Below are 144,179 nucleotides of genomic sequence, written 5' to 3' on the forward strand. Positions count from 1 at the left end.
AGGCTTCTGATTACAATGTTGACCGGCATGGAAGTGACAGAGGAGCAAGGTTAAATAGCGACTCCCACATCCTGATGGGAACAGGTGAACAGAGGGGATGATGCACACAAGTTCAATTCCACCAGTGGCCACCGGGGGAGCCCAAAATCCAATTTCACAACAGTACCCCCCCCTCAAGGAGGGGGCACCGAACCCTCACCAGAACCACCAGGGCGATCAGGATGAGCCCTATGAAAGGCACGGACCAGATCGGAGGCATGAACATCAGAGGCAGTCACCCAAGAATTATCCTCCTGACCGTATCCCTTCCATTTGACCAGATACTGGAGTTTCCGTCTGGAAACACGGGAGTCCAAGATTTTTTCCACAACGTACTCCAACTCGCCCTCAACCAACACCGGAGCAGGAGGCTCAACGGAAGGCACAACCGGTACCTCATACCTGCGCAACAATGACCGATGAAAAACATTATGAATAGAAAAAGATGCAGGGAGGTCCAAACGGAAGGACACAGGGTTAAGAATCTCCAATATCTTGTACGGGCCGATGAACCGAGGTTTAAACTTAGGAGAAGAAACCCTCATAGGGACAAAACGAGAAGACAACCACACCAAGTCCCCGACACAAAGCCGAGGACCAACCCGACGCCGGCGGTTGGCAAAAAGCTGAGTCTTCTCCTGGGACAACTTCAAATTGTCCACCACCTGCCCCCAAATCCGATGCAACCTCTCCACCACAGCATCCACTCCAGGACAATCCGAAGATTCCACCTGACCGGAGGAAAATCGAGGATGAAACCCCGAATTACAGAAAAAAGGAGACACCAAGGTGGCAGAGCTGGCCCGATTATTGAGGGCAAACTCCGCTAAAGGCAAAAAAGCAACCCAATCATCCTGATCTGCAGACACAAAACACCTCAAATATGTCTCCAAAGTCTGATTCGTCCGCTCGGTCTGGCCATTAGTCTGAGGATGGAAAGCAGACGAGAAAGACAAATCTATGCCCATCCTAGCACAGAATGCCCGCCAAAATCTAGACACGAATTGGGTTCCTCTGTCAGAAACGATATTCTCCGGAATACCATGCAAACGAACCACATTTTGAAAAAACAGAGGAACCAACTCGGAAGAAGAAGGCAACTTAGGCAGGGGAACCAAATGGACCATCTTAGAGAAACGGTCACACACCACCCAGATGACAGACATCTTCTGAGAAACAGGAAGATCCGAAATAAAATCCATCGAGATGTGCGTCCAAGGCCTCTTCGGGATAGGCAAGGGCAACAACAATCCACTAGCCCGAGAACAACAAGGCTTGGCCCGAGCACAAACGTCACAAGACTGCACAAAGCCTCGTACATCTCGTGACAGGGAAGGCCACCAGAAGGACCTTGCCACCAAATCCCTGGTACCAAAGATTCCAGGATGACCTGCCAACGCAGAAGAATGAACCTCAGAAATGACTTTACTGGTCCAATCATCAGGAACAAACAGTCTACCAGGTGGGCAACGATCAGGTCTATCCGCCTGAAAATCCTGCAAGGCCCGCCGCAGGTCTGGAGAAACAGCAGACAATATCACTCCATCCTTAAGGATACCTGTAGGTTCAGAATTACCAGGGGAGTCAGGCTCAAAACTCCTAGAAAGGGCATCAGCCTTAACATTCTTAGAACCCGGTAGGTATGACACCACAAAATTAAACCGAGAGAAAAACAACGACCAGCGCGCCTGTCTAGGATTCAGGCGTCTGGCGGACTCAAGATAAATTAAATTTTTGTGGTCGGTCAATACCACCACCTGATGTCTAGCCCCCTCAAGCCAATGACGCCACTCCTCAAAAGCCCACTTCATGGCCAAAAGCTCCCGATTCCCAATATCATAATTCCGCTCGGCGGGCGAAAATTTACGAGAAAAAAAAGCACAAGGTTTCATCACGGAGCAGTCGGAACTTCTTTGCGACAAAACCGCCCCAGCTCCGATTTCAGAAGCGTCGACCTCAACCTGAAAAGGAAGAGCAACATCAGGCTGACGCAACACAGGGGCGGAAGAAAAGCGGCGCTTAAGCTCCCGAAAGGCCTCCACAGCAGCAGGGGACCAATCAGCAACATCAGCACCCTTCTTAGTCAAATCAGTCAATGGTTTAACAACATCAGAAAAACCAGCAATAAATCGACGATAAAAGTTAGCAAAGCCCAAAAATTTCTGAAGACTCTTAAGAGAAGAGGGTTGCGTCCAATCACAAATAGCCCGAACCTTGACAGGATCCATCTCGATGGAAGAGGGGGAAAAAATGTATCCCAAGAAGGAAATCTTTTGAACCCCAAAAACGCACTTAGAACCCTTCACACACAAGGAATTAGACCGCAAAACCTGAAAAACCCTCCTGACCTGCTGGACATGAGAGTCCCAGTCATCCGAAAAAATCAGAATATCATCCAGATACACGATCATAAATTTATCCAAATAATCACGGAAAATGTCATGCATAAAGGACTGAAAGACTGAAGGGGCATTTGAAAGGCCAAAAGGCATCACCAAATACTCAAAGTGGCCCTCGGGCGTATTAAATGCGGTTTTCCACTCATCCCCCTGCTTAATTCGCACCAAATTATACGCCCCACGGAGATCTATCTTAGAGAACCACTTGGCCCCCTTTATGCGAGCAAACAAATCAGTCAGCAGTGGCAACGGATATTGATATTTAACCGTGATTTTATTCAAAAGCCGATAATCAATACACGGCCTCAAAGAGCCATCTTTCTTAGACACAAAGAAAAAACCGGCTCCTAAGGGAGATGACGAAGGACGAATATGTCCCTTTTCCAAGGACTCCTTTATATATTCTCACATAGCAGCATGTTCAGGCACAGACAGATTAAATAAACGACCCTTAGGGTATTTACTACCCGGAATCAAATCTATGGCACAATCGCACTCCCGGTGCGGAGGTAATGAACCAAGCTTAGGTTCTTCAAAAACGTCACGATAGTCAGACAAGAATTCAGGAATCTCAGAGGGAATAGATGACAAAATGGAAACCAAAGGTACGTCCCCATGCATCCCCTTACATCCCCAGCTTAACACAGACATAGCGTTCCAGTCGAGGACTGGGTTATGAGATTGCAGCCATGGCAATCCAAGCACCAACACATCATGTAGATTATACAGCACAAGAAAGCGAATAATCTCCTGATGATCCGGATTAATTCGCATAGTTACTTGTGTCCAGTATTGTGGTTTATTACTAGCCAATGGGGTGGAGTCAATCCCCTTCAGAGGTATAGGAGTTTCAAGAGGCTCTAAATCATACCCACAGCGTTTGGCAAAGGACCAATCCATAAGACTCAAAGCGGCGCCAGAGTCGACATAGGCATCCGCGGTAATAGATGATAAAGAACAAATCAGGGTCACAGATAGAATAAACTTAGACTGAAAAGTGCCAATTGAAACTGACTTATCAAGCTTCTTAGTACGCTTAGAGCATGCTGATATAACATGAGTTGAATCACCACAATAAAAGCACAACCCATTTTTTCGTCTAAAATTCTGCCGTTCGCTTCTGGACAGAATTCTATCACATTGCATATTCTCTGGCGTCTTCTCAGTAGACACCGCCAAATGGTGCACAGGTTTGCGCTCCCGCAGACGTCTATCGATCTGGATAGCCATTGTCATGGACTCATTCAGACCCGCAGGCACAGGGAACCCCACCATAACATCCTTAACGGCATCAGAGAGACCCTCTCTGAAATTCGCCGCCAGGGCGCACTCATTCCACTGAGTAAGCACAGACCATTTACGGAATTTTTGGCAGTATATTTCAACTTCATCTTGCCCCTGAGATAGGGACATCAAGGCTTTTTCCGCCTGAAGCTCTAAATGAGGTTCCTCATAAAGCAACCCCAAGGCCAGAAAAAACGCATCCACATTGAGCAACGCAGGATCCCCTGGAGCCAATGCAAAAGCCCAATCTTGAGGGTCGCCCCGGAGCAAGGAAATCACAATCCTGACCTGCTGAGCAGGATCTCCAGCAGAGCGAGATTTCAGGGACAAAAACAACTTGCAATTATTTTTGAAATTTTGAAAGCAAGATCTATTCCCCGAGAAAAATTCAGGCAAAGGAATTCTAGGTTCAGATATAGGAACATGAACAACAAAATCTTGTAAATTTTGAACTTTCGTGGTGAGATTATTCAAACCTGCAGCTAAACTCTGAATATCCATTTTAAACAGGTGAACACAGAGCCATTCCAGGATTAGAAGGAGAGAGAGAGAGAGGAAGGCTGCAATATAGGCAGACTAGCAAGTGATTCAATTGAAAGCACACTCAGAACTGAAGGAAAAAAAAAAAAAAAAAAAAAAAATTTTCAGCAGACTTCTTTTTTCTCTCCTTTCTCTGCCAATTAATTTAACCCTTTGTGGGCCGGTCAAACTGTTATGGTTCTCAATGGCAAGAGAACATAGCCCAGCATACATAGGAACTAGCTCTTGGAAGGATGGAAACTTAAACTGACCATGAACTAAACCTGCCGCACAACTAACAGTAGCCGGGTAGCGTAGCCTGCGTTTTATCCCTAGACGCCCAGCGCCGGCCGGAGGACTAACTAATCCTGGCAGAGGAAAATATAGTCCTGGCTCACCTCTAGAGAAATTTCCCCGAAAGGCAGACAGAGGCCCCCACATATATTGGCGGTGATTTAAGATGAAAATGACAAACGTAGTATGAAAATAGGTTTAGCAAAATCGAGGTCCGCTTACTAGATAGCAGGAAGACAGAAAGGGTACTTTCATGGTCAGCTGAAAACCCTATCAATACACCATCCTGAAATTACTTTAAGACTCTAGTATTAACTCATAACATCAGAGTGGCAATTTCAGATCACAAGAGCTTTCCAGACACAGAAACGAAACTGCAGCTGTGAACTGGAACAAAATGCAAAAAACAAACAAGGACAAAAGTCCGACTTAGCTGGAAGTTGTCTGGTAGCAGGAACATGCACAGAAAGGCTTCTGATTACAATGTTGACCGGCATGGAAGTGACAGAGGAGCAAGGTTAAATAGCGACTCCCACATCCTGATGGGAACAGGTGAACAGAGGGGATGATGCACACAAGTTCAATTCCACCAGTGGCCACCGGGGGAGCCCAAAATCCAATTTCACAACACAATCCCAAAAATAAGGAAGAACTGGAAACATTTAAAGAGACCAGGATGGATGAACAAATTTTGTCCACATCTGTGAAAAAAGGACATAAGATGGAGCCAGAAAATTACAGGCCAGTGAGCACTACTTCTGTACCAGGAAAGATCTTTGAAAAAAAATATTATATTAAACAGCATATATATATATAAGTACTCGGATAAGAATACAGTAGTTAACCAGAGCCAGCATGGGTTTGTAGCAAACGAGTCATGCCAAACTAATCTAATTTCCTTCTATGATGGAATCACTGACTGGGTGGATCAGGGAAATGAGGTAGATATGGTATATCTTGATTTCAGCAAAGCATTTGATAAAGTATCTCATACTATCCTTATTGAAAAAATGACTATGCATGTAACTGGCTCAGTGTTCGTACTCAAAGAGAGGTAATAAATTGTTGCACATCCAATTGGAAGAGTGTTTCAAAAGGGGTACCACAAGGCTCTGTCCTGTCCCCAGTGTTGTTCAAAATTTTTATAAATTATCTAGATAAGGGAACTGAAGGTAAACTAATCAAATTTGAAAATGATGCAAAGCTATGAGGGATAGGGTACCGTCACACATTGAAATTTCCATCGCTACGACGGTACGATTCGTGACGTTCTAGCGATATCGTTACGATATCGCAGTGTCTGACACGCAGCAGCGATCAGGGATCCTGCTGAGAATCGTACGTCGTAGCAGATCGTATGGAACTTTCTTTCGTCGCTTGATCACCCGCTGACATCGCTGGATCGTTGTGTGTGACAGCGATCCAGCGATGTCTTCGCTTGTAACCAGGGTAAACATCGGGTAACTAAGCGCAGGGCCGCGCTTAGTAACCCGATGTTTACCCTGGTTACAAGCGTAAACGTAAAAAAACAAACCGTACATGCTCACCCGTCGGTGTCCTTCAGGTCCCTTGCCGTCTGCTTCCTGCTCTGCGTGCCGGCCGGAAAGTGAGAGCAGATCACAGCGGTGCTGCGATCTGCTCTCACTGTACGGCTGCACTCAGAGCAGGCAGCAGACGGCAAGGGACCTGAAGGACACCGACGGGTGAGTATGTACTGTTTGTTTTTTTACGTTTACGCTGGTAACCAGGGTAAACATCGGGTTACTAAGCGCGGCCCTGCGCTTAGTTACCCGATGTTTACCCTGGTTACCCGGGGACTTCGGCATCGCTCCAGCGCCGTGATTGCAACGTGTGACCGCAGTCTACGACGCTGGAGCGATATTCATACGATCGCTGCGATGTCACGGATCGTGCCGTCGCAGCGATGAAAATTTCAATGTGTGACGGTACCCATAGAGATAGAGATAGAGAAGACAAAGGATTCAGAAGTATTTAGATAAGCTTGAACAATTGGCAGCAACTAATAGAATGGTATTTAACAGGGAGAAATGCAAGATTCTATATCTGGGCAAGAAAATGAAAATGGCATTTAAAGAATGGGATGAATAGAACTAAGCAATAGCACATGTGAAAAATACTTGGGTATACTAATAGATCACAGATTGCATGTGAGACAACAGTGTGAAGCAGCAGCAAAAAATCAAACACAGTTCTATGATGTTTTAAGAGAAGCATAGTCTAGATCACTTAAAGTAATAAACCCTCTCTACTCCTCCTTTGTCAGACCTCATCATCTGGAATACTGTGTACAGTTCTGGGCACCATATTTTAAAAAAGACATTGAAAAACTGGAGCAAGTTCAAAGAAGAGCTACTAGGATGGTGAGCAGACTGCAAAGTATGTTCTACGAGGAATGGTCAAAGGATCTGGGTTAGGGTTGGGGGTAGGGTTAGGGTTGGGATTAGGGTTAGGGGTGTGTTAGGGTTAGGTTTGTGGTTAGGATTGGGATTATGGTTAGGTTTGTGGTTAGGGTTAGGGGTGTATTGAGGTTAGGGTTGGAGTTAGAATTGGGGGGTTTCCACTGTCTAGGCACGTCAGGGGCTCTCCAAACGCGACATGATGCCCGCAGACGATTCCATCAAAGTCTGTATTTCAAAACGTCACTACTTCCCTTCCGAGCTCTGCCATGTGCCCAAACAGTGGTCCCCCCACATATGGGGTACGAGTGTACTCAGGACAATCTGGACAACAACTTTTGGGGTCCAATTTCTCCTGTTACCCTTGTGAAAACAAAAAAATTGCTGGCTGAAAAAATCATTTTTGAGGAAAAAAATGATTTTTTATTTTCACGGCTCTGTGTTATAGACAGGGGCGTAACTACTGCGGTCGCAGGGGTCGCAATTGCGACGGGGCCCGCAGTGCTTAGGGGCCCCTAAGAACTCTGAGCTACAAAATGGGCCGCCGGCCCTTTATAAACCTTCTTTACAGGCCCTGGTGCGCGTGCACTCTCAGTGCATGCGCGATCACGGGTGGGACTGCACTTGTCACGGCAGCAGAGCCCCTCCACCGCAGAGAGCCGCACACCACAACTATGGCTGCAGCTGCTCTGTGCGCACAGGACCTAGGATGAGGTCACAGGAGGGGAGGAGTCGGAGTCACATGATCAAGGGCTTCCGCGTAGTGCAGGACAGTAGTGCAGTGCTGGTTGTCATCATGCTGGAGGAGGGTAAGCTTTTGTGTGAGGTCAGGAGGGGTTTGTGTGGATGTAGCAGAGCAGTGTGTGTATGAGGTGTACAGAGCGGAGCCGTGTGTGTATGAGGTGTACGGAGCGGAGCTGTGTGTGTATGAGGTGTACGGAGCGGAGCCGTGTGTGTATGAGGTGTACAAGGCGGAGCCGGGTGTGTATGAGGTGTACGGAGCGGAGCCGTGTGTGTATGAGGTGTGCGGAGCCGTGTGTGTATGAGGTATACGGAGCGGAGCCATGTGTGTATGAGGTGTACGGAGCGGAGCCGTGTGTGTACGAGGTGTACGGAGCGGAGCCATGTGTGTACGAGGTATACGGAGCGGAGCCATGTGTGCAAGGTGTACGGAGCGGAGCCATGTGTGCAAGGTGTACGGAGCGGAGCCGTGTGTGTACGAGGTGTACGGAGCAGAGCCGTGTGTGTACGAGGTGTACGGAGCGGAGCCGTGTGTGTACGAGGTGTACGGAGCGGAGCCGTGTGTGTACGAGGTGTACGGAGCGGAGCAGTGTGTGTACGAGGTGTACGGAGCGGAGCCATGTGTGTACGAGGTATACGGAGCGGAGCCGTGTGTGCAAGGTGTACGGAGCGGAGCCGTGTGTGTACGAGGTGTACGGAGATCATAGACGCCGGTATAGTTGAATGCGACGGCGGGGGGGGGTGAGTTGGTGGCGGGGGGAGGCGGATCGAGCAGCCCATGACTGGCACCGGCTCTTCTGGCATTTGCCAGAAGTGCCCGATGGCCAGTCCGGCCCTGCTCTGACCTGCCGGCCCCGGGCCCCTGACCTGCCGGGCCCGGTCGCAGTGGCGACCGCTGCAACCGCGGTAGTTACGCCCCTGTCCATACTGTACAATGGCCACACATAGTGCTCTATACTGTACAATGGCCACACATGATGCTCCATACTGTACAATTGGCCACACATGATATTGCCTACAGTATAATGGCCACACATAGTTACTCCTACACACGCGGCTGAGCTCCGTACACATTGCACATGCGGCTCCCCTCCGTACACCTCGTACACACCCGGCTCCGCTCCGTACACCTTGCACACACGGCTCCGCTCCGTATACCTCGTACACACATGGCTCCGATCCGTACACCTCGTACACACACGGCTACGCTCCGTACACCTCGTACACACACGGCTACGCTCCGTACACCTCGTACACACACGGCTACGCTCCGTACACCTCGTACACACACGGCTACGCTCCGTACACCTCGTACACACACGGCTACGCTCCGTACACCTCGTACACACACGGCTCCGCTCCGTACACCTTGCACACACGGCTCCGCTCCGTATACCTCATACACACGGCTCCGCTCCGTACACGGAGTACGGTGCAAGGTGTACGGAGCGGAGCCATGTGTGTACGAGGTATACGGAGCGGAGCCGTGTGTGCAAGGTGTGCGGAGCGGAGCCATGTGTGTACGAGGTATACGGAGCGGAGCCGTGTGTGCAAGGTGTACGGAGCGGAGCCGTGTGTGCAAGGTGTACGGAGCGGAGCCGTGTGTGTACGAGGTGTACGGAGCGGAGCCATGTGTGTACGAGGTATACGGAGCGGAGCCATGTGTGCAAGGTGTGCGGAGCGGAGCCGTGTGTGTACGAGGTGTACGGAGCGGAGCCATGTGTGTACGAGGTATACGGAGCGGAGCCGTGTGTGCAAGGTGTACGGAGCGGAGCCGGGTGTGTACGAGGTGTACGGAGGGGAGCCGCATGTGCAATGTGTACGGAGCTCAGCCGCGTGTGTAGGAGTAACTATGTGTGGCCATTATACTGTAGGCAATATCATGTGTGGCCAATTGTACAGTATGGAGTATCATGTGTGGCCATTGTACAGTATAGAGCACTATGTGTGGCCATTGTACAGTATGGACAGGGGCGTAACTACCGCGGTTGCAGCGGTCGCCACTGCGACCGGGCCCGGCAGGTCAGGGGCCCGGGGCCGGCAGGTCAGAGCAGGGCCGGACTGGCCATCGGGCACTTCTGGCAAATGCCAGAAGAGCCGGTGCCAGTCATGGGCTGCTCGATCCGCCTCCCCCCGCCACCGACTCACCCCCCCCGCCGTCGCATTCAACTATACCGGCGTCTATGACGCCGGTACAGTTAAATGCAATGACGGAGGAGAGAGCGTCTACAGACGCTCCCTCTCCCATCATTCCCCGCTCTGCCTCTGACACTGCAGGTGCGCGATGACGTCATATCATCGCGCACCTGCTGTGTCCCGGGCAGACTGCAGCCGAGCCTGAGATCGGAGCAGGAAGCAACGCTGGCAAGAGGAAAGGTAAGGAGAGTGTTTTTTTTGTTTTTTTACTGGACTGTGGGGGCATTCTCGGGGGGGGCGAGAGATGCGGGCTGTGCTGTATAGACCACTGTGCGGGCTGTGCTGGATAGACCACTGTGCGGGCTGTGCTGGATAGACCACTGTGCGGGCTGTGCTGGATAGACCACTGTGCGGGCTGTGCTGGATAAACCACTGTGCGGGCTGTGCTGGATAGACCACTGTGCGGGCTGTGCTGGATAGACCACTGTGCGGGCTGTGCTGGATAGACCACTGTGCGGGCTGTGCTGGATAGACCACTGTGCGGGCTGTGCTGGATAGACTACTGTGCGGGCTGTGCTGGATAGACCACTGTGCGGGCTGTGCTGGCACCCAACACCATATTGCAGTGCAGGGGATTCCTCCTGCACAGCAACAGTCCGAGGCGTATCTAGGGGAAGGGGGCAGCCGGGGCACGTGAGAGACAGGAAGCAGCTCCAGTCATCACGATGAGACAGCTTCTCAATCTGTTTTTTCCCCCTCATACATCTCATGTACCTCTGAATGAGATCGTATTTAAGAGAAAGCCAAAATAACCCCGGGACAGAAGGCGAGAGCAGGGGGGAGGTGCGGGACAGAGCCGCTTTAGTCAGGAGAAGCTGAGGAGCTGCAGCCGGTTTACATAAGCCACCCCTGTACCAGAGAGGAGATTGTGAGTTGTGTATATGAGCTGGTATCTCTGGTGTGTGTGTGTGTGTGTGTGTGTGTGTGTGTGTGATATCTGTAGTATGTGTGTGTGTGATATCTGTAGTGTGTGTGTGATAACTGTAGTATGTCTGTGTGTGTGTGATATCTGTAGTGTGTGTGTGATATCTGTAGTATGTCTGTGTGTGTGTGTGTGTTTGATATCTGTAGTGTGTGTGTGATAACTGTAGTATGTGTGTGATATCTGTAATATGATGTGTGTGTGTGTGATATCTGTAGTGTGTGTATGTGTGATATCTGTAGTGTGTGTGTGATAACTGATGTGTGTGTGTGTGATATCTGTAGTATGATGTGTGTGTGTGTGTGTGTGTGTGTGTGATATCTGTAGTGTGTGTGTGATATCTGTAGTATGTGTGTGTGTGAGGCAGCGGCGTAACTACCACGGTCACAGCTGCAAGCGGCTCTGGCAGGTCAGGGGGCCGTGTGTCCCCTTGAGCCTGTCTCCCTTATGCTTGTGTCCCCATGTGCCAGTCTCCCTTGCCCATTAGTCCCTGTGTGTCCCCATGTGCCTGTCTCCTATGTCCCCTTGTGCTTGTGTCAGTCTCCTTTGTCCCCTTGTGCTTGTGTCAGTCTCCATCGCCCACTAGTCCCTGTGTGTCAGTCTCCCTTTCCCACTTGTCCCTGTGTGTCCCCTTGTGCTTGTATCCCTTGTGTCAGTCTCTTGCCCACTAGTCCCTGTGTGTCCCCTTGTGCCTGTCTCCCTTGTCCCCTTGTGCTTGTCCCTTGTCCCCGTGTGTCCCCGTGTGCCAGTCTCCCTTGTCCACTAGTCCCCATGTGCCCTTTGTGTCAGTCTCCCTTGCCCACTTGTCCCCATGTGCCCCTTGTGTCAGTCTCCATTGTCCCCTTGTGTCAGTCTCCCTTGCCCACTAGTCCCCTTGTAACCTTCTCCCCTGCCTCCTAGCCCCCATGTGTCCCCTTGTGCCTGTCTTCCTTGCCCACTTGTGCCCTCTCCCCTGCCCCCTAGTCACCATTTGCTCGTGTCTTTCTCACTGCCCCTGTATGGAGGGGCTGCATTATACTATGAGGGGGGCTGCATTGTATTCTATGGGGGTTACATTGAATTTTATGGCGGGGGGGGGGGCCCCATTTGGAAGTTCGCACCGGGGCCCATAACTTTGTAGTTACGCCACTGGTTATAGACCTCTGTGAAGCACTTGGGAGTAAAAGTGCTCACCACACATCTAGATAAGTTAATTGGGGGGTGTACTTTCCAAAATGGGGTCACTTGTGGGGGAGCTCCATTGTTTAGGCACACAGGGGCTCTCCAAACGCGACATAGTATCCGCTAACGATTGGAGCTTATTTTCCATTCAAAAAGTCAAATGGCGCTTCTTTCCTTCCGAGCCCTGCTGTGCCCACAAACAGTGGTTTATGACCACATATGAGGTATCGGTGTACTCAGGAGAAATTACCCAACAAATTTTAGGATCCATTTTATCCTGTTACCCATATGAAAATGAAAAAATTGAGGCTAAAAGAACATTTTTGTGAAAAAAAAGTACTTTTTCATATTTACGGATCAATTTGTGAAGCACCTGGGGGTTCAAAGTGCTCATTACGCATCTAGATAAATTCCTTGGGGGTCTAGTTTCCAAAATGGGATCACTTGTGGGGGAGCTCCAATTTTTAGGCACACAGGGGCTCTCCAAACGCGACATGGTATCCGCTAACGATTGGAGCTAATTTTCCATTCAAAAAGTCAAATGGCCCTCCTTCCCTTCCGAGCCTTGCTGTGTGCCCAAACAGTGGTTCCTCCCCACATTTGGGGTTTCAACATACTCAGGACAAATTGGACAACAACTTTTGGGGTCCACTTTCTTCTGCTGTGAAGCACCTGAAGGGTTAATAAACTTCTTGAATGTGGTTTTGAGCACTTTAAGGGGTGCAGTTTTTAGAATGGTGTCACTTTTGGGTATTTCCAGCCATATAGACCCCTCAAACTGACTTCAAATGTGAGGTGGTCCCTAAAAAAAATGGTTTTGTTAATTATGTTGTAAAAATGAGAAATCGCTGGTCAACTTTTAACCCTTATAACTTCCTAACCAAAAAAAAATTGTTTCCAAATTTGTGCTTATGTAGACATGTGGGACATTTTATTTGTTAACTATTTTGTGTCACATAACTCCCTGGTTTAACAGAATAAAAATTCAAATTTTGAAAATTGCAAAATTTTCTAAATTTTCACCAAATTCCTGATTTTTTCACAAATAAACACAAAAATTAGTGACCTAAATTTATCACTAACATGAAGCCCAATATATCACGAAAAAATCATCTCAGAATCGCTAGGATCCGTTGAAGCATCCCTGAGTTATTACCTCATAAAGGGACACTGGTCAGAATTGCAAAAAATGGCCATGTCCTTAAGGTCAAAATAGGCTGGGTCATGAAGGGGTTAAAGGGAACCTGTCACCCCGTTTTTTCCGTATGAGATAAAAATACCGTTAAATAGGGCCTGAACTGTGCATTACAATAGTGTATTTTGTGGACCCTGATTGCCTACCTATGCTGCCGAAATACGTTACCAAAGTCGCTGTTTTCGGCTGTCAATCAGGCTGGTCTGGTCAAATGGGTGTGGTGACATCGCTGTTCCTTCCCCCAGATCTTGCTTTTGTTTTTCGTTGGTGGCGTAGTGGTTTGCGCATGCCCAAGGCCCGAATCCACTTCATAGGTGTGGAAAAAGAGCGCGATCTGCGCTATTCCCCTGGTGATCGGTGGGGGCGGCCATCTTCCTGTGGCCGTGCGTGCACAGATGGAGCGCTCTGCTGCCCGCGGCTTCAGGAAAATGGCCGCGGGATGCCGCGGGTGCGCAGATGGAGATCGCGGCGGCCATTTTCCTGAAGCCGAGATGCGAACTCTGCTTCAGGAAAATGGCCGCCGCGATCTCCATCTGCGCACGCGCGGCATCCCGCGGCCATTTTCCTGAAGCCGCGGGCAGCAGAGCGCTCCATCTGCGCACGCGCGGCCACAGGAAGATGGCCGCCCCCACCGATCACCAGGGGAATAGCGCAGATCGCGCTCTTTTTCCACACCTATGAAGTGGATTCGGGCCTTGGGCATGCGCAAACCACTACGCCCTCAACGGAAAAATAAGCAAGATCTGGGGGAAGGAACAGCGATGTCACCACACCCATTTGACCAGACCAGCCTGATTGACAGGCGAAAACGGCGACTTTGGTAACGTATTTCGGCAGCATAGGTGGGGAATCAGGGTCCACAAAATACACTATTGTAATGCACAGTTCAGGCCCTATTTAACGGTATTTTTATCTCATACGGAAAAAACGGGGTGACAGGTTCCCTTTAATGTCCGGCTCAGGACAAAAATTTAAAGAGGGGCCCCAAATGCTAAGATATTGCACCATCACACAAAAACATTTCAGTTGCATTTCCATGTACCGAGTTCAGGCCGCTAAATGAGCATAATTGACAACAGTGAAGTCTTTCAACACTTGCTTTCCGGCCTCTTTACACCAACTAAGAAAAAAATGATGGGGACAGAACCATCACTAATAGATCAATCTGTCCCCATACAGTATCATGCTATCAGCAGCATATCTGTAGTTTTCACCGGGCAATGTGCTGCTGAGAACTATTTTTTATTAAGGCATAAACAATTCAATCATTTGATGAATAGGCAGCATTTTACTTGTGTAGCATAATACACCCCATAGTCCTCCATATAGTATAATGTGGCCCATAGTCCTACATATAGTATAATGCACTCCTCATAGTCCTTAATATTGTATAATGCACCATCTATAGTGCAACATATATTGCAATGCACTCTCCATATTATAATTCAACTCCTAATGCAGCCACCCCAGAAGAGTATAATGCAGCCCACTCAAAGTATAACACAGCCCCCTCATAAAGTATAAGGGAGCCACTCATATAGTATAATGCATCCATGCAGAACTACAGTATTATGACCACCACGTACTCAGTGATTTTATATATATATATATATATATATATATATATATATATATATACTTACAGGGAATGTACAGGAAAATGTATGTATGTATAGGGAAGGTGTGTGTGTGTGTGCGCATGAGTGTGTGTGTATGTATATATATATATATATATATATGTGTGTGTATGTATAGGGAGGTTGCATATATGTATGTGTGTATAGCATGTGTGTGTCGTATATATATATATAGAGAGAGTGTATGTATGTACATATGCATAGAGAGGGTGTGTGCATGTATGTATGTATAGGTAGTGTGTGTGTGTATAGAGAGTGTGTGAACGTGTATAAACAGAGAGAGAGAGTGTGTGTTTGTATATAGGTAGGGTGTGTATAGGCAGTGCGTGTGTGTATTTACATCTAGGAAGTGTGTGTGTGTGTGTGTGTGTGCGTGTGTGTGTGTGTGTGTGTGTGTGTGTGTGTGTGTGTGTGTGTGTGTGTGTGTGTGTGTGTGTGTGTGCACATACAGCTTTATTTTACAGCACAAGATTGCTAGTCTGACTGGGGCAACCGTCCAAAACATATCTACCATTAGCAGAATATGTAGGTGACGCAAAAGGAATATGGGCAGGAAAACTAAAACTAATTATGTGACATCTATAAGCATTACAATAAGATGAAAGATTATTATTTAAGGATTCTGCTCTTGTTGTCTGACATATTGGATTTCTCGTGACTCCCAAGGCATTTTGGGATTGCAGTTTCCTCACAATCCTCATCACAGAAGGCAAAACAAAAATCTGGAATGGAAGCATCTATACCGATGAATTGGAGCTAGCCGTAGGCAGCCTGCATGCTGTATGCATACTCGTGATCACTGCCTTGCTTTTCTAGGTGGCAAGAGACATCATCTCATCTAAAGGATTCTCTGTATTTGTTCCTCAGGATCTGGCTTTGTGACTGATTCTACATTTTCTCCTTTCCAATCAGTATCTCAGACTGTAAGGACAAAAGAGAGGAGGAGAACTTGTGCTAGAGATTCAGAGAGCGACCAGAGAAGCAATGAGATTCAGGGTCAGCTGTTTCTCCCCCCTTCTCTTTCACAGGCATCTGACATGTTCTTGTATTTGAGATGTTTGCTGGGGCTGAAGAGCAGAGAAAGAGGCTTGTGTTCTTCTTGCCATGCAAAGAGCCAGACAGGCTAAAGCAAAGATGCATTTTATGTGGACATGTCAGCTAATTATTCTGAGATGGGCGCACAGAGCCAGGGAACCTACAGAGCTATGGGCTTCAGACCCTTGATTCCTGGACCAACAGCTAGAAGAGAGCAAGTGCAGCAAATGCAATAGGTGACGGAAGAATGGCCATGGGTTATAATGGCAGCTTGATCTTTAGAAATAGGAGCGAGATTGGAATTTTCCAGGCTGAAGCCTTTGAAATCAGGAACATATCTCACTCACAAGTCCTGTGGAGCAACCTCAGCAACAGTGATGGGCTGAGCTACAGACATTTTACCATAAGCGTCCAAGTAATCATTTTCATTGGGTCTCTGTTGGGTAAGTTCTGTATTTGAGATACATAAATTGTATCTCTAGATCATAAATGTAATAGTTCTGTCCGTTATTATTATTTATTAGGTTTTTCTTATATAGCGCCATTAATTCCACAGCACTTTTACTGACATTCACTGTCCCCATTGGGGTTCACAATATAAATTCCCTATCAGTATGTCTTTGGAGTGTGGGAGGAAACCCAAGCAAACACAGGGAGAAGATACAAACTCCTTGTAGAGGTTTTCCTTGGTGGAATTTGAACCCAGGACCCCATCTAAATCCGAATCATTATCTAAGGTTGCATGAGACAAAGATAAATTTGCTGTCTTGGCCATAATTTAGAGTAAATTTTGTATTTCCATTCACTTGATATAAATATAATTAAAGTATTGCACTTGTTTTTGTCAAACATTTGAAAAGGAAACACCTTGTTTTATAGGATATGGCATCAGAGATTCATTTATTATATTTATAGGACGATTCATTGGATATAATGGAGCGTTAGGATTTTTTTACTGGTATTCCATCCATTCTGCGCCATGTTTTCATAAACCCATTAAATATTTATGGATTATTATACAACCATACTCACATCCATCAATATTATGTTACTGGATTGCTGCAGTCTTCTGTATCTAACCATTACTTGAGAGATTTGTGATCAAGATTTTGGACAAGATTGTATTCAGACCGTAAGAGACTTGCTGTAAAGACACAGTTTGAAGGTTCACATTAGGGTACCTTAGGTTTTAGAAGAAAAACTAAATTGCTCCAATATCTTTTTGTGTTGCCAACTGTTTGATCCTATTCCTACTTGACAATTAATTTCACAGGATCTGTATCACACACATCAAAAAGACTTTCTGTAGCTACAGAATTAAAGCTTTCTGGGGTTAAAAAGTGATCATCCTCCTTCTGATTTCATGTCTAAATCCAAATCATACACAATAGTGTCCACAGATACGGCCAATATTTTACTTGATCGGTATCAATCAAATGTTATCGGGGAAATCCAACTTTTCTGTTGGAGAAAATGAGGTTGAACATTATGAATGTCAACTTTCAAGATATTTTGTTCCTCTGGGAGATAAGCCTATCGCACTGTACTCATTGAAATAAATATAATGGGCCGATCTGAAGTTGCATGTTTATGGGGAGTTGGGAAGGATGGCTGGCAGACAGATAGGCATTCAGCCAGCAGCTATCTTATATGTACGGCCAGTATCACATGCTTGGGAAGCCATACTTTTGGTCTGCATGCTACTCCCTTTGCTGGGCATTAAAGAACCTTAGAGAATCAAGTTATCCATGTGTCGAAATCCAGGTTAAATCATGGCAGCAAGGCTGAGGGAACACACTGTCTTTCTATAGCATTAAACCAGAGACGGCAAATATCACGTGGCTTGCATCCATAAAAGTTGCATTGGACTATTGCACAACAAAATTGGGGTTGAAAAAAAAAAAAGTTGTGAGCTGGCAAGTTGCGAGACGATTTGTATTGAATCTGGTGTGACTAAAGTCACCAATATCTCAAATTAAATGTCATATGTACATTTGTTAAAGGGGTTGTCCAGGCTTAGGGTTCAAGTCTGCATTCACTCTATATGACTGCAGACTTGTGAATCCTCACAGTGTGCATACTGCAATCTGTCAAGAATCTCTGGTGCCACCAATGGGAGCAGACAGGTGCATGACAACAAGTATAGCACTGCATGCATGCAATCACATGCCGACTAGACATGCATGGCCTTGCTCAATACAAGTAACTTGGGCGAGGCCGTACACGTCAAATTGGTATGTGGCTGGAAGTGTGCAAATCGCAAACATACAGTCTCATGACCACCCACTCCCAGCGCTGAAGAATCCTGACAGCATGCACTGTGCGGTCTGTGATCATTCACAAATATGCAGTCACATTGAGTGATTGTAGACTTGAGCCCCAAGCTGAGACAAGCCCTTTAAGGGGACATAGTAATTATGCGAAGACATGGAGCCACTATGTCTTTGTATTGCAACTTAGACACTATGTGCTACTGTATTGTTCTGCTGTATGGAAGATATGGTTATAATAAGGCATCTGCTGAAGCATCACACAATACAGAATGTGGCTAAAATATCTTTGTATGAAATTTCAGACATATGGGGTTACATTGTAGGTGTTGTATTAATGCTCTGTACAACCTGAAGCCCTAAACAACAGCTCAGCCTATAAAATATCTATATCTACTGAGTACTGGTCAGTCAGTACTGTAGGTTACAGTAAATCACCCATTCCAGCTTTCCAAAAATGCAAAATTATTTCCAGGACTAATTTTCACTCCAATTTTGCCACAGAATGGTCAATATTTTACATACAAGGGTACGTACACACGACGTCTTTAAGAGGCCAGAAGACCCGCCACAGTTTTCCTGGGCGCAGGTACTTCAGGAAAAAGCTGACAGTCTTTCTCCTGAAGCCTCTTTGCTTGCGGTTTTGCCGTCGTTTTGTCGCAGCTCCACTAATGTAGTAATTTTTCCTTAATTTGCACTATAACTAACGAGAAGCTTCTTATTGGAAAATACCCGAAAAATGAACAAGCTAAAAGGAGGTAACTTGAGACTGAACATGAGCACAGCATTGTCGTTTTTACATTGCGGTACAGCATGTCCATTTTTTTAGCCAGGTTTTCGGCTTTTTTTAGGCTCTTTCCAGAAAGATTATGCTTCAAAAAATGTCTTGTGTGCATAACCTTAACATACAATTCCTTTAATCCAGCATTAACCACCCACAGTGGTTGGTTCTTTGACCATGCTGAGGTCCATTGCTCAGTGTAGTAATGCAATATGTTAGAGAAAAAAAAACAACATTTTATTAAAAATGTATGCATTATATTAAAATCCTGTTAGATGCTCTCTACCAACAGACTATTAAAAGGGAAGCAGAGTCAAACTACACACAGTTACAATTACAATTATTCAACCCCTATGGCAAATCATGATGATATTAGCAAAAGATCCAAACTTTCTGCTGTTTGCAATAAACTCATGAATAAATCAATTTAAATACTTGAACATAACTAAAATAAGAAGTGGTTTCTCCAAATTCAATTCTCCAAAATGCCACATTTAATGACTACTGCAGTCTCAGAACTATTCACCCCTTCATCACAATTGTCTTTAGTACTTAGTAGAGCACCTCTGGCTGTTATGTCCTGCTGCAAACTTGATACACAGCCAGACACCAACTTTTGGGAGCAATTCTGAAGACTTCTTCATGGACAATGACCTCCAGTTCACAACTATTCTTAGGATTATGTGCTTTAACCGTCTTCTGTAAAACCAATTAAAGATTTCCTATGGAATTCATGGCAGAGGAATGACAGCCAGTTCAGATTCTTCCAGTACTTCTCCTGAAACAACGCCTTGGTGGACTTTGAGGTACGCTTGGGGTCATTGTTCTGTTGATAATTAGAGTTTCAACTTTCTCACAGAAGGTATGATGTTTTTTTCTAGTATTTCCTGATACTTTATTGAATCCATATTGCCTTCCACGTGATACATATTTCCAGTGCTAAAGGAAGCCAATATGACCCAGAGCATCACCGAGGCAATGCCATGCTCACTGTAGACAGGGTGCTCTTTTCATGGTATGCTTCATCATTCCTCCTCCTCCAGAGATCATGTTGATCCATAGGTTAGGAAAGCTAGTTGTGTTTCATAGCATCTTATTTATATATTGCAAATGAGTTTTGGCAATGACTTCTGCTTTTGAACGTGTTCATCTTGAAGTTCAGACATGGAGAGCTTCAATATTTAGTGTACACCTTACTGTGTAAACTGAAACCGGAGTTCCTGCTGCCACCAAGTCTTACTGTAGGACTTTTGCAATGACTCTAGGGTTTTTGACCACCTGCCTCTTCAGAACTCTGATAGTTTCCCCTTTCTACAATATCTAGGTAGTGTAGTCCATGTTCTTTTAACTTGCAACTGTATCTCTACATCTGTACATTCAATGCCTTTGTATCTTTTTATATCCCTTTCTTGTATGTGCAAGGTAATGATCTCTTTTCTTAACATTTTTTACCACACTCTGGACAATGCAACAATATTAATGAACAATTGGACATTGCCCATGAGGACTGTCCTAAGATTTGTCAGCAACACTGCCAAATGCTGGCGTCTGGTTATATATCACGTTTGCAGATGGTCAAAGGGATCTGCTAAGTACTTATAGATGCTTTTCATGAAGGGATATAATTCTAAGCTTGCATTTGTCATTAACCCCTTAACAACCAGAGGTATTTTTGTTTTTGCATTTTTATTTTTTGCTCCCCTTCTTCTCAGAGCCATAACTTTTATTTTTTGGTCAAAATGGCCGTGAGGTCTTGTTTGTTTTTTTGCGGGAGAAGCTGTACTTTTAAATAACATCATTGGTTTTAACATATTGTGTACTGAAAAATGAAAAAAAAAACTCAAAGTGCGGTGAAATTGCAAAAACCGTACAATTCAACAGTTGTTTTTTTGTTTTTCTTTTTTATTATGTTCATTAAATGATAAAACTGACCTGTCATTATGATTCTTCAGGTCACTACGAGTTCATAGACACCAAACATGTATAGGTGCCTTGGTGAAAAAAAAAATAAAAATTTAGTTTGAAAAAAATTGAGCCATTTTCCAATACCCATAGCATCTCCATTTTCCATGATCTGGAGCTGGGTGATGGTTTATTCTTTGCGTGCCGAGCTGACGTTTTTAATGATACCATTTTAGTGCAGACATGATCTTTTGATCGCACATTATTGTATTTTAATGCAATGTCACAGCGACCAAAAAACGTAATTCTGGCGTTTTTACATTTTTTCATAGTTTTTGCATGCTTCAATAGTCTCCATGGGAGACTAGAAGCTGCCATAACCTGATCGGATCAGCTACATATAGGCGATGATCAGATCGCCTGTATGTAGCAGAATTACTCACTTGCTATGAGCGCCAACCACCGGGCTCATAGCAATCTGGTAGTAACAACCATAGAGGTCTGCAAGAGATCTCTGGTTGTCATGCCAACTGTTATGACCCCAGTGGACAGGGTCTCAGAGGAACGTGTAAGTCTGCAAGATACAAAAATCCAGCTCATAGGGCTGTGGTAACTGGGTTGACCAAATAGCTACTCCTAACGCCAACACTAGAAGTAGCCGGGGATCATGCCTACGGTGATCGCTAGATGACTCGCGCCAGCCGGAGAATCTAACTACCCCTAGGAGAAGAAAACAAAGACCTCTCTTGCCTCCAGAGAAAGGGACCCCAAAGCAAGATACAAGCCCCCCACAAATAATAACGGTGAGGTAAGAGGAAATGACAAACACAGAAATGAACCAGGTTCAGCAAAGAGAGGCCAGCTTACTAATAGCAGAATATAGCAAGATAACTTATCTGGTCAACAAAAACCCTATAAAAATCCACGCTGGAGATTCAAGAACCCCCGAACCGTCTAACGGTCCGGGGGGAGAACACCAGCCCCCTAGAGCTTCCAGCAAAGGTCAGGATACAGATAGGAACAAGCTGGACAAAAATACCAAACAAAACAAAAGCAAAAAGCAAAGAAGCAGACTTAGCTTGAAAAACAGGAACCAGGATCAGAGGACAAGAGCACAACAGATTAGCTCTGATTTCAACGATGCCAGGCATTGAACTGAAGGTCCAGGGAGCTTATATAGCAACGCCCCTGAACTAACGGCCCAGGTGAGGATATAGGAAAAGACAGACGCTCCAGAGTCAAATCACTAATGACCACTAGAGGGAGCAAAAAGCAAAATCACAACAGTACCCCCCCCTTAGTGAGGGGTCACCGAACCCTCACCACGACCACCAGGGCGATCAGGATGAGCGGCATGGAAGGCACGAACTAAATCGGCCGCATGAACATCAGAGGCGACCACCCAGGAATTATCTTCCTGACCATAGCCCTTCCACTTGACCAGGTACTGAAGCCTCCGCCTGGAGAGACGAGAATCCAAGATCTTCTCCACCACGTACTCCAACTCGCCCTCAACCAACACCGGAGCAGGAGGCTCAGCAGAAGGAACCACAGGCACAACGTACCGCCGCAACAAGGACCTATGAAACACGTTGTGGATAGCAAACGACACAGGTAGATCCAGGCGAAAGGATACAGGATTAAGAATTTCCAATATCTTGTAAGGACCAATAAAACGAGGTTTAAATTTGGGAGAGGAAACCTTCATAGGAACAAAGCGGGAAGAAAGCCACACCAAATCCCCAACACGTAGTCGGGGACCCACACCGCGGCGGCGGTTGGCAAAGCGCTGAGCCCTCTCCTGTGACAACTTCAAGTTGTCCACCACAAGATTCCAGATCCGCTGCAACCTATCCACCACAGAATCCACCCCAGGGCAGTCAGAAGGTTCCACATGACCCGAAGAAAAACGAGGGTGGAAACCAGAGTTGCAGAAAAACGGCGAAACCAAGGTGGCGGAACTAGCCCGATTATTAAGGGCAAACTCAGCTAACGGCAAGAAGGTCACCCAATCGTCCTGATCAGCAGAGACAAAACACCTCAAATAAGCCTCCAAAGTCTGATTAGTTCGCTCCGTCTGTCCATTAGTCTGAGGATGGAAAGCAGACGAAAACGACAAGTCAATGCCCATCCTACTACAAAAGGATCGCCAGAATCTGGAAACGAACTGGGATCCTCTGTCTGACACAATATTCTCAGGGATGCCGTGCAAACGAACCACGTTCTGGAAAAACACAGGAACCAGATCGGAAGAGGAAGGCAGTTTAGGCAAAGGAACCAAATGGACCATCTTGGAGAAACGATCACATATCACCCAGATGACAGACATGCCCTGAGACACAGGAAGATCAGAAATGAAATCCATGGAGATATGTGTCCAAGGTCTCTTAGGGACAGGCAAGGGCAAGAGCAACCCGCTGGCACGAGAACAGCAAGGCTTAGCTCGAGCACAAGTCCCACAGGACTGTACAAATGACCGCACATCCCTAGACAAGGAAGGCCACCAAAAGGATCTGGCCACCAGATCTCTGGTGCCAAAAATTCCTGGGTGACCTGCCAACACCGAGGAATGAACCTCGGAAATGACTCTGCTGGTCCACTTATCAGGCACAAACAGTCTGTCAGGTGGACAAGAATCAGGCCTATCAGCCTGAAATCTCTGCAACACACGTCGCAGATCAGGAGAAATAGCTGACAAGATAATACCATCCTTAAGAATACCAACAGGTTCAGCGACTCCAGGAGCATCAGGCACAAAGCTCCTGGAAAGAGCATCGGCCTTCACATTCTTTGAACCTGGTAAATACGAGACAACAGTCAAAACGGGAGAAAAACAATGACCAGCGGGCCTGTCTAGGATTCAGGCGTTTAGCAGACTCGAGATACATCAGATTTTTGTGATCAGTCAAGACCACCACACGATGCTTAGCACCCTCGAGCCAATGACGCCACTCCTCAAATGCCCATTTCATGGCCAACAACTCCCGATTGCCCACATCATAATTTCGCTCCGCAGGCGAAAACTTCCTAGAGAAAAAGGCGCAAGGTCTCATAACAGAGCAACCAGGGCCTCTCTGCGACAAAACGGCCCCTGCTCCAATCTCTGAAGCATCCACCTCAACTTGAAAGGGAAGCGAGACATCAGGCTGGCACAAAACAGGCGCCCGAAGTAAACCGACGTTTCAACTCCTGGAAAGCCTCCACGGCAGCAGGAGCCCAATTAACCACATCGGAGCCCTTCTTGGTCATATCCGTCAAAGGTTTCACAATGCTAGAAAAGTTAGCGATAAAACGACGGTAGAAGTTAGCGAAACCCAAGAACTTCTGAAGACTCTTAACTGACGAGGGCTGAGTCCAATCAAGAATAGCTCGGACCTTGACTGGGTCCATCTCCACAGCAGAAGGGGAAAAAATGAACCCCAAAAAGGGAACCTTCTGTACACCAAAAAGACACTTTGAGCCCTTGACAAACAAAGAATTTTCACGCAAAATTTTAAAGACCATCCTGACCTGCTCCACATGCGAGTCCCAATTATCAGAAAAAACCAGAATATCATCCAGATAAACGATCAGAAATTTATCCAGATAGTTCCGGAAAATGTCATGCATAAAGGACTGAAAAACTGAAGGGGCATTAGAGAGCCCAAAAGGCATCACCAAGTACTCAAAATGACCTTCGGGCGTATTGAATGCGGTTTTCCATTCATCCCCTTGCTTAATGCGCACAAGGTTGTACGCACCACGAAGGTCTATCTTGGTAAACCACTTGGCACCTTTAATCCGGGCAAACAAGTCAGACAACAGCGGCAAAGGATACTGAAATTTGACAGTGATCTTATTTAAAAGCCGATAGTCAATACAAGGCCTCAAAGATCCGTCCTTTTTAGCCACAAAAAAGAATCCCGCACCAAGAGGGGAAGAAGACGGACGGATGTGTCCTTTCTCCAGAGACTCCTTGATATATGAACGCATAGCGGTATGTTCAGGTATCGACAGATTAAACAGTCTTCCCTTAGGAAATTTACTGCCTGGAATCAAATCTATTGCACAGTCACATTCCCTATGAGGAGGCAATGCACTGGACCTGGACTCGCTAAAGACATCATGATAATCAGACAAGTACTCCGGAACTTCCGAAGGCGTAGAAGAAGCAATAGACACAGGCAGGGAATCCTCATGAATACCACGACAGCCCCAACTAGACACTGACATAGCCTTCCAGTCAAGGACTGGATTATGGGCCTGTAACCATGGCAGCCCCAAAACAACCAAATCATGCATTTTATGTAGAACGAGAAAACGTATCACCTCGCGGTGTTCAGGAGTCATGCACATGGTAACCTGTGTCCAATACTGCGGCTTATTTTCTGCCAATGGCGTAGCATCAATACCCCTAAGAGGGATAGGATTTTCTAATGGTTCAAGAATAAAACCACAGCGCTTAGCAAATGAGAGATCCATAAGACTCAGGGCAGCACCTGAATCTACAAACGCCATGACAGGATAAGATGACAGTGAGCAAATCAAAGTTACAGACAGAATAAACTTAGGATGCAAATTACCAACGGTGACAGGACTAACAACCTTAGATATACGTTTAGAGCATGCTGAGATAACATGTGTAGAATCACCACAGTAGTAGCACAAGCCATTCCGGCGTCTATGAATTTTCCTCTCATTTCTAGTCAGGATTCTATCACATTGCATCAAATCAGGTGTCCGTTCAGACAACACCATGAGGGAATTTGCGGTTTTTCTATCACATTGCATCACATCAGGTGTCTGTTCAGACAACAACATGAGGGAATTTGCGGTTTTGCGCTCCCGCAACCGCCGGTCAATTTGAATAGCCAGGGACATGGTATCATTCAGACCTGTGGGAATGGGAAAACCCACCATAACATTCTTAATGGCCTCAGAAAGGCCATTTCTAAAATTAGCGGCCAGTGCACACTCGTTCCAATGTGTCAGCACGGACCATTTCCGAAATTTTTGGCAATACACCTCAGCCTCGTCCTGGCCCTGAGACATAGCCAGCAAGGCTTTCTCTGCCTGAATCTCAAGATTGGGTTCCTCATAAAGTAAACCGAGCGCCAGAAAAAATGCATCAATATCAGCCAATGCCGGATCTCCTGGCGCCAACGAAAAAGCCCAATCCTGAGGGTCACCCCGTAAGAATGAAATAACAATTTTTACTTGTTGAGCAGAGTCTCCAGACGAACAAGGTTTCAGGGACAAAAATAATTTACAATTATTCCTGAAATTCCTAAACTTAAAACGGTCTCCTGAAAACAGTTCAGGAATCGGAATCTTGGGTTCAGACCTAGGATTTCTGGTAACATAATCTTGTATACCCTGCACACGAGCGGCAAGCTGGTCCACACTTGTAATCAAGGTCTGGACATTCATGTCTGCAGCAAGCTTAAGCCACTCTGAGGTAAAGGGGAAAAGAAGAGAAAAAAAAAAATGAGAGAGGGAAAAAAAAACTCAAAATTTTCTTTCTTATAATCCCACTTCTGCAATGCATTAAACATTTAATACTGGCCTGGCATACTGTTATGACCTCAGTGGACAGGGTCTCAGAGGAACGTGTAAGTCTGCAAGATACAAAAATCCAGCTCATAGGGCTGTGGTAACTGGGTTGACCAAATAGCTACTCCTAACGCCAACACTAGAAGTAGCCGGGGATCATGCCTACGGTGATCGCTAGATGACTCGCGCCAGCCGGAGAATCTAACTACCCCTAGGAGAAGAAAACAAAGACCTCTCTTGCCTCCAGAGAAAGGGACCCCAAAGCAAGATACAAGCCCCCCACAAATAATAACGGTGAGGTAAGAGGAAATGACAAACACAGAAATGAACCAGGTTCAGCAAAGAGAGGCCAGCTTACTAATAGCAGAATATAGCAAGATAACTTATCTGGTCAACAAAAACCCTATAAAAATCCACGCTGGAGATTCAAGAACCCCCGAACCGTCTAACGGTCCGGGGGGAGAACACCAGCCCCCTAGAGCTTCCAGCAAAGGTCAGGATACAGATAGGAACAAGCTGGACAAAAATACCAAACAAAACAAAAGCAAAAAGCAAAGAAGCAGACTTAGCTTGAAAAACAGGAACCAGGATCAGAGGACAAGAGCACAACAGATTAGCTCTGATTTCAACGATGCCAGGCATTGAACTGAAGGTCCAGGGAGCTTATATAGCAACGCCCCTGAACTAACGGCCCAGGTGAGGATATAGGAAAAGACAGACGCTCCAGAGTCAAATCACTAATGACCACTAGAGGGAGCAAAAAGCAAAATCACAACAGCCAACCCATCAGTGACCAGCAATCACGTGACAGGGTCACAGATGGGCGGATTTCCAGAAGCGCATGTTTGACAGCAGCATTTAACGAGTTAATAGCCGCGGTTGGATCGCAATTCCACCTGAGGATGTTCCGGGCACATGTCAGCTGTTCAAATATATATATATATATATATATATATATATATATATATATATATATATATATATATCCATAAAATAGAAAAAACAGCTGACCGCACCACCGTTGTTTGTGTGAGCTGTGTCCGTCCACTAGCAGTAAGGAGTAAGGCCGGCAGATGTCGGGTGCTATTGCCGAAAACACAAGCCGATGAATCCAAAATTACAGAGGAAGAGAAGGCAGCACTCACCGATCTCCAGGAACAGGTATCTTTATTTACTCACATAAAATCTTCATGGCCGGGGGTGCAGGGATACAGAGTGTGGCAGGGCTGACGACAGCCGTTTCGCACCTATCTGGTGCTTCTACGGGTCCGTAGACCCATAGAAGTGCCAGATAGGTGCGAAACGGCCGTCGTCAGCCCTGCCACACTCTGTATCCCTGCACCCCCGGCTGTGAAGATTTTATGTGAGTAAATAAAGATACCTGTTTCTGGAGATCGGTGAGTGCTGCCTTCTCTTCATATATATATACTGTATATATATATATATATATACACATATACACTGCTCAAAAAAATAAAGGGAACACTAAAATCCCACATCCTAGATATCACTGAATGAAATATTCTAATTGTACATCTTTATTCATTACATAGTGGAATGTGTTGAGAACAATAAAGCCTAAAAATGATCAACGTAAGTCACAACTAATATCCCATGGAGGTCTGGAGTTGGAATGATGCTCAAAATCAAAGTGAAAAATGAAGGCTGATCCAACTTCAGTGGAAATGCCTCAAGACAAGGAAGTGATGCTCAGTAGTATGTGTGGCCTCCACGTGCCTATATGACGTCCCTACAATGCCTGGGCATGCTCTTGATGAGGAGACGGATGGTCTCCTGAGGGCTCTCCTCCTGGACCTGGACTAAAGCATCCACTAACTCCTGGATAGTGTGTTGCAACGTGACATTGGTGGATGGTGCAAGACATGATGTCACAGATGTGTTCAATCGGATTCAGGTCTGGGGAATGGGCAGGCCAGTCCATAGCTTCAATGCCTTCATCTTGCAGGAACTGCTGCCACACTCCAGACACATGTGGTCTGGCATTGTCCTGCATTAGGAGGAACCCAGGGCCAACCGCACCAGCATATGGTCTCTCAAGGGGTCTGAGGATCTCATTTCAGTACTTAATGGCAGTCAGGCTAGCTCTGGCAAGCACATGGAGGGCTGTGTGGCCCTCCAAAGAAATGCCACCCCACACCATTACTGACCCACTGCCAAACCAGTCATGCTGAAGGATGTTGCAGGCAGCAGATCACTCTCCACGGTGTCTCCAGACTCTGTCACATGTGCTCAGTGTGAACCTGCTTTCATCTGTGAAGAGCACCAGTGGCGAACTTGTCAATCCTGGTGTTTTGTGGCAAAGGCCAAGCGTCCTGCACAGTGTTGGGCTGTGAGCACAACCCCCATCTGTGGACGTCGGGCACTCTGACCATCCTCATGGAGTCAGTTTCTAACCGTTTGTGCAGATACGTACACATTTGTGGCTTGCTGGAGGACATTTTACAGAGCTCTGGCAGTGCTAATCCTGTTCCTCCTTGCACAAAGGCTGAGGTAGCAGTCCTGCTGCTGTGTTGTTGCCCTCCTATGGCCCCTCCATGTCTCCTGGTGTACTGGCCTGTCTCCTGGTAGTGCCCCCAGCCTCTGGACACTACGCTGACAGACACAGCAAACCTTCTTGCCATAGCTTGCATTGATGTGCCATCCTGGATGAGCTGCACTACCTTAGCCACTTGTGTTGGTTGTAGAGTCCGTCTCATGCTACCAGGAGTGTGAAAGCACAACCAACATTCAAAAGTGACCAAAACATCAGCCAGAAAGCATTGGTACTGAGATGTGGTCTGTGGTCCCCACCTGCAGAACCACTGAGTGTGTCTTGATAATTGCCAATAATTTCCATCTGTTGTCTATTCCATTTGAACAACATGTGAAATTGATTGTCAAACAGTGTTGCTTCCTAAGTTGACAGTTTGACTTCACAGAAGTTTGATTTACTTGCAGTTATATTCTGTTGTTTAAGTGTTCCCTTTATTTTTTTGAGCAGTGTGTATGTATATATATTATATATATATATATATAAATATATATATATATATATAGACTGTATATATGTTTTAAAGAATGTTTGAGGCAATGGATCCATTATATGTCCATTTTGCAAGCCGATGAGAAAATCTCGCCATACGGATGTCACAAGGATACTTTGATGAGAAAAAAAATCGCATCCTCGCAATGCACTCAGATGACATACGGATCACTGTTCAGGAACATTTCTGCGAATCTCGGCTGTGAAAAATGGACTGATTTTTTTTATGTGTTATGTGTGCTGCAGCCTAAGGGAAAGTAAATCAATATGGTCTCACCCACTTGGTATTACAGGCATTTCTCAGTCTAGATTATCTACCCTAAACGGTCTTTCTCCCCTCTTCAAGACAGCACACTCTGCTGAGCCAAGACAGCTGCCTATTATTAATCCGATAAGGCCGGCGTCACACTGGCGTATTGCATCCGATGCGAGAGCAGCAGCAGAGCAGGAGCCGAGTGTCATGCGTCTATGCTCCGATTCTCTCGCACAGGGAGGATCGGAGCACAGCTGCGGAGGAGGCGGAGAAATGAATTTCTCCATCTCCTCCATTGCTGGGGTCCGCTTATAACGCACAGCACTCGGATGATATCCGAGTGGTGTGCGCTGTCTCACTCGCACCCATAGGCTTATATGGGTGCGAGTGAGCCGAGAGTTTTCCTCGGTCCGAGACAATCACAGCATGCTGCGATTGTCTCGGACCGAGGAAAACGGCCGACAAAAAGTCGGCTGGTGGGAGCTGCCCCATAGCTGAACATTGGTCCGAGTGCAATGCGATTTTGTATCACATTGCACTCGGCCGTTTAAAACGCCAGTGTGACGCCGGCCTAAGACATAGACTGGTGTATGAGAGTGACCTCTCCTTGTTAAGTTTATGAACATAGACATGAGCTCTAGGGAGGTGGTAACTGGACTGACCGCAAACCTGATCCTAACCAACACACTAAAGGAAGCCGGTGAACGTGCCTAAAATCCTGGACGTCTCGACGCAGCCTGAGAAACTATCTACTCCTGGAGGGAAAGTAAGATCTCACTTGCCTCAAGAGAAATCACCCCAAAGATATAGGAAGCCCCCAACAAATAATAACGGTGAGGTAAGGGGAAAACACAAACATAGAAATGAAAACAGATGAAGCAAATGAGGCCCGCTAATACTAGATAGCAGAAGACAGATAGGGAACTGTGCGGTCAGTAAAAAACCCTATGCAAAATATCCACGCTGAGAATACAAGAACCCCCACACCAACTAACGGTGTGAGGGGAGAAACTCAGCCCCCTAGAGCTACCAGCAAGCAAGGAAATCACATATTAGCAAGCTGGACAAAAAATAAACCAAGAAACATGTGACCACTGATGGACAAAAAATGAACCAAGCAAAACTTAGCTTCTCTTGAAGAGACTGATAACGAAGGACTGCAGGAGAGCTCCAAAATAGCACTGAAGACATTGACAGCAGGCAACAACTGAGAGTCCAGGTGAACTAAATAGGAAACCAGCTAAGAGATAACGAGACAGCTGATCCTGCCTCAGACCTGCAGAATGACACAAAGAACCACCAGAGGGAGCCCAAAGACAGCACTCACACAGTACCAGTTGTGACCACAAGAGGGAGCCCAAAAACAGAGTTCACAACAGTACCCCCCCTTGAGAAGGGGTCACCGAACCCTCATCAAAACCCCCAGGGCGATCAGGATGAGCCACATGGAAGGCATGAACCAAATCGGCCGCATGAACATCAGAGGCGACAACCCAGGAATTATCCTCCTGACCATAGCCCTTCCACTTAACCAAATACTGAAGCCTCCGTCTAGAAAAATGAGAATCCAAGATCTTCTCCACCACGTACTCCAATTCGCCCTCAACCAGCACCGGAGCAGGGGGTTCAACAGAAGGAACCACAGGCACCACATACCTCCGCAACAAAGACCTATGGAACACGTTATGAATGGCAAATGACGCTGGTCCAAACGAAATGACACCGGGTTAAGGATTTCCAAAATCTTATAAGGACCGATGAAGCGAGGCTTGAATTTAGGAGAGGAAACCTTCATAGGAACATGCCGAGAAGACAGCCATACCAAATCCCCAACAAGAAGTCGGGGACCCACACCGCGACGGCGGTTGGCAAAGCGCTGAGCCTTCTCCTGTGACAACTTCAAATTGTCCACCACATGGTTCCAAATCTGCTGCAACCTATCCACCACAGAATCCACCCCAGGACAGTCAGAAGGCTCAACCTGACCCGAGGAAAAACGAGGATGAAAACCAGAATTGCAGAAAAAAGGCGAAACCAAAGTAGCAGAACTAGCCCGATTATTAAGGGCAAACTCGGCCAATGGCAAAAAAGTCACCCAATCATCCTGATCAGCAGAAACAAAACATCTTAAATAAGTTTCCAAGGTCTGATTAGTTCGCTCGGTTTGACCATTCGTCAGAGGATGGAAGGCCGACGAAAAAGACAAATCAATGCCCATCTTAGCACAAAAGATCCGCCAAAATCTGGACACAAACTGGGACCCTCTGTCAGACACAATATTTTCAGGGATGCTGTGCAAGCGAACCACATTCTGAAAAAATAGAGGAACCAAATCGGAGGAGGAAGGCAACTTAGGCAAGGGCACCAAATGGACCATTTTGGAAAAACGATCACACACCACCCAGATGACAGACATTCTCTGAGAGACTGGAAGATCCGAAATAAAATCCATGGAAATGTGCGTCCAAGGCCTCTTCGGGACAGGCAAAGGCAAAAGCAAACCGCTGGCACGAGAACAGCAAGGCTTAGCCCGAGCACAAATCCCACAGGACTGCACAAAGGAACGCACATCCCGCGACAAGGAAGGCCACCAGAAGGACCTAGCCACCAAATCTCTGGTACCAAAAATCCCAGGATGTCCTGCCAACACCGAAGAATGAACCTCGGAAATAACTCTGCTGGTCCATCTATCTGGGACAAACAGTCTCTCTGGTGGGCAACGGTCCGGTCTATCCGCCTGAAATTTCTGCAGCACTCGTCGCAAATCTGGGGAAATGGCAGACAAAATCACTCCCTCTCTGAGGATACCAGCCGGCTCTGAAACTCCCGGAGAGTCAGGCACAAAACTCCTAGAAAGAGCATCAGCTTTCACGTTCTTCGAACCAGGCAGGTACGAGACCACGAAATCGAAACGGGAGAAAAACAACGACCAACGAGCCTGTCTAGGATTCAGCCGCTTGGCAGACTCGAGATAAATCAGATTTTTGTGATCAGTTAAGACCACTACACGATGCTTAGCTCCCTCAAGCCAATGTCGCCACTCCTCAAATGCCCACTTCATAGCCAACAACTCCCGATTACCAACATCATAATTTCGCTCGGCAGACGAAAACTTTCTTGAAAAGAAAGCACAAGGCTTCATCACAGAGCAATCAGAGCTTCCCTGCGACAAAACAGCCCCTGCTCCAATCTCAGAAGCATCAACCTCGACCTGAAAAGGAAGAGAGACATCAGGCTGACACAAAACTGGAGCCGAAGAAAACCGGCGCTTCAGCTCCCGAAAGGCTTCCACGGCTGCAGAAGACCAATTAGTCACATCAGAACCCTTCTTGGTCAAATCCGTCAAGGGTTTAACCACGTCAGAAAAATTAGCAATGAAGCGACGGTAAAAATTAGCAAAACCCAAGAACTTCTGAAGACTCTTAACAGATGTAGGCTGAGTCCAGTCATGAATAGCCTGGACCTTGACTGGGTCCATCTCAATAGTAGAAGGAGAAAAAATAAAACCCAAAAAGGAAACCTTCTGTACTCCGAAGAGACATTTAGAGCCCTTCACAAATAAGGCATTAGCACGCAGGACCTGAAATACCATCCTGACCTGCTTCACATGGGACTCCCAGTCCTCAGAAAAGACCAAAATGTCATCCAGATACACAATCATAAATTTATCCAGATATTCTCGAAAGATGTCATGCATGAAGGACTGGAACACAGAAGGAGCATTAGAGAGTCCAAAAGGCATCACCAAGTACTCAAAATGGCCTTCGGGCGTATTAAATGCTGTTTTCCATTCATCCCCCTGCTTAATGCGCACAAGGTTATACGCACCACGAAGATCTATCTTGGTGAACCAACTGGACCCCTTAATCCGAGCAAACAGATCAGACAACAATGGCAAAGGATACTGAAATTTGACCGTGATTTTATTTAGAAGACGATAATCTATACAAGGTCTCAGAGAACCATCCTTCTTGGACACAAAAAAGAATCCTGCACCAAGAGGGGAGGAGGACGGGCGAATATGTCCCTTCTCTAAAGACTCCTTTATATAGCTCCGCATTGTGGCATGTTCTGGTACAGACAAATTAAAAAGTCGTCCCTTAGGGAACTTACTACCAGGAATCAAATTTATAGCACAATCACAATCCCTGTGAGGAGGCAGGGCACCGGATCTGGGCTCATCAAATACATCCTGGTAGTCCGACAAAAACTCAGGGACCTCAGAAGGAGTGGAAGAAGCAATTGATACCAAAGGAGCATCGCCATGAATCCCCTGGCAACCCCAACTTGACACAGACCTAGCTTTCCAATCCAGAACTGGATTATGGGCCTGCAGCCATGGCAGACCCAACACGACAACATCATGCAAATTATACAGCACAAGAAAGCGAATCACCTCCTGATGTACAGGAGTCATGCACATGGTCACTTGAGTCCAATATTGAGGCTTATTCTCAGCCAATGGTGTAGCTTCAATTCCCCTCAGTGGAATAGGGAATTCCAAAGGCTCCAGGACAAAACCACAACGCCTGGCAAACGACAAATCCATCAGATTCAGGGCAGCACCTGAATCCACAAAAGCCATAACCGAGTAGGATGACAAAGAACAAATTAAAGTAACAGACAAAATGAATTTAGGCTGTATAGTACCAATGGTGACAGGTTTAGCGATTTTTTTAACGCGCTTAGAGCATGCTGAGATAACATGAGTTGAATCACCACAGTAAAAGCACAACCCATTTTGACGTCTATGATTTTGCCGCTCAATTCTGGTCAGATTCAGGCGTTTAGCAGACTCGAGATACATCAGATTTTTGTGATCAGTCAAGACCACCACACGATGCTTAGCACCCTCGAGCCAATGACGCCACTCCTCAAATGCCCATTTCATGGCCAACAACTCCCGATTGCCCACATCATAATTTCGCTCCGCAGGCGAAAACTTCCTAGAGAAAAAGGCGCAAGGTCTCATAACAGAGCAACCAGGGCCTCTCTGCGACAAAACGGCCCCTGCTCCAATCTCTGAAGCATCCACCTCAACTTGAAAGGGAAGCGAGACATCAGGCTGGCACAAAACAGGCGCCCGAAGTAAACCGACGTTTCAACTCCTGGAAAGCCTCCACGGCAGCAGGAGCCCAATTAACCACATCGGAGCCCTTCTTGGTCATATCCGTCAAAGGTTTCACAATGCTAGAAAAGTTAGCGATAAAACGACGGTAGAAGTTAGCGAAACCCAAGAACTTCTGAAGACTCTTAACTGACGAGGGCTGAGTCCAATCAAGAATAGCTCGGACCTTGACTGGGTCCATCTCCACAGCAGAAGGGGAAAAAATGAACCCCAAAAAGGGAACCTTCTGTACACCAAAAAGACACTTTGAGCCCTTGACAAACAAAGAATTTTCACGCAAAATTTTAAAGACCATCCTGACCTGCTCCACATGCGAGTCCCAATTATCAGAAAAAACCAGAATATCATCCAGATAAACGATCAGAAATTTATCCAGATAGTTCCGGAAAATGTCATGCATAAAGGACTGAAAAACTGAAGGGGCATTAGAGAGCCCAAAAGGCATCACCAAGTACTCAAAATGACCTTCGGGCGTATTGAATGCGGTTTTCCATTCATCCCCTTGCTTAATGCGCACAAGGTTGTACGCACCACGAAGGTCTATCTTGGTAAACCACTTGGCACCTTTAATCCGGGCAAACAAGTCAGACAACAGCGGCAAAGGATACTGAAATTTGACAGTGATCTTATTTAAAAGCCGATAGTCAATACAAGGCCTCAAAGATCCGTCCTTTTTAGCCACAAAAAAGAATCCCGCACCAAGAGGGGAAGAAGACGGACGGATGTGTCCTTTCTCCAGAGACTCCTTGATATATGAACGCATAGCGGTATGTTCAGGTATCGACAGATTAAACAGTCTTCCCTTAGGAAATTTACTGCCTGGAATCAAATCTATTGCACAGTCACATTCCCTATGAGGAGGCAATGCACTGGACCTGGACTCGCTAAAGACATCATGATAATCAGACAAGTACTCCGGAACTTCCGAAGGCGTAGAAGAAGCAATAGACACAGGCAGGGAATCCTCATGAATACCACGACAGCCCCAACTAGACACTGACATAGCCTTCCAGTCAAGGACTGGATTATGGGCCTGTAACCATGGCAGCCCCAAAACAACCAAATCATGCATTTTATGTAGAACGAGAAAACGTATCACCTCGCGGTGTTCAGGAGTCATGCACATGGTAACCTGTGTCCAATACTGCGGCTTATTTTCTGCCAATGGCGTAGCATCAATACCCCTAAGAGGGATAGGATTTTCTAATGGTTCAAGAATAAAACCACAGCGCTTAGCAAATGAGAGATCCATAAGACTCAGGGCAGCACCTGAATCTACAAACGCCATGACAGGATAAGATGACAGTGAACAAATCAAAGTTACAGACAGAATAAACTTAGGATGCAAATTACCAACGGTGACAGGACTAACAACCTTAGATATACGTTTAGAGCATGCTGAGATAACATGTGTAGAATCACCACAGTAGTAGCACAAGCCATTCCGGCGTCTATGAATTTTCCTCTCATTTCTAGTCAGGATTCTATCACATTGCATCAAATCAGGTGTCCGTTCAGACAACACCATGAGGGAATTTGCGGTTTTTCTATCACATTGCATCACATCAGGTGTCTGTTCAGACAACAACATGAGGGAATTTGCGGTTTTGCGCTCCCGCAACCGCCGGTCAATTTGAATAGCCAGGGACATGGTATCATTCAGACCTGTGGGAATGGGAAAACCCACCATAACATTCTTAATGGCCTCAGAAAGGCCATTTCTAAAATTAGCGGCCAGTGCACACTCGTTCCAATGTGTCAGCACGGACCATTTCCGAAATTTTTGGCAATACACCTCAGCCTCGTCCTGGCCCTGAGACATAGCCAGCAAGGCTTTCTCTGCCTGAATCTCAAGATTGGGTTCCTCATAAAGTAAACCGAGCGCCAGAAAAAATGCATCAATATCAGCCAATGCCGGATCTCCTGGCGCCAACGAAAAAGCCCAATCCTGAGGGTCACCCCGTAAGAATGAAATAACAATTTTTACTTGTTGAGCAGAGTCTCCAGACGAACAAGGTTTCAGGGACAAAAATAATTTACAATTATTCCTGAAATTCCTAAACTTAAAACGGTCTCCTGAAAACAGTTCAGGAATCGGAATCTTGGGTTCAGACCTAGGATTTCTGGTAACATAATCTTGTATACCCTGCACACGAGCGGCAAGCTGGTCCACACTTGTAATCAAGGTCTGGACATTCATGTCTGCAGCAAGCTTAAGCCACTCTGAGGTAAAGGGGAAAAGAAGAGAAAAAAAAAAATGAGAGAGGGAAAAAAAAACTCAAAATTTTCTTTCTTATAATCCCACTTCTGCAATGCATTAAACATTTAATACTGGCCTGGCATACTGTTATGACCCCAGTGGACAGGGTCTCAGAGGAACGTGTAAGTCTGCAAGATACAAAAATCCAGCTCATAGGGCTGTGGTAACTGGGTTGACCAAATAGCTACTCCTAACGCCAACACTAGAAGTAGCCGGGGATCATGCCTACGGTGATCGCTAGATGACTCGCGCCAGCCGGAGAATCTAACTACCCCTAGGAGAAGAAAACAAAGACCTCTCTTGCCTCCAGAGAAAGGGACCCCAAAGCAAGATACAAGCCCCCCACAAATAATAACGGTGAGGTAAGAGGAAATGACAAACACAGAAATGAACCAGGTTCAGCAAAGAGAGGCCAGCTTACTAATAGCAGAATATAGCAAGATAACTTATCTGGTCAACAAAAACCCTATAAAAATCCACGCTGGAGATTCAAGAACCCCCGAACCGTCTAACGGTCCGGGGGGAGAACACCAGCCCCCTAGAGCTTCCAGCAAAGGTCAGGATACAGATAGGAACAAGCTGGACAAAAATACCAAACAAAACAAAAGCAAAAAGCAAAGAAGCAGACTTAGCTTGAAAAACAGGAACCAGGATCAGAGGACAAGAGCACAACAGATTAGCTCTGATTTCAACGATGCCAGGCATTGAACTGAAGGTCCAGGGAGCTTATATAGCAACGCCCCTGAACTAACGGCCCAGGTGAGGATATAGGAAAAGACAGACGCTCCAGAGTCAAATCACTAATGACCACTAGAGGGAGCAAAAAGCAAAATCACAACAGCCATCCCATCAGTGACCAGCAATCACGTGACAGGGTCACAGATGGGCGGATTTCCAGAAGCGCATGTTTGACAGCAGCATTTAACGAGTTAATAGCCGCGGTTGGATCGCAATTCCACCTGAGGATGTTCCGGGCACATGTCAGCTGTTCAAATATATATATATATATATATATATATATATATATATATATATATCCATAAAATAGAAAAAACAGCTGACCGCACCACCGTTGTTTGTGTGAGCTGTGTCCGTCCACTAGCAGTAAGGAGTAAGGCCGGCAGATGTCGGGTGCTATTGCCGAAAACACAAGCCGATGAATCCAAAATTACAGAGGAAGAGAAGGCAGCACTCACCGATCTCCAGGAACAGGTATCTTTATTTACTCACATAAAATCTTCATGGCCGGGGGTGCAGGGATACAGAGTGTGGCAGGGCTGACGACAGCCGTTTCGCACCTATCTGGTGCTTCTACGGGTCCGTAGACCCATAGAAGTGCCAGATAGGTGCGAAACGGCCGTCGTCAGCCCTGCCACACTCTGTATCCCTGCACCCCCGGCTGTGAAGATTTTATGTGAGTAAATAAAGATACCTGTTTCTGGAGATCGGTGAGTGCTGCCTTCTCTTCATATATATATACTGTATATATATATATATATACACATATACACTGCTCAAAAAAATAAAGGGAACACTAAAATCCCACATCCTAGATATCACTGAATGAAATATTCTAATTGTACATCTTTATTCATTACATAGTGGAATGTGTTGAGAACAATAAAGCCTAAAAATGATCAACGTAAGTCACAACTAATATCCCATGGAGGTCTGGAGTTGGAATGATGCTCAAAATCAAAGTGAAAAATGAAGGCTGATCCAACTTCAGTGGAAATGCCTCAAGACAAGGAAGTGATGCTCAGTAGTATGTGTGGCCTCCACGTGCCTATATGACGTCCCTACAATGCCTGGGCATGCTCTTGATGAGGAGACGGATGGTCTCCTGAGGGCTCTCCTCCTGGACCTGGACTAAAGCATCCACTAACTCCTGGATAGTGTGTTGCAACGTGACATTGGTGGATGGTGCAAGACATGATGTCACAGATGTGTTCAATCGGATTCAGGTCTGGGGAATGGGCAGGCCAGTCCATAGCTTCAATGCCTTCATCTTGCAGGAACTGCTGCCACACTCCAGACACATGTGGTCTGGCATTGTCCTGCATTAGGAGGAACCCAGGGCCAACCGCACCAGCATATGGTCTCTCAAGGGGTCTGAGGATCTCATTTCAGTACTTAATGGCAGTCAGGCTAGCTCTGGCAAGCACATGGAGGGCTGTGTGGCCCTCCAAAGAAATGCCACCCCACACCATTACTGACCCACTGCCAAACCAGTCATGCTGAAGGATGTTGCAGGCAGCAGATCACTCTCCACGGTGTCTCCAGACTCTGTCACATGTGCTCAGTGTGAACCTGCTTTCATCTGTGAAGAGCACCAGTGGCGAACTTGTCAATCCTGGTGTTTTGTGGCAAAGGCCAAGCGTCCTGCACAGTGTTGGGCTGTGAGCACAACCCCCATCTGTGGACGTCGGGCACTCTGACCATCCTCATGGAGTCAGTTTCTAACCGTTTGTGCAGATACGTACACATTTGTGGCTTGCTGGAGGACATTTTACAGAGCTCTGGCAGTGCTAATCCTGTTCCTCCTTGCACAAAGGCTGAGGTAGCAGTCCTGCTGCTGTGTTGTTGCCCTCCTATGGCCCCTCCATGTCTCCTGGTGTACTGGCCTGTCTCCTGGTAGTGCCCCCAGCCTCTGGACACTACGCTGACAGACACAGCAAACCTTCTTGCCATAGCTTGCATTGATGTGCCATCCTGGATGAGCTGCACTACCTTAGCCACTTGTGTTGGTTGTAGAGTCCGTCTCATGCTACCAGGAGTGTGAAAGCACAACCAACATTCAAAAGTGACCAAAACATCAGCCAGAAAGCATTGGTACTGAGATGTGGTCTGTGGTCCCCACCTGCAGAACCACTGAGTGTGTCTTGATAATTGCCAATAATTTCCATCTGTTGTCTATTCCATTTGAACAACATGTGAAATTGATTGTCAAACAGTGTTGCTTCCTAAGTTGACAGTTTGACTTCACAGAAGTTTGATTTACTTGCAGTTATATTCTGTTGTTTAAGTGTTCCCTTTATTTTTTTGAGCAGTGTGTATGTATATATATTATATATATATATATATAAATATATATATATATATAGACTGTATATATGTTTTAAAGAATGTTTGAGGCAATGGATCCATTATATGTCCATTTTGCAAGCCGATGAGAAAATCTCGCCATACGGATGTCACAAGGATACTTTGATGAGAAAAAAAATCGCATCCTCGCAATGCACTCAGATGACATACGGATCACTGTTCAGGAACATTTCTGCGAATCTCGGCTGTGAAAAATGGACTGATTTTTTTTATGTGTTATGTGTGCTGCAGCCTAAGGGAAAGTAAATCAATATGGTCTCACCCACTTGGTATTACAGGCATTTCTCAGTCTAGATTATCTACCCTAAACGGTCTTTCTCCCCTCTTCAAGACAGCACACTCTGCTGAGCCAAGACAGCTGCCTATTATTAATCCGATAAGGCCGGCGTCACACTGGCGTATTGCATCCGATGCGAGAGCAGCAGCAGAGCAGGAGCCGAGTGTCATGCGTCTATGCTCCGATTCTCTCGCACAGGGAGGATCGGAGCACAGCTGCGGAGGAGGCGGAGAAATGAATTTCTCCATCTCCTCCATTGCTGGGGTCCGCTTATAACGCACAGCACTCGGATGATATCCGAGTGGTGTGCGCTGTCTCACTCGCACCCATAGGCTTATATGGGTGCGAGTGAGCCGAGAGTTTTCCTCGGTCCGAGACAATCACACCATGCTGCGATTGTCTCGGACCGAGGAAAACGGCCGACAAAAAGTCGGCTGGTGGGAGCTGCCCCATAGCTGAACATTGGTCCGAGTGCAATGCGATTTTGTATCGCATTGCACTCGGCCGTTTAAAACGCCAGTGTGACGCCGGCCTAAGACATAGACTGGTGTATGAGAGTGACCTCTCCTTGTTAAGTTTATGAACATAGACATGAGCTCTAGGGAGGTGGTAACTGGACTGACCGCAAACCTGATCCTAACCAACACACTAAAGGAAGCCGGTGAACGTGCCTAAAATCCTGGACGTCTCGACGCAGCCTGAGAAACTATCTACTCCTGGAGGGAAAGTAAGACCTCACTTGCCTCAAGAGAAATCACCCCAAAGATATAGGAAGCCCCCAACAAATAATAACGGTGAGGTAAGGGGAAAACACAAACATAGAAATGAAAACAGATGAAGCAAATGAGGCCCGCTAATACTAGATAGCAGAAGACAGATAGGGAACTGTGCGGTCAGTAAAAAACCCTATGCAAAATATCCACGCTGAGAATACAAGAACCCCCACACCAACTAACGGTGTGAGGGGAGAAACTCAGCCCCCTAGAGCTACCAGCAAGCAAGGAAATCACATATTAGCAAGCTGGACAAAAAATAAACCAAGAAACATGTGACCACTGATGGACAAAAAATGAACCAAGCAAAACTTAGCTTCTCTTGAAGAGACTGATAACGAAGGACTGCAGGAGAGCTCCAAAATAGCACTGAAGACATTGACAGCAGGCAACAACTGAGAGTCCAGGTGAACTAAATAGGAAACCAGCTAAGAGATAACGAGACAGCTGATCCTGCCTCAGACCTGCAGAATGACACAAAGAACCACCAGAGGGAGCCCAAAGACAGCACTCACACAGTACCAGTTGTGACCACAAGAGGGAGCCCAAAAACAGAGTTCACAACAGTACCCCCCCTTGAGAAGGGGTCACCGAACCCTCATCAAAACCCCCAGGGCGATCAGGATGAGCCACATGGAAGGCATGAACCAAATCGGCCGCATGAACATCAGAGGCGACAACCCAGGAATTATCCTCCTGACCATAGCCCTTCCACTTAACCAAATACTGAAGCCTCCGTCTAGAAAAATGAGAATCCAAGATCTTCTCCACCACGTACTCCAATTCGCCCTCAACCAGCACCGGAGCAGGGGGTTCAACAGAAGGAACCACAGGCACCACATACCTCCGCAACAAAGACCTATGGAACACGTTATGAATGGCAAATGACGCTGGTCCAAACGAAATGACACCGGGTTAAGGATTTCCAAAATCTTATAAGGACCGATGAAGCGAGGCTTGAATTTAGGAGAGGAAACCTTCATAGGAACATGCCGAGAAGACAGCCATACCAAATCCCCAACAAGAAGTCGGGGACCCACACCGCGACGGCGGTTGGCAAAGCGCTGAGCCTTCTCCTGTGACAACTTCAAATTGTCCACCACATGGTTCCAAATCTGCTGCAACCTATCCACCACAGAATCCACCCCAGGACAGTCAGAAGGCTCAACCTGACCCGAGGAAAAACGAGGATGAAAACCAGAATTGCAGAAAAAAGGCGAAACCAAAGTAGCAGAACTAGCCCGATTATTAAGGGCAAACTCGGCCAATGGCAAAAAAGTCACCCAATCATCCTGATCAGCAGAAACAAAACATCTTAAATAAGTTTCCAAGGTCTGATTAGTTCGCTCGGTTTGACCATTCGTCAGAGGATGGAAGGCCGACGAAAAAGACAAATCAATGCCCATCTTAGCACAAAAGATCCGCCAAAATCTGGACACAAACTGGGATCCTCTGTCAGACACAATATTTTCAGGGATGCTGTGCAAGCGAACCACATTCTGAAAAAATAGAGGAACCAAATCGGAGGAGGAAGGCAACTTAGGCAAGGGCACCAAATGGACCATTTTGGAAAAACGATCACACACCACCCAGATGACAGACATTCTCTGAGAGACTGGAAGATCCGAAATAAAATCCATGGAAATGTGCGTCCAAGGCCTCTTCGGGACAGGCAAAGGCAAAAGCAAACCGCTGGCACGAGAACAGCAAGGCTTAGCCCGAGCACAAATCCCACAGGACTGCACAAAGGAACGCACATCCCGCGACAAGGAAGGCCACCAGAAGGACCTAGCCACCAAATCTCTGGTACCAAAAATCCCAGGATGTCCTGCCAACACCGAAGAATGAACCTCGGAAATAACTCTGCTGGTCCATCTATCTGGGACAAACAGTCTCTCTGGTGGGCAACGGTCCGGTCTATCCGCCTGAAATTTCTGCAGCACTCGTCGCAAATCTGGGGAAATGGCAGACAAAATCACTCCCTCTCTGAGGATACCAGCCGGCTCTGAAACTCCCGGAGAGTCAGGCACAAAACTCCTAGAAAGAGCATCAGCTTTCACGTTCTTCGAACCAGGCAGGTACGAGACCACGAAATCGAAACGGGAGAAAAACAACGACCAACGAGCCTGTCTAGGATTCAGCCGCTTGGCAGACTCGAGATAAATCAGATTTTTGTGATCAGTTAAGACCACTACACGATGCTTAGCTCCCTCAAGCCAATGTCGCCACTCCTCAAATGCCCACTTCATAGCCAACAACTCCCGATTACCAACATCATAATTTCGCTCGGCAGACGAAAACTTTCTTGAAAAGAAAGCACAAGGCTTCATCACAGAGCAATCAGAGCTTCCCTGCGACAAAACAGCCCCTGCTCCAATCTCAGAAGCATCAACCTCGACCTGAAAAGGAAGAGAGACATCAGGCTGACACAAAACTGGAGCCGAAGAAAACCGGCGCTTCAGCTCCCGAAAGGCTTCCACGGCTGCAGAAGACCAATTAGTCACATCAGAACCCTTCTTGGTCAAATCCGTCAAGGGTTTAACCACGTCAGAAAAATTAGCAATGAAGCGACGGTAAAAATTAGCAAAACCCAAGAACTTCTGAAGACTCTTAACAGATGTAGGCTGAGTCCAGTCATGAATAGCCTGGACCTTGACTGGGTCCATCTCAATAGTAGAAGGAGAAAAAATAAAACCCAAAAAGGAAACCTTCTGTACTCCGAAGAGACATTTAGAGCCCTTCACAAATAAGGCATTAGCACGCAGGACCTGAAATACCATCCTGACCTGCTTCACATGGGACTCCCAGTCCTCAGAAAAGACCAAAATGTCATCCAGATACACAATCATAAATTTATCCAGATATTCTCGGAAGATGTCATGCATGAAGGACTGGAACACAGAAGGAGCATTAGAGAGTCCAAAAGGCATCACCAAGTACTCAAAATGGCCTTCGGGCGTATTAAATGCTGTTTTCCATTCATCCCCCTGCTTAATGCGCACAAGGTTATACGCACCACGAAGATCTATCTTGGTGAACCAACTGGACCCCTTAATCCGAGCAAACAGATCAGACAACAATGGCAAAGGATACTGAAATTTGACCGTGATTTTATTTAGAAGACGATAATCTATACAAGGTCTCAGAGAACCATCCTTCTTGGACACAAAAAATAATCCTGCACCAAGAGGGGAGGAGGACGGGCGAATATGTCCCTTCTCTAAAGACTCCTTTATATAGCTCCGCATTGTGGCATGTTCTGGTACAGACAAATTAAAAAGTCGTCCCTTAGGGAACTTACTACCAGGAATCAAATTTATAGCACAATCACAATCCCTGTGAGGAGGCAGGGCACCGGATCTGGGCTCATCAAATACATCCTGGTAGTCCGACAAAAACTCAGGGACCTCAGAAGGAGTGGAAGAAGCAATTGATACCAAAGGAGCATCGCCATGAATCCCCTGGCAACCCCAACTTGACACAGACCTAGCTTTCCAATCCAGAACTGGATTATGGGCCTGCAGCCATGGCAGACCCAACACGACAACATCATGCAAATTATACAGCACAAGAAAGCGAATCACCTCCTGATGTACAGGAGTCATGCACATGGTCACTTGAGTCCAATATTGAGGCTTATTCTCAGCCAATGGTGTAGCTTCAATTCCCCTCAGTGGAATAGGGAATTCCAAAGGCTCCAGGACAAAACCACAACGCCTGGCAAACGACAAATCCATCAGATTCAGGGCAGCACCTGAATCCACAAAAGCCATAACCGAGTAGGATGACAAAGAACAAATTAAAGTAACAGACAAAATGAATTTAGGCTGTATAGTACCAATGGTGACAGGTTTAGCGATTTTTTTAACGCGCTTAGAGCATGCTGAGATAACATGAGTTGAATCACCACAGTAAAAGCACAACCCATTTTGACGTCTATGATTTTGCCGCTCAATTCTGGTCAGAACTCGGTCACATTGCATAGACTCAGGTCTCTGTTCAGAAAACACCGCCAGATGGTGCGCAGATTTGCGCTCCCGCAAACGCCGATCAATCTGAATGGCCAAAGCCATTGAGTCATTCAGACTTGCAGGAGTGGGGAACCCCACCATAACATTCTTAATGGCTTCAGAAAGACCTTCTCTGAAATTTGCAGCCAGGGCACACTCCTTCCATTGAGTAAGCACCGACCATTTCCGAAATTTTTGACAATACACCTCAGCTTCAGCCTGGCCCTGAGAAAGAGCCAGCAAGGCATTTTCTGCCTGGTTCTCAAGATTAGGTTCCTCATAAAGCAGTCCAAGCGCCAGAAAAAACGCATCCACATTCAGCAATGCAGGATCTCCTAGCACCAGAGAGAAGGCCCAATCTTGAGGGTCGCCACGTAACAAGGAGATAACAATTTTAACTTGCTGAGCGGAATCACCAGAGGAACGAGGTCTCAAAGATAGAAATAATTTACAATTATTCTTAAAATTCAGAAACCTAGATCTATCTCCAGAAAACAACTCAGGAATAGGTATTTTTGGCTCTGACATAGGGCTATGAACAACAAAATCCTGAATGCTTTGCACCCTTGCAGCAAGATGATCCACACTAGAAGTCAGACTCTGAATATCCATGTCTGCAGCTGAACACAAAACCACCCAGAGATTAAGGGGATGAGAGAAGCTGGACAGACTGCAGCAAAGATAGAGAGAAAAAAAAAATTGTACTCAGGGCTTCTCTTATCCCACTTCTGCGATGCATTAAACACTCTTTTGGGCCTGCTGTACTGTTATGATCCTAGTGGCTGAGGATCACAAAATGGACTAGCTAAGTTTATGAACATAGACACAAGCTCTAGGGAGGTGGTAACTGGACTGACCGCAAACCTGATCCTAACCAACACACTAAAGGAAGCCGGTGAACGTGCCTAAAATCCTGGACGTCTCGACGCAGCCTGAGAAACTATCTACTCCTGGAGGGAAAGTAAGACCTCACTTGCCTCAAGAGAAATCATCCCAAAGATATAGGAAGCCCCAACAAATAATAACGGTGAGGTAAGGGGAAAACACAAACATAGAAATGAAAACAGATTAAGCAAATGAGGCCCGCTAATACTAGATAGCAGAAGACAGATAGGGAACTGTGCGGTCAGTAAAAAACCCTATGCAAAATATCCACGCTGAGAATACAAGAACCCCCACACCAACTAACGGTGTGAGGGGAGAAACTCAGCCCCCTAGAGCTACCAGCAAGCAAGGAAATCACATATTAGCAAGCTGGACAAAAAATAAACCAAGAAACATGTGACCACTGATGGACAAAAAATGAACCAAGCAAAACTTAGCTTCTCTTGAAGAGACTGATAACGAAGGACTGCAGGAGAGCTCCAAAATAGCACTGAAGACATTGACAGCAGGCAACAACTGAGAGTCCAGGTGAACTAAATAGGAAACCAGCTAAGAGATAACGAGACAGCTGATCCTGCCTCAGACCTGCAGAATGACACAAAGAACCACCAGAGGGAGCCCAAAGACAGCACTCACACAGTACCAGTTGTGACCACAAGAGGGAGCCCAAAAACAGAGTTCACAACACTCTCCCACCCAGGTTCTTTTGGGTGCTCCCAAATCCTGGCCCCAAAATCCAGTCAAAATAAAACCCATCTCACATAACACATACCTGCCATCCAGAACTTTACCTCTTGCCTTCTTACGCCAGCAATATTACAAATAGTGCACAGTAGGTGTGAGCACAGTTACTGATTTTGCAGTGGGGATCAAGATTTTAAAATTACCCCTGAGTAAGGGATTGGAGTAGAAGCTACATTAATTTTTCTCCTGTGATATGACAGCCTTCATAACCACATGCCAAATAATGAAGTATTTATGAAGTATTGCCCGCATTCATTCAATATATTCAATTTACAATGGTGTATAAGAAATTACACCAGCGCTACCTGACAAAAATCACTGAGCTGCAGGAACCAGGACAGAAGGAGCTGTAACTGTCAATAGAGCAATACAATAGTTAAAAACAAATGGATCCGCGCTACAGTGATAATGAACAAGCGAAGATACACATAGGTGTATACTGAAATACCTAAAGGTGCTCCGCTAAATAGATGCACAGTGTATCAGCAAAGATGATAATACAGGGGTAAAGGTAATGTGTGCCCCAGCGCAGCACATCAGACACCATACACCGGCCTATATTTATTACAATGAAACCTGGACCGAAGATATGAAAGTGCCCAGAGGACCAACATCAATATCAATAAATAAATGAATTGCGAACTCACCTAAATATACCTGTAGCTCGATGTGTGGTAGAGGGTGATGTACGGATAAGGTGATGGGGTCCGTCTGGTGAGTGTGCAGGCGAGCAGACGGGCGAGCCGGAGAGAATAACCGCAGAGTGGCGTGTGTTGCGGAAGCTGCGTAGAGCCAGGGACAACTCCGGCCGGTAGTGTCCCTGGATACGAGCGGGATCGTATCCAGGGACGCTACCGGCCGGAGTTGTCCCTGGCTCTACGCAGCTTCCGCAACACACGCCACTCTGCGGTTATTCTCTCCGGCTCGCCCGTCTGCTCGCCTGCACACTCACCAGACGGACCCCATCACCTTATCCGGACATCACCCTCTACCACACATCGAGCTACAGCTATATTTAGGTGAGTTCGCAATTCATTTATTTATTGATATTGATGTTGGTCCTCTGGGCACTTTCATATCTTCGGTCCAGGTTTCATTGTAATAAATATAGGCCGGTGTATGGTGTCTGATGTGCTGCGCTGGGGCACACATTACCTTTACCCCTGTATTATCATCTTTGCTGATACACTGTGCATCTATTTAGCGGAGCACCTTAGGTATTTCAGTATACACCTATGTGTATCTTCGCTTGTTCATTATCACTGTAGCGCGGATCCATTTGTTTTTAACAATTTACAATGGTATTTACTTGGCTCAATTTAAAGTAAAGCCGCCATCAGCTTGTAATTAACAATAGCGGCATAAGTGATTAGCTGAAAGAGAAACTCAATGGTGTGAATAGTTTCATTGTAAATTGCTGGTTCTATAGGTCAGAGTGAATTGCTAACTATTCCATACAATTGTGGCCCATCTCTAAAATACAGTACACCAGTGCTGCATGCTCTGTGGCATTGTCTGCCAGTGCCATGGCAAGCTGCTCGTCTAGGTACTACAGAGAATTGCTTAATTTTATTAGCACCGTACTGTAACGGACCTTGAAGGAGCTTCAGATTTGAACATAGAAAGTGATTCACCAGCTTTCATCAGTTCGGTCTGTGGTTATAAATTACTGCATGAGAAGACCAAAAGCTTCTCCTACAAAATTATACAGAATCAACACCAAAGTACCTTAAGAATATCACAGAAAACCCAGCACTACGATGAGAGACGAGGGTATGAATGATTTAACTTTGTAAAAAGAAGGGCAACTTACAGATAAGGTTAAAAAAAAAAAGAAGAAGCTGTATTTGAAGTAAATCAAAAGAACATCACACTCAGTCATCTCAAGTTTTGAGGGCTGTGAAACCTTTTTTTTTTTATAAAACCAAAGAAATGAGCCATAGCAAAAGTTGGTAAACGTGTGATGCATATGTGCATGTTCACACTGTGAACCACCATTTCTAAGACAAAACCCATGAAAAAAAAGAACATACAGTATACCCTACAGTTATTAAATAAGTAAGGAGCAATAGTGCATGGAATAACAGCGTACCTAGCCAAGTATTAAAGCCTTATGTACATTGAGGTCAGCTGACACAAAATAAGAGTGGAGCAGGACAGGGCCCCAACTGTTCAGACACTCGTCCACGGGAAAGTATACACAGTGCCTTGCGAAAGTATTCGCCCCCTGGAACTTTTCAACCTTTTCCCACATATCATGGTTCAAACATAAAGATACCAAATGTAAATTTTTGGTGAAGAATCAACAACAAGTTGAACACAATTGTGAAGTTGAATGAAATTTATTGGTTATTTTAAATTTTTGTGGAAATTCATAAACTGAAAAGTGGGACGTGTAATATTATTCGGCCCCTTTAACTTAATACTTTGTTGCTCCACCTTTTGCTGCGATTACAGCTGCAAGTCGCTTGGGGTATGTCTCTATCAGTTGTGCAGCGCCCCCACCGCCGCAGGGCCGAGGGGGTACCCGGTACCGGGCCTCTGAGTCTCTGCTCTGGGGTTGTCACGGTGGCTAGGCCCGGTCCGTGACCCTGCCGAGGGGCGTACAGTGATAGATATGATAGATGATGGTAGTGGTGGTGGTGCGGTGCAGTAAATAACGAGGACACCAGGTTGCAGTCTCTTTACCTCTTTACTGAAGATCTCTGGGTCCTCAGTCCGGATCCCGGATAACCAGGCTGCGCAAGTCCGGCCGGTCCAATGGCACCTCCAGAGTTCTCTTTGCAGGTGGAAATCTGTGCCTTCCTTCTAGCGCTATGTGTTGCGGTCCTTCCCTGCTGTGCTTACGGAAAGTCCCCACAACTGTTGTGTCTGTTTCTTAAGTTCCCTCACAACACGATTAGATGATGTTCTGCTAATCCTCCGTCCCTCCCTGATGTTACGGTTAGGACGGCTCCCGTTTGACGGGTAAGCTCGGAGCTCTTCCGGGACCCTAGAGTCGCCCCTCTCCACAAGTTGCCCCCCAAGACTGCATAGGTGATTTAGGTGAGACAGCCCGCCTGAGACTGACTGTCCTGCCGTAGGTTCGAAGTATTGCCTGAAGCTCTATATAGAAATACTTCCTTCGGCGTTCCGGCCACCGGTTGTTTGCGCCTCAGTAGGATGTTGCCTCGGTCTTACAGCACGACCCCTACTGGTATTCTCCTTCTTGCTTTGATCTCGTTTCTCACTCAGCACAATCTATCTCGCTTCTAATCCTTCCTTGGGCACCGCCGCTATGCTGAGCAGGCACGGTCCCGTGACGTTCTTTCCTGTAGCCAGGCCTCTGTCAGGATCCCACCCCTGACAGGGACCCTACCGAATCTTTCCCCACAACACCCTCTGCCACAAGGTGTTGCCTGGTTCCAACCCAGTCAGCTTTCTGTCTAACTTCCTGCCTGACCCCCAGTTTTACCAGTGTTGTGGAGAGTGGCCTAGTAAATAGAACCCTTAGCTCCCCCTGGTGGCCCGGCGGTGAAATGTATTGGTGTCTGTGATACCTGATCAGATGAACTCCTTCAGTGCCATCAGACGTACCATAGCTCCCCTTAGTGGCGGAGCCACAGTACTGCAACGACCAGGACTCTGGGGCGCTGCAGTTGTGTACATCGAGAGACTGAAATTCTTGCCCATTCTTCCTTGGCAAACAGCTCGAGCTCAGTGAGGTTTGATGGAGATCGTTTGTGAACAGCAGTTTTCAGCTCTTTCCACAGATTCTCGATTGGATTGAGGTCTGGACTTTGACTTGGCCATTCTAACACCTGGATGCGTTTATTTGTAAACCATTTCATTGTAGATTTTGCTTTATGTATGAGATAATTGTCTTGTTGGAAGACAAATCTCCATCCCAGTCTCAGGTCTTTTGCAGACTCCAACAGGCTTTCTTCAAGAATGGTCCTGTATTTGGCTCCATCCATCTTCCCATCAATTTTAACCATCTTCCCGGTCCCTGCTGAAGAAAAGCTGGCCCAAGCCATGATGCTGCCACCACCATGTTTGACAGTGGGGATGGTGAGTCCGGGTGATGAGCTGTGTTGCCTTTACGCCAAACATATCGTTTGGCATTGTTACTAGAAAGTTCGATTTTGGTTTCATCTGACCAGAGCACCTTCTTCCACATGTTTAGTGTGTCACCCAGGTGGCTTGTTGCAAACTTTAAACGACACTGTTTATGGATATCTTTGAGAAATGGCTTTCTTCGTGCCACTCTTCAATAAAGGCCAGATTTGTGCAGTGTACGACTGATTGTTGTCCTATGGACAGACTGTCCCACCTAAGCTGTACATCTCTGCAGTTCATCCAGAGTGATCATGGGCCTCTTGGCTGCATCTCTGATCAGTCTTTTCCTTTTTTGAGATGAAAGTTTAGAGGGACGGCCAGGTCTTGGTAGATTTGCAGTGGTATGATACTCCTTCCATTTCAATATGATCGCTTGTCCAGTGCTCCTTGGGATGTTTTGGAAATCATTTTGTATCCAAATCGGCTTTAACCTTCTCCACAACAGTATCACGGATTTATACGGAGACTTGATTCCACACAGGTGGATTATATTTATCATCATTAGGCATTTAGGACAACATTGGATCATTCAGAGATCCACAATGAACTTCTGGAGTGAGTTTGCTGCACTGAAAGCAGGATTGCTTTAGCTCAATGACAGTCAACATTAGATTCGCCTTATCTTTAGGAGTCCATTTTTTTTAATGTAATTTTAACCGTTGTAGCATGGTTGCAATACTCAGGCTCCAAAACAACAGCAGACAAGCACAAGAGCATTGCAATTTCTGCAAAACTGTCTCTTCAACTTTATTAAGCAGAATATTTTAAAAAATGTATATACTTGCAGTATTTTGGCACACAAGTGTCCATAGATTTCTTTAAAATCTATAGTTTTTAAAGTTGTAATCATGCTGCTGCTGGATGAGGAGAGCGACCTGCTACATTAGGGGCCTGCCGGCCATGCAAGCACACTTTGATCGGCTATACTGCTGGCATGCACATTGATGTCCTTTGCTCTACCCGCAGTAGGGCAGAGCAAAGTGCACCTGCATGGCAACTTCACAGATGTAAGACTTCGTTCAGCTATGTGGATGCTGCAGGACATGTCATCCACATCAATTAGTGCCATAGGGCAGCTTTTACTAGCAGAAAGGAGGAACAGACGTCGTAATGGGGACTCCCATTGGACTGGACCACCCTCATTTAAATAGCACAGGACCAAATCAAATGGCATTTTTGGAGGTGTACAGAGGGAGTCAGGCAATGCAATCATTTGTAAAATGTATAACAACAGCAGAAAAGGGTAGTGGAATTTGTTGCGATACTAAAAAACTGGTGACAAGTTCCCTTTAACTGGGAAACAAACTAAAATCTGTATCTTCATGTGTTATTTATAGTAATGGTCTCCTGATATCAGGCAAAGGGAACTCTTGATCCCCTACAGGCATGAGGATGTAGGTGCGAATGCTAATTCTGCACCCCATAAATATGTTGCTGCGTAAAAGTCACAGTAGAGGGATAATAAACAGAGTGATGTCACAAAACGGATAGAATAAATATAGTGATGACATAGAACAGGTAAAATGAATATGGTGATGTCACAGAGCAGGTAGAATAAATATAGTGATGTCATAGAACAGGTAGAATAAATATAGTGATGTCACAGAACAGGTAGAATAAATATGGTGATGTCACAGATCGAGTGGAATAAATATAGTGGTGTCACAGAACAGGTAGAATAAATATAGTGATGTCACAGAATGGATAGAATAAATATAGTGGTGTCACAGAACAGGTAGAATAAATATAGTGAGGTCACAGAACGGATAGAATAAATATAGTGATGTCAGAGATCATGTAGAATAAATATAGTGATGTCACAGAACAGGTAGAATAAATATAGTGATGTCACAGAGTGGGTAGAATAAATATAGTGATGTCTCAGAACAGGTAGAATAATTATAGTGATGTCACAGAACAGGTAGAATAAATATAGTGAGGTCACAGAACGGATAGAATAAATATAGTGATGTCAGAGATCAGGTAGAATAAATATAGTGATGTCACAGAACAGGTAGAATAAATATAGTGATGTCACAGAACAGGTAGAATAAATATAGTGATGTCTCAGAACAGGTAGAATAAATAGAGTGATGTCACAGAACCGGTATAATAAATATAGTGATGTCACAGAACAGGTAGAATAAATATGGTGATGTCACAGAGCGGGTAGAATAAATATGGTGATGTCACAGAGCGGGTAGAATAAATATAGTGATGTCACAGAACAGGTGGAAAATATAGTGATGTCACGATACACAGATAAATAAACAGTACTAATAAAGATGGATGTCACAGCAATGAAGTAATGACCGAAGTGAAATAACAGCACAAGAGTAAAATTGCAGCAATGTTTGACATAGATCGTCTTGATCATACAGGAACAATACACAAAAAAATTATAGCACAGAGATAATAGTGTTTTAATACAAGGATAAGGCACACAGTAATGTCATATTGCAGAGGTAACATGCATAGCATATGGATACTAAACGCATAACTAAAGGGGTTTTTTGAGTGTCAAAACAAAGCTTTTTGAAAACTATTTCTTATTACTAAGGTAGTTAAAGTTTTTATGAAAATTTTCACGTTGTACTTTTCTTTTTCATTTTCTTGGTGTTGGCAGTGTTAGTAGTGAAATGACATTTCCCAGTATGCAATTATTCTGCGCCGCACACTCCTCAGTCCCTGCTGTGCTGTACATGCTGTACTGCTCTTGCACAGAAGACACAACATTCAGTGTAGTAGGCCTGTGAATGAGATTGCTACATGGACAGATGATTTTAAGCACACATTCTCATTTGAGCAGTTACAGTACCTTGAAAAAGTATTCATCCCCCGTGATCTTTTCCATATTTTTTCACATTACACCCACCAACTTAAATGTATTTTATTGGGATTTTATGTCATACACCAACACAAAAGTAATTTGTATTTATGAAGTGTAAAGGAATTGATCGATGGCTTCCTAATTATTTTAAAAATATCAATCTGAAAATTATGATGTGCATTTGCAATCAATCCCTTGTACTCTGATACAAATAAAATCCTGAGTGTCCAATCGCCTTCAGAAGTCACATCATTAGTAAATTAATTCCACCTGTGAGCAATTTATTCTCAGTATAACTACATCTGTTCTGTTTGTTTGAGAACATTAGGAGTCAAACAGCATCATGAAAACCAAGGAACACACCAGACAGATCAGGGATAAAAAGAAAATGCCAAAAAAGAAAAAAAGGATCTAGTGATGAAATTTATCCAAAGGAATCACCAGACCATGCTATGGGATGACATATACATTAAAGATCCAAATAAAGAATTAAGGGGTTTTATCATGAAAAAATTGTATAAATTTTATTGCACATATTAAATAGCAGACAAAAATAAAGGTGAGGAAATAACAGCTAAAGATGCCGGTGTTTAGATGCAGATTATTAAAAAACAACGGTAATACACCGGACAGAAAAACACATGTGTCCCACATGGCATGACCGCATAAGGCACAGAAAAAAGAATTATATATTGGTTCGCTAAATTTGACCATTTAACAATTATAAAATATATTAAGCGCTAATCCTAGTATAAAGGCTAAAGCCAGATAAGCATGGGTATATAATAAGTTTAGCTCTAAGAACAGATCACTATTGCTAACTGGTCACAGATGAAAGGAAAAGTTTTTGCGAACAAGCAAGCCCTTGAGGAGAAAGATACACAGTTCAAATGAAGTGTGATAAATATTTTAATATTTGATATTGCCTTGGGACATTGTGAGTACCACCTGCAGAGATGCCAGTGAGATACGCAAGAGCCTCAATGCGTGTTTCACCGCCTCCGGCTTCATCGGGATCAGGGATAAAGTTGTGGTAAAGAGTAAAGCAGGGTTGGGTTATAAAAACAAATAGCCCAAGCTCTTAGCTCGTGGAGCACTGTTCAATCTATCATCTAAAAGTGGAAGAGTATGGCTTAACTGTAAAACTACTAAGACATGGCCATCCACTTAAACTAACATCCCAAGCAAGGAGAGCACTAATTAGAGAAGCAGCCAAGAAGCCCAATGGTCACCCAGGAGAAGCTGCAGAGATCCAAAGCTAAGGTAGGAGAATCTGGCCACAGGACAACTATTAGCCATACACTTCACAAATCTGGCTCTTTTAAAAGCATTTTTAAAGCAAATCTTAAGAAGTCCCGTTTGCAGTTTTTAAAAAACCATGTAGGGGACACAGCTAGCATGTAAAAGAAGGTGCTCTGGAGAGAGGATAGCAAAGTACAACTTTTTGGGCTACATGCAAAACACTATGTGTAGTGAAAAACTGACAATGCACATCACCCTGAAAACACCATGCCCACAGTCAAACATGGTGGTGGTAGCATCATGCTGTAGGAATGCTTTTCTTCAGCAGAAACTGGGAAGCTGTTTAGTGTTGATGGGAAGATGGAAGGAGATGAATACAGGGCAATCCTGGAGGGAAACCTATTCGAGGGAGCAAGAGACTTGAAACTGCGGTACAGGTTCATCTTACAGCAGGACAATGACCCTAAACATGCTGCAAAAGTTACAATAGAATGATTTAGATCAAAGCATATTCATGTGCGTGAATGGCCCAGTCACAGCCAGATCTAAATTCCATTCAGAATCTGTGGCAATACTTGAAAATTGATATTCATATACGCCTCCATCCCATAACACTGAGCTAGAGCTAGTTTGATATTTTTGACCATTCTTTTTGCAGCCCCTAAATGTTCATAGCTAGTAAAGACATACCTCAAACTACTTGCAGCATTAATTTCAGCAAAAGGTCGTCCTGAAATGTATACACTCAGCGAAGGCTGAATGTAAATGCACGTCACAATTTTCAGATTTATATTTTTAAAATGTTTAGAAAACCATGTATCATTGCCTTTACACTTCACAAGTACTTGTTGTTTTGTGTTAGTATATCACATAAAATCCCAACACCATACATTTAAGTTTGAAGGTGTAATATGAAAAAATGTGGAAAAGTTCATGGGGTATGAATACTTTTTCAAGGCATTGCAGATAATCTAACATTCCTTATATAAGTAGTGTAGCGTTTCACTTACTACGTGTCTTGGGGGATACTCGCTTGGCACGGGATTCAAGCACTCAGGCACAGTTTCCTCCTACAAATCAGTCTGTTTGGTTTATTAAACATCATAAACCACATAACATAAAGTTCATTTCAATACATCCACGAACATGTCATGACCTCCAGTCTGTTCATGTAGTAGATAAACTTCTCTTATGTATATTACAATCCCCTTGTCCAGGGTTACCTTACAGGAGCTCCTGCTCCACAGGCTGACTCCTGGTCAGTCCAAGGTCCTCAACAGGACAGCGTCTTTCTCACTGTAGCACCATCTCAGGCTCTACACACACATGTGACCTGTCCGGGTGCTATTCCGGACGCTCGTCCAACACCCAGGCCACCAGGTCCAAAGCCCCACCACATGCTATTCAGGGAGATGGCAATCCCAACACAGGCTTTTCCAGGACCTAAAGCACAGACCATTCAGGTCCAAACACTCCCAACCATGTGACCCACACCCTGGTCACATTACATACTTGTAACCACTCCCAGTTACAAGAATATAAGACATACTGTATTTTCAGTTGTTTCACACTTTTTTGTTAAGTATATAGTTCCACATGTGTTAATTCATAGTTTTGATGTCTTCAGTGTGAATTTACAATTTTCATAGTCATGAAAATACAGAAAAATCTTTTAATGAGAAGGTGTGTCCAAACTTTTGGTCTGTACTGTATGTTCAACACCAATGATGACATATTCAATATTATTCAATATGATGACCTAATGTTATGAAATTCATATTGAAGAAAATGTACCACTATCATGAAGTACAATATGTTTAAATTGTCTTAACTTGTATTGCATTTATTGTCTGTACGTGTCCCCGCTTAATTGTAAAGTGCTGCGGAATATGTTGGCGCTATATAAATAAAAATTATTATTATTTATAATTATTATTATGTCAGGGGTAAAAAACAATCTCAGAATCAGTGGGATCCGTTGAACCTCATAAAGTGACACTGGTCAGAATTGTAAAATTTGTTTTAGTGAGGGGAACAGTATTACACTTGGTGAATACTTTGCTTTTTATAAGGAAGGCATGCATTTTTGATTTAACAGTATCTCACCTTATTTCAGGTTCTTTGTGTTCAATAAAAACTGATTGAACCATAAATGCATCTTTCATTTTTGTGCTTTTATGTTTTGCTCCTTGACTTCCATAAAACTTTTTTATTTTTCTATTGACAGAGCCATTCGGGGATTGTATTTTTGTGGAACAAGTTATAGTGTTCAATTACAAATTTCATTATGCCATAAAACAGACTAAAAACAGTCTGGCTGCTCCATTCTGGATAGTGTGGAGAATGGACAGTTTAATCAGGGGGATGACTGATTACCAGCAAGTTGCAGTAGTAAAGACTAAAAAAATAATCAAAGCAACAGAAAGTTTTTGCAGTTTCAAAAATAAGACATGGTTGGATTTTGGAGATGTCTTTAACGTGCAAGTGACATAAGCGAGCAAATCAGTATAATCTAAAGACAGCTGGAATACTGCCTGGGAGCCATGGTAGTACAGCACAGAATTATCAGAATTAGGTTGGTTATTAGAGAACAGAAATACAAAAAAAAATAAGTTTTTCAAAGATTCCAGTTCAGATAGAGGGAGGACATGATGTTAGAGACAGCGGACAGACAATGTATTAAGGTGGGGGTGATGTCAGGAGAAGAGGTGTATAACTAGGTGTCATCAGCAGAGAGATGGTACTTCATGACCGAATCTGCTGATGGTTTGACCAATATGGACAGTATATAAAGAGGAGAGGAAGGGGCCAAGGACTGAACCCTGAACACTAAAGAAAAGAGGAGAAGAGCTGGCAAAAGATACAGTGAAGGAGCGGTCTGAGAGGTAGGAGGAGATCCAAAAGAGGGCAGAATCCTTGAGTCCAATAGAGCAGAGAATAGTGAAGAGGAGCTGGTGATTCACAGTGTCAAATGCTATAGAAAGATCCAGAATAAGAGAGTACCTGTCATTAGATTTTGCTATTAGTAGATCAAAGAGAGTTTAGTCAATCTAAAGAGTTCACTGAATTCAAAGGTGGTACTACAGTTGCAGTCAATATTCCCTCTTAAATGCTCCATGACCTGCTGTGATTGGCGTTATTGAAAATTAGAAGCACGAGGGAACCACAGCAATTTACCTACGAAGTGGCAGGTCACATAAGGTTACAGAGTGCTAAGGCACAAAATTCATAAATGTTGCCATCACTCTTCTGACTTAATGCACCACTTCAAAAGTTTTTCCAGCGATGAAGTGGCGCTTTAAATGCAAGTCCCCTGCCCCAGGTCATATACTCACCCTCTGGTGTCTTCACCATTTTTCGGCACCGCGACACTATATTGCAAGCGCAGCTTCTGACTGTCCGGAAGTCAGAAACAACGTCATAAACTCTAAATGCAAATCTGTGAGAGCCAGTTTGAGGCTCTCATAGACTTCTAATGAAAAGTGACCTCCGGTGTGCTCCATGAAAAACTGGAACAACTGGTAGGTCAATTTTGCCACAGACCGAGGGGAGAGATCCTGGAAAATGATGAAGGTGGCAATAAGCAAGTATGAGAAAAGGGAATTACATTTAAAGCACCACTCCAGCGGTGCAGTAAACAAAAAACCTGTGGAGTGGTGCTTTAATAACAGCAGAGTCAAAACTTTCTCTGGTTTAACATCAACACAAAAGCCGAGTGCCAGGAGCTTCATGGCATGGGTTTCTGTAGCTGAGCAGCTGCATAGAAGCCCTATAGCACCCATCACAAGCCTTAGATGGAGTGGTATAAAGCAGTGGAAATGTGTTCTGTGAAGTCGTGAACCACACTTCTCTATCTGGCATCTGATGGACGAGTCCGTGTTTTGTGAATGCCAGAAGAATGTTACCTCCCTGACTGCATTGAGTCATCTGTAAAGATTGGTTGAGGAGGGTTAATGCTATGGAACTGTTTTTTTAGGGGTCACATTAGGATCTTAGTTCTCCTGAACAGAAATCTTAAAAGGGTGGTCTGAAACCAAAAATAAATTTCATATGAAATGTCTATTTAATGTAATAATCTAATCATTTTTCTAATATACAGTATGTCAATTAAAAATTCCCTACCATTCACTCTCTAATGTCACACACAGTGTGGGAAAGACTAAATGCAACATGAAGGGATGAGGGGTAGGGAGCTCAACACTAGGGAAGAGGGGAGTGAACACCCCTAGGCAGATCTTAAGTCACCCTCTCTGTCCTAAATGTCCCTATATAGGTTCTGCACCTATAACCGAGCAGGAACCTAATCCATGCCCGACCCTGGCAATAAGCCCTGCTTAGGGAAGGCCGGGGTGTACATTAGTCAATCCCCACTACAACTAAAGACAGATGGGTATGAGGGGAACACTTATCTTTAGTTGACTCAGAGAGGAAACACAGACATCCTCCAACAGCACCAAAAAGGAAGATAGCCGACTGCTATAGCTCCAAGCCTCAATAGAAGGGAAATGGAAATATCACCGGCGATTCCCAGAAGCAACCAGGAAGTCTATAAACACCCAGGTCCAGGTGTGTCAATTAGAGATGGGGGGAGTTTGCCACTGGCTCCAGCAGTGGAAGATGAAGTGAATTGAACTGCCAAACCTCATATTGGATGAAGTGAAGTCGCTGCTGCTGAACCTCATATTGGAGGTCATTCACCTACAGAGACAGACAGCATAGTTGCTCTGTAAGCCACGAACGGCTGATGATAATGTCATGCACAGTGTGGGAAAGACTAAGTGCAACACAAAGGAATGAGGCGCAGGGAGCCCAACACTAGGGAAGAGGGAGTAGAGTTCCCTAGGCAGATCTAAAGTCACCCTTTCTGCCCTAACTGTCCCTATATAGGTTCTGCACCTATTGCCAAGCAGGAACGTAATCCCTGACTGACCTTGGCAATAAGCCCTGCTTAGTGAAGGACAGGGTAGGCACTAGTCAATCACCACTAAAACTAAAGACAGATGGGAAAGACAAACGATGGGAACAGTTATCTTGAGCTGACTCAGAGAGGAAACACAGACATCTTTCAACAGCACCAAAGAGGAAGACAGCCAACTACTATAGCTCCAAGCCTCAACAGGGGGGACATGGAAATATCACTGGCGATTCCCAGATGTAGCCACAAAGTCTATAAACACCCAGGTCCAGGTGTGTCAATTAGAGCCGTGGGGAGGTTGCCACTGGGTCTAAGTGTCAGAAGGACTAGGAAGGCATCTGCAAAGCCAACTGCAAAGACCTTCTGTAGCCAAATGCTGTGCGACTGTCTGCAGCCTCCGACACACCCATGACATCTAACTATCTAACTTGCCAACTTGCACTCTCTGGCTGACTTGTCACTTCCCTTTAGAGCTAGCAAGGGAATGCAATGTCAGCGCGCATGTGCACTCAAAAGGAATATTGCACAGGGAGCGCATAACAAGCATGCATTGGAATTGACAACTGGTGCATGCACAATAGAGCCTCTGAAACAGAAGTTACTGATGATGCTTCATTTCAGGATGGTGACAGAGGCTGTGGAAGTGACCACAGCCCTAGAATCCTGTTTGACTATCCCAGCATGTACTGGAGATTCTCAAACAAAACGTCTTTGTAACTAAAAAAAACAAACAAACAGGAAGTTAAAATAGAGAACGGTAGAGAATTTTTAATTGAAGTATAATAAAAAAAAGATTAGATTATAAACCCCTCATGACCGGAGGTATTTTCTTTTTTGTGTTTTCGTTTCTGGCCATGTGAAGGCTTGTTTTTTTGGGACAAGTTGTACTTTTGAACGACACCATTGGTTTTAACATATTGTATACTGGAAAACGGGAAAAAAATTCAAAGTGCGGTGAAATTGCAAAAAAGTGCAATTCCACAACTGTTTTTTGTTTTGTTTTTTTTACTATGTTCACTAAATGCTAAAACTGACCTGCCATTATGATTCTCCAGGTCATTACAAGTTCATAGACATCAAACATGTGTAGGTTCTTTTTTATCTAAGTGGTGAAAAAAAAATCCAAACTTTGTTAAAAAAAATTGTGTTAATTCTTTTTTTTATATTGCTAGATAGGGCGATTCTGAACATGGCAATACCATATATGTGTATGTTTGATTTTTTTTTTAATGTTTTATTTTGAATGGGGCAAAAAGGGGGGTGATTTGAACTTTTATATTTTTTGATTTTTTTTTATATTTTAAAAACATTTTCTTTTTTTTTCACTTTTGGCATGCTTCAATAGTCTCCATGGGAGACCAAAAGCTGTCATAACCCGATCGGCTCATCTACATACAGGCAATGATCAGATCATCTGTATGTAGCATAATTGCTCACTTGCTATGAGCGCCAACCACTGGGCGGCGCTCATAGCAATCCGGCAGTGACAACAAAAGAGGTCTGCTGGAGACTTCTGGTTGTCATGCCAACCCATCAGCGACCCGCGGTCATGTGACACAGGCGCCGATGGGTGGGATTTCCAGTGTGTTTGCTGGAAGCGCGTGTTGAATGCCACTGTCAGTGTTTGACAGAGATATTTAATGGGTTAACAGAGGCGGGAGGATCGCGATTCCTCCCACGGCTGTTAGCGGCATATGTCAGCTGTTCAAAACAGCTGACATGTGCCGGAAAAGATGTGGGCTCACCGCCGGAGCCCATATCAAAGGGATGGTGTCCGACATCGACATATTATTACGCCCAACGTCGGAATAGTTGGACATTTAATATGAACTTCATCTTTGGATTCGGATCACCCCTTTAATGTATGTTTAGTGTGGAAGAACTTGACTTGTCTACACAAAGCCATGACCCCAACCTAATCTAACTCCAGCAGAGATTGAGGACTAAGCTATCTTGACCAATATCAGTATATAACCTCACAAATGCTCTTCTGGATGACTGGGCAAAAATGCTCACAGACCAATCCAAAATCTTGTAGAAAACCTTCCCAGAAAAGTGGAAACTGTTTTAACAGCAATGGATAAGTCCTACTCAGTATTACTGTCTATGGATTTAGAATGGGGAGTCATAAAAGCTCCTTTATGTGTAATGTATTGACACCCCAAATGCTTGTTTTTAATGTATTAATTTTTAAAGCAACATTATAACTTTTTTTTGTCCATACAGTGTAGCATGGAATAAGTAATAGGGCCGCAGAGGTATTAGGGTACTTTTTAAGCAATTGCTTAGTTTATTTGCAGTAAATTAAGGATTTACCATGTAGCCAAAATGGCCTCTGAGCACTTTCAACTCCTGAAATTATTGGTTGCATTTATGGTTCTGAACAATGCATCTGTAAAGACTTTGATCTTAAAGGGGTGGTCCAGAACTATTTTTTTAGTCCTGAAGGACAATCTATTTAATGTCATAATCTAACCTCTTTTCTAATATACCTTATTTAACCCCTTCACCCCCAAGGGTGGTTTGCACGTTAATGACCAGGCCAATTTTTACAATTCTAACCACTGTCCCTTTATGAGGTTATAACTCTGGAATGCTTCCACGGATCTTGGCGATTCTGACATTGTTTTCTCGTGACATATTGTACTTCATGATAGTGGTAAAATTTCTTCGATATAACTTGCGTTTATTTGTGAAAAAAACGAATATTTGGCGAAAATTTTGAAAATTTCGCAATTTTCCAACTTTGAATTTTTATGCACTTAAATCACAGACATATGTCACGCAAAATACTTAATAAGTAACATTTCCCACATGTCTACTTTACATCAGCACAATTTTGGAACCAAAATATTTTTTTGTTAGGGAGTTATAAGGGTTAAAAGTTGACCAGAAATTTCTCATTTTTACAACACCATTTTTTTTTAGGGACCACATCTCATTTGAAGTCATTTTGAGGGGTCTATATGATAGAAAATACCCAAGTGTGACACCATTCTAAAAACTGCACCCCTCAAGGTACTCAAAACCACTTTCAAGAAGTTTATTAACCCTTCAGGTGTTTCACATGAATTTTTGGAATGTTTAAATAAAAATGAACATTTAACTTTTTTTCACACAAAATTTATTTCAGCTCCAATTTGTTTTATTTTACCAAGGGTAACAGGAGAAAATGGACCCCAAAAGTTGTTGTAAAATTTGTCCTGAGTACGCTGAAACCCCATATGTGGGGGTAAACCACTGTTTGGGCGCATGGCAGAGCTCGGAAGGAAAGGAGCGCCATTTTACTTTTCAATGCAAAATTGACTGGAATTGAGATGGGATGCCATGTTGCATTTAGAGAGCCCCTGATGTGCCTAAACATTGAAACCCCCCACAAGTGACACCATTTTGGAAAGTAGACCCCCTAAGGAACTTATCTAGATGTGTTTTGAGAGCTTTGAACCCCCAAGTGTTTCACTACAGTTTATAACGCAGAGCCGTGAAAATAAAAATTCTCTTTTTTTTCACAAAAATGATTTTTTAGCCCCCAGTTTTGTATTTTCACAAGGGTATCAGGATAAATTGGACCCCAAAAGTTGTTGTCCAATTTGTCCTGAGTACGCTGATACCCCATATGTGGGGGGGAACCACTGTTTGGGCGCATGACAGAGCTCGGAAGGGAAGGAGCGCCATTTGGAATGCAGACTTAAATGGATTGGTCTGCAGGCGTCACGTTGCATTTGCAGAGCCCCTGATGTACCCAAACAGTACAAACCCCCCACAAGTGACCCCATATTGGAAACTAGACCTCCCAAGGAACTTATCTAGATGTGTTGTGAGAACTTTGAACCCCCAAGTGTTTCACTACAGTTTATAACGCAGAGCCGTGAACATAAAAAATCTTTTTTTTTTCACAAAACTTATTTTTTAGCCCCCAGTTTTGTATTTTCCCAAGGGTAACAGGAGAAATTGGACCCCAAAAGTTGTTGTCCAATTTGTCCTGAGTATGCTGATACCCCATATGTTGGGGTAAACGCCTGTTTGGGCACACGGGAGAGCTCTGAAGGGAAGGAGCACTGTTTTACTTTTTCAACGCAGAATTGGCTGGAATTGAGATCGGATGCCATGTCCCGTTTGGAGAGCCCCTGATGTGCCTAAACAGTGGAAACCCCCCAATTATAACTGATACCCTAATCCAAACACACCCCTTACCCTAATCCCAACAGTAACCCTAACCACACCTCTAACCCAGACACACCCAACCCTATTCCCAACCGTAAATGTAATCCAAACCCTAACCCTAACTTTAGCCCCAACCCTAACTGTAGCCTTAACCCTAGCCCCAACCTTAGCCTTAACCCTAGCCCTAACCCTAGCAATAACCCTAGCCCTAACCCTAACCCTAGCCCTAACCCTAGCCCTAACCCTAGCCCCAACCCTAGCCCCAACCCTAGCCCTAACCCTAGCCCTAACCCTAGCAATAACCTTAGCTCTAACCCTAGCAATAACCCTAGCCCTAGCCCTAACCCTAGCCCTAACCCTAGCCCTAACCCTAATGGGAAAATGGAAATAAATACATTTTTTTTATTTTTTTATTTTTCCCTAACTAAGGGGGTGATGAAGGGGGGTTTGATTTACTTTTATAGCGGGTTATTTAGCGGATTTTTATGATTGGCAGCCGTCACACACTGAAAGACGCTTTTTATTGCAAAAAATATTTTTTCCGTTACCACATTTTGAGAGCTATAATTTTTCCATATTTGAGTCCACAGAGTCATATGAGGTCTTGTTTTTTGCGGGACGAATTGACGTTTTTATTGGTAACATTTTCGGGCATGTGACATTTTTTGATCGCTTTTTATTCCGATTTTTGTGAGGCAGAATGATCAAAAACCAGCTATTCATGAATTTCATTTGGGGGAGGCGTTTATACCGTTCCGTAATTGGTAAAATTGATAAAGCAGTTTTATTCGTCGGGTCAGTACGATTACAGCGATACCTCATTTATATCATTTTTTTATATTTTGGCGCTTTTATATGATAAAAACTATTTTATAGAAAAAATTATTATTTTGGTATCGCTTTATTCTCAGGACTATAACTTTTTTATTTTTTTGCTGATGATGCTGTATGGCGGCTTGTTTTTTGTGGGACAAGATGATGTTTTCAGCGGTACCATGGTTATTTATATCTGTCTTTTTGATCGCGTGTTATTCCACTTTTTGTTCCGCGGTATGGTAATAAAGCGTTGTTTTTTGCCTCTTGTTTTTTTTCTTACGGTGTTTACTGAAGGGGTTAACTAGTGGGGCAGTTTTATAGGTTGGGTCGTTACGGACGCGGCGATACTAAACATGTGTACTTTTATTGTTTTTTTTTATTTAGATAAAGAAATGTATTTATGGGAATAATATATATATTTTTTTTCTTTATTTAGGATTTTTTTTTTTTTTTTTACATATGTGGAAATTTTTTTTTTTTACTTTTTTACTTTGTCCTGGGGGGGGGACATTACAGATCGGTGATCTGACAGTGTGCACAGCACTGCAGGCTTACCAAGCGCTTGCTCTGAGCAGGCACTCGGTAAGTCACCTCCCTCCCTGCAGGACCCGGATGCCGCGGCCATCTTGGATCCGGGACCTGCAGCGAGGAAGGAGGTAGGAGACCCTCGGAGCAACGCGATCACATCGCGTTGCTCCGGGGGTCTCAGGGAAGCCCGCAGGGAGCCCCCTCCCTGCGCGATGCTTCCCTATACCGCCGGCACACCGCAATCATGTTTGATCGCGGTGTGCCGAGGGATAATGTGCCGGGGGCGGTCCGTGACCACTCCTGGCACATAGTGCCGGATGTCAGCTGTGCACCCGGCCGCGATCGGCCGCGCTCTCCTCGTGAGCGCGGCCGATCGCGTATGACGTACTATCCCGTCGGTGGTCATACGGGCCCACCCCACCTCGACGGGATAGTACGTCATAGATCGTCAGAAGTCTGGGCAGGCAGCACAGATGCAGAGTTAGTAGCTGAGGTCAGGAGTTGAGAGATCAGGATAAATGAGAAGGCAAGCCGGGTCGGTAACAGGTATAAGCCAATAAAGGAACTAGAGACTGGGCTACTAAGAACCTAAGTTCAGGAGATGAATGGAGGGTGAAGTTGCCTGATATATCACCTGCTGGCAGGTGATAAGCCAGGGAAGCAGATCTCTCCAGGACAGAATGGAAACAAACTCCTGTAGAGTTAGGCGCTTAGGAGGTGTGAGAGTGGCTGGCGTAACACAAATAGAGTTTCAGTTTTGGCTTCTTATCCTAAGTCATATGGGGCTTTTGACCCTCATCATTGTAAAGCAAGAGAACTAGTTTGGCTGGGTGAGAGACCTTTGACAGTGGATCTAACGGGGACTGTTTCTCATTGTGGAGAGCACCACGTAGAGTTTCTGTCCTCTGCCTCTCTGAAGATGAGTCAGTTTGACCCTTTAAAAGGCCTTGCCACATGACTTACAGTTTCTGTTTTGGCTTCCTATAATAAGCCATATGTTAAGACCTTTTAAGATGTCATCACTGACAGACCTCTTCAAAGTGAAAGAGGAAGAGCAACTATAGCACCACCTATTGGATGTAGCGATCCTAAAATTCAATAGTATTGCATGGTCTATAAGTCTCCCTAGATCAACTTGGCACTCTTTACAAGGAGACACAATACCACTTAGACCCACTGTCAGAGGTCTCTCACCCAGCCAAACTAGTGCTCCTGTTTTGCACTGATGAGAGGAAAATACCCCAAAACATAGGTCTACAAAAAGGATACGAAGCCAAATCAGAAACTCTATTTACAGACATATATTTCAGGGTATTTGTCCCCCAACAGTGCAAAACAGGAGAACTTGTTTGGCTGATAAAGAGACCTATGACAGTGGGTTTAAGGGGTAATATTTCTCTATGTGGAGAGCGCCAAGTTGGTGTAGGAAGACTTATAAGCCATGCAAAGCTGTTGACTTTTAGGATCGCTATTTCCAATTGGAGGCACTAGAGTTTCTCTCCTCTTCCTCTCTGAAGAGACATCAGTATTGAACCTTTAAAAGGCTTTACCATATGACTTGGGATAGGAAGCCAAAACAAAATCTGTAAATACTTCAAGAAGCACTCAAAAAAATACCGTTGTGTGAAGAAGTGTTTGCCCCTTCCTGATTTCCTATTCTTTTGCATGTTTGTTGCACTTAAATTTTCAGATCACCAAACAAATGTAAATATTAGACAAAGATAACACAAGTAAGCACACAATGCAATTTTTAAATGAAGGTCTTTATTATGAAGGGAAAAAAAACTTCAAAACTACAGGGCCCTGTGTGAAACAGTTATTGCCCCTAAATCTAATAACTGGTAAGGCCACCCTTAGCAGCAACAGCTGCAATCAAGCATTTGCAGTAACTGGCAATTAGTCTTTTACAACGCTCTGGAGGAATTTGGGCCCACTCATCTTTGCAGAATTGTTGCAATTCAGTCAAACTGGAGGGTTTCCGAGCATGAACCGCCTTTTCAGGTCATCCCACAGTACCTCAATCGGATTAAGGTCAGTACTTTGACTAGGCCACTGCGAAGTCTTAATTTTGTTTTTCTTAAGCCTTTCAGAAGTGGACTTGCTGGTGTGTTTTGGATCATTGTCCTGCTGCATAACCCAAGTGTGCTTCAGCTTGAGGCTACAAGCAGATGACCGGACATTCTCCTTCAGAATTTTTTGGTAGGCAGCAGAATTCATGATTCTAGCAAGTCTTCTCGGTCCTAAAGCAAGCAGCAAAACAGCCCCAAACCATCACACTACCACCACCATATTTTACTGTTGGTATGATATTCCTTTTCTGAAATGCTGTGTTATTTCTACGTCAGATGTAATGGGACATATACCTTCCAAAAAGTTAAACTTTTGTATCATCAGTCCACAGAGTATTCATCTAAAAAACTTGGGGTTCATCAAGATGTTTTCTGGCAAAACTGAGAAGAGGGTTTATGTTTTTATTGCTCAGCAGTGGTTTTTATCTTGGAACTGTGCCATACAGACCATTTTTGCTCAGTCTGTTTCTTATGTTGGGAGTCATGAATACTGACCTTAACTAAGGCAAGTGAGGCTTGCAGTTCTTTGGATGTTATTGTGGGGTCTTTTGTGACCTCTTAGATGAGTCATCGCTGCATTCTTGGGGTAATTTTGGTTAGCTGACCATTCCTGAGAAGGTTCACCACTGTTCCATGTTTTTGACATTTGTGAATAATGGCTCTCACTGTGGTTTGCTGGAGTCCCAAAGCTTTAGAAACGGTTTTATTACCTTTTCCAGACTGCTAGATCTCAATTACTTTGTTTCTTATTTATTCCAGAATTTCTTTGGATCCTAGCATGATGTCCAGCTTTTGAGAATCATTTGGTCTACTTCACTTTGTCAGGCAGGTCCTATTTAAGTGATTTCTAGATTCAGAACAGGTGTGGTAGTAATCCGGCCTGAGTGTGTCTAGGGAATTTGAACTCAGCTTCTCAAAGATGTAATAAACCACAGTTAAAACATCAATTAAGGGTGGAGGGGAAATCACTTTTTCACACAGGGCCCTGTAGGTTTGAATTTCTTTTTTCCTTAATAAAGACCTTAATTTAAAAACTGCATTCTATGATTACTTGTATTTTCTTTGTAAAAAAATGTATATATATATATGTTTGGTGATCTGAAACATTTAAGTGTGACAAACATGCAAAAGAATAGGAAATCAGGAAGGGGCAAATACTTTTCACACAACTGTAGATGGAAACAAAGAGCTGGAGAGTTCCAAAGTGGCCAGCAATGAGTCTGGATCTAAATGCAATTGAACACCAGTGGAGAGATCTTAAAATTGCTGTTGGGAGAAGGTGCCCTTCAAATATGAGACCTGAAACAGTTTGCATAAGAATAGTGGTCCAAAATTCCAATTGAGAGGCGTAAGAGGCTTTTTGATGATTATAGGAAGCGATTGATTGCAGATATTTATTCCAAAGGATGTGCAACCAAATATTAAGTTGAGGGTGCTGTGACAGGATTGGGTTTTTGTGAGTAGTTGTAAGAGATGGGCGGGATGGCTACTCACCATATCTCCACCTCAAGGGTGTGGTTCAGCAAGTTAAATGTCCGACCACTGATTTTTTTTGCTGTCTGTGTGCCTGGAAGCAAGAGAGGTCCAGAGAAGTGTATATGTGAATCTATACTGAACTCTGCTGTTGTACCCCGAGCGGGCGGATCCAGCAGGCATATGGACTCTGCTATATGTTATAGTTTATTTTTCCATTTTTGCCAGAAAGGGTTGCACTCATTTTGTTGAACCCCACACTGGTTTATGCCATGTTTTAAATAAACCAGCTGAAGAAACGTTCCTGTGTCTACCTCTGTGGGAAGCTGACTGAGTAGCACTACCACAGTAACAGCAATTTTGTCCAGGCCATTTTGGGGGTTTTGTGTGAAAGAATGTCCAATTTGCCTTTTTCTCCCCTCTTTTTTTATGTGTGTGGTGTGTTGTTCCAATACACACAAAGGAAATAAATGTGTATGACAAAATATGTACAATTGCAAACATTTTCTGGGACAAATACTTCATTTTATGGAACAATTTTAAGGGTGCCAACACTTTCGGCCATGACTGTATTTCAGCCTACTCACACAGCAGCGGCTAATACGACAGATGGACGTACGTGTACGTGATGGACAGACTGCTGCATAATGTATTAAGCCATGTTTTACATGTCACAACCAGCAGGACACGGAGATTGTGGAGCTGAACGCTATGACCTGAATGTGCTATTGAAAACAAGTTTTACATCATGAATGTAAGAAGATGGACTAAGGAAAAAGCACTTCCGAAGTATACACGACAGCGGGGGGATGTGTGAAAAGACATGGTTACCAAGGCAACTGAGCCGGGATAGTGACAGACTCAGGGGAGAGGAGTGTGAGGCGAGCAAGAGTGGCTTTATATATAGCTGTTGGAATACGTGGCAATTAGACAAAGCAGAGGGTTATCTTTAGAAAGAGCCATATTAATGCACGCTTATAGGACAGGCACAGAGGAAGGAAGCAGAATCATTATTTACCATATTGATCCATGAGAGTCCCACACTGTATATGATACCTTTCCTTTATCTACTATCCGCTCTTACAGTAGATCCTCATCTCGACGTCCTCACAGCCCCCATTAAGAACGGCTTCCCTGTGCAGTCACGGATTTTCTGTTCTATTGCTTTGTAACACGTATTTATTGGTAAGGAGGTACCTTTTTTATTGTTTTGACTTTGTTAAAAAGTTTATTTATTAGTGTATAAAATGAAATGGTCTTTTTTTCTTAATAACTTTTTAACGGAGCCGCTGGAGGCTACCATTTTTATTTGCTAGCATGTGTCAGAGGACGACATTCACTACAAATACAGCAGCCCTTAGCCACAGTAAACTGCAGTCACTGCCCGACGCCACGTGCCTTAGGCTCCCAGGTCACAGCAGTAAGTGGAGACCGACACCATTTTATTGCAGCTTAGCGCTATGCACTGGCTAAAATATACTCCTATCACCCAGTTTCCTTCTATCACCTGTCATTTCTGTGATCTGAGCAGAGCAGATATTTCATTTTGGCTGCTCAGCTCAGATCACTGTATTTAATCAGGTCCACAGGTCCAAGCACTAAGACAGAGGTGCTGGCTCCATTCAGCGGTGAGTTTACGTCACTGGATGAAATCGACACCACATCACTGGTGCCCGGACCTGTGCTAACCGGAAACCACAGTGATCTGAGCAGAGCAGTTATATTTTTGCAGCTGCTCCACTCAGATCACAGTTATTGTCCGCAGAGCCACGTATCTAATCCCATCATGTGTGACGCAGTCCGCAAAGCCATGTATATAATACAAACATGTGTGATAGAGACCGCCGAGCCATATATCTAATCCTATTATGTGCGATACTGACTGCTGAATTGTGTAATTACTGTGATCTGAACGCTTGAACTGCAAGAATATAGCTGTTCTGCTTAGATCTCTTTAAAGCCCAGTGAGCAGCGCAACACCAATTAACAGAATTGACACTGCCAGCAATGCTTAGTCACATCGTCCACATTTCGGTATCACATTGTAGTCACCAACAAAATGTCTCTGCACTGTGTTCCTAAGGGCTCACTTATACGAACGTCTGCATCGGATGAGCGATATCCAATGTCTTATCGGATAGCACTTGACCAATGTTATTCTATGGGACAGTGCTGATCAGTGGATATTTTTTTCTCATGCCGATTCAGCATGAGAAAAAAAAAATTGCAGCAGGACGTGCGTTGCTGCGCCAATTGGATCGTACTCACGCATTCAAGTCCATGGATTATTCAAGACTCGGATAATATTTGCGTGCAGTCTGATTTCCGCGGACTCACACAATGTTGAAGATGGAGAAATCTTGTTCTCCATCTTGTTCTTACCTGTGGATAGAATCGGATCACACAAAGCTGACACTCAGCTCAAATTCTGACATAATTTGATCCGAGTGTAGTTTACATAATCGTTCCGATTCTCTCACATGAGAGAATCAACGCTCCTGTGACCCCAGCCTAAACTTCATTCTCATTTATCCTTTTGCAAACACCTAGACGGGGAGGGGAGAAGTAACCTTTGAGGGATCACACACTCTTTTTAAGGCTGGGGTCCCACATAACGTATAAAAAAAAATCGGTCCGTTTTTCACGGCCGAGAATCGCAGAAATGTTCCCTGAACAGTGATCCGTATGTCATTCGTGTGCAATGCGAGGATGTGATTTTCTCGCATCTAAGCATCTGTGTGACATCCGTATGGCATCCATATGGCATTCATATGGCGAGATTTTCTCATGGGCTTGCAAAATTGACATATAATGGATCCATGGCCTCAAATATTTGTGAAAACATATATACAGTCTATATATACAGTATATATATATATATATATATATATATATATATATATATCTCAATGAGACACACATATATATATATACAGTTAGGCCCATATATATTTGGACAGAGACAACATTTTTCCCTTTTTGGTTATAGACATTACCACAATGAATTTTAAACAAAACAATTCAGATGCAGTTGAAGTTCAGACTTTCAGCTTTCATTTGAGGGTATCCACATTAAAATTGGATGAAGGGTTTAGGAGTTTCAGCTCCTTAACATGTGCCACCCTGTTTTTAAATGGACCAAAAGTTATTGGACAGTTTCAATAATTTTAAATAAAATGTTCATTTCTAGTACTTGGTTGAAAACCCTTTGTTGGCAATGACTGCCTGAAGTCTTGAACTCATGGACATCACCAGACGCTGTGTTTCCTCCTTTTTGATGCTCTGCCAGGCCTTCACTGCGGTGGTTTTCAGTTGCTGTTTGTTTGTGGGCCTTTCTGTCTGAAGTTTAGTCTTTAACAAGTGAAATGCATGCTCAATTGGGTTGAGATCAGGTGACTGACTTGGCCATTCAAGAATATTCCACTTCTTTGCTTTAATAGACTCCTGGGTTGCTTTGGCTTCATGTTTTGGGTCATTGTCCATCTGTAGTATGAAACGACGACCAATCAGTTTTGCTGCATTTGGCTGGATCTGAGCACACAGTATGGCTCTGAATACCTCAGAATTCATTTGGCTGCTTCTGTCCTGTGTCACATCATCAATAAACACTAGTGACCCAGTGCCACTGGCAGCCATGCATGCCCAAGCCATCACACTGCCTCCGCCGTGTTTTACAGATGATGTGGTATGCTTTGGATCATGAGCTGTACCAAGCCTTCGCCACACTTTTCTCTTTCCATCATTCTGGTAGAGGTTGATCTTGGTTTCATCTGTCCAAAGAATGTTCTTCCTGAACTGTGCTGGCTTTTTTAGATGTTTTTTAGCAAAGTCCAGTCTAGCCTTTTTATTCCTGACACTTATGAGTGGCTTGCACCGTTCAGTGAACCCTCTGTATTTACTTTCATGCAGTCTTCTCTTTATGGTAGATTTGGATATTGATACGCCGACCTCCTGGAGAGTGTTGGTCACTTGGTTGGCTGTTGTGAAGGGGTTTCTCTTCACCATGGAGATTATTCTGCGATCACCCACCACTGTTGTCTTCCGTGGGCGCCCAGGTCTTTTTGCATTGATGAGATCACCAGTGCTTTCTTTCCTTCTCAGGATGTACCAAACTGTACATTTTGCCACTCCTAATATTGTAGCAATTTCTCGGATGGGTTTTTTCTCTGTTTTCACAGCTTAAGAATGGCTTGTTTCACCTTCATGGAGAGCACTTTTGACCGCATGTTTACTTCATAGGAAAACCTTCCAAATGCAAGCACCACACCTCAAATCAACTCCAGGCCTTTTATCTGCTTAGTTGAGAATGACATAATGAAGGGATTGCCCACACCTGTCCATGAAATAGCCTTGGAGTCAATTGTCCAATTACTTTTGGTCCCTTTAAAAAACAGGGTGGCACAGGTTAAGGAGCTGAAATTCCTAAACCCTTCATCCAACTTTAATATGGATACCCTCAAATGAAAGCTAAAATTCTGAACTTCAACTGCATCTGAATTGTTTTGTTTAAAATTAAATTGTGGTAATGTCTATAACCAAAATGAGAAAAATGTTGTCTCTGTCCAAATATATATGGACCTAACTGTATATCTTTATATTTCATATAGAGCTAGATAGCAGAATAGCTGATAATTGAATTGTCGGGTTCTGTAAAATCATTACCGAACCCGACAGGATATGAGACATGGTTTACATACAGTAAATCATTGCATATCCATTAGATTTTTATATGTCCCTCACTAATTAAAGGATGAATTCACAGAAAAAAATGGCGTGGGCTCCCGCACAATTTTCTCCGCCAGAGAGGGAAAGCCAGTGACTGAGGGCAGATATTAATACCATAGAGAGGGACCATGGTTATTGGCCCCCCTGGCTAAAAAAATTTGCCCCAGCCACTCCAGAAAAGTGCCTATTCCGGCACTTAGCTTCTCTCTTCCCATTGCCCTGTAGCGGTAGCATATGGGGTAATAAGGGGTTAATGTCACCTTGCTATTGTAAGGTGACATTAAGCCTGGTTAATAATGGAGCGGTGTCAATAAGACACCTATCCATTATTAATCCAATAGTATGAAAGGGTTAAAAAATACACACATTAAGAATAAAGTCTTTTAATTAAATAATTAAACACACAGGTTTACAATCTTTATTACACTCTCAATCCAAGCAAAGCCCTCATTCTTCTGTAAAAAATCCAAAATAAAAAAGCAACAATATCCCATCTCAAGTGGTTAATTAGTTTACAACCGTGAGCAGTGCTAATGCAACCGGCCGGGCTGTAAACCAGGGAAGAATGCATGAAATGCTGACTGAGCAGCCTCCCCGCCTGACAGGACATGAACTCATTAGCGTGGGAAAGTTTCTGAACATTTTCCCACGCTGTCAAGTTCACCACGTCAGGCGGGAGTCGGCCCAGCCTCAGTGACTACCGCTGACGTCACTTAGGCTGCGCAGACTCCCCGCCTGATGCGGTGCTTTTGAATCACCAATGTAGGTGATTTACATACTACTTTAATACATTAACACTTCATTTGTGCTATCTGCTGGAAGGGAACAGCGTAAAAAAAAAAATGTAATGGGACAAATTTTCTAAAACTTATCAAAGTGTTTCACGTAGTTTGATCAATTGGGCACATTTTTAGATTCATTTTCTAACAACTCAGTTGGCCTTTCTTTGTGGCAAAAATTAGGACAAACTTTTTGGTGCACAGTGTCATATCTTAAGCCATACCCATTTTCTCAATATACCACTCCATCTTTCTGATCGCGTCACAAAATAAACCTCAAACACATATAGGTGGTGGTAGTCATACAAGACCGTTCTTTTGTCCAAAAAGCACAAGAATTCTGACTCATTTAGTCTACGAAATCTTCACCCTAAGACAGAATTCAGACATCCAATTTTACAGTCAGTAATACCCGAAGAGACCGCAAGTCACCTTAAATATCTAAAGCATTATTTTAAAAAAACAAACACTAAAAACACATAGAAAATAAAGAAAATGCAGCAAAAACACTGTGAAAGCTTCCTAGCATATTTTTATTCAGTTACACTTCATCTACATAGCTACTGTCTATTACAGATATGTATACATGTATACCAATCTATGAGAATAACGGTGGAGCAGGGAACCGTCAGCTTCCTGCTCCACGATTCTGTCTGGGTAAAGACTGAAGGACCTTCAGGTCAAGTAACGGTGCATCTCAGCAGCAGAGGAGTAAGGTGACACACAGGTGGGATGCTTGTCTGTAGGCTACTGAGGGGACATCATTCTGTGTGTGGGGGCTGTGTGGGCATAATATTATGTGGGGGTCCCTGTGGGTCATGTCACTGGGCAGCAGAGACCACCTCAGTAACAGAAAAGCAGGTACACAGACAAGCGGGGACATTATACTGGGAGCGTCGGAGGACTGCTGGGGCACCATACTGTGTGTAAATGGGGCACTGTGGAGGCAACATACTGTGTGAGCAAAGGATCACATTGTGGTGGTGATGGAATTATACTTTGTGCAAAATGGGGAACAGTGGGGCATCACACCATGCTTCCTGTAGTTAAAATTACATAAACACTGTTTTTTTTACAAAGCGAAAGACCAGAGTCTGTTTGATGCTATTATTAAGACCCTTACATTCCATGTAAGAAAATATAGGTTGTCATTTGCCATATCTAATGGTAAGGTGTGTGAAAAATGAGAGGATAGGAAACCTTCTGGAGGATTTCCTGTGTTTTTATTTAAAGGAGATTACAGCACCAAAGACAGATTTCTTGCAGTAATCATGGCGTTTGGTCACATTATCCTCTGCTTATGCGTGTCAAGAGGAATGCTTGATCCTCCAAGGTGACAACATATTGTTCCTCTTACTCTTTCCCTAGTGTGTTTGAACATTCTGTCGTATAAGTGAAATCACATATTGAAGAAAATTGAAAGAGTTAAATCAGTGTGGTTTAGCTCAGAGGTGTCAAACTGCATTCCTCGAGGGCCGCCAACAGGTCATGTTTTCAGGATTTCCTTAGCATTCCACAAGGTGCTGGAATCATTCTGTGCAGGTGATTAAATTATCACCTGTGCAATACAAGGAAATCCGGAAAACATGACCTGTTGGCGGCCCTCGAGAAATGCAGTTTGACACCTCTGGTTTAGCTGGCTCGGATGGCAGCCAAGACCGTCATTGTGTCAGGATTGGGTTGACCTCTATTAGTAGGACTGGAAGTAGATGCTTGAGTCTCCTCATTCAGCTGATGATCAGTAGAAGATGGTTGTTGTGACCCATTTGGGATGAAAGAGGTTGTTTTACAGAATTTGTCCAGATTCTCAGGTGTCTTGGACTGGGCTTTCAGAGACACCATAATGTAATAACGCAGTTTTTTTGCGAATAGGCTCTTCTCGTATTCTGGGAGATACACAGAAAATATCTCGATTTGAGAGGGTGGTGTCCTGATATCCCCTCTATAATTTTCATTACAAATTTGACATGAAGAATAGAGATACAGACAAGAGGATACTACTGAAGAGTCACTTGGATTTCAAAAGAGAGCGGCCAAGTTTTCCCACTGACTTATGCGCCTTTGTACAGGCCATATTTAGCAGGAGTCTGTTAGCGACAGCATCGCACTTCAGTCCCAGATTCTGATTTGAGGCAAGGTGAAGCAAAGTTCATGTGCAGTTTTGGCACCGAGGTGAGCCAAGCCATTTTACAAAGAAGGAGAGTTTGCGGCTTTAGGTGTCACAGTAACTGATCTCCAGGAGTGCCACACAACCAAAAGCATCTCACACCGTGGCGGAGAGTTGGGCATTAGAGTCATGCCCACTATGGGTCACAGTAATGCAGGACAGTACCTATTTATAATAGATTGGGCAATCAGAACTAAGGCTATGCCCCCGATTTTTTTTTTTTTGATAAAAAGTTAACTACAGTTGTGCTCATTAGAACACTGTACATCGATGTAATGTAATGTGTACTTAAGAATTCAAGTACGTCCTTGCTGTCGAATGTAACAGGGTAAAGGAATAATCCAGGTTATATGGAGAGAAATGGATTCATGATACGACCAGCAAGATCATGCCACATGCCCGGAGCACAGCTGTGCGTCTGCATTCATTCCTGCAATTGCTGGTTAAAGGATCATTGAAGTAACAGCTGCGTTTAGAAACAGAACATAATGTAATGAAGTCAGGAGCTCAGGAACAGGCTGCGAGGTACAATGATGGGATTTTGTTTTTCTTCCTCGGTAAGGAACACTTTAGTCTGCCAGTCAGGAGATTCTAGAGGCTGTTTCTAATCAAGGGTACAAAAAGAGCATATGTAGGAGGGGTACTTATAGTGTAGGGCTTTATAGAAGACATTGAAGAGAGTTCTGTTGACTGAGCATGTAAAAATAAGAAGTTATAGACCTTGCAGACAGTGGCCTTTTATAGAAATCATGGAGCCCCAGAGGAAAAGTCTTAATTGGGTACTAACTCCTCCACCCAAAAAAAAAAAATTCAGTGGCGTTGGCAGTGTCATGGCACATAGGCGCAGTCAGACGGAAAGGGACATCTAGTTCTGAACTTATATAATAATTTTGCCCCTATAAAGCCTCTCAGAGTTACTAGCCACCGTAATACCCCTTTAATGCCACTCATATAGTATGTTGCACCTCAAAATACCCAACACACAGCATGACACACCCACATTGAATTCCCGACATGCACAGTTTTATGCCAATACAGTCCCTCACACAAATTATTAAAGGGGTTGTCCACTACTAGGACAACCCTTTCTTAAACTGTTATTCCCTGTTAAAATAATAAAGCCTATACTGACCTCCCGTGCCGGTGGCACTGGCCCTCCCCGGGGCTGTGATGTGGTGTTGTGACATGTGACACCGGCGCCCAATCAGCACTGACATCACTGTTTCCGCCTTCGGACAAACTGAACATGGAAAGGAAGCCAGGGATCAGCTGCAGCCCGGACTTCATCTTCATGTTTAGTTTGTCCGTGAAGACAGTGAAGCCAGCGCTGATTGGGCACCAATCATGTGTCATTCCACCGCATCACAGCCCCGGGACTGTGAGTGTTAGTATAGGCTTTATTATTTTATTGGGGCTGAACATTTAGTTTTAAAAAGGTGTTGTCCTAGTAGTGGACAATCCATTTAAGAGGGCCCCCAGTGACCCCCAACACTGTATGATATCCACACACCCACAGTGTATGAAGGTCCCCATCACACACGCACAGTAGGATGGCCCCCACAGCCCGCCCAACACAGTATGATGGCTCCCACAGCTCCTGACGCAACGCCTTGTAAGATGCAGGGCTTAGTACCTCGGAGGATGGTTCAGTCACGGTGACTCCGATGGCTCTAACAATCCCTAGGTTAGGTGGCAATTATAAAGGGGGAGACGATGGATATATGAGACTGAGAGTTATGTTGATGCCCGCAAGGTAAGAGGCTGCGGACGAAAGAAGCATACATCGGGGGTCCCGTGCAAACTTGAAAGATAACTTTACTGAAGACTGGTAATAATTCTTATATTTTTTCAATATAACAGTCATGGGTAGCCGATAAAATTGTTCTTACACATTGCGACGGTCAAAGCCTTTTCTCGGTCCTGGGAGGATGGCGGTAACTTTCCATTTGACTAACTGTGCTACGTGAACCACACCAAACCTGTCTAGGTTCTTTTTTATCTAAGTGGAGAAAAAAATTCAAAACTTTGCTAAAAAAAATTGCGCAATTTTCCGGGACCCGTAGCGTCTCCATTTTTTGTGATCTTGGGTTGTGCGAGGGCTTATTTTTTGCGCGCCAAGCTGACGTTTTTAATTATACCATTTTGGTGCAGATACATTCTTTTGATCGCCCATTATTACATTTTAATGCAATGTTGTGGCGACCAAAAAAAACGTAATTCTGGCATTTTTAATTTTTGTCTCGCTACGTCATTTAGCGATCAGGTTAATCCTTTTTTTTTGATAGATCGTGGCGATACCAAATATGTGTATGTTTTTTTTTTTTTATTATTTTATTTTCAATGGGGCGAAAGGGAGGTGATTTGAACTTTTATATAATTTTTATTTTTTTCATATTTTTAAAAACATTTTTTTTAAACTTTTGCCATGCTTCAATAGCCTCCATGGTAGGCTAGAAGCTGGCGTAACCTGATTGGCTCTGCTACATAGGGGTGATGCTCAGATCGCCCCTATGCAGCAAAATTACTGCATTGCTATGAGCGCCGACCACTGGGTGGCGCTCATAGCAATCTGGCATCAACAACCAAAAAATTAGCAATCTTCAAACTTTGAATTATTATCCCTTTAATCCAGATAGTCATTAGAAATGAGCAAATATTTTGGTTTGGATTACGATTGCCGAATTTGCAATATTCGCCAATTCGACGAATATTCGCCGAACATAACCGAACGCCATTCATCCCAATGGGAAGAAAAAACAAACGCATGCACAACACCTTATAATGGCCCCAAATGCTGCCAAAACACATCAAATGAGGGACAGACACCAGGAAAGTGGCCTCAATTCACCCACAGTACAAATTTTAGCATAGCACTGCTGCAATCAGCCAGGCATGAGGTATCGGGGTCTGGGACAGCATTTACAGCTTTCAATTGAACATCACAGTAAGACGAGGTGGGTGAGGGATCGGTGTAGGCCTTCTGTGCTGATACCACATGCAAAAGGTCAACCTGTTTTCATACTCAGGATCTGGTGATGGGAATCGGTCACAGGAGCGCTGAAAGGAAACTCTGGCGCAGGATAGAGTTTAGCCACAACGCGTTTCAATGGACGTGCCGTCTTCATCAGGTGAGAGTTTTGATGAAAACGGCACGTCCATGACCGATTCCCATCACCAGATCCTGCTTCCTTCCTCCCTTGGAGGTGTTCGGCTGGAACTGCGGCAGTACTCGACATTTTTTTCATCCTTTGGGCTGCGCTCCTACATGACCGCCATATGCTGACTTTGTTTTGATACTCAGTCACACTCAGGTGGACAAATATCATATAAATTTCATAGACTACAATTGTCAGAAAAAATTAAGGATAGTAGCATGCATAGTTGAGTCCAAGGAAGTGGAAGCCCGATGGTCTCGGACGCCTACTGCTATAGGCAACACGCATGATGGCGACCTAACCAGGAATGTTCACATTTCCAAAAATTATTTGCAGACACCAAAGTGGCATCAATTTCACCACAGTAGAAATAGTATAATAGCGACTGAAAGGTCTTCCACTACACCCACTCTAACAGATGGACACCCAACCAGTAGTATTCACATTTCCAAAAATTATTGGCAGACACCACCAAAGTGGCATCAATTTCACCACAGTAGAAACAGTATAATAGAGACCGACAGGTCTTCCACTACACCCACTCTAACAGATGGACACCCAACCAGTAGTATTCACATTTCCAAAAATTATTGGCAGACACCACCAAAGTGGCATCAATTTCACCACAGTAGAAACAGTATAATAGGGACCAACAGGTCTTCCACTACACCCAACCAGGAGTGTTCACATTTAAACAAATGAGGGCCTTACACCACAGAAGTGGCATCAATTTCACCACAGTAGAAATAGTAAATTAGGGACAGGCCCATGTTATCCCCGTCCCAGAGCACCAGATGGGATATCTTACGAATAATACTCTAGATGGAGGAAAGGAAGATTTACTACAAGACAAATATTTCTAATGATACCCATGGCTTGATGGAGTGCTCCATCATAACTCTTAACAGTATAGGTGTCTTGAGATCAACGATTCTGTTAACAATGTAGCAGTCAAGGCGGCCCATGACCAGACATGCCCTTCTGGCATTTGCCAGAATTGCCAGATGGCCAGTCCGGCCCTGGTCAAGAGAGTAGAAATAGTATAATTGGGACCAACATGTCTTCCACTACAGCTAACCCAGCAGATGTATACCAACCATGACTGTTCACATTTCCACAAATTTGTGTTAACATCAGCAGCAGCACGCCCCAAAGCCAAACTAAAGCTATCACAGAGTGCAGTCACTTGACATTAATGCATCACACTAAAAAATGCAATATCACTTAGTCTGTACAGTCTGCGATTGGGGTGCAAAAGTCTTTGGAGATCCATGACTTGTTCATCTTGATGAAAGTTAGGCGGTCTGCACTTTCAGGGGACAGCCGGCTGCGCTTATCTGTCAGGACACCACCAGCAATATCAATTTTAATACTGCCTGATTGCGGTGAGCCCTGGCTGTGCGTGTCCCTTGTTAAGGCAGAGGTTGAGGGTGGAGGCCCTAGAGGAGATCAAGGAGGAAGAATCAGTGGAGGAAGTGCTAAACGTAGAAGTTTGTCTTACAAGCCTTGGAGATTCCAAGACTTGTGGAGCAGTGCCTGTCCCCATAGCCACCAGAGTCACCCAGTATCCAGTCAGCGAGATGTAACGCCCTTGGTCATGCTTACTCATCCAAGTGTCTGTGGTGAAATGCACCCTGGCAGACAGAGATTTAGTTAAGGAACGGGTCATGTGGTCTGCGACATGCTGGTGTGACGCAGGCACAGCTTTCTTAAAAAAGTAATGGCGACTGGGCAATTGGTACTGGGGGACGGCGACGGCCATCAGCTTTCGGTAAACCGTCTGTATCTACCAGTCGGAAAGGCAGCATTTCTGTGGCCAACAGATTGGAGATGGTGGAGTTCAAACTCTTAGCTTTGTCATGTGTAGGAGGAAACAATCTTTTACATGACCACAACTGCGGAACCATGGGCTGGCTGCAGTGCTGAGAGAGGGCAGAGTACGGTGAACTGGACAAACTGCTGGACTATGAGAGAGGTGCAGGCGGAGATGTTATGGTGGATTGAGAAGCTTGTGGTGTGCTTGTTCTCTGAGATTTGTCAAAAACAGCAGGCATGTCCACTTGCGTTACAGCTGACAGTGGGCTCTCAGTCAATGTGACTGGAGCAGGTAAAGAACCAGAGGTTCTGCGGTCGAAGACCTGCGTCTCAATAGTTGGCATGATAACAGAGGAGGAGAAAGAAGCAGCAGAAGCTATTGATGGTTGCTGAGATCTGCTGGTCTGCATTTTTGTGCAGTGGGCTTCCCACGGTAAAGCATGTTGATTGTGCATGTGAAGATTCATATATGTAGTAATCAAATTATTGCACTTTTTACCTCGACTTTTTTTCTGCAAAGTTGGCAGATTACATGAGTTGGCTCATCCTTTGCAGTGTCAAAAAAGGCCCAGGCTAGGCAACCCTTTCCACCCCTGCGAGCTGCAGACCGGCAGACGTTGCTGGTCAGAGGCACAGTTGTGGCTGAGGATGCAGTGCTCATCGTGGCTGCATCACCATGTGTCTGTGACATACAGCGCAACATAAACTCCTCGTCTTCCTCCTCAGATGACCTCAGCTATGTCCCTCTATGTTAACGCCAACTGGGATCTAACACCTCATCATCATCATCCTCTGTGTTATCACATTCCTCATTTTCCTTGTTTTCAATGTTAATCACTTTGGACAATTTAGGTTGCACATCTCTAAGCTCAGTTTCTAGTTCATAAAACTGAATGGTGTCTCATAATTAATAGAACAAGTATTGACGGTCGTGCCTAGTTGTTGTTGTTAACTCATTAATTAAGGTTGTTGCAGTCAGTCATCAATGGGCAAGTTGTACCAGCTGCATCAACACTGGTGAAATTTTTTTGAACAAACTTTGTGTGGGAAGACATCTATTTTAGGGTATGTGCACACATTGCGGATTTGCCTGTGGATCCCCAGCGGATTGGACTCTGCGGATTCGCAGCAGTTTTCCATGCGGTTTACAGTACCATGTAAACCTATGGAAAACAAAATCCGCAGTGCACATGCTGCGGAAAATACCACGCGGAAACGCTGCGTTGTATTTTCTGCAGCATGTCAATTCTTTGTGCGGATTCCACAGCGTTTTAAACCTGTTCCTTTATAGGAATCCGCAGGTGGAATCCGCACAAAAAATGCTGGAAACCCGTGGGTGATCCGCAGTGCGTTTTACCTGCAGATTTTTCAAAAACTGAGCAGAAAAATCCGCACAGAAATCCACAACGTGTGCACATACCCTTAAGAAGAAAGGAAGCAGAAGATCTGTATAAGAGCTTGTTCAGACAAGCATATTTTTCGGTCTGTCCATGTGCCAATTGGACCGCGTAGAAACCAATGCATGTGTATGGGGTAGCTCAGATAAAGGTCTGTGCATAAAAAAATTAAATAAATAAATCACTGCATGCACTATTCTGTTTTTTGTTTAAATCAAATTTGCCCATTAAAAGGGATTGCCCAGGTTTGTCCCGAAAGTCTGCAATCATTTTATGTGACTGCAAACTTGTGAATCTTCACAGCACGCATAGCGTGAGCTGCCAGGGTTCTTTAGAGCCGGTGTAGCAGGCCAGATTAAACACCTGCCCAGAATATACCCAGAATTAAAGTGGCCTAGGCAAGTTTATACCCCTCTGGGCCAGAATATACCCCCGGTATATTATGGCCTAGGCCAAACTATACCCCGGGGTATAGTTTGGCCTAGGTCAGATTATACCCCTCCGGGTCAGAATATACCCAGTTGCTGTAGATCAGATTTTTCATGCCTTTGAGAACCATTGAGTGATATACGTAATAACGGGGCCCCAGTCAGTGCACAGGGGCCCCAGTCCGTGCACAGGGGGCCCAGGCAGCACACAGGGGGCAGAGACAGCACATGGTGGCCCAGACATCTCACAGGGGCCCCAGACATCACACAGGGGCCCCAGACATCACACAGGGGCCCTAGACATCGCGCAGGATTGAGCGATATACTCAAGAACAGGGCCCAGACATCGCACAGGGGGTCCCAAACAGCGCACAGGGGGTCCAAGACAGCACACAGGAGGGCATAGAGGTGTCTGGGGACCCATGTGCTGTCTCTGCCCCCCCTGTGTGCTGCTTGGGACACCTGTGTGCTGCCAGGGGCCCCTGTATGCTGCCTGGGCCCTGTGCGCTGCCTGGGGCCCCTGTGTGCTGCCTGGGGCTCTGTGCACTGCCTGGGCCCCCCTTGTGCTGCCTGGGGCCCCGTGTGCTTCCTGGGGCCCTGTGCACCGCCTGGAGCCCCTGTGTGCTGCCTGGGACCCCGTTCGCTGTCTTTGCCCCCCTGAGTGCTGCCTGTGTGCTGCCTGGGACCCCATTCGCTGTCTCTGCCCCCGTGTGCAGCCTGGGGCCCCATGTGCTGCCTGGGACCCCTGTGTGCTGCCTGGGACCCCGTTCGCTGTCTCTGCCCCGTGTGCAGCCTGGGGCCCCATGTGCTGCCTAGGGCCCTGTGCTTTGCCTGGGACCCCGTTCCCTGTCTCTGCCACCTGTGTGCTGCCCGGGGCACCATGCACTACCAGGGGCCCCCATGTGCTGCTTTGGGCCCTGTGTGCTGCCTGGGGCCCCGTGTGCTGCCTGAGGCCCAGTCCACTGCCTGGGGCCTCCGTATGCTGCCTGGGACCCTGTTTGCTGTCTCTGCCGCCCCTGTACTTTCTGGGGCCCCCGTGTGCTGCTTGGGACCCCGTTCACTGTTTCTTCCCCCCCGTGTGCTGCCTGGGGCCCCGTGTGCTGCCTGGGACCCCGTTCGCTGTCTCTGCGCCCCCGTGTGCTGCCTGGGGGGCCCGTTATTGAGTATATCACTCAATGGTTCTCAAAAGCCTGAAAAATCTGATCTACAGCACCTGGGATATATTCTGACCCGGAGTATAACCTGGCCTAGGCCACTGTAACCCCGGGTATTTTCTGGGCGGGAGGTTAATCTGGCCTGTTACACCGGGACCGAGCAGTGATGAGACTGCAAGCAGCCAATATGCACACTCCCAGCTTCAATCAGACACGACATGCCTGGCCTCGATCAATACAAGTGAATTGAGTGAGGCTGCGCATGTCTAGTTGGAATGTTGCTGGAAGTATGCATACTGCATACTTGGCGTCACGTGACTGCCCGGTCTCCCTACCGCCACTGGAGAATCCTGAAACCATGCTCTTTGCACAATTAGAGGATTCTCAAGCCTGTAGTCACAGAGTGAAGACTATCAAACCAAACCTGGTCAACCCCTTTAAGGTCAATGGGTGCATGAAAAAAAAAAAAGCCACATGAGGATGTGCTGCTCCACCTCTCTAGGGACAGAAGGACAGAAACTCAGAGGTCAATTACCAGAGCAATATGGATACAACACAGTTTTATTATAGGCCTCACATATATTACATCACATTAAACAAATTAAAGCTTTTCTTATTTAAGGGACAATTACCAATAAAATCTAATTCCTTCTTTCCAGGATGTCCCCCCAGATAGCCCAACATGAATGATACCAAATTGGTGGGGACCAACACCTTGAAGGATCTTACATCAAAATGTTGTACGACTATCGATTGGCTAATGCCTGTAAAGCTGTGAAAGTTTCTCCAGGTAGCTGCTCTGCAAGTTTGATGTACAACTAGTGTTGAGCGATACCGTCCGATACTTGAAAGTATCGGTATCGGAAAGTATCGGCCGATACCGGCAAAGTATCGGATCTAATCCGATACCGATACCCGATACCAATACAAGTCAATGGGACTCAAGTATCGGACGGTATCCCTGATGGTTCCCAGGGTCTGAAGGAGAGGAAACTCTCCTTCAGGCCCTGGGATCCATATTAATGTGTAAAAGAAAGAATTAAAATAAAAAATATTGCTATACTCACCTCTCCGACGCAGCCTGGACCTCACCGAGGGAACCGGCAGCGTTGTTTGCTTAAAATTCGTGCGTTTACTTCCTTACGTGAAGTCCCTGCTTGTGATTGGTCGCGTGCCGCCCATGTGGCCGCGACGCGACCAATCACAGCAAGCCGTGACGTAATTTCAGGTCCTTCAGGATTTTAAAATTACGTTCTGGCTTATGATTGGTTGCGTCGCGGTCACATGGGCGACGCGACCAATCACAAGCCGTGACGTCACGGAAGGCTGGACACGCGCGCATTTTAAAATGCGCGCGTGTCCTGCCTCCCGTGACGTCCCGGCTTGTGATTGGTCGCGTCGCCCATGTGGCCGCGACGCGACCAATCACAGCAAGCTGTGACGTAATTTTAGGTCCTTCAGGATTTTAAAATTACGTTCTGGCTTGTGATTGGTCGCGTCGCGGTCACATGGGCGACGCGACCAATCACAAGCCGTGACGTCACGGGAGGCTGGACACGCGCGCATTTTAAAATGCGCGCGTGTCCAGCCTCCCGTGACGTCACGGCTTGTGATTGGTCGCGTCGCGTCGCGACCAATCATAAGCCAGAACGTAATTTTAAAATTTAAAAATTATTATTATTATTATTTGAGTTTTTACTTACTTGTCACGGTCACAAAACCTCACTGTGCGCCTTACTATGCAGCGGCATGCAGCAATCTTTGTCTGTGCGACCAGTGTCACAGCCAAAATCGCCACGTACTTCCAGCCTAAATATGCATTGTACATAGAATTGTGCATTCTGTTTTTAAGAGAGCTCCATAAACATGAATTCCCGAGTCTCCGATCCATATAAACACTCCAGTATAGGACATGCACTGATTTTAATAGAATGAAATCCTTCAGAATTTTAAAATTACGTTCTGGCTTATGATTGGTCGCGACGCGACGCGACCAATCACAAGCCGTGATGTCACGGGAGGCTGGACACGCGCGCATTTTAAAATGCGCGCGTGTCCAGCCTCCCGTGACGTCACGGCTTGTGATTGGTCGCGTCGCCCATGTGACCGCGACGCGACCAATCACAAGCCAGAACGTAATTTTAAAATCCTGAAGGACCTAAAATTACGTCACGGCTTGCTGTGATTGGTCGCGTCGCGGCCACATGGGCGACGCGACCAATCACAAGCCGGGACTTCACGTAAGGAAGTAAACGCGCGAATTTTAAGCAAACAACGCTGCCGGTTCCCTCGGTGAGGTCCAGGCTGCGTCGGAGAGGTGAGTATAGCAATATTTTTTATTTTAATTCTCTCTTTTACACATTTTTACATTAATGTTGTTTCGATACCGATACCCGATACCACAAAAGTATCGGATCTTGGTATCGGAATTCCGATACCCGCAAGTATCGGCCGATACCCGATACTTGCGGTATCGGAATGCTCAACACTATGTACAACCCTTTCCACCCAGGAAGTTGAGCTTGCCCTGGTTGAGTGGGCTTTGATATTTATTGGCTGTTTTACACCTGGAGTTTTATAAATCTCTACAATAGACATAATAGACTAAGCTATCTTGACAAAGGTTTTTTTGGAAGATTTTTTCCCCCTTTATTCTTCACTCTGGGTTAGAGTCCATTCTCAAAGGAACTTGTGGAGCCCAATACAGTCCACAATTTAATAGTATAACAGCTATTATTAAAAAAACATCTGTCTATGCTTAGTCAGGATGATAATCTCAGGATAATCTTGAAAAATAATATTAGATTTTCAGCGAAAAGAGCTCCTACTTTGGGTAGTCTATTGTCTCCCAGTCTATTTAGTAGTAATATCAATCCACATGACTCTTCTAAAAATTGATTCAACTTTAAAGGTGTTAATAAATGTGGTGCGACAAAATGCAAGGCATGCGATTTTGCTTCTAAAAGTGATTCCTTTTATTCAACAAATAATTCTGCGGTATTTCCGATAAAAAAATCATATAAATTGCAACAGATCAAATGTAATTTATTTAATTGAATGTACCAAATGCAAATTACAATATGTAGGATGCACTACTTGCCCACTGAAGGCTGGAATCGGACGGTATCTTTCGGATGCAGTTAATCCAAACATGATTTCAGTATCAGCGGCGTCTAAACATTTTTCCATTGTGCATGGGGGGAATTTGAACTATTTAAAATTTTGTGGTATTGAAAAGGTGGTGAAACCACAAAGAGGAGGTAACTATAAGCGCAAATTATTGAATAGGGAAACCTATTGGATTTTTAAGCTGGATACACGCACCCCATGAGGTTTAAATGCAAGACGTGATCTTATAAAACAATATTAATTTGTCTCTGTGTTTCTACCAACCCTATTTGAAATAGTTGTAGTGGATTTTTAAACTAGATGTTTACATCTTATGTGGATTGAATATAAGAGATGGTATTATTAGATTAAATTAATTTATCTTTGTGAATATATCTATTTCAGAATTTAAATGATATGTTACTATGTTTAAGTAGATTTATATTGATATATTTGATATATTGTCTTTCTTTCTTTCTTTTGCAATCAGTTTTTAATTTATTATGCTAATTTTTTTCTAATCATGTGATCCACGCATATGTTTGATGGACTATATAAGATCTTTCAACTGGAGACGCGTTCAGATCTTGAAAAAGACTAACGTCGAAACGCGTTGATCTGTTCATATGAAGTCATGTGCACAACAAATGATATACTTGGAACGATTTTTTAATAATATAATATGAAAAGTTATTTTTTAGTTCACTCACGCCTATTGCTGGATTTTTCACTTTTCCCCCAGGTATCGCTCTTTTCAAGTGTACACAATGAAAATGTTCTTTTTGAAAATCCTTTGGTTTGGGCAAAACGATGGCAAGATTATTGCTTGACTTGATAAAAAGAAATCAAAAGTATAAAGGCTGAGTTTAATTTCAAAATGATACAATCACGCATGACTTAAAAAAAGGTTCTTTAATAGAAAGGGCCTGAATTTCCTCTTTCCGTCTCGCCGTTGTGATTACAACACTAAAGACAGTTTCTAAGGATAGTCAATTCCATCCTGTAGATAGATAGATTATGCCCCAGGGGAAATAGTCTTTCTAAAAGAGGTTTTTGATCTGGAAATTGCTGTCACAGAACTTTTAACCCAAACATGGTTAATAAAAAAAAGACTGATTTGCACCTTAAGGGTACTGAGAATAAAACCCTTTTCAAAGCATTTTGTATAAAATCCAAACAGAACTGTGTATAATATCAGTGATTACTATTATCTGTGCACTGACACTATATACAGAGCTCATGTGCATAATGTCACTGGTTATCACTGTATTACCTTACACTGACACTATATACAGAGCTCCTGTGTATAATGTCATTGGTGATCATTGTTATTACCTGTACACTATATACAGAGCTCTTGTGTATAATGTCACTGGTGATCACTGTATTACTTGTACACTGACAGTATATACAGAGCTCCTGTGTATAATATCAGTGATCACTATTATCTGTCCACTGACACTATATACAGAGCTCCTGTGTATAATGTCATTGGTGATTACTGTATCACCTACACACTATATATAGAGCTCCTATGTAAAATGTCACTGCAGAGTCCCTATATTACCTGTACACTGACACTATATACTGTATACTGTGTACAGAGCTCATGTGTATAATGGCACTTATGGTAATATTATTTTTTTTAATTAAATGATCAGTATTGTAGTATTCTGTCAGTATGTGGTGGTAATATGTGGTGCCACCATGGTGTAACGGTATTTGTCCCTTGTATTTGGCATTATTGGTAATTTAAAAAAATGTTGTGACACATTACCTTAAAGAAAGAGTAAAAATATATGTAAAATTAGTATTGGATATTTTAAGATTAGAGCAGGCAAAAGTCTGCTTTGTCGTGGTGGAAGGCTTAAAAAGAAAAAAATCTTTTTGCCAAAACAAAAGCTGATGACTATGTATGTGATATGCTGTTCAATGGGAACTGTTAATGTGTGATTGGTGAGGACATGGTGCAGAAGTGGACTTTTTCCAAGAGTGGGCGGTGGGACTGTGGAAGGTTCGAAGGGTGGAGCCTCGGCGGAGTCTCAAGGGGACCTGAAAATTTTGCCAGTAGATAATGTGCACTTGTCCCAATGGTTTTTCCACTGTTCGAAACATTTTTTTATATTCTTCTGAACTAATCCTGTTAAGTGCATTCAGCTATTTTTCTTTCACCTCTTCCGTGTCCTGAAAATAATTTCCCTTTAGGATTTTCTTCATTCATGGGAATAAGAAGTAGTCACAGGGGGATAGGTTGGGTGAGTAATGGGGGAGGGCAGAGTGTCAAAAGTCATCACAGGAGATTAATCTTGGCGTTATACCTATGATCCTGAATCAAAGCAAAACAGCAGTCCAGCCAGTAGAAGACAGCTTCATTGCCCAGACCCCCAAAAAACATGGCAAGTGAAATCAAATTTGAAGTCCATGTTGGTTTGTTTTTTTCCACATCAAAGGAGTTATTCATGTTGAATTTGTTCCTCGGGGCACCACAGTGAACCAACATTACTATCTGCAAGTGCTGAAGCGATTGCGTGAGGCAGTGAGGAAAAAATGACCTGGATTGTAGCAATCGGGGAACTGGCTGCTTCATCATAGTAACGTGCCTGCCCACACAGTTTTGAAAATCAACCAGTTTTTGTAAAAAAAAAAAAAGTGTATGACAATGGTTTCTCACCCCCTAGTGACGACTTCTTATTCCCAGGAATGAAGAAAAACCTAAAAAGAAAGTATTTTCAGGATGTAGAAGAGGTTAAGAAAAAATAGCGTTAGTCCAGAGGAATATAAAAAATATTTTGAACAGCGGAAAAAATGTTGGGACAAGTGCATATCATGTAATGGACAGTTTTTTTGAAGGGGAATAATGTTTTCAAGATGTTAAATTGAATACTAAATGTTTTTAAATAAGTATTTTTTTATTTTTTTGGGTGCCTCCTCATACATCTTCCAAGTCTTCCAAAAAATATATTTTTTAAAGGTTTGGGAAAATATCACATCTCCTTCCAGCCCTTAGACCTTGAAACATATCGTCCTGTACAGTCCTCAGACAGTTTACTCCCTTCACATTCATAGCACTTCTTATGGCATGAAGAATTATTAGTGAAGCCTTATTTTTGGAAGTGAAGTAGAATTTCTTTTTACATCTTCCTCACTAAATAAAAATGCATTTGCTTCCCCAAATTCTAAGCCTTCATCAGAATAATGATTGTCTTTCGGTTCCGAGAGCTAATCATGACCGAAGTTTTTCTTAGGATCAGATGAAAATTTATGAGTTGATCCCCCCCAAAACTCTATTAAAAAATGGTAAAAGAACAGAGCTAGAACAGCACAGTGGGAGATCCACTACACACAGTATTGGTACTCACAGAATTAAGAGCACGTTCCAGCACAGAATCAGATCTATTAGAAGCCTGGGGGGTGCATGTTATCAATTGTTGCAGAAGACACCAAGTACAAGCTGTAGCATGTACATTTAGTCTTACCCTTCTAGGAGATCTGAGTTTATTATGATATGGCTGCTTTGTGTATAACTTCATGAAAGTATGGAGCATAGATCCAGGAATAGGAGTAGCCATATGCACCCACTCAAAGCTGTTGCAGCATTTCATAAAGGCCAAAACAGTTCTCCTGCTCAACTAAGACAACATTGCTTAATAGCAAGACTGATGGATACTGGAGGGGATGGACCCTCACTCCCCATAAAATAAATCGTAACTCTGGTAAACCTCAACCCTAATGAAGTACAAAACACACTTTTTCCTTCCATTCAACTTTCCATTAATATGATTGGATACAGCACCCTGTGAACAGCCAGCTTCTTTAGCAATGGCCTTTTGTGGCTTACCCTCCTTGTGGAGTGTGTCACTGACTGCCTTCTGGACATCTGTCAAGTCAGCAGTCTTCCCCATGATTGTGGAACCTACTGAAACAGACTAAGGGACCTTTTTAAACACTTAGGAAGCCTTTGCAGGTGTTTTTTGTTAATTATTCTAATTTACTGAGATAAAGACTTTTGGGATTTCATTGGCTGTAAGCCATAATCATCAACATTAACAGAAATAACCACTTGAAATAGATCACTCTGTTTGTAATGACTCTATATAATATATGAGTTTCACTTATTTTATTGAAGAACTGAAATAAGTTAACTTTTTGAGGATTTTCTAATTTTGTGAGAAGCACCTGTATGTAAAGACTTATATGCACTCTTGTACTGTGATCGCGGGGTAGCAATGGGTTGCCATGACAACTAGAGGCTTAAAAATGGCCTCTGTATGTGCTATGTATGTCTATTAGATCCCACCTGGATAATATTGGAGTTTTAAAGCACATGCAATATGGACATAATAGAATTTTCTGGAGCTAAAAAATTGAGTTCCTTTTTAGTTATCCCCATTAACCCCCAAGGCTGTTTGCACGTTAATGACTAGGCCAATTTTTACAATTATTACCTCATAAAGTGACAATGGTCAGAACTCAGGAACACTTCAATGGATCCCGGTGATTCTGTGAATATTTTTTCATGACATATTGTACTTCATGATAGTGGTAAAATTTCTTTGATATGACTTGCGTTTATTTGTGAAAATAAATGGAAATTTGGCAAAAATGTAGAAAATGTTGGAATTTTTAACCTTTTATTTTTGATGCTCTTAAATCAGAAAGTTATATCACATAAAATAGTTAATAAATATAATTTCCCGCATGTCCACTTTACATCAGCAGAATTTTTGAAACATATTTTTTTTGTTAGGAAGTTATAAGTATTAAAAATCGATCATGACCATATGAGTTCCACTTTTTGTATTGAAGAACTGAAATAAATTAACTTTTTGATGATATTCTAATTTACTGAGAAGCACTTATACTTTATCTGGCTGGATAGCTGAAAGCGTTACCATATTAAATCCTTCTGGCTGGCCCCCCACAGCTGAGCCTGTTCACCACCATGAGTTTTTACATCCTTTGTTAGATCAGATTAGTCCACCGTAACTTCCTGCAACTTCCACCTGACTCCTGAACCGCAGCTGTGATAATTCACATAAAAGATATATTTAAAGGCCATATTAGACACTTGACTCCTTTTTTTCCCTTTTCTTTTTAAATTCAGTGGTGTGAACATAAAAACTAGAGCCCCTGCCTATATTATAACAAGGGGCTTACACACCGCCAACCTCCGACTCACGAAGAGTTATCCTATAGTGCTCAGAAGGGGACCCCTTAGCTAAAAACGTCAACCGTGCGATATGGTCTGCCCCTCCCCCAGTCATGTTCCTTCCTGCGCTGATGGGCTTCGGGGGAGTCTTTACATCCAGGATGATTCGGAGGTCGCCCCTGATGTCATGAACAAGAGGAAAGCCCCACTGTTTAGATATGTTAACAAGAGAACATGTCCCATCATCTGAGGAGGCAGGTACTAATATGGGAGAAGCCTCACAAAGGCTAACATAGATCAGTGATAATATTGTCTATACATATAGGATAACACACCATATGTTGAGCTAGCCAAGGGATTCTTCCCTAGAAGAGAGCTGGTCTGGTCCTAGGGAAAGAAGAAAGAAGAAGGAATTTCTTCCCTCATGCCTCGCTCAAACCAGCATATACATCAGACGAGTGTTATCTGTCTTTATATCGGATATCAGTGGGACTAATATTATTCAATGGTGCAGTGCTGATGCAGAATCTGTAAGGGGGGGGGAAATTGCAGCATTCTGGGATTGAAGTCTATGGATGCATGGAAATCATTCAACTGCACTCGGATGACATCTGAGCGTAGTCCAATTTCCATGGACTCACACAACGGAGAAATTTTGTTCTCCATCTTCTCTTCACAGTGTGCTCCGATTCTCTCATCCGACTGACTGTAGCCTCAATCATACTCTGACCAAATGTAAAAAGTAAGGTCCCGTTTCATCAGTTGTGATTTTTTGATTTTGTCTTGTGGTATTTATTGCGCCAAATTAATGAGAATGGTGCACGCTGTTCATGAATTTTGCTCAAATCAAAAATGCTGACACTTTTCTCTTAAAAACTAAAAAAACACATTCTGCTAAAATGTGTGTGTGTTTGTGTGATGGGGACTCTAGTACATTTCTGACAAATTTTGTGACTTTAAGTCGCAAATGCTGAATCAGGTGAAATAATGTGGAGATGGCATCTGTTTTATTTATCAGCCATTATTAAAATTTACAAGACAATATACTGTTTACCACATAAAGAACTGCAAAGTATCTGTAGAAATATGGGGTCAGATTTAGTTTTGCGCATTGACTATAATGGGCAGTCTCATCTGATATATGGAAGAGACTAGTGCATGCAGATATTTATTTCAAGCACAAATTTGGTGCATTAAAAAAAAAAGTTAATCTGAACAGACCTATTGAATAGCATTGATCTGCGTGAGGTCAGGGTGAGTCAGGTTTTTTCTACGAAAAGCACTTGGAACGAAAAATGTGCTCATGTGAACTTGGCCTAAAGTGGCCTCGTGATCAAAGCTGTAACTAGAATTCTTCAGTAACATCATAGACCAAATCTTGCTGACAGCAATATGAACTGTAATAATGGAACCAGCACACGCCTATAAGACTGTCTAGACATCTCGGGCCGCACTTGGACTGAGAATGTCGGATGTGCGCGATCGACGTAATGCAAACGCATCAAAGTAAATATTTGATCAGACCCGCTTTAGGCCATGTTCTCACGAGACCCTGCCTGAAAGCAATCACCACATCTGGCCAGAAACAATTCCATATGTTTTCATGGAAGAAATGGCCATCCGACGGGCCGGCTCTGTGTAACCTCCTAATTATGAAACGTCATGCAGTTATTTTCTTTACTGAACTCCAGAAACTAAAGAGTACGGTATATTTTATGATACCGCGCTGCAGACGCTGGATTACAGAGCAACGCTTCTAGGAGAATGTGTCTACACTACACTGCCTTAGGCCGGTTTCACACGTCAGTGGCTCCGGTACGTGAGGTGACAGTTTCCTCACGTACCGGAGACACTGACACACGTAGACACATTAAAATCAATGCATCTGTGCAGATGTCATTGATTTTTTGCGGACCGTGTCTCCGTGTGCCAAACACGGAGACATGTCAGTGTTCGTGGGAGCGCACGTATTACACGGACCCATTAAAGTCAATGGGTCCGTGTAAAACACGTACCGCACACAGACGTTCTCCGTGTGCCGTGCAGGAGACAGCGCTCCAGTAAGCGCTGTCCCCCTCACATGGTGCTGAAGCCGCGATTCATATCTTCTGTGCAGCAGCGTTTGCTGTAAAGAAGATATGAATAATCCATTTTTTTAGTGGTATTTCGTGTTTAAAATAAAGCTCCATGTCCCCACCCCCTGTGCGCCCCCCGCTGTTCTGAAAATACTCACCCGGCTCCCTCGTTGGCTGTCGCTGCTTCCTGTCCTGGCCGCACCTTCTACTGTATGCGGTCACGTGGGGCCGCCGATTACAGTCATGAATATGCGGCTCCACCTCCCATAGGGGTGGAGCCGCATATTCATTACTGTAAATGAGCGGCCCCAAGTGACCGCATACAGGAGAAGCTGCGGCCAGGGCAGGACACTGCGAGGGAGGCGGGTGAGTATTTTCAGAACAGCGGGGGGGGGGGGGGGGGGGCGCACAGGGGGTGGGGACATGGAGCTTTATTTGAAACACGAAATACCACTAAAAAAATGGATTATTCATATCTTCTTTACAGCAAACGCTGCTGCACAGAAGATATGAATCGCGGCTTCAGCACGTTGCAGGGGACAGCGCTAAACTTTAGCGCTGTCTCTCCTGCACGGTCCGTGTGGTACCCAGGCGGCACACAGATGCCGCACGTGTGCCACACGGATGGCCTACATGAGCTCACGGACACACATAACTCCGGTACCGATTTTTTCCGGTACCGGAATTATCTGGACGTGTGAGACTGGCCTTAGGCCTCATCCAGACAACTGATTTTTACAGGTTTGAGAAAATCGGACCAATTATTCTGATCAGAGTGTGGTCCGAGTGTCATCCGATTTTTTCACACATGGAGAAATGTAAACAGTAATTTCTCCACCTTCTCCTTTTTGATAGTCCGTGAATATCGGACCTCACTCGGATGTCACCCGAGTGTGGTCCAATTTTTGTTTTGCATTGCCGAATTTGATCCGACCTTCAGATCAAAAATCGGACATGTCTCCGATGTTTTCCACAGACCACTCAATCCGAAGAAAAAAATTGGATATGCGAACAGCCCCATAGAATATTACAGGTATGAGTGGTATCCGTGAAAAACATAGATAGCACTCATATATGAAAATCAGACACCTGAATGAGGCTTATAGATGGTAAAATATATATACAAGCACCAAAGACATGTGTGACAGTATACTAGATTTACAATACACATCAATGGCAAGCAGATGCACATAAATTTATTTCTTTAATACCATTGGTTATACATCTGTTTTCTATAAAAGATTCATGACAATATTATACATATATATATATATATATATATATATATATATATATATATATATATATATATATACAGTGGGGCAAAAAAGTATTTAGTCAGTCAGCAATAGTGCAAGTTCCACCACTTAAAAAGATGAGAGGCGTCTGTAATTTACATCATAGGTAGACCTCAACTATGGGAGGCAAACTGAGAAAAAAAAATCCAGAAAATCACATTGTCTGTTTTTTTATCATTTTATTTGCATTTTATGGTGGAAAATAAGTATTTGGTCAGAAACAAACAATCAAGATTTCTGGCTCTCACAGACCTGTAACTTCTTCTTTAAGAGTCTCCTCTTTCCTCCACTCATTACCTGTAGTAATGGCACCTGTTTAAACTTGTTATCAGTATAAAAAGACACCTGTGCACACCCTCAAACAGTCTGACTCCAAACTCCACTATGGTGAAGACCAAAGAGCTGTCAAAGGACACCAGAAACAAAATTGTATGAAGATGTGGGTCTGAAATAAACGTCACAGCTTTTTTCACCTTTGCAAATATTGGAGTGCTGCCTTCCTTTTTCTAATCTCTATGATACTTGGGTGGATGAGTGGACTGTTCTGCCTGGAAGGCCTGGCACCCGTCGGTGAGCTTGTGCTGTTTTCACCTTTTTTTGTATGTATATATATATATATATATATATATATATATATATATACAGGGGTTGGACAAAATAACGGAAACACCTAACGTTTTGGCGTCATAATCTTCGAACATGTGATAAACATGCAAACCGTGACATATGGTAATGTTTTGTAGTTGATTATTTGTGTTATGTGATATGTGTATGTAAATTAACTGTTTGTTTTGCATAATTGTAAGAACATTGATGAGAACCTGATACCAATGGCGACCTCTTGGATTTTCAAAGAGGCCAAATTGTTGGTGCTCGTATGGCAGGCGCTAGTGTAACAGAAAGTGCCCGAATGCTTGGCGCGTCAAGAGGTACTGTCTCCAAAGTAATGACTGTGCTTGAAAGAGAAGGAAAAATGTCCGCAGCAAAGCACAGGTCCGGCCGAAAGTCAAAGTTGACTGAGAGAGACCGTCGGACTCTAAAGCGAATTGTGAGAGAGGATCGCAAGACCACGGCTTCGAAAATCACTGCTGAGCTCAATGAACACGAAAACTGTTTGTCAGGAGCTGCACAAATCTGGATTGCACGGAAGAGCTGCAATTAGAAAACCGCTGCTCTCAATGACAAATGTTCCAAGTGTTTAGAGTGGTGTAGAAACCTCCAGAATTGGTCCCTCGAGCAGTGGAAACATGTGATATTCTCAGACGAATCATCGTTTACCCTATTTCTGACCTCCAGCCAAGTGTACGTTTGGAGACAGCCGAAAGAAGCATTCCATCCAGACTGCCTTCTGCCAACCGTAAAACATGGTGGAGGTCCTGTGATGATCTGGGGTGCTATTTCTTGGAGATCCGCCGGGCCAATGATATCTCTTCATAGAAGAATTAACAGCCGAGATTATTTAGGCATTTAGGGCGACCAAGTGCATCCAATGGTTCAAGCACTGTTCCCGGAGGGGAACGCCATCTTTCAGGATGATAATGCACCAATTCATACAGCTAGAATTGTTAAAGCATGGCACGAGGAACATTCTAATGAAGTTGAGCATCTCATCTGGCCCCCACAATCCCCAGACCTCAACATTATTGAGCATTTATGGTCGATTTTAGAGATTCAAGTTAGACATCAATTTCCGCCACCATCGTCGCTCAAAGAACTGGAGGGTGTTTTAACTGCAGAATGGGCTAAAATTCCTTTGGAAACAATTCACACCTTGTATGAATCCATACTTAGGAGAATTGAGGCTGTAATCGCCACAAAAGGTGGACCTACACCATATTAAACTAACTTTTGTTAATGTTTCCAGGTGTTTCCATTATTTTGTCCAACCCCTGTATATATACAGCTTTGTGCAGTTCTATGATCTTGTCCCTGACATCCTTAGAAAGCTCTTTGGTCTTGCCCATGTTGTTGAGATTAGAGCCTGACTGATTAATTGAGTCTGTGGACAGGAGTCTTTTATAAAGGTGACTATGTAAGACAGCCATCTTTAATGCAGGTAACGAGTTGATTAGGAGCGCATAAGGCTTATTTCACATTTCCGTCGGTACGGGGCCGTCAAGAAATGTCGGCGCGACGTACCGACGGAAGTGTGTGCTTTCACATTTCCATCAGACTGCAGGGTGAGGAAAGATCGTGAGAGCGATATTTCCTGCTGGGCATGCGCAGTCTGAAACACTGGATGCGACGTACGCTTGAACGTTCCCTTGAACGTTTTTCTGTGACGACGGTCCGCCAAAACCCGACGCAACCAGTGCACGACGGATGCAACGTGTGGCCATACGTCACGATCCGTCGGCAATACAAGTCTATGGGAAAAAAACATATCTTGAGGGCAAATTTGCAGGATGCGTTTTTTTCCCAAAATGACGCATTGTGACGGATTAAAAAAAACGGAAATGTGAAAGTAGCCTAACTGGTCTGTAGGAGCCAAAACTCTTAATGGTTGGTAGGGGATCAAATACTTATTTCTCACTGCAAAATGCAAATAAATGTATATAATTTATACAATGTGATTTTCTGGATTTTATTTTTTATATTCTATCTCTCAATGTTAAAATTAACCTACACTTAAAAATATAGACTGTTCATGTCTTTGTCAGTGGGAAAACTTACAAAATCAGCAAGGGATCAAATACTTATTTTCCCCACTGTATAGGGCAGCATGGTGTGTCAGTGGTGAGCACTGTACTATATATAGGACAGCTCGGTGGCTCAGTGGTTAGTTCACCGACGCAAAAAGAGGACTTAAAGATCCTCCAAAACATTTTAAAAAGTCACAGAGAAAAAAGCAGAGATGATTACCTGCTGAAGCCTCCAAACACATGCACCAGCAGGGCGCATCGGACCCGATTAATGATGGCAAAAACACAGGTGCAAAAAATACCGATGAAACAATCCAGTGTTGGCTGTTTGGCATTAGTGCACAAAAAGATAAGAGATAATAGTCGGTATGTGGCATTGTTCACACAGGCAATGCAGAGCATCTGGTTTACAGCCTATTACTAACGCACATATAGGCAGGCCGCCCAGTGCTACAAAATGCATGCTGTGTGAACAGAGGCCTACAGTTTACAGAGCCATCTTGGTCCGACTGCGCCCTGCAAGATAAAGTGCAAAAAAACCCCCACATATCAATGTATGTAAGGTATTAGTTTATATTGGGGCCTCAATACGTAAGCTGGCTACCCGCGTCAGTGGTTAGTACTGTACTATATATAGGGCAGCATGGTGTGTCAATGGTGAGCACTGTACTATATATAGGACAGCACGGTGGCTCAGTGGTTATTACTGTACTATATATAGGGCAGCACGGTGGCTCAGTGGTTAATATCATACTATATATAGGCCAACACGGTGGCTCAGTGGTTAGCACTGTACATTATATAGGGCAGCACGGTGGCTCAGTGGTTAGCACTGTCCTATATTTAGGGCAACACAGTGGCTTGCAGTACTGGGGTCCTGAGTTAAAATTCCCCCAAGGACAACATCTGCAATGAGTTTGTATGTTCTCCCCGTGTTTTTGTGGGTTTCCTCCAGGTTCTCCGATTTCCTCCCACACTCCAAAGACATACTGATAGGAATTCAGATTGTGAGCGCCAATGGTGACTGTTCCAATAATGTCTATAAAGCACTGTGAAATACGGTAAGTGAGGAAGATAAATAAACTATGAATGACAGTGCACCTTTCCATAAAAAATAAACACACTATATTTAAAAATGAATGGTGGTCCCAGCTGACAGACCCCTCCAGTGGGACTTCTGTGATGCACTTGACTGACATATCATGCAACAATTTAATAGGAAAACCACTTTAATGCAATTCATTTTTGTCTTTTTTAGGGAACATCATTGTACTTTGGTCAACCTGCAGAACAACTGTCCTGAAATCTGTGACCAACCGCTTCATGAAGAATCTGGCTTGCTCTGGCATCTGTGCCAGCTTGGTGTGTGTGCCTTTTGACATTGTGCTCAGTGCCAGCCCACAATGTTGCTGGTGGATTTATAGTATACTTTTCTGTAAGATCATCAAATTCTTGCACAAAGTCTTCTGCTCTGTGACCATACTCAGCTTTGCCATCATTGCTCTGGATAGGTAAGTGCAAAACTTCCAAAACTCTACACAGTAACCGTTCATATATTTATGATGTTTGATTTGTTAATTATAAAATGAAATTGTGGAAGTTGGATAATAAATTGGGATAAGTATGTTTGTCCATCCAGTGGGGATAGTAATTTACAGTGCTAGAATAGGTATTCCACTTGCTGCCCTTGTAGCAATAGTCTGAGGACAGGGTTTTACTTCTATATGATGTGTTTAGGTGTAATTCCTCTTTAAAAATTAAAGTAGACAACAGCGTTATCAGAAATGACCTAACTTCATGTTATTAAAGGGAATCTGTCACCAGTTTTTTGCCATCTAATCTGGGAGTAGCATAATGTAGAGACGGAGACCCTGATTCCAGTGATGTCACTTACTGGGCTGCTTACTGTAGTCTTGATTTAATCACTGGAAATGATCACTGGAGGACTAGTAAACCTACTTCCATATATTACCCCATATACAGCTCTGGCAAAAATTAAGAGACCACTGCAACATTTTTCAGTTTGTCTGATTTTTCTCTTTATAGGTATATTTTTGAGTAAAATGTAAATTGTTTTTTTATTCTATAAACCACTGACAACATGTCTCCGAATTTCCAAGCAACAAATGTATTTACTTTCTGAAAATGAGAAATGGTCAAAATAACAAAAAAATGCATTGCTTGCAGACCTCCAATAATGTGGAAAAAAAAAACAAGTTCATAATCATTTAGAAACAACAATACTAATGTTTTAACTCAGGAAGAAATCAATATTTTGTGGAATAACCATGATTTTTATTTACAGCTTTCATGCGTCTTGGCATGCTTTCCACCAGTCTTTCACACTGCTTTTGGGTGACCTTATGTCACTCCTGGTACAAAAATGTAAGCAGTTCTCCTTTTGATGGCTTGTGACTTATCCATCATCCTCTTGATTACATTTCAGAGGTTTTCAGAGATTGGGCTGCCCATGAGGCCGGTTTCACACGTCAGTGGCTCCGGTACGTGTAGTGACAGTTTTCTCACGTATCGGAGACACTGACACACGTAGACCCATTCAAATGAATGGGTCTATGCACATGCCTGCGTGTTTTCTCGGACCGTGTGTCCGTGTGCAAAACACGGAGACATGTCCGTGTTTCTCCGGCAGCACGATCCGCAAAGCGTCCCGCACACGTGCACACGGAGAACAGTGTGCACTCTCCTCCGTGTGCATGTACCGCTGCATGAGAAACAGCGCTACAGTTAAGCGCTGTCCCCTGTGTGTGGTGCTGAAGCCGGCATTCATCCCTTCTGTCCTGCTCGGCTGAAAGCAGCGCTAGCAGGAGAGAAGGGATGAAAGATCAAGTTTTTTTTTGTTTAAAATAAACCATGCCATACAGCTAGGTCAATCAAGGCATGGATGAAGGACCACCACATCAAATCCCTGTCATGGGCAGCCCAATCTCCAGACCTGAACCCCATTGAAAACCTCTGGAAAGAACAGGCCGGAGCGAGCCGCCCCCTCCCCCCAGGCGGCGTACGTGCAGGCCGGCATGACAGGGGTTTTGGAGCAAAAGGGTAGAGGGTGAGGTTATGTTTAAGGGGAGGGGATAATATTCATTAGAGGGGTTTATAGGGCAATGAGGGGGTGGAATTTAGTCAGTTCCCGCTCTGGAGGCCAATCAGCAGTCATCTCTACATACCGGGATGGCATCCGTGGAGCAGGTTCTTGATAGGCTGCGGGCGGCTGCCGGAAATCAGCCCCCTGGCTGGCTGGAGTCCCAGGTGTCCGGAATCCTGGGTGGAGGCAGCGGGGTCGTCCCGTCGGTAGCTGCAGGTGAGCGGCGCTCCCGGCGTGTTTGGCCTCCGGAGCGCCTATCCCCTCCAGGGACCCTCCGGACCGAGTGCCCGTCCACAAACGTCCAAGCAGGGCTCGGTCTGGGAGGAATCCGCCCGCCACGCTGGGGCCTGCGGCGGTTGATAGGCCTTCACCTCACGCGCTTCGGGGGGCGGGGTTATCACGAGCTGGATCGTCTGTCGCTCCCTGTGACGTCACGGCAGGTCGCCGTGGTGATGCCCCAGCCAGGCAGCCCGCTTCCTCCGCAGGACATAGACAATGGGGGACAGCCTCTCCTGCTGCAGTGGCGGGCAGCGCCTCGGGAATTGCAGGGCTGCTGGGCCGGGCTAGCGACCCCAGATTGTCACCTTCATCTTCGGCCAGATCTGGAGGGGGCCGCGTCCAAGGGTCGGATGGGAGCATTTCTGGCAGTGGGCCTGTGCCTGGGTGCCTTCCTATCAGGCCGCATCTGGATCGACGGCAGTGTGCCTTGACAAGGCCGGACATCACGGTCTTCATCGCATGGCGGACCTCAGCTCCAGGGTCACGGAGCAGATCGGGAGCAGTGGACGGCTGGACGAGCAGGATGTCTGCGGCTGAGGGGATCCCAGCTCCCCTGCAGACTGGTGAGCATGAATCTGTGTCTGGTTTGTTACCGACGCTATCATTTTCCCCGTCGGTCGGGGTTAGTCAGGCAGGTGGGTCTGTAGTTATGGGTTAGCGTTTGGGAGTTCAGTCTGATTCGGGGATTGAGGTGGTAGGTGAGCTGTTATCTAACGTTCAAGAGTTGCTTACGCGGTTGGGAGGTGTTAGGTCAGTGCCGTCACCTTTGGCGGTGTGAGTGGGTCCTACAGACTTAGGTCTCGGATTGTCGGGTTGTGGTTCTTTGGCGCAGAGCAGGTCGTCTGAGCCGATGTCAGTATCCGTGCAGACTGAGAAAGAGAAGGAAGGCGGGATTCGTTTGGACGAAAAGGCGCAGGGCGAAGTTTATGTTTGTTTTGAGGCGCCGTTGGGGGCTCATTTGAAAAAGGAAGTGAGGGAGAAGATTTGGAAAGATGAGTATGTGGAGATCTTTTCAAATTTAATTTAGACAAGAGTAAGAAGGAGGACAGTAAGAAGGAGGAAGAGGAGAAACGGAGATGGCATCTTATTCCTCAGACTTTTGTGAATTGGCTGCAAGCGTTTGCAATTATAGCAAGCGTAGTAGGCGAAAAGGCTCCTGAACATTGTTCCGCCTTATTTTGCTATATGGATTCAATAGGCGAGGCACATAGGGCATATGGGGGCCAGGAGTGGCTCCGTTATGACGAGCAGTTTAGGCAGCGAAAAGCGGTTCGTCCGGCGATTAGATGGGATCAGAAGGACATAGGTTTGTGGCTGCGTGTTATGGCACCGACAAAATTTAGTCATTCCTTTCAAGGTGGGGCCGGAACTGCCAGCCAAGCCACTTCGCACGGAAGTTCTTCGGGATCAGGTGGTCAGTCCGGACAATCAGGAGGTCAAAAACACGGTTTATGCTGGCAGTTTAATGAAGGCCAGCGCAAGTTCGGAACCACTTGTAAGTTCAAGCACATGTGCTCGTACTGCAATGGGTCTTCCCATGGCGCTGCCAAGTGTTTTAACAAAAAAGGGAAGCCAGAGGGCAATTCAAAAGGGGGTGACGCCAGTGAGACTGGACGCGATGGTCCCCTATCTAAATAGGTTCCTGGATAGGGAAAAAGCGGAGTTATTGTTGTTGGGTTTCCGTGATGGTTTTCGTATACCTGCTCCTACTTTTGTTATCGCTCAGGTTTTGAAGAATCTTAGATCAGCTGAGTTGCACGCTTCTGTGGTTTCGGAAAAGTTGAATAAGGAGGTTTCTTTAGGTAGGATGTCTGGACCTTTCCCTTTCCTGCCGTTAGAGGATTTAGTAGTATCGCCGTTGGGTGTGGTTCCGAAGAAGGAACCAAACAAGTTTAGGCCGATTCAGCAATTGACCTATCCTCGGGAGATGTCCGTGAATGATGGGATAGACCCGGACCTTTGTTCCGTTGTTTATTCGTCTTTTGATGAGGCGGCACGCTGGGTGCATAGTTGCGGTAGGGGTGCGCTGTTGGCCAAGACCGATATTGAGTCTGCTTTTGGTTTGCTACCTGTTCACCCCGATAGCGTGCGGTTGTTGGGTTGTTATTGGAACGGGGGGTTTTATGTTGATAGATGTTTACCGATGGGTTGCTCGTTGTCTTGCGCATATTTTGAAGCTTTTAGTTCTTTTCTTGAGTGGGTCGTTCGGGATGTGTCTGGTTTGGATTCCGTGATACATTATTTGGACGACTTTTTGTGCATCGAACCGGGTCAGTCCGGGTGTTGTGACGTTGTTTTAAAGGCAGTGATCTGGGTAGCCGAACAATTTGGTGTCCCATTAGCGCCGGAAAAAAATGAGGGGCCTCGCACGAGTCTTTCTTTCCTGCGCATTGTTATTGATTCAGTTAATTGGGAATTTAGGTTGCCTGAGGAGAAAGTGGTTGGATTGAGAAGTGAAGTGGCTCGAGCGAGACGTTTGAAAAAGCTGCCACTCCGTGAGGTTCTGTCCCTTCTCGGAAAATTGAATTTTGCTTGCAGGATCATCCTGATGGGGAGGGTGTTTTCACGCAGGTTGGCTAGTGCCACGGCGGGGGTTAAGGCCCCGCATCATTTTGTTCGCTTGTCTAGCGAGCACAAGGCCGATTTAGAGGTTTGGGACAGTTTTTTGGCACAGTACAATGGCCGTTCGTTGCTGATGGAGGAAGTGGTGGGTAATGCTGATTTGGATTTGTTCACTGACGCTTCGGGCGGTGTTGGTTTTGGTGCCTTTTTTGGTGGCCGGTGGTGTGCCGCTAGGTGGCCTGATGACTGGTTTGCTGCTGAGTTAGTGAAGAACATCACCTTGCTAGAAATCTTTCCTATCCTGGTTGCAGTTTATCTGTGGAAGGAGGATTTTCGCAATAGAAGGGTCCGCTTTAATTGTGACAATATGGTGGTTGTGTGTTATCAACAGTTTAACGGCAGCTTCCCCCCAGTCATCAGGGTTCTTCGTCAGTGTGTTGGGTGTTGTTTTGCTTGTCTATTAATGCGTATATTACGGCGTCTTATGTTCCTGGAGTTAAGAATTCTATTGCTGACTCTTTGTCTCGATTTCACTGGGAGCATTTTCGGTCATTGGCCCCAGACGTGGAGGAGGCGGGTCTGGACTGCCCGCCGAAGCTTTGGAGCATGGTATCCGGGCTGCAGAACCTTTGATTCATGCATCTTTGGCACCCAGCACGTGGTCTGCGTATCGGTCGGTATGGTGTGATTGGGAGACCTGGTTGGCGTCATGCGTGGCTACTGATGCGGGTGATGATCAAGTGGGTGCCTTGTTATTGTGGTTGAGACGTGGTGCCGATGAAGGGTGGTCGGCAACGAAGGTAGATAGAATTAGGGCGGCTTTGGCTTTTGGTTTTCGGCTTCGAGGCCTGCGGGATTTGACAAAATTGTTTCAGGTACAGCAAGCGGTAAAAGGTTTGAGGAGAAAGGTGAGGCAGGGGGATCGCAGGCGCCCGGTTTCTTTTGGTGTGTTGGAGCTTTTAGGCGCGCGTTTGGGTGAAATTTCTATATCCAATTTTGAGGTGGCTCTTTTTCGTTTGGCCTTTTCCCTTGCTTCTTTTGGAGCTTTGAGGGTTGGGGAGATTGTGTCTCCCACTACGTAGAGACAAGAGGGGCTTTGGGCTAGGGACGTGTTGCTTATTGGGGGTCGTTTACATTTCTGGATACGGCGGTCTAAGACGGACCAGGAGGGAAAGGGTAAAAGGGTAGTTTTGGGCGCTGTTCCAGGTTCACTTATGTGTCCCATTCGTTATTGGCAGGTTTTTAATAGCTTTCAGCCGACGAAAAATGGACCTTTGTTGTGTTATGAGGATGGATCTTTCCTATCCAGATTCCAGTTTTCAGGCGAGCCTTGTCGGTGCTGGGTTTAGACGCTTCTCGTTTTGCATCTCATTCGTTTTGTATCGGGGCCGCGACTCAAGCGGCTTTGGAGGTTTGGCCCCTGAAGTGGTTCAGAGGATAGGGAGATGGGAGTCTGGGCGTTAAAAGAGTTATATTAGACCTTGAAGGCGTGGGTGTTTTCTTGTAGGTCTGTATTTTCTATTTGATTGGTGTGGACTCTAAGTTGCTTGTATTTTTCTAGGTCACAATCCTCTGTTGGTTTGGATCGTCGGCCACTCCTATGTTTATTGGGGCGCGAGGCGTGCGGATGTTCAGCGTGAAGGTCGTCAACTAGGTTTTTCCAAGGAAGTTGCTGTGGTCAGGTGGTTGGGTTTTTGGGGTTTGTGTTGGAACAGGGTCATGCAGGAGGTACATAATGGTGCTCGGTTAGATAAACCTCCTGACATTTTGGTGTTGCATGTCGGGGGAAATGATTTGGGGGTTCGCCTATTTTGTGAGTTAATATGGGATATTACGCACGATCTGCTCAGGTTATGGGTGTCTTTTCAAGATTTGCTCCTGGTGTGGTCGGATATCGTCCCGAGGAGATGCTGGAGACACGCTAGATCGGTGGACAAGATTAATAAAGCTAGAATTAAGGTAAATCGGGCGGTATCTAGTTTTGTCATCAGGAACGGAGGCTTGTCTATCTGTCATTTTGATTTAGAGAATGGGGGTGAAGAATTTCTCCTGGGAGGTGGTGTACATTTGAACGCGGTGGGCATTGATTTGTGGGCCCTCGGGTTACAGAACGGTATTGAGAGGGCCATAGCGGTTAGGTGTGGGGGGTCTCGGGTATTTGAGGTGTTCAATTACCCTCGTTGTGGCGGTGGGAGGGGTCCTTGGAGTTGGTGCTAAATTGGCCTGGGGGATCCGTCGGGATACGGATTCTTCAGTTGGTGTAAAGTTTGGTTTCGGGTCTGGTGGTTTGGGGGAATCTTGGCAACGGTGGGCCGGATTCCCAAGTTTTAAGTGGACAATGGTAACCCTTTGGGGTACTTTGGTGCTCCCGAGCCAGTGTGGTAACGGCTGGGAGTAAATTATGGTCTGTTTTTCTGTCCACTTTTTCTTACGGTTTACCACCAGATTTTGAGCTTCAAGGACCCTCCCAACGTTACTTTACTGTTATGTATTTTTGTATGTTTTATAATAAAGGCCGCTGTGGCCAATTATTATCCAAGTTTAGAATCCTGTCGTTATTTGGGATGGGATTTTTTCCGTTGGGAAATGGGGGGAGCTTAAAGGTGAGAGAGTCCTACCGGGCTATCGACAATACCAATGTCATGTAATCAAGAGGAAGATGGATAGTCACAAGCCATCTAACAAAGACGAACTGCTTACATTTTTGTACCAGGAGTGGCATAAGGTCACCCAAAAGCAGTGTGAAAGACTGGTGGAAAGCATGCCAAGACGCATGAAAGCTGTGATTAAAAATCATGGTTATTCCACAAAATATTGATTTCTGAACTCTTCCTGAGATAAAACATTAGCATTGTTGTTTCTAAATGATTATGAACTTGTTTTTGTTTTTTTTTGCTTTATTTGAGGTCTGCAAGCAATGCATTTTTTTTATTATTTGGACCATTTCTCATTTTCAGAAAATAAATACAAAACTTCGGAGACATGTTGTCAGAAGTTTATAGAATAAAAGAACAATTTACATTTTACTCAAAAATATACCTATGAAGGGAAAAATCAGACAAACTGAAAATTTTGCAGTGGTCTCTTAATTTTTTCCAGAGCTGTATATGAGCGCTGTATAACCCCGTATCTGACAGCTATTGATTGCGTGCCAAATCATGATTCTATGATAAGCCTGTGTTTTACTGTCATTGCAGGTATTACTCTGTGCTGTACCCTCTCGAGAGGAAGATATCCGATTCCAAGGCCAGAGACTTGCTTATCTACATTTGGACTCATGCAGTTGTCGCCAGCGTCCCTGTTTTTGCTGTGACTAATGTGACTGACATTTATGCCATGTCCACCTGCTCCCAGTCTTGGGGCTACTCTCTGGGTCACTTGGTTTATGTCCTGGTGTACAATGTCACCACCGTTTTAATACCTGTCGCTGTGGTTTTCTTATTTATGCTACTCATACGCAGAGCACTAAGTGCAAGTCAGAAAAAGAAGGTGGTAATAGCAGCACTGCGGACCCCCCAGAACTCCATATCTATTCCGTATGTTTCTCAGAAGGAGGCTGAGTTGCACGCTATGCTGCTGTCCATGGTCCTTATATTTATTCTCTGCAGCGTTCCCTACTTGACAATGGTTGTTTATCGCACTGTGCTCAACATATCTCATATCTCAGACTTTCTAATGCTTACTGCCATTTGGTTGCCTAAAGTTTCACTTGTCACCAATCCTCTCCTGTTCTTGACCGTCAACAAATCTGTGCGAAAGTGTGTTTTGGGTACCGTTGTGCAACTCCATCGTCGGTACAGCCGAAGAAACGTGGTCAACCTAGGATCGGTGGCAGAGGTAAATTTGGAGCCCAGCGTTCGCTCAGGAAGCCAACTTCTGGAGATGTTCCATTTAGGACAACAACAAATCTTTAAATCTGTTGAAGAAGAGGAGGATAATGAGATAAAGTCAGAGACTTCCAAAAGCTACAAACTGAAAGATACAATGGCCAGTACAAGCCAAGACGTAGAACCAACTTTGGTTCAAAAATTAATTCCTCAGAGAACAGAATCAGCATCACAAGTGGCCCCTGTGATGCCTGGTGAAGCCGAACTACTTAATGACAGGTATTCCATGCAATTTGGATATGGGCCCTTTGAGTTGCCCCCACAGTGGCTGTCTGATAAAAGAAATAGCAAGAAACGTCTTTTACCTCCTCTTGGAAACACCCCCGAGGAGCTGATTCAGACCAAACAGCCCAAATGTAAAGCTGAACGCAAAATAAGTCGAAATAATAAAGTTTGCATTTTTCCGAAAGTGGACTCCTAGCACAGCCTAAGCTTCATATCCTAAAAAAAGGGATCCTATGGATCTGAACTCCGGTCTTGTTACATATGCCAAACTGTGTACACGACAGGAACGAGACGCACAATCAAAGTGTTCCTTATTGATATGGACAGTGTGCCGTAGCGGGTTTCCTCTTGTGTGCTCTCTGGGGAACTGGGACATTCTGTGACAAATTAGAGAAGATGGTTTCAGACTCCTATGGTGCTGGAAGAGCGTGCCGGTTGCTCAGTAATGGATATGCTGATCCCTTCTGCTCTCATCTCAACAACACTTGACATGACAAATAAGAGAATGTGCGCCATGTGATGATCTCACCACACAGTAGCACCTCAGGTTAATTTTCATATTGTAAAAAAAAAATTTGATTTATGACTGTAGCTTGTGGTAAAATATCCGTGATGTTTCATATTACTGTCACTCTGTTTGCGGCTTATTACCATCACTTCTCAGTAAATTGGCCAGTTTATATTTATTGATTTTTTTCCAGTTGCCTATATATCAGCATGTTCTGCAGAGCTGTGGCCTGTTGCCAGGATAAACGTGACTAGTTTTTACAAGTATTTCTATTCTGCTAATTCCCAGAATATATATATATTTTTTAAAACCACCACACAATTCCAGATATATCGGCCCTTTTATTTGGTGCAGCAAATATGCTAATGTTTATGATCACAGGGTAATAATGCAGACTAGCCTAAAGCCCCACCCACCATCCGAGAAATCTTTGAGCAACGCCTACTTGTAAAGACCATAAAAATAATCATATTGGGTGAACAAAATAGAAAGACCCATATGGTAGATTTAAGGAGAAAAAAAAAGACCCATATGGTAGATTTAAGGAGAAAAAAAAAACAAAAAAACGCAATACTCAGGGGGTTAGCGGGAATAAAATAGGAGCAAAAAATGCCACATTTGACCTGGTGACAAAGTCTCTTTATTTAAACAACTGCAAATGATGAAAGTCATGAAAAGTGAACATGGGATTAAACATCCATTAAAGGGAACCTCTCACTAGATTCATGCTGTCTGGATTACAGGCAGCATAAATCAGAGTCTGGCTGCATTATGGTTTATTCTAAAACATTGCAGTATTTTAGAAAAACTTGCATAAGCAAACAGAATCATTAATGAATAGTAAGATTCATAAACCAGATATCGTTCTACACTGCATCTAACATATAATGTCTATAAAAACATGATTCCAGCTCACCCAGTTGCTCCATGCTCATCCACCTGGGGTCCAGACACCTGCCTCGCCCTGGCCTCACATCAAGGGAAATAGAAAAAATTGGAGTCCGGGTCAACAGAACTGGATTTTCCTTTTCTTTTTCTTTTTCAAAAGAAAATATGGTACATACAAAAGAAAAATTCACATGGTCGATGTGACCCAGTTGACGCGTTTTGACTGCACTAAGCAGTCTTACTCATGACTAGTGCAGTCAAAACGCGTCGCCTGGGTCATGTCGACCATGTCAATTTTCTTTTGTATGCACCATATTTTCTTTTGAAAAAGAAAAATAGGAAAATCCAGTCCTGTTGAGCCAGACTCCAATTTTTCTATTTTCCAACATTTAAAGTCCTTAGTTCACTTACCCCTCACTCCTATGACAAGCGGTGGACTCCGCGTCATTTCCAGGACACTCAAACAGCTAAGCATCTTAGGACACTCCACCCCTCTCTACCAGTCCGGAGGGCCTTACCTACTAAATAGCCACCTAAGAGGAGGTGACTTTTGATACCCTGACCAAGCGGCATCATTCTCGCTTCTATACTACAGTATGCAACTGAGGAAGGTCTCACAGACCGAAACGTTTTATTGGTACTACAATAAAAATATGGAGTTGTTCACACTTGAGTGCCAGGTTCTTTTGTACTTAGTTCCGAGCCATCTCGAGGTGGAGACCTGGTCCTGGCTGGCTACTAAGAGGAACCTGTCAGTAAGATTTGACTAGTAACACTAGTGTTGAGCTTGGACGTGTACTGGGTCATGTTGATTGACTGACTCCACTCTAATGTACTTCCAGGCTCACTTGGATATGACTTCTAAGCATAATTTCCTGGCGTTGGGAAATCAGATGGCTAAAAGTTAGGTGTCATTTTCATTGCTGTTCTAGAACCACTCATTTCAGTAGGAACTTACAATCCTATGTAAGGTTTCACTTACAGATTGGATTAAAGTTGGTCAAACCCTCCAATTTCGGAAGGAACATCCAACTGTCCTAAGTGTTCAGGAACCTCTCAACTCTTACGGATAATGTTCCAGAAGGATTAGGCCGGCCATACACGTTAGATGCCTATCAGCTGAAAGATCGCTTGGCCTGCAGCCATCTCAGCTGACTCTCCCATACACAGGAGCATTAGTTCACCCCAGCAGATATGGGGTTAGCCTACAGGTTAACATTATTAGTAAGGTGCTCAGCTGCAGGACTGAAAGTGAAGCACCCAGGACAAAAATGAACTTTATTTCTCGCAGGAGCCTCCGGCTTTCAGTCATGCAGGTGTGCGCAAAGAAATTACAATCACCTTTCACAGCACTGAGAGCGATGGCTGTAAGCACACCATGGCACTGAATGACAGCCGACTCTAAAGTGCATCAGTGCTGAGCCAGCTGTCAATCAGTGCCAGGGTGTGGTTACAGCCGCCACTCTCAGTTCTGTGAGAGGTGACAGTAATTGCATTGGGCATGCCTGCATGACTGAAAGCCGGTGACTCCACGGAGAAATAAAGTTCATTTTCTACTTTTCCCCCTGCAGCTGCACTTTTAGTACAGTGGCACCCTCATAATCAGGAGACTCATACTGCCAGCCTTGGCATGTCACTCTCCATAAGGAGAAACCTTACACTTTAGATCCCAGTCTTAGCCTCTCACCCAGCCAAATCAGATCTCATACTTTTTACTGATGAGGGGCAATACCCCAAAACACCGTGTCTACAAATTGATTTGGCTTTTATCCTAAGTTAAATTTCAAGGCTTGTTAAAGGGTTAATAATGACTTGAAGGATTGCTACTCCCACTAGGTTGCACTAGAATTTACATCCTCAATTTGCACATTCCAAAAATATGATCTTCTTTTGTTGATTTGTAGCTATGTTTGGGGTCATTGTTGTGTTGAAAGGTGAAATTTTCCTCTTCATCTTCAACTTTTTAGCAGAGACCTGAAGGTCTTGTAGCAAAATTTACTGATATTTGGAGGTGTTAATAATTCTTTCCACTTTGATTAAAGCCCAGTTACAACTTCCAAAAAATCAGCCCCAGGGCATAATACGTCCTCCACTGTGCTTCACTGATGGTGTTTTTTTGATGATACGCAGTGTTGACTTTGCGCTAAACATACCACTTGGAATTATGGCCAAAAAGTTCAACCTTTGTCTCATCAGACAAAAACACATTTTCCCACATGCTTTTGGCAGAGTTGACGTAACTTTTGGCAAAATATAGCCGGGCGAAAAAAAAGACTTCAGTTTTGCTAGCCCACTCTACAGGCCAGATATATGAAGAATATGGGAGATTTCTGTCACATGCAGTAACAAGCAGTACTTGCCAGAAATTCCTGTAGCTCCTTTAATGTTGCTTTGGCCTATTGGCAGCCTCACGGACCAATTTACTACTTGTCTTTTCCACAGTTTTTGAGCGACTTCCAGCTCTGTTGTTCCAAATTTAAGCCAAATCTTGATGACCGTCTTCATGTTCCATGGTATATTCAATGCCTTGGATTTTTTTTCCACCCTTCTCCTGACTGATAACTTTCAACAATGAGATCCCTTTGCTGTGATGTAATCTGTTTATGTATCATGTCTTTTGCTGTAAAATGCAACTAAGAGAATGTCAGGAAAATGCTACTAGAACAGTGAAATTTTAAATGGGGTTAACCAGAATCAGTGTAAATGATGGCAGATGCGCACTGACTACTATGTAACATGAATGCAAATGTGATTGGCTGATTATGAACACAACCACATCCCCAATTATAGGAAGCAATTCACACTTATGCAATCACATTATTTTAGTTTTGGTTTTTTAATTTACGCCCCTCGAAATTATTTCAGTTTGTTACTCAATGGTTTTGTACAGAGCATCGGTGACATTAAAGGTATAAAAAGAAATTATTGGTATAATTTTATTTACATGTAAAACAACCTGGCATTTTAACCTTGGCGTGTAGACTTTTTATATCCACTAGTATATGATAGGTTTGAATGACTGTTCTGTAAGTAAGTAAACAGTGCAATTCCCCCCAGCCGTGGTCCATGAGGGGCATATTCAGGGGTTAATTTTTAACATTGACTATATTACTTTTATTTTATAGCTACTTAATCCATATTTTTTGATAACTCATTTTCATGTAATTTTTATACAATTTTTATGTTGTTTATTTGCCACATTTGTTAATTTACAGGTTTATTTTTAAAGGATCACTGCCAAAGAAAATTGAACCAGGATTTCCATTTCAGATATATTTCGTTGTGCTTTTACTACTGTTAAAAGTAGATGTGAGGTTTGTACATGGGGTCTAACAAATGCAGTTTTCTAAAAAAAAAAAAAAAAATACAGATTCAAAAATATTTTCCCAAACATTTCAATAAAAAATGCAGGCATAAGCTCAATTTCCCTCTGTTCTAAGGACAGATTCACTTGTATTGGTGTCATGGTCCATGATTCCCAGACTCACCACAGGTCTCCCAACCCAAACTCACCAGCTTCCTAGGCAAATACGGTAGTAAAGAATATCTGCCATCAAAGTTTTTATCCCGTTAATATACTGCAATCATCATATTATACAGCACTGTGTACTTACAATTGCTCATTTTTCCTTTCTACCAAGATAATTCTTCTCCTTTCTCTGCTCTATGTAGTAACAAGAAGTCTCTTTCCCCTGCCTTTATCATTCCCCTCTTCAACCTCTAACCCAGTTGCTCAGCTGGGATATCATAGACCTAATGGAAAAGAGAAGAATTAGCTAAGTAGAAAGGAAAAATGAGCAATTGTAAGTACACAGTGTCGTATAATATGATGACTGCAATACATTAAGAGGATAAAAATGGGAGTGCTTCTTTAGGTTTGGATTAGAAGACCTGTGGCCTGTTCATTTTCAAGTTGATGCCTTAGTGGTCTTATTTGTTACGTGTTATATCTACTATCATTTGTTTTACACCAGCATTAGTAACAATGTCGATCTGAGAACCTTCTATTATACTGTAGATGTTTTGCTGTGTAAAGTCCAAGCTGGTCCATTTTTACAAACAGGTTGAGGTGAGAATCTTTTGTAATTCCTGACTTTTATTTTTGTATAAAAAGCAACATAACAGTGCTGGCACAATTTTTCATTACTCAGTTTGTGTGTGGAGATTAGGTGGGACTGCATGGCGGTAGTATTGCCTGCACACTATGTAATGCTCATCAGCACTGTGACTCATTCTAAGAAAGAGCATGAAGTAGCAGGGTGCGGCGGATCGATGATGACACTGACGCTTTTAGTGCATGTGTGTAAAGGGAAGGTTTTTTCTGTCACCGATATTAATTGTTTATTTCATTGATTTACAGAAATGTTTTGGTTATTTCCATTGTAATATGCACATTGAGTAGTTGTTCCATGCTGTATGTTGCAATAAACTTCAACTGACTTACGTATGTTTTGTGTAATTAATAATGGCTGGGCATGTATCATTGCTCAGTAATTGATCTCTACGCAACTGCCTACATACTATTTTGTGAAGCTGAATATTCTGAGGATATGAACGGTGCACATAAAATAAATCATTCATCAGCTGCTAAACCTTTATACTGTGGACACATTTCAACCCAGTTCTCTGCATCCAATGTCCATACTTGCAGCTTAGCATACCACGAGTCTATGGTGTCTATTGGGTTATAATAATGTTGTAGGTGTAATGTTTAATAATGTTGCGTATAAGGCTGACAGAAGTTTTCTCCTTCCCGAAATGCGTGGGAGACATCCTTTTGGTTTCTATCAGCCTCCATAGCACCAGTGATGTCACTGAGGCATAGCTAGTTTCATACAGATGCCACCGGCCGCGTCGCTCTAAATGTGTAGGTCCTTTGGACTAAACTTCCTGAACTACCTGGATATATCTCCGACTCGTGGACTACCACCTCTTCTGACATCACCGCTTCTGGACACAGGTGAACTATCTACCATATTGCGTCTATTGCCACGGACTATTCTCCTATGACAGGTCAGTACTAGCGTATTCATACGTATAGTATACTGTACATATAAGACAGCACGGGGGTTTTATACTGTCCTTAGTGTTAAAGGAAATCTGTGTACCAGCTTTTTGCTAATCTGAGAGTAGCATAATATACTGTAGGGGCACAAAGCCTAATTCCAGCGATGTGTCACTTACTGGGCTACTTGGTGTAGTTTTGATAAAATCACTGTTTTATCACTGACTGCTGTCATGTCGTCCAACCACGCCCCCGCTACTGATTGGCAGCTTTCTGTGTATACTCTGCATAGGCAGAAAGCTGCCAATCAGTGGTGTAGGAGGGGTTATACAGTGCTCAGCATGCAGAGAACTGGTAGATCTGCAACAGATAAAACTTTGATTTTATCAAAAAGACAACATTCAGCACAGTAAGTAATATATCACTGGAATCAGGGTCTCTGTCCCTAAATTATGCTGCTCTCAGAAAGCGTAGAAAAACCTGGTGACAGATTCCCTTTAATGTGCTGTATTTATTTAATGTTTAACCCCTATCTGACCTTAGACATACTATCCGAGGTGACCTGGGCCTATCTGACCCTCGACGGGATAGTACGTCTAACGCGATCAGCTGAGCTCACGGGGGGAGCGCAGCAGATCACGGCCGGGTGTCAGCTGATTATCACAGACCGCTCCTGGCACATTAACCCCCGGGAAACTGCGATCAAACACGATTGCAGCGTTCCGGCGGCATAGGGAAGCATCGCACAGGAAGGGGGCTCCATGCGTGCTTCCTTGAGACCCTCGGAGCAATGCGATGTGATCGCGTTGCTCCGAGCATCTCCTCCGTCCTCCTCCCTGCAGGCCCCGGATCCAAGATGGCCGCGGGCTCCTTCTGGGTCCTGCAGGGAGGTGGTTTGCAAGCACCTGCTAAGAGCAGGCACCGGCAAGCCTCCTGCAGTGCCTGATCTGACACAGTGCATTGCAAAGTGTCAGATCAGCGATCTGATACTTTACCATGATGTCCCACACTGGGACAAAGTAAAAAAGTAAAAAAAAAGACCCCACATGACTCTGTGGACCAAAATATGGAAAAATTATAGCTCTCAGAATGTGGTAACACAAAAAATATTTTTTGCAATAAAAAGCGTCTTTTAGTGTGTGACAGCTGCCAAACATAAAAACCCGCTATAAAAACCCGCTATAAATAGTAAATCAAACCCCTGTTTATCACCCCCTTAGTTAGGGAAAATAATAAAATAAAAAATGTATTTATTTTCATTTTCCCATTAGGGTTAGGGTTGGGGCTAAAGTTAGGGTTGGGGCTAAAGTTAGGGTTAGGGTCGGGGCAAAAGTTAGGGTTGGGGCTAGAGTTGGGGTTAGGGTTTGGATTACGTTTACGGTTGGTTAGGGGTGTGTCAGGGTTAGGGGTATGGTTAGGGTTGGGATTAGGGTTAGGGGTGTGTTGGGGTTAGGGGTGTGTTGGGGTTGGGATTAGGGCTAGGGGTGTGTTCGGTTTAGGGGTGTGGTTAGGGTTGGGATTAGGGTTGTGTTGGGGTTAGGGGTGTGTTGGGGTTAGGGGTGTGGTTAGGGTTGGGATTAGGCTTAGGGGTGTGTTAGGGTTGGAGTTAGCATTGGGAGGTTTCCACTGTTTAGGCACACCAGTGGCTCCGCAAATGCAACATGATGTCTGATCTCAATCCATACAATTCTACGTTGAAAAAGTAAAATGGTGCTCCTTCCCTTCCGAGCTCTGCCGTGCGCCCAAACAGTGGTTTACCCCCACATATGGGGTACCGGCATACTCAGGACAAATTGTACAACAACTTTTGGGGTCAAATTTCTCCTGTTACCCTTGGGAAAATACAAAACTGGGGGCTAAAAAAATCATTTTTGTAGAAAAAAAACAGATTTTTAATTTTCACGGCTCTGCGTTATAAACTTTAGTGAAACACTTGGGGGTTCAAAGTGCTCACCACACATTTAGATAAGTTTCTTGGGGGGTCTAGTTTCCAAAATGGGGTCACTTGTGGGGGGTTTCTACTGTTTAGGTACATCAGGGGCTCTGCAAATGCAACGTGATGCCCGCAGACCATTCCAGCAAAGTCTGCATTCCAAAACATCACTTCTTCCCTTCCGAGCTCTGCCATGCGCCCAAACAGTAGCTTTCTCCCAAATATGGGGTATCAACGTACTCAGGACAAATTGTACAACAACTTTTGGGGTCCAGTTTCTCCAGACACCCTTGGGAAAATACAAAATTGGGGGCTAAAAGATAATTTTTATGGAAAAAATTGTTTTTAATTTTCACGGCTCTACATTATAAACTTCTGTGAAGCACTTGGGGGTTCAAAGTGCTCACCACACATCTAGATAAGTTCCTTAGGGGCTCTACTTTCCAAAATGGGGTCACTTTTGGGGGGTTTCTACTGTTTAGGCACATCAGGGGTTCTCCAAACAAGACATGGCGTCCTATCTCAATTCCAGCTAACTTTGCATTGAAAAGTCAAATGGCGCTCCTTCCCTTCTGAGCTCAGCCATGCGCCCAAACAGTGGTTTACCCCCACATATGGGGTATCAGCGTACTCAGGACAAATTGCACAACACCGTTTGGGGTCCAATTTCTCCTGTTACCCTTGGGAAAATAAAAAGTTGGGGGTTAAAAATAATTTTTGTGAAAAAAATACGATTTTTTATTTTTACGGCTCTACATTTTAAACTTCTGTGAAGCACTTGGGGGTTCAAAGTGCTCACTATACATCTAGATAAGTTCCTTAGGGGGTCTACTTTCCAAAATGGTATCACTTTTGGGGGATTTCCACTGTTAAGGTGCATCAGGGGCTCTGCAAACGAGACATGGCGTCCTATCTCAATTCCAGCTAATTTTGCATTGAAAAGTCAAATGGCGCTCCTTCCCTTCCGAGCTCTGTCATGCATCCAAACAGTGGTTTACCCCCACATATGGGGTATCAGCGTACTCAGGACAAATTGTACAACAACTTTTGGGGTCCAATTTCTCCTGTTACCCTTGGTAAAATAAAACAAATCGGACCAGAAATAAATTTTTTGTGAAAAAAAGTTAAATGTTCATTTTTTTTAAAACATTCCAAAAATTCCTGTGAAACATCTGAAGGGTTAATAAACTTCTTGAATGTGGTTTTGAGCACCTTGAGGGGTGCAGTTTTTAGAATGGTGTCACACTTGGGTATTTTCTATCGTATAGACCCCTCAAAGTGACTTCAAATGTGATGTGGTCCCTAAAAAAAAATGGTGTTGTAAAAATGAGAAATTGCTGGTCAACTTTTAACCCTTATAACTCCCTAACGGAAAAAAAAATTTGGTTCCAAAATTGTGCTGATATAAAGTAGACATGTGGGAAATGTTACTTATGAAGTATTTTGTGTGACATATCTCTGTGATTTAAGGGCATGAAAATTCAAAGTTGGAAATTTTTTTTCACAAATAAACTCAAGTAATGTCAAGGAAATTTTACCACTAAGGCTGCCGTCACACTATCAGTATTTGGTCAGGATTTTACCTCAGTATTTGTAAGCCAAAACCAGGAGTGGAACAATCAGAGGAAAAGTATGATAGAAACAGGTCACCACTTCTGCATTTATCACCGACTCCTGGTTTTGGCTTACAAATACTGATCTAAAATACTGACCAAATACTGCTAGTGTGACGGCAGCCTAACATGAAGTATAATATGTCAGGAGAAAACAATGTCAGAATCACCGGGATCTGTTGAAGCGTTCCAGAGTTATCTATATATATAATTGTCTAAGCGTTTATCTGTCTGTCTGTCTGTCCTGGAAATCCCGCGTCTCTGATTGGTCGAGGCCGCCAGGCCTCGACCAATCAGCGACGGGCACAGCATGGCGACGATGATGTCATAAAGGTTGCCTCGACCAATCAGCGACGGGCACAGTCTGCCGCGAATTCGCCTCGACCAATCAGTGAAGGGCACAGTATCGACGTAGATGTCATAGTGGTTGCCATGGCGACGATGATGTAATAAAGTTTGCCTCGACCAATCAGCGACGGGCACAGTCTGCCGCGAATTCTGGAATCATCATTGTCCATATACTACGGGGACATGCATATTCTAGAATACCCGATGCGTTAGAATCGGGCCACAATCTAGTAACCTCATAAATGGACAGTGCTCAGAATTGTAAAAATTGGCCCGGTCATTAACATGCAAACCACCCTTGGGGGTAAACGGGTTAACAATAACATCTCTAGGTTTAGTAATAACATTGTGTCCAATTAACTAAAAATGAATCATGGTAGCTAGTGAGATTACAAATATTATCCCTGGTATCCAGTGGGCTAAAAATATAATTAATGATTAACCCCATTGTGCATCTCATATGTGTATGTGTACGTCATGGTATTACTCACCGTACAATGCTGTTCATGTACTGTGTGGACACTGGGGCTGTGCTTGCGTCATCTGCAGATAGTCAGCAGTTACATACAGCCGCGCTCCTGGTGCAGCCACCAGAATCAGGCTATGTCTCCACGTTCAGGATTCCCTGCGCTTTGGATGCAGCGGACACCCAGCTCCGCCCAAAGCGCTGCCCCCTGTTGTACGCGCGGTGATTCTGCATGTGTTCACTGAGCACATGCGGAATCACCGCATCGTATTCATAGACAGGGTTATTTATCTTGCGGGGATGGAGCGTCTCCTCAAGATAAATAGACATGCTGCTCTCAATAAAGACGGCCCACATGTCCTTTTTAGTTATCCCCTTTACCCCCAAGGCTGTTTGCATATTAATGACTAGGCTAATTTTTACAATTCTGACCACTGTCACTTTATGAGGTAATAACTCTGGAACGCTTCAATGGATCCCGGTGATTCTGTAAATTTTTTTCATGACATATTGTACTTCATGATAGTAGTAAAATTTCTTCGATATGACTTGCGTTTATTTGTGAAAAAAATGGAAATTTGGCAAAAATTTTTAAAATTTTCTGCCTTTTATTTTTTTATACCCCTTAAATCAGAAAGTTATATCACACAAAATAGTAAATAAACAACATTTCCCACATGTCCACTTAATATCAGCACAATTTTTGAAACATATTTTTTTTTGTTAGGAAGTCATAAGGGTTAAAAGTCGACCAGCGATTTCTAATTTTTCTAAGAAAATTTACAAAACCATTTCTTTAGGGACCACCTCACATTTGAAGTGACTTTGGGGGGCTTATATGACAGAAAGTACCCAAAAGTGACACCAGTCTAAAAACTGCAACCCTCAAGGTACTCAAAACTACATTCAAGAAGTTTATTCCCTTCACAGGAATGTTTGTAATGTGGAAGGAAAAAAGAAACATACTTTTTCTCACAAAAATTTAACTTTAGATCCAATTATTTTTTTCATTTTTGCAAAGGTAACAGGAAAAAATGTACCCCAAAATTTGTTGTGCAATTTCTCCTGAGCATACCAATACCCAATATGTGGGGGAAAACCAATGTTTGGAGCTATGGCAGGGCTCGAAAGGAAAGCAACGCCATTTGACTTTTTGAAAGTAAAATTTGCTGGAATAATTAGCAGTCGCTATGTTGAATTTGGAGAGCCCCTCATGTGCCTAAACAGTACAAAATTGCCTACAAGTGACACCATTTTGGAAACTAAACCCCTCAGGGAACTATATGTGTGGTGAGCACCTTGAATACCCAGGTGCTTCACAGAAGTTTATAACATTGAGCCATGAAAATATAAAAGCACATTTTTCCCACAAAAATTATTTGTAACTCTAAATTTTGCATTTTCACAAGGGTAACAGGAGAGATTTCACCATACAATTTGTTCTGCGATTTCTCCTGAGTATGTCGATACCCCAAATATGGGGGTAAACTACTCTTTGGGCTCATGGTGGGGCTCAGAACGCAGACTTTGATGAAATGGTCTGCCAGTCATGTCTCATTTGGAGAGCTCCCGATGTGACTAAACAGTGAAAAAAAGCCCACAAGTGACACCACTTTGGAAGCTAGATCACTCAAGGAATGTATCTAGATGTGTGGAGAGCACCTTGAACCCCCAGCTGCTTCACAGTAATGTATTATAACGTAGAGTCGTGAAAATGAAAAAATCTAATTTTTCCCACAAAAAAATTATTTCAGCCCCAATACCCCATATGTTGTTCGAAAACTACTTTTAAGACCCAGTGTACAGCTGAGAAGGTAAGAAGCACCATTCTGGAGTTCACTTTTTGCTGGACTGGTTTGAGCGTGCCATGTGACATTGGTAAAGCCCATGATGAGCTATGACAGCAGAACTCCTCATAAGATACCCCATTTTACAAACTGCACCTCTCAATGAATTAATCTAGGGGAGCAGTGATCATACTGATACCACAGGTGGGTCAAATAATTTAATAATGGGCAACGAAGAAAAAAAAATTAAATTTCTAACACCAAAATTTATTTTTCGCCCCAGATTTTACATTTTCCACAGGGAAATGGGTAAAAATGGCACAAAAAATTGTCCCACAATTTCTGTTGAATGTAGAAATACCCCAAATGTGGCTGTACATTACTGCTTAAGCACACGGTGAGACTCGGGAGGGACTGAGCGCTATTGGTAAATAGCGCTCCATCCCTCCGAAGTCTCGCCGTATGGCTAAGCAGTACTGTTATAAAGGAGGAATCCTGGAGCACAGAATTTTCTATAATAGTTTGCAGATATATACAAAGCCCCTAAGTGTTAGAGGAGCAGAATCCACCCTCAAGCGACACCATTTTGGAAATTATACCCCTTTGGGAATTTATCTACAGATGTAGTGATGATTTGACTCCATTGGTGTTTTCCAGAAACAAGCAGCAGAGGATGTTGCTGAGTGAAAATTGCAAACTGCCATTGTAGTGCCCATACATTGTGCCCAGCTCATGCACCTGTAAATAAGGCGGGTTCCCATCGCTACAGAAATGCCAAACATGTCGACACTAACTGTGGTTTAGGCACACAAGGTCTCAGAAGGGAGGGGGGCACTTGGGTTTGGGAGTGTAGAATTCGCAAATTTCTTTTGTGGGGTGAGGAGCCATTTCGCTTTTCCAAAGCCTTTGTACTAGCAGTAATGTGGACGCCCCCTGTATTTCCGTTAACAGATGACAGACCTGAGTGGGGACTTCCTTTTTTTGTGGATTGAGTTGAAGCCTTTATTGGGAACATTTTACATAACATTTGGTATCACATTTATCCAGCTTTCTATGCTGAGCACTTACATCAAGGTTTCCCTTTATATCTCCAAGTAACATAATTCAGATGAAACCCCGAGGGATCCATTCACTAGGATAAGGCAGCAGAGTTACTTTGGACTTGTCTGGCATCTGCTCAGTGGTGTCCTTTTTTTTGAGAAGTGCACAAAATTGTGACTGACGGCACCTTTATGCACTCCTACTAAAAAGACGAACACCGCTGGATCACAGGTCAAACAGGATCCACAGTTCCTCCATCTGCCTCATTATAGGGAATCTTCCGCTGGAGGTTCTGTCTGAATGCCGTATTTCAGACATTTACTCAGAAACCCTGATGTAAGAGCTCAGCGTAGAATGCAGGATAAATTTGCGCCGAACCTTACTGCGATCTTTGGGAGGCAGAAAGAGCAAATCAACAGCAGGTGAAGAATTGGTTTTATTTATTTTTTACACCATTCCTTGTATGTCATAAGTGATTAGATTCCTTTAATCTTCAGGTCGGTGCGATTATAGCGATACCAGATTTATATCAACTTTTTATGTTGGCTGCTGTTACACGCTAAAAGACGCTTTTTTTTCCATACGTCCAAGGTCGGTAAGTACCAGGCGACCTGGACATATGGATATGTCTAAGGTCGTAAAGGGGTTAAAAAGCCCGACTGACCACCTCCTTCACTAAGTGGATAAGTTTCATTTTAAAACTATCAATTGGATCTTTTGTAATTCATCAATGTTTCAGAATTTTATTTAATGAGAACTTGTCACAATGAAAAAGCCATTTCTCTCATCTGAAAGAATCAGGCTGATTATGCTAATCACACTCTGACCAGAGTCTGATCAGAGTGTGAGCATAGTGTCCTCCGATATTCTTGGATGAGAAGAAGATGGAGAAAAAATGTTTTCCATCGTCTACATTTTGTCAGTCCGTAGAAATTGGACTGATCTCAAATGTCATGTAAGTGCAGTCCGATGTTTTCACAGACCCATAAACATGAATAGCAGAGTGCAACCCAAATATTGTATGCAAATCATGCATGTGCCTCATAGAATAACATTGGTTCAGTGTTTTGTTGGATCCAGGGGAGGATACAGACAGAAAAGGCCCCTGTGCAAGAACAATATACAGGCAGTGCAATAGCTCCTCATACTGCACTTTTCTGCCTACTTTAGCACTCTTACCTTTCGGCCCCTGTGCGGCTGTACATGTTGCACCATGGTCGGATCACACTCGGACCAATAATATGGTTGTCTTCACAAGCCGTAAGAGCAGGGTCGGACTGGCCCACCAGAGAACCAGAGGATTCTCCGGTGGGCCCAGGCACTGACACCTGCTGGCATATTGGCCAGCAGCTGCCTAGGGCCCCCACTGCTCCAGGGCCCCCCAGCCAGTGGAGTGTCACTAATAGCGGCACACCCAGCTTTTATGGGGCCCCTGAATCAAGGGAGGCCTTCCTGGTGCCAGAGAGCAGCAGCTGGACAGGAGCCTGTCCCCGCTGCAAAAAAAAAAGAATATTCACGCTTCCCCAAGCCCCCATGGGCGTGGAGAGGCGTGAATACCATTTCACTTTAATGGTGGGCAGCTTTAGCCGCAGGCTGAGGCTAAAACTGCCCGCCGCTGCTGCTGAATGGGGGGCCCCGGAGGTGGGCCCCTAACGGGTGGCGATCCTTGATTGCGATCCCTGCAGCTTGGGACCAGAGCAGAGCTGCAGGGATCCAGCCGTCCTCCTTCCTGCCCGGCATTTCCTGTCTGACTCAGCACGGCTGGATGACGTCATCATTCAACGTGGCTGTGTCAGAGAGAAAGTTGCCGGGATGTGGTGCGGCTGCTGGGAACGTGCAGAGAGGTAGTGGGTGCTGTGTGTGCCTGCATGTGTGTGTGTGCCTGCATGTGTGTGTGTGCCTGTGTGTGTGCGGCTGTGTGTGTGTCTGTGTGTGCGTCTCTGCCTGTGTGTGTGCCTGTGTCTGTGCGGCTGTGTGTGTGTCTGTGTGTGCGTCTCTGCCTGCCTGAGTGTGTGCCCCTGCCTTCAGCTGTGTGTGTGGGGGGAGGCAATGATGATGGTGCTGGAGGCAATGATGATGGTGGTGGGGGCAATGATGATGATGGTGCTGGAGGCAATGATGATGGTGGTGGGGCAATGATGATGATGGTGGGGGCAATGATGATGATGGTGGGGGCAATGATGATGATGATGCTGGAGGCAATGATTATGGTGGTGGGGCAATGATGATGATGGTGGTGGGGGCAATGATGATGATGGTGGTGGGGGCAATGATGATCGTGGTGGGGGAGGCAATGATAATGGTGATGGGGGAGGAAATGATGGTGGTGGGGAAGCAATGATGATGATGGTGGTGGGGAAGCAATGATGGTGGTGGTGGAGGCAATGATCGTGGTGGTGGGGGAGGCAGTGATGATGGTGATGGGGGAAGCAATGATAGTGATGGGGAAGAAAGCAATGATGGTTGTGGTGTAAAGGACAAAGATGGTAGTGGTGGAAAGGACAATGGTGGTGGAGGAGGGGGCAATGATGGAGGTGGTAATGAGTACAATGGTGGAGGGGGAGAACAATGGTGATGGTGGAGGGGGCTGCATTATTCCCTTTCAGGGGGGCTGCATTATACCCTATGAGGGGACTACATTATAATTCTGTGGGGGGCTGCATTATATTCTGTGGGAGGCTACATTATATTCTATGAGGGGGATACATTATATTTTATGAGGGGGTTACCCCAACCCCTGCTACATAATTAATACGTGTACTATCTTATATTATACCCTGATATTAGCGTCTTTTACCACACAATTGGTGGTCTTGTATTTATTTCTATGTAGCTACATAGTGGGGCTCAAGAATGATTTTCTCTGGTGGGCCCAAGGTGCTCCAGTCCGACGCTGCGTAAGAGTGATCAGTGTCACCTGGTGTCACAGCCATTGTGACAAGTAGAAGCTGCACTGATGATTCAGCATCATCCAGCAACTAGAGGAATTAAAGTGGTTGCAGGATTCTGGGAAAGTTGTTATGATGTCAGGGACCTCCTAGAGGAAGCAGTGTTATAGAGAGTCTCCAGTCAGACTGAACTCAAATAAGCTGTATAGACCAATTATTTCCGGGAAGTGACTGCTGGAATCATAGAAGCAGTCAGGACAGTCAGGAGCATCTTTATTACCTCAAGATAGAAGTGAGAGAGCCACAGCACTGGACTCATCCCCTTTCCACTGCATGACCAAGGTACAGTTCTGCTATATGGTAGGACACTGCATGTGAAAAGAAATTATCTGTGAAGAGACTTTCATATATGTGTGGCTGAAACATTGTATGAAGAGAAGTGATTCTGTGCGATGGAAAGAAGTTTGAATAAAACCCTTATGGTCAACTTCTGCTCAGAGCCATGTCCTAGCCGTGTGTCTGTAGGCTGTTACCTCACCTCTGGTGTTAAGAATTATAATTAACAATCACCCTGAGTAAGATTTCCCCAGGATTCCAACGAACTCATGTTCCTTTGTATTGCCTTCATATACTGCACTTGCAGTGTATTATGTAACACTGACTGACTGCAGCGGGAGCCACCTTAACGTAGTTTCACACTCATCTGACCAACTAACAAACCTTGGCAGGTTAAGAGTAGTGTTTCTGCCTTATAAAGGGTGCCCTGACACACTACTGTCTCCAGCACACCCTTAAAGTGACCATACATGGCGAGCATAAAACAAACTTAACGCATGTAAGGTGCACCAACAGAATAATATATGAGAAGATGTGTTCCTCTCCATTCTTACAAGAGCATAAACTGGAATTCTCTTACATAAATATTAATAAAAATTCTGCCTCTAACCTCAGGAAGGTTCTGAAGATCTGACACAGCTAGAGGAGCTGAAAATCTCCTACCGCCTTTTGCAATATTCGTGCAGCTAAAAAAGACAGAATCTAATAACATTACACCAGGGAAATGTTCTGCATGCCATTTTATTATTTATTATTTAACGCTTTAGTTGCAGTTACATAATGCAGAGAACTTTCTATGGCATAGTCAGTTAGCACCACCTAGTGGAGAATTTGCTCATTACATTGGGTACTCTAGCGCTAAGGCAAGATTAACTAGTATGTTTTTATTTATTTTACTTTTATAGCGCCACTTCTCTATTCCACAGCACTTTACACTGTCCACATTGGGGCTCACAATCTAAATTCACCCAAGGGCCCTAAGAGCAGGGTTCTGCAACGCCATCCTGAAGGGAGCAGAGGTGTGCATGCATGGTCTGAACTCCATTCATTGTCTATGGAACTGCTGGGAAAAGCTGAACAGGGTACTAGGCAGTCCTATGAATTGAGCAGAGGCAGAGCATGCGCATCTTCTCACTATTCAGGATGGGGATGTAGAGCCCCAATCTCTATCCTCTCTAGCTTACTATTGTGGGAATAATCATTTAATGACCAAAGCAATTTCAGCAATTTTGTTATGCCTTTAAATATTAGTTTAAAATGCTGAAGCATCTATATATTTCCTCATGAATTTTCTAGGCATTTTTCTTTGTACATTTTACAAAAAGGTCAACATTTAAAAAAATAAAAAAAAGAATAATTTTCATGTGTAACAATTAAAAAAATACAGTTTTTATTTCTGTAGATTTATTTCTGTGTTTTGTTCTGATTAATTGGATACCTAATATGCTGGTGTATAATATTTTTTAGACTAGAATATTATCTACAATACATTGTTGTATTTTAGATTTAAAGAGAATCTGTCACCAAGTTTTTGCTTTCTACTCTGAGAGCAGCATAATGTAGAGAAAAAAAAACATGATTCCAGTGATGTGTCACTTACTGGGCTGTTTGCTGTAGTTTTGGTAAAACTCTCCCTATTTTATTAGCAGTAGATTATCACTAGAGGACTAGTAACTCTGCTGCCATATAATCCTCCATATTCATGAGGTCTGTATAACCCCATCCCCACCATTATTTGGCAGCTTTCCACCTATGCACAGTGAACAGAGAAAGAAGCCAATCAGTGGTGTGGTGGAATTATACAGAGCTCAGCTTTCAGAGCACTGCTAGATCTGCAGCATATAAACTAGCAATTTTATAAAAACTACAGCAAGCAGCACAGTTCTTTCTTCAACTCTAAACACAAGTGTTCAATTGGATTTAGGTCTGGGGACTGTGGGGGCCAATCCAGCACGTCTGCTTCATTGTCATTGACCCATTTCTTTTCCAATCTCAACGTATGCTTCAGGTCGTTGTCCTGCTGGAACACTATGTCATCCTTTTCATGCCCATAATCCTCAAGTGTACGAAGTAACTCATCTTGTAGGATACTCACATATAGCTCAGCATTGAGACCACCATTAATGTTCGTCAAGTATCCAACTCCTTTGGCTGTGAAATAACCCCATATCATCAGGTTTCTTCCACCAAGTTTGACAGTTCCTTCCATTTCTTGATCCGTTAGACCCTTTATCCCTTGTTTCTTCCAGACCCATTTGCACTCATCAGACCCTAGTCCATTCACTTTCTTCCAAATCACCCAATTCCAATCTTCTACTGTCCACTTTTCTTACTTTTATTGTAGTCAAGGCTTTTTCATTTCTTTGGGGGAGCCACCATTCCAGACTTGTGTAACGTGGGTGGCACAGTGCTTGCATGGACATTTGTGATCACACTACTACAAAGCATACGAACCGCCTCAACTGCCATGTTTGTGACACCAGAACTGATAGACCTACTGGTGAGCTGGTATTTTTGACCCTGGACCGTGACCTATTTTACGACTTTGCCTTTTCCCTTGGTTTTCTATGTGCACTCTTGGAACGGAATCCCCTTACCCCCCCCCCCCCCCCCCCCGCCCTGGTGTCTGACTTCTCTGCCTCGCATTTTTTTCCGTGAGTAGTGACCAGCGTCACATTGCGTTTAGCCATATACTTTTTTTTTCCTCACCAATGGATCCAGTTCGTGCACTCTGTGACCACGTGATAAATCAGACCCGGTTGGTTCAGGATCTGGCCATGGATTACCAGAGGCTAGAATCATCACATTTCCACTTGCAGGGTCAGTTTAGTTCTCTGGGTGCTTCCCAAAGCTCTCCACTACCGACAATAGTTAGGTCTCCTGGACCCACTGACATGCAGTTGACCACTCTAAAACCAGTTGTGGCACTTCCTGAACTATTTTTGGGGGAAATGGATCATTTTAGGGTATTCAGGGAGAGCTGTAAAATAATTTTTTACTCTTCAACTCCTGTCTTCTGGGGATGAGTCCAAGCAGGTGGGTATAATCATGTCCCTATTGCAAGGGGCCCTCAGACTTGGGCAGTCTCTGTGTCCTCACTAGCTCCAGAATGGCCTTCTATTGATGCTTTTTTGAAGCCTTAGGGATTATCTATGACGAACCTGACAGGGTTCAGGTCACCGAGGCTAAGATCATGAACCTGACCCAGGGGGGCCGCACCGCTAAAGATTATAGTTCGAAGTTCAGATAATTAATCTCTGAGGTGTCAGTTTTGCCAGATACTCTTAAGGATGCTCTGGCTTTGCATACTCCACCCTGTTCTTTGGGGGTGGCCATTTATATGGATCGTAGAATTCCAGAGAGACGTGATGAGCGTCATGGGGTTTGTCATTTCTGCCGAGTTTCCTTACCTGAGACAGAACCAAGGGAGGTTGGAGCAGCAAACTCTAAGGCTGCAGAGTGGAAACGTCAGTACGATCTCCGACTCTGCCTCTACTGTGATTGTGTTGGGCAATAACTCAAGGACTGCTCGTTTCACCCTCAAGCAAGCAAGCCATCGGGAAACGCCTACGTCTGTGTGATTATTGATGAGCTCATCCAGGTTTCCAGGTACCTTTTAACTCCTCAGATAAAGTACTGTTGAATGTGGAACTATGTTTTCAGAACCTGTGACATATTGTACTACATGTCAGCGGTAAAATTTCTTTGATATGACTTGCGTTTATTTATGAAAAAATGGTAATATGGCCAAAAATTTTAAAATTTTGCAATTTTCAAACTTTGAATTTTTATGCCCTTAAATCAGAGAGTTATGTCATACAAAATACTTAATAAATAACATTTCCCACATGTCTACTTTACATCAGCACAATTTTGGAAACATTTTTTTTTTGTTAGGGAGTTCTCATTTTTACAACACCATTTTTTTTTTAGGGACCAAATCACATTTGAAGTCAATTTGAGGGGTGCACATGACAGATAATACCCCAAAGTGAACCATTCTAAAAACTGCACCCCTCAATGTGCTCAAAACCACATTCAAGAAGTCTATTAACCCTTTATGTGCTTCACAGGAACTGAAGCAATGTGGAAGGAAAAAATGAACATTTAACTTTTTGTCACAAACATTTTACTTCAGAACTAATTCTTTAACAAGTGTAAAAAGAGAAAAAGAACCACAAAAGTTGTTGTGCAATTTCTCCTGAATATGCCGATACACCATATGTGGGGTAAACCACTGTTTGGGGGCACGGCAGAGTTTGGAAGGAAGGAGCGCCGTTTGACTTTTTCAACTTTTTTGGCTGGAATTGAGATCGGACGCCATGTCGCATTTGGAGAGCCCCTGATGTGCCTACACAGTGAAAAAAAAACAAAAGTGACAACATTTTGGAAACTAGACCCCCAAAGGAACTTATCTAGATGTGTGGTGAGCTTCACAGAAGTTTATAATGTAGAGCCGTGAAAATATAAAATCATATTTTTTTCCCCTAATGATCTTTTGGCCCTCAAATTTTTATTTTCCCTAGGGTAACAGGAGAAATTAGACCCCCAACGTTGTTGTGCAATTTGTTCTGAGTATGCTGATACCCCATATGTGGAGGTAAACCACTGTTTGGGTGCATGGCAGAGCTCAGAAAGGAGGCAGCACCGTTTGACTTTTTGAACGCAAAATTGTCTGGAATCAATGGTGGCACCATGTCGCGTTTGGAGACCCCCTGATGTACCTAAACAGTGGAAACACCCCAATTCTAACTTCAACCTTAACCCCAACACACCCCTAACCCTAATCCCAACCCTAACCATAACCCTAACCACAAACCTAACGCTAACACACCCCTAACCCTAATTCCAACCCTAACCATAATCGTAACCACAACCCTAACCCCAACACACCCCTAACCCTAATCCCATCCCTAACCACAGCACTAACCACAAACCTAACCACAACACGCCTCTAACCCTAATCCCAACCCTATCCATAACCCTAATCACAACCCTAACCCCAACACACCCTTAACCCCTTCATGACCTTGGGATTTTCCATTTTTCCGTGTTCGTTTATCTCTCCCCTCCTTCCCAGAGCTATAACTTTTTTATTTTTCCGTCAATATGGCCATGTGGGGCTTAATTTTTGCAAAACAAGTTGTACTTTTGAACGACATCATTGGTTTTAGCATGTCGTGTACTAGAAAACGGGAAAAAAATTCCAAGTGCGGTGAAATTGCAAAAAAAGTGCAATCCCACACTTGTTTTTTGTTTGGCTTTTTTTCTAGGTTCACTAAATGCTAAAACTGAGCTGCCCTTATGATTCTCCAGGTCATTACGAGTTCATAGACACCTAACATGTCTAGGTTATCTTTTATCTAAGTGGTGAAAAAAAATTCCAAACTTTGCTAAAAAAAACATTGTGCCATTTTCCGATACCCGTAGCGTCTCCATTTTTCATGATCTGAGGTCGGGTGAGGGCTTAATTTTTGCGTGCCGAGCTGGCGTTTTTAATGATAGCATTTCGGTGCAGATACGTTCTTTTGATTGCCCGTTATTGCATTTTAATGCAATGTCGCGGTGACCAAAAAAACGTAATTCTGGTGTTGCAAATTTTTTTATCGCTACGCTGTTTAGCGATCAGGTTAATGCTATTTTTTATTGATAGATCGGGCGATTCTGAACGCGGCGATACCAAATATGTGTAGGTTTGATTTTTTTATTGATTTATTTTGAATGGGTTGAAAGGGGGGTGATTTAAACTTTCATATTTTTTTATTTTTTTCAAATTTTTTTTAACTTTTTTTTTTACTTTTGCCATGCTTCAATAGCCTCCATGGGAGGCTAGAAGCTGGCACAACTCGATCGGCTCTGCTACATAGCAGCGATCATGAGATCGCTGCTATGCAGCAGAAATGCAGGTGTGCTATGAGCGCCGACCACAGGGTGGCGCTCACAGCTATCCGGGATCAGTAACCATAGAGGTCTCAAGGACCTCTATGGTTACTCTGCAGAAGCATCGCTGACCCCCGATCATGTGGTATTATTTTCCCTAACTAAGGGGGTGATAAAAGAGGGTTTTTACTATTTTTCAAATTTTGATCACTGTGGTAGGGTCTATCACAGTGATCAAAATGAACCAATAGGAAAAATTTCCTATTGTTTCCGGGTGCTGGCCAGCAGATCTCGGCGGGCGCACTTTACGTGTCCGCCATTTTCTCCCAGAAGAAGACTTCTGCGGCACTGGGGACATCATGGGGGGACGGCAGGGGCTCCAGAGGTACAGGAGGGTGATCGCATCAGAGGAGAGAGACATTAAATGGAAAATCACACTTTTTTTTTGCAGTCACCGTTATACCATTAATAACGGCGATCAGAACACCGGGGTTGGTAAAATCCCACCTGAATCATGTTCTCTGGGGTCTCAGCTACCTCCGGCAGCCGACCCCGAAGAAATTCCGATGCTTGGGGGCGCTATAACCTTAAACCTCAGTGCCATTAAAAAGCGGCGCTGTGGTTTAAGGACCCTTAACTGCCGCCGTTAAAAGGTGTATCGGCAGTCATTAACGGGTTAAATTAGGATTAGGGACAGTTAGATTGGAGTGACCCATTCAGATTGTCGTCATTGACAAGGCACCGTTAATCCAGAACTTTGTCCTGCTGGTACCAGTGGAATTCACACTTGGGAACTCTTCACTGTTAGTTCATTTCCTGTTATGTCTTGAATAATTTACCTGCTGTGTTGGGTTTTCCATGGCTGCATATTCATAACTGTTATTGATTGGTGTCAGAAGGATATTGTTAAGTGGAGCTCCAACTGCCATAAAGGTCTTCGCTCTGTACAAATTTGCTCCGCTAGTCTGGAGGATCGGCCTACCTGAAAGACTTCGGAGATGTGGTCTCGGAAAAAGAGGCAGAAATACTACCTCCCCATCATCTTTATGATTGTGCTATTGATCTTATTCCTAACGTCAAATTGCCTAAACTCGCCTGTATAATTTGCCAGGACCTGAGCGGACCGCTATCAAAGAATATGTAAACAAAAGTTTACGGAAGGGTCATATTCATCCTTCTTCCTGACTATTTCTGCTGGTTTCTTCTTTGTGAAAAGGAAAAATTAGGGGTTCCACCTTGCTGAGATTTCTGTGAACTAAACAAAATTTCAGTTAAAAATACTAACCCACTCCCTCTCAATACTTTGTGATATTGAATCTACATGCTATTTAGGTCCAGGCTTTCCACCAAGTTTTTCCATCTGTGGTTTTTCCATGCTTTTTACATATGTATCACATTTATGTTTTTACAGATGTTTAACCCCTTCACCCCAAAGCCTGTTTTCAATCTCCTGACCAGGCCATTTTTTTCAATTCTGACCACTGTCACTTTATGAGGTCATAACTCTGAAACGCTTCAAAGGATCCTGGTGATTCTGAGATTGTTGTCTCGTGACATATTGTACTTTATGATAGTGGTAAAATTTCTTCGATTTGACTTGCTTATTTGTGAAAAAAAACGGAAATTTGGCGAAAATTTTGAAAATTTTGCTATTTTTAAACTTTTAGTTTTTATGCCCTTAAATTAGAGAGTCATATCATACAAAATAGTTAATAAATAATATTACCACATGTCTGCTTTACATTAGCACAATTTTGAAAACATAATTTTTTTTGTTAGGAAGTTATAAGGGTTAAAAGTTGGCCAGCGATTTCTTATTTTTACAACAGAATTTGCAAAACCATTTTTTTAGAGGCCACCTCACATTTGAAGTCACTTTGAGGGGTCTAGATGGCAGAAAATGCCCATAAGTGACACCATTCTAAAATCTGCACCCTTCAAGGTACTCAAGACCACATTCAAAATGTTTATTAACCCTTCAGGTGCTTCACAGGAATTTTTGGAATGTTTAAAAAAAATTGAACATTTAACTTTTTTCACAAAAATTTTACTTCAGATCCAATTTGTTTTATTTTACCAAGGGTAACAGGAGAAATTGGACCACAAAAGTCATTGTACAATTTGTCCTGAGTACGCCGATACCTCATATATGGGGGTAAACCACAGATTGGGCACATGGCAGAGCACGGAAGGGAAGGAGCGCCATTTGACTTTTCAATGCAAAATTTGCTGGAATTGAGATCGGACACCTTGTCGCGTTTGGAGAGCCTCTGATGTGCCTAACTAGTGGAAACCCCCCCACAAGTGACACCATTTTGGAAATTAGACCCTCTAAGTAACTAATCTAGATGTATGATGAGCACTTTGAACCTCCAAGTGCGCCACAGAAGTTTATAATGTAGAGCCGTAAAAAAAAATCATATTTTTTTCACAAAAATGATCTTTTCGCCCCAATTTTTTTATTTTCCCAAGAGTAACAGGACAAATTTAACCCCAAAGGTTGTTGTGCAATTTGTCCTGAGTACGCTGATACCCCGTGTGTGGGGGTAAACCACTGTTTGGGCGCATGGCAGAGCTTGGAAGGGAAGGAGCGCCATTTGACTTTTCAAGCAAAATTGGCTGGAATTGAGATCGCATCGCGTTGTTCCGGTGGGAGACCACAGGGAGCCCCCGTCCCTGCGCGATGCCCCTCTATGTCGCTGTCACTACTGACAGCGGCATCAGAGGGGTTAGCGCCGATTGTGGGCATTGCTGCGGGATGTCAGCTGTCACATACAGCTGACACCCGCACGCGATCGCCGCGGTGCTCACTGTGAGACCGTGCGATTGTGCCGCCCTACTAGTACTGCGGTTTACGGGAACTCAGTTCCCACAGAGCAGTACTAGAACGGCGCATGTCGGGAAGGGGTTAATAAAATGTGATTTTAATTCGTATTATGGTCTGTATTTAAAGTATGCTCTTTTTTGGTGACTATAATATGGTATTTATACTTTTAGAACTTAAATTATATACATATATATGTAAATATATTTGACCTAAAATGGAAATGTGTCATCTTTAACTTTAGACCTTTTAGAGATAATTTCATATTCAACTTGCTTAACTGTTCACAAGAACAGTAATTTTGCACAAACTTTTATATCCCACTGTAAATGCTCCACTTATGTTTCAGCCTAAGTTAACGTCTCACTAGGGGGTATGTGAATAAATTCAGGCGAGGGATATTTGTCTGCCATACTTTTCTCAAGATGTTCCCCTTTTGCTTCGGTCTTCTCACAGTTATCACAGATATCATTCATCCTTCAGGATCTACGGCTAGGTGAATATCCCTTCAGGGAGCACCAACTTTCTTTGCTAGGCTTGATGGCAATTTGTGGCCAGTGAAATTGCAGGGTGGTCTTACATCTTGTTCTCCATCCTTATCTCCGTGGTCCCTCTGGAATGGGTGGTCCAGAGCATTCTCTTCTTCATTTGGCTGCTCATAAATAGATGTGGTTCCATCCACATGGAATATAGGATTACTTAATATTTGAGTAGAAAATGTCCCTTTTTGTAAAATTTGGGATTGCAATGGCGCTGAAGGCTCTTCTGAGTCTGGTACCTTCTGCAGAATAGTCTTTGAAGAGACAGATCTCTACGCAACAGATCTTTTTTGCCCAGTCTCTGTATCTGAAAGCTTTGGGCATTGCTACCTTATTGTATTCCAAAAGCATCATTATGACCTGGGGTAGAAGGGAATTTCAACTATCTTAATTCTGTACTGTGGGAGAGGGGTGGTGGCTCGGATCTGTGAGAGTGTTCCACTCTGCCAAAAGAGCCTCTGGAAGATTCCTCTCGCAAATACGCTGCAGCTCTGTTAGTTTAAAAGACTCTGGATGACTTTTGGCCACTGTGCAGTAAATAACAAACCATGGACCCCACCCAAGGACTTCTGTTGAAGGTACAGTGCCTTGCAAACGTAACACAATTGTGAAGTTGAACGAAATTTTGTGGAAATTCAAAAACTGAAAAGTGGGGCGTGCAATATTATTCGGCCCCTTTACTTTCAGTGCAGCAAGCTCACTCCAGAATTTCATTGTGGATCTCTGAATGATCCAATGTTGTCCTAAATGCCTAATGATGATAAATATAATCCACCTGTGTGTAATCAAGTCTCCGTATAAATGCACCTGCTCTGTGATGAAGACCAAGGAACGCAACAGGAAGGTCCGTGATACTGTTGTGGAGAAGTTTAAAGCCGGGTTTGGATACAAAATGATTTCCAAAACTTTAAACATCCCAAGGAGCACTGTGCAAGCAATCATATTGAAATGGAAGGAGTATCATACCACTGCAAATCTACCAAGACCCGGCCGTCCCTCTAAACTTTCATCTCAAACAAGGAGAAGACTGATCAGAGATGCAGCCAAGAGGCCCATGATCACTCTGGATGAACTGCAGAGATCTACAGCTGAGGTGGGACAGTCTGTCCATAGGACAACAATCAGTGGTACACTGCACAAATCTGGCCTTTATGGAAGAGTGGCAAGAAGAAAGCCATTTCAAGATATCCATAAACAGTGTAGTTTAAAGTTTGCAACAAGCCACCTGGGTGACACACTAAACATGTGGAAGAAGGTGCTCTGGTCAGATTAAACCAAAATCGAACTTTTTGTCAACAATGCCAAACGATATGTTTGGCATAAAGGCAACACAGCTCAGTTCCCTGAACACACCATCCCCACTGTCAAACATGGTGGTGGCAGCATCATGGTTTGGGCCTGCCTTTCTTCAGCAGGGACAGGGAAGATGGTTAGAATTGATAGGAAGATGGATGGAGCCAAATACAGGACCATTCTTGAAGAAAACCTGTTGGAGTCTGCAAAAGACCTGAGCGGTAAAGTAAATGGTAAGCACAGCCCGAAGGTGGAGGTGCCGAAGGAATAGGTGCCCAGACCTTGAAATATGATATAGGATATACTTGGCACACTCTCGTGGGTCTGATGCAATAAAGTGTTTATTACAATACATACTGTGTTCACAATGTTTACATGTGAACATTGTGAACACTGTATGTATTGTAATAAACACTTTATTGCATCAGATCCACGAGAGTGTGCAAAAGACCTGAGACTGGGATGGAGATTTGTCTTCCAACAAGACAATGATCCCAAACATAAAGCAAAATCTACAATGGAATGGTTCACAAATAAACATATCCAGGTGTTAGAATTGCCAAGTCAAAGCCCAGACCTCAATCTAATCGAGAATCTGTAGAAAGAGCTGAAAACTGCTGTTCACATACAATCTCCATCAAACCTCACTGAGCTCGAGCTGTTTGCCAAGGAAGAATGGGCAAGAATTTCAGCCTCTCGATGTACAAAACTGATAGAGACAAACCCCAAGCGACTTGCAGCTGTAATCGCAGCAACAGGTGGCGCAACAAAATATTAAGTTAAAGGGGCCGAATAATATTGCACGCACCACTTTTCAGTTTTTGAATTTCCACAAAAATTTAAAATAACCAATACATTTTGTTCAACTTCACAATTGTGTTCCACTTATTGCTGATTCTTCACCAAAAATTTACATTTGGTATCTTTATATTTGAAGCATGATATGTGGGAAAATGTTGAAAAGCTCCAGGGGGCCAAATACTTTTGCAAGGCACTGTTTCACTTTCAGTTTTAACCCCTTCATGACCCAGCCTATTTTGGCCTTAATGACCTTGCCGTTTTTTGCAATTCTGACCAGTGTCCCTTTATGAGGTAATAACTCGGGAACGCTTCAACGGATCCTAGCGATTCTGAGATTGTTTTTTCGTGACATATTGGGCTTCATGTTAGTGGTAAATTTAGGTCGATAATTTCTGCGTTTATTTGTGAAAAAAATGGAAATCTGGCGAAAATTTTGAAAATTTTGCAATTTTCACATTTTGAATTTTTATTCTGTTAAACCAGAGAGTTATGTGACACAAAATAGTTAATAAATAACATTTACCACATGTTTACTTTACATCAGCACAATTTTGGAAACAACATTTTTTTTTGCTAGGAAGTTATAAGGGTTAAAATTTGACCAGTGATTTCTCATTTTTACAACAAAATTTACAAAACCATTTTTTTTAGGGACCACCTCACATTTGAAGTCAATTTGAGGGTTCTATATGGCTGAAAATACCCAAAAGTGACACCATTCTAAAAACTGCACCCCTCAAGGTGCTCAAAACCACATTCAAGAAGTTTATTAACCCTTCAGGTGTTTCACAGCAGCAGAAGCAACATGGAAGGAAAAAATGAACATTTAACTTTTTAGTCACAAAAATGATCTTTTAGCAACAATTTTTTTATTTTCCCAAGGGTAAAAGGAGAAACTGGACCACGAACGTTGTTGTCCAATTTGTCCTGAGTACGCTGATACCTCATATGTGGGGGTAAACCACTGTTTGGGCGCACGGCAGAACTCGGAAGGGAAGGAGCGCCATTTGACTTTTTGAATGAAAAATTGGCTCCAATCTTTAGCGGACACCATGTCGCGTTTGGAGAGCCCCCGTGTGCCTAAACATTGGAGCTCCACCACAAGTGACCCCATTTTGGAAACTAGACCCCCCAAGGAACTTATCTAGATGCATAGTGAGCACTTTAAACCCCCAGGTGCTTCACAAATTGATCCGTAAAAATGAAAAAGTACTTTTTTTTCACAAAAAAAATATTTTAGCCTCAATTTTTTAATTTTCACATGGGCAACAGGATAAAATGGATCCTAAAATTTGTTGGTCAATTTCTCCTGAGTACACTGATACCTCACATGTGGGGGTAAACCACTGTTTGGGCACATGGTAAGTCTCGGAAGGGAAGGAGCGCCATTTGACTTTTTGAATGAAAAATTATCTCCATCGTTAGCGGACACCATGTCGCGTTTGGAGAGCCCCTGTGTGACTAAACATTGGAGCTTCCCCACAAGTGACCCCATTTTGGAAAGGAGACCCCCCAAGGAACTTATCTAGATGCATAGTGAGCACTTTAAACCCTCAGGTGCTTCACAAATTGATCCGTAAAAATGAAAAAGTACTTTTTTTTCACAAAAAAATTCTTTTAGCCTCAATTTTTTAATTTTCACATGGGCAACAGGATAAAATGGATCCTAAAATTTGTTGGGCAATTTCTCCTGAGTACACCGATACCTCATATGTGGGGGTAAACCACTGTTTGGGCGCATGGCAAGGCTCGGAAGGGAAGGCGCGCCATTTGACTTTTTGAATGGAAAAGTAGCTCCAATCGTTAGCGGACACCATGTCGCGTTTGGAGAGCCCCTGTGTGCCTAAACATTGGAGCTCCCCCACAAGTGACCCCATTTTGGAAACTAGACCCCCCAAGGAACTTATCTAGATGCATAGTGAGCACTTTAAACCAACAAGTGCTTCACAGAAGTTTATAACGCAGAGCCGTGAAAATAAAAAATAATTTTTCTTTCCTCAAAAATGATTTTTAGCCCAGAATTTTTTATTTTCCCAAGGGTAACAGGAGAAATTGGACCCCAAATGTTGTTGTCCAGTTTGTCCTGAGTACGATGATACCCCATATGTGGGGGTAAACCACTGTTTGGGTGCATGGCAGGGCTTGGAAGGGAAGGCACGCCATTTGGCTTTTTGAATGGAAAATTAGCTCCAATCATTAGCGGACACCATGTCGCGTTTGGAGAGCCCCTGTGTGCCTAAACATTGGAGCTTCCCCATAAGTGACCCCATTTTGGAAACTAGACCTCCCAAGGAACTAATCTAGATGTGTGGTGAGCACTTTGAACCCCCAAGTGCTTCACAGAAGTTTATAACGCAGAGCCATGAAAATAAAAAATATTTTTTCTTTTCTCAAAAAAATTTTTTTAGCCCTGAATTTTTTATTTTCCCAAGGGTAACAGGGGAAATTTGACCCCAATAGTTGTTGTCCAGTTTCTCCTGAGTACGCTGATACCCCATATGTGGGGGTAAACCACAGCTTGGGCACACGTCGGGGTTCGGAAGGGAAGTAGTGACGTTTTGAAATGCAGACTTTGATGGAATGCTCTGCGGGCGTCACGTTGCGTTTGCAGAGCCCCTGATGTGCCTAAACAGTAGAAACTCCCCACAAGTGACCCCATTTTGGAAACTAAACCCCCAAGGGAACTTATCTAGATGTGTGGTGAGCACTTTGAACCCCCAAGTGCTTCACAGAAGTTTATAACGCAGAGCCGTGAAAATAAAAAATCATTTTTCTTTCCTCAAAAATAATTTTTTAGCCCACAATTTTTTATTTTCCCAAGGGTTACAGGAGAAATTGGACCCCAAAAGTTGTTGATCAGTTTCTCCTGAGTACGCTGGTACCCCATATGTGGGGGTAAAGCACTGTTTGGGCACACGTCGGGGCTCGGAAGGGAGAGAGCACCATTTTACTTTTTCAACGCAAGATTGGCTGGAATCAATGGTGGCGCCGTGTCGCGTTTGGAGACCCCCTGATGTGCCTAAAAAGTGGAAACCCCTCAATTCTAACTCCAACACTAACCCCAACACACCCCTAACTCTAATCCCAACCCTAACCACAACCCTAACCCCAACACACCCCTAACCCTAGTCTTACCCCTAATTCCAACCCTAAGGCTATGTGCTCACGTTGCGGATTTGTGTGGATTTTTCCGCAGTTTTTGAAAAATCTGCAGGTAAAACGCACTGCGCTTTACCTGCGGATTTACCGCGGATTTCCAGTGTTTTTTGTGTGGATTTCACTTGCGGATTCCTATTATGGAGCAGGTGTAAAACGCTGCGGAATTGCACAAAGAATTGACATGCTGCGGAAAATACAATGCAGCGTTTCCGCGCTGTATTTTCTGCACCATGGGCACAGCGGATTTGGTTTTCCATAGGTTTACGTGGTACTGTAAACGTGATGGAAAACTGATACGAATCCGCAGCGACCAATCCGCTGCGGATCCGCAGCCAAATCCGCACCGTGTGCACATAGCCTAATTCTAACCCTAATTCTAACACTAAGTGCAACCCTAGCCCTAAGTGCAACCCTAAGTGCAACCCTAAGTGCAACCCTAGCCCTAAGTGCAACCCTAAGTGCAACCCTAGCCCTAAGTGCAACCCTAAGTGCAACCCTAGCCCTAAGTGCAACCCTAAGTGCAACCCTAAGTGCAACCCTAAGTGCAACCCTAGCCCTAAGTGCAACCCTAAGTGCAACCCTAGCCCTAAGTGCAACCCTAAGTGCAACCCTAAGTGCAACCCTAAGTGTAACCCTAAGTGCAACCCTAGCCCTAAGTGCAACCCTAAGTGCAACCCTAAGTGCAACCCTAAGTGCAACCCTAGCCCTAAGTGCAACCCTAAGTGCAACCCTAAGTGCAACCCTAAGTGCAACCCTAAGTGCAACCCTAGCCCTAAGTGCAACCCTAAGTGCAACCCTAGCCCTAAGTGCAACCCTAAGTGCAACCCTAAGTGCAACCCTAGCCCTAAGTGCAACCCTAAGTGCAACCCTAAGTGCAACCCTAGCCCTAAGTGCAACCCTAAGTGCAACCCTAAGTGCAACCCTAGCCCTAAGTGCAACCCTAAGTGCAACCCTAAGTGCAACCCTACCCCTAACCCTACCCCTAACCCTACCCCTAACCCTAACCCTAATGGAAAAACAAAAATAATTATATTTTCTGTATTTTATTATTATCCCAACCTATGGGGGTGATAAAGGGGGTGATTTATTCACTATTTTTTTTATTTTGATCGCTGTGATAGAACTTATCACAGCGACCAAAATGTGCAGGAACGAATCTGCCGGCTTGCAGATTCGGCGGGCGTACTGCGCATGCGCCCGCCATTTTCCAAGATGGCGGCGCCCATGAAGCAGACGGCCGGACACCGGGAGGGACATCGGAGCTAGGTAAGTATGGGGGGGTGGGACCGGAACACGGGGGGGGGATCGGAGGACCTGGGGAGCGGACAGGAGGACCGGGGGAGCCGACAGGAGGGAGGAGGGGAGCGGAACGGAGATTGGGGCAAAAAGGACGACTGGGGGGGCGATCGGTGGGCTGGGGTGGGGGCAGATCGGGGTCTCCAGCCATGGCAGATGCTATTGCAGCATCGGCCATGGCTGGATTGTAATATTTCACCATTTTCATAGGTGAAATATTACAAATCGCTCTGATTGGCAGTTTCACTTTCAACAGCCAATCAGAGCGATCGTAGCCACGGGGGGGTGAAGCCACCCCCCCTGGGCTGAAGTACCAATCCCCCTCTCCCTGCAGATCGGGTAAAATAGGAGTTAACCCCTTCACCCGATCTGCAGGGACGCGATCATTCTGTGACACAGCATATGCGTCACAGGTCGGGAAGGCACCGACTTTCATGACGCATACGCTGTGTCACAGGTCGGGAAGGGGTTAAACAGGAGGTCTAGTGCTATGAGAATTACGTGAATTTACTTCTCTGCTTTTTCTTATGGCAGTGCTGGATGTATAATTTGTGTAGAAATTTTGAACCTAATGTAGCCAGGTCTTTTTTCAACCTATATTACTACATGTTACCAGAAATGTATCCAGCCTATTCTTGTTGATACCAAACCTGTGCTTATTTTTTTCCTACTTGGCACTTAGCATGGCCTAGAAAAAGGTGCCCATTTTGACCTCTAGAGGATTCCATTTCCAAAGCAGATTTTCAACCATCTTTGCTGAGGACCTTTGACGTTAGATCATAAAAATCCCCCTTAAATTATCTATATACATAAGAGGCATCGTGATTACTCGCTAATCCCACCCCCTGCACAGTAGCTCCGCCCCCACCACATCACCACACATAATCCCACCCCCACCACATTACCACACACAATCCCGCCCCCCACCACATTACCACACACAATCCACACCACATCACCCACATCACCACACATAATCCCGCCCCCCACAACATCACCACATAATCCCACCCCACAAACACATCACCACACATATTCCTGCCCCCAACACATCACCACACGTAATCCCGCCCCCCTATCCCATTACCACACGTAATCCCGCCCCCACCACACACAATCCCGCCCCCACCACATTACCACATACAATCCCGCCCCCACCACATTACCACACATAATCCCTCCCCCCACCACATCACCACACATAATCCCACCCCCACCACATTACCACAGATAATCCCGCCTCCACCACATTACCACAGATAATCCCACCCCCCACAGATAATCCCGCCCCCCAACCACATTATCACACATAATCCCGCCCCCCCACCACATTACCACACATAATCCCGCCCCCACCTCATTACCACACATAATCCCGCCCCCACCACATCACCACACATAATCCCGCCCCCCCACCATATCACCACACATAATCTTGCCCCCCCACCACATCACCACATAATCCCGCCCCCACCACATTACCACAGATAATCCCGCCCCCACCACATTACCACACAGAATCCTGCCCCACCACATCACCACAGATAATCCCACCCCCCACATCACCACAGATAATCCCGCCCCCCACATTACCACAGATAATCCTGCCCCCCCACATTACCACACATAATCCCGCCCCCACCACATCACCTCAGATAATCCCGCCCCTCACCACATCACCACAGATAATCCCGCCCCCACATTACCACAGATAATCCCACCCCCCACCACATTACCGCACATAATCCCGCCCCCCACCACATTACTACAGATAATCCCGCCCCCCACCACATTACCACAGATAATCCCGCCCCCCCACCACATTACCACAGATAATCCCGCCCCCCACCACATTACCACATAATCCCGCTTCCCACTACATTACCACACATAATCGCGCCCCCCCACATTACCACACGAGGCTCCATCCCCCCACATTACCACACAAGGCTCCGTCCCCACACATTACCACACGAGGCTCCGTCCTCACACCTTACCACACGAGGCTGCGTCCCCGCACATTACCACACAAGGCTCTGTCCCCACACATTACCATACGAGGCTCCATCCCCTCACATTACCACACGAGGCTCCGTCCCCCCACATTACCACACGAGGCTCCGTCAACACACATTACCACATGAGGCTCTGCCCCCCCACATTACCACACGCAGCATTTCCTTCCTATGTAATTCAACCACTTTCATTAGCAGCATTAATTAGATAGCAATGAGCGTGCCGAGCGTTAGCTGGCTGTAAATAGCTAGTTATCTATGAAATGCATCCATAGAATTTGTAGTACAGAAATTTTAAATCTCCCAAATAAATGTCTTCAAATTTGGTTCCTTTACAAAATTTGTGACACACATGTTTATGACTTGAGTCGCTATAAATTGGAGAACTTGAAGGTAAAATATGTTGCTGGAACCCAAACGAAGAGTACTCTCAGCATTTGTGCCTACAGCTTCTCTATAGTATGTGATGTAGCATTTGCTGTTTCACTCCATAAAATTTCCTCCTATAAAGCAGTTTTCTGTGCCGCTGTCCTGAACCAGAGCACAAAATAGCGGAAGCTTCCTCGGTACTGTAAATTTACATTTCATTATGGAACATGTATAACGCAATATAGCATTACATCATAACACAATTATAACATATCAATGTAAAACTTTGATTTTGACTTTTCTAT

At 44.1% G+C, this 144,179-nt stretch overlaps 1 protein-coding gene across 1 annotated transcript; it reads left to right on the forward strand.

The window, feature by feature from the left end:
* The first annotated feature begins 15,401 nt into the window (after positions 1 to 15,401).
* GPR176 (G protein-coupled receptor 176) lies at positions 15,402 to 113,904 on the forward strand. The gene is made up of 3 exons (XM_077263345.1): positions 15,402 to 16,282; positions 100,088 to 100,340; positions 107,971 to 113,904. The coding sequence occupies exons 1-3, from the start codon at positions 16,087 to 16,089 to the stop codon at positions 109,079 to 109,081; spliced, it is 1,560 nt and encodes a 519-aa protein (XP_077119460.1). The 5' UTR covers positions 15,402 to 16,086; the 3' UTR covers positions 109,082 to 113,904.
* The last annotated feature ends 30,275 nt before the right edge of the window (positions 113,905 to 144,179 follow it).

This window comes from Ranitomeya variabilis, chromosome 1, assembly GCF_051348905.1.
Source record: "Ranitomeya variabilis isolate aRanVar5 chromosome 1, aRanVar5.hap1, whole genome shotgun sequence".
In the NCBI taxonomy this organism is placed as follows: Eukaryota; Metazoa; Chordata; class Amphibia; order Anura; family Dendrobatidae; genus Ranitomeya; species Ranitomeya variabilis.

Coding starts and splice junctions, on each gene's coding strand:
- GPR176 (XM_077263345.1), top strand. CDS start 16,087: ATGGCCATGGGTTATAATGGCAGCTTGATCTTTAGAAATAGGAGCGAG. Junction 16,283..100,087: donor TTTCATTGGGTCTCTGTTGG/GTAAGTTCTGTA, acceptor TGTCTTTTTTAG/GGAACATCATTGTACTTTGG. Junction 100,341..107,970: donor GCCATCATTGCTCTGGATAG/GTAAGTGCAAAA, acceptor CTGTCATTGCAG/GTATTACTCTGTGCTGTACC.